We start from the raw sequence: 144,179 nt of genomic DNA, 5'->3' as shown, positions 1-144,179 counted from the left end.
GATTCTCCACTTCTTATGTATCGTATTGGCTACCTTGCTTGTGAAAGACAGCTAGCTGTTACCCAGAGGGATAGGAGAAGAGCTGTTCTCAGAGGAGGTGAAACTGAGGAATACAGTGCTTTCTGCTCCACTGAAATGTGGGTGATGAGATGACAAAGAGAAGCAGCCTCATTGAGAATGAGTGCTATGATATGTTGAAACAAACAAAATTAATATTTCACATGCAGAGTTCTCTGTGCTTTGCCCTGCAACTCAAAAATCTATGGAAAGTGTTTTCATTCTTTCTTGTTTTCTGCTATGTTCATTCTCCTTTCCATTGTATGGAACACTAGCCATTGTGTGTATATGGTCCGCATCACTTTACATTACTACTTAGGGTAAAGGTAGTCCCCTGTGCAAGCACCAGGTCTTTACTGACCGATGGGGTGATGTCACATCCCGATGTTTACTAGGCAGACTATGTTTACGGGGTGGTTTGCCACTGCCTTCCCCAGTCATCTTCCCTTTCCCCCCAGCAAGCTGGGTATTCATTTTACCCACCTCGGAAGGATGGCAGGCTGAGTCAACCTTGAGCCGGCTACCTGACACCGACTTCTGTTGGGATTGAACTCAGGTCATGAGCAGAGCTTTTGACTGCAGTACTGCAGCTTACCAATCTGTGCCACGGGGCTCATACACCATTAGTTCCTGATCATGATTTCCCAAGATATTACTACATAGCATGAAGTTTAAAAAGGCAGTAGATCCTGCTGTGGAGCTCGCAAGCCCTAGAGAATCACCTGTTCAGTCTCAACCATAATGAGATAAAAAGCTGTACGAGGAGGGCATTATTGTTCATTCTCACCTGCCCAGTTATGATGATAGCGGTTATTACAACCAGAAAAAAAGAATTACCCCCTGATCTAAAGTGGAAGTGCCAAGGTTGGCCACACAGCAGGTGAGAAGAGCTTCTGAATGGGAAGGACTTAGATTGGAATTAAGAAAACTGCCTTGAAAAGTCATGATCAGGAACGAAGTTTTGAAACTGGAAAATAATGTTCTCCTGAGTCAGAGTGGTTGGTGCCTTTAGGTCGAGACGTAATCAGGCATATAGTTGTAAATTTGATTTTGGCATAGGGTGTGCTGGTTTTTCATGCTAACTGCACGTGGCTATGACTTTCAAACTGTGTCTTGAAACTGGGGGTTTCGTAGACAGTGTTTCATGCAGCCTTAATAGCCCAGATTGGATAAAAAGGTGGGATATAAATGTTGCAAATAAATACATAAATATTCAAATGTTAAGCAGCAGTGGAGAAATTATGGACACTTTTCTGTCATTATTCCTGTTTCTCCTAAATTGGAAAGATGTTGGCAAGTGTTATGCCTGGTTTAAGGTAATTCACCCAATGCTATAGTGGAGTCTAACAGGCATCACTGGAGATTAGTAATTACTAGGGTTGTGCAAAAAAAAAAAAAAGGTAAATTTGTAGTTCGGATTTATTGGGCCCATTTTTTTTCCCAGTAAACCCAAAGTAAGCTGAATACCCAGGCTGGTAAATCTGGGTATTTGACTTATTTCCGGGTTTACTGGGAAAAAAATTGGGTCTGTTACAGTCTATGGGGATTTTTCTCAAAGCTCCTGTGGGGGCATTTTTGGAGTTGGAGTCACCAAATTTGCAGCATGGCTGCAAGGGACTCTCCTTAGACGGTCACTGAAGTTTGGTGAACTTTGGGACAAGGGATCCAATTTTATGGGCCAGTAAATGAGTGGCCCCCATCCTTCAGGCATTTGCAAGCCAAGCTGTCCATCATTTTTCAGGTTCAGAAGTTCAGCGTTGCTGAGGACTGGTGGAAAGAGCCAATTGGTAGGTTGGCACATCAAAGTCTGGGGGCTTCCTTCTTATCTGGGGCACATAGCTTGATGTCCATGAAAAGTCACTTCCAAACTGAGGGAAACAGCTTAAATGAAAGAAAAATAAGGCACAGAAAACATTTCTTTTGGTGGCAAATGACATCCTGTGAAAAGTCCTTGATTATAGTCATCAAAAATCTGATATCAAGAGATGGTCACAATATGGGGAAAGAAAGCCTCTACTTGGGGTGACCTTCAGTTTGAGAGCAGGTTCTCGAGGGGTGGGGTGATATCAGAGCCAGCCGAAGTCATGACCAAGGCAGCTCTTGTGAAGGAGACTGCTCATCTGTGCAGGTGAAGAGTCTTCTTCAGAAGCCTGGTGGTCAGCAGCTGCAGAAGCTGGTGACAGCATTTTTTAGTTGGAAGATATATCCCTCTGGATGGGACTGGGTGAGCCCCATCTTTAAAGTGCAGATCAGCCTGGTTGGTCAGACCAAGTTGGCTCCGATTACATGACCCCGACCTCAAAAGGGCCTCAACTATGGGGCCCTAATGAAACCAGTCACAAAAAAGATAGAAAAATGGGAGAAAGCACAGAGCCATGTATCTGAGCAAAGGCGAATAATTTGGCTTTTTCAGGAATCACCTATTTGGCTTCGGGCAGATTCCCTTGTTTTGGTATTAGGTTAACCTGAAACCTGAATATTGCCAACACTGCGAATTTTGAGTTTATTTTTGGTTCAGGTATATCAATATGCACAACCCTAGTAATTACTGAGAGATCATCTTGAAATGTCAAGAATTATGCAGCAGATAGACCAGTTTTGAAAAGCTATCCTGGCCTAGAGGGTTCAGGCTAATCTGTTAAGGATGTTGGATGCAGCCAATCAAGTCACAGTGCAAGGCATTGATATGGTAGCTATCAAACTCCTTTGAGCCCTAAAGTTCTAGGATTATAACAAGATGTTTTTTTAAAAAAAATAGAGTGTGAAAAGTGAGTAGTTAACCATCACCTCCCTTTCATGCAAGTAGATGAGGACTTCCCTGTGCTGCACATCATTTTTCTTCCATGTTCTGCCTCTCAGTCTGTCTTGTCAGAATTCACTTTCCATCCACCGTATGGCTGCCATGTATTCTGTTTGGAAGTCTACCGCCTACTATGGCTCATGCTTCATTTGAGCTGCACATTTCTCATCCTGCTTGGCAATCTGTCACTTCACTTTACATAAACAATTACATAATTTATCTTTGTATGCTGCCTGACCAACACATTCCTTCTCAGCTCTTTCAAAGTGATGGCCAGCGCCATCTGTTCCAGCCTCCTACAACTTGCCTTAAAGCTCTTTTCCCATTTTCTCTGGCAGTGGCCAAGTTTTCACAGTCTAAGTGAAGGCAGACAAAATGCACATGTGCTTTTTTTTGTCTGTTCAAGCAAAACAGTATCCTAATGCTCCTTGTGTGGACGAACAGTATTTCCCCTTCCAATTCACCAATTTCCTACACAACTGACAACCTGGCCACTTTTCACATATAAGTTTACAAGTGTGAGAGTCCCAATCCCCTGTGCTACTTCGCCAAATCACTTGCTCAGACTTGGTGCAGAAACAAAGGATTTATTGAAGGCTTCAGAAGGTATGAGCAGACACGGATTCAAAGTTACAAGTGAACTAGCTTATCGGGGTTACAGTATATATCTACTACAGGGCAAGAGGGTCACACTCCTATTGTGAGAAACAGTAAGACAGATTGGTGCAATACAAAACATCAAACAGTTCCAAGGAGACAGTGAGGGCTATCAGCACTTCAAGGCCGGACTCGGCCTGAGGGAGTGTAGGCAGGAAGCACAGCAGGGGAGGGAGAGCTGGCACCTGGGCAAGATAGATGGGACGTGAGACCCAGGAAGGCACGGGGAGGTGTGAACTGCTTTTTACGAGTTCAAAGCGGTTGGGATGAGAAGTCACAACACATAGCCCTCACATTCTGCCCCCCTTAAGGCCCCCCTCCCGCGAGGTCGGGAGGCCGCGGCTTATCAGGATAAGCGCAATGAAACTCTTGTACGAGGCGAGGGGCCGCCATGTGGGGGGCTGCAACCCATTCATCGTGCGCCGGACTCAGATGTTTCCATCGGACAAAGTAGAACAGTTTTCCCTTTTTCCATTTGCTGTCCAAGACCTTGGACACTTCTAAGTGTGTATTCCCTCCCACAACCGTTGGCAGTTCGGGCTTGGGTGGGGGATGGAATTGAGGAGCAGCTACGTAGGGTTTGAGTAAACTAATATGGAAGACGGGGTGAATGCCCCGTAAGGTTTTAGGAAGGTCCAATTCCACTGTGACCTCATTGATTACCCGGGATATGGGGAAGGGACCCACGTAACGATCATTGAGTTTTTTGCAGGGTCGGAGTGAGCGCAGGTTTTTGGTGGATAGATAAACCTGTTCTCCCACCTTGAGATCCCACCCCGGGGAGCGATGTTTGTCGGCTTGCTCCTTGTATTTACGCTTGGCCCGTTCAAGGTTCTTTTGTAACCAGGGCCAAGAGGACCGGACTACTTGCGCCCACTCCTGAACTTCGGGTATCGCCTCGAGTTCAGGGGTGACGGGAGTGGAGCCGAAGGGGCCAAAGTCTGTCCCGTACACCACCTGGAAAGGGCTGAACCCCGTTGAGGAATGGGGAGCATTGTTGTACGCATACTCGGCAAAAGGCAGCAGGTCAACCCAATTGTCTTGGTGGTAATTGACATAACACCGGAGGTAACACTCAACCACTGCATTCACTCGTTCGGTCTGCCCATCGGTCTGAGGGTGGTAGGCAGAGGAGAGCCCTTGTTCCTCCACCCCCATCAATTTTAGAAAGGTCCGCCAAAATTTGGCAACAAATTGAACCCCCCTGTCGGAGAGAACCTTCCTGGGGACCGAGTGAAGCCTGAGGACATGGGTGATAAACAACCTAGCCAGACCCTGGGCCGAGGGGAGCCCGGCACAGGGTACAAAATGGACCTGTTTGGAGAACAGGTCTGTAATTACCCAGAGTACAGTTTTGCCCCGGCTGGGGGGCAGATCGGTGATGAAGTCCATGGCTATTACCTCCCAGGGTCGGGAGGGGACTTCCAAGGGTTTTAATAGCCCGGGAGGCTTTCCCATTCTTTTCTTGGCTGTGGCGCAGGTGGGGCAGCTGCGCACGTAGAGTTCCACGTCGGCTCTCATGCTAGGCCACCAAAATTGCCGTCTGACCAGGTGTAGTGTTTTTACGAAGCCAAAGTGACCCGCAAGTTTGGCGCCGTGGACTAGCTCCAACACCTCCTTGCGGAGAGGCGCCGGAACATAAAGTTTTCCTCCTAGTGTCCACCAGGATCCCCGTTGCTCCATGCCGGAAGGAAGAGCCTGCTGCTCCGCTTCCCGAAGGGAGGCGTCCCGGAGACGTTGCTGAAACGCTTCCGGGATTCCCTTGAGCAAGGGATCACCGGGGGAGCGAGCTTGCGATCTGGTGGTGACGGCCAGTCCCTGGACCTCCCCCCGTTGTTCGGGGGTAAACAGGGAGTCCACGGGACGGTCAAAATCATTGCGGTACTGGGGTAGTCGAGACAGAGCATCAGCCAGGGCATTCTCCTTTCCGGGAACATGTTTGAGGGTGAACCGGAATTTGGCAAAAAACTGAGCCCAACGAATTTGTTTGGAGTTGAGCTTTCGGGCACCTTTGAGCGCCTCCAAATTCTTGTGATCGGTCCACACCTCAAACGGACTCTCTGCCCCTTCCAGAAAGTGCCTCCAAACGGTGAGGGCATGTTTGACCGCTGCTGCCTCTTTCTCCCAAATGGCCCAGTTAATCTCGGACTGGGAAAACTTCTTAGAGAAGTAGGCGCACGGCCGTAAGGCGCCTTCGCCGTCCCGCTGCAGTAGTGCCCCTCCCATGGCCACATCCGAGGCATCCACCTGGACTACAAACGGTTTATTGCAGTCCGGGTGGGCCAGGACCGGTTCGGATGAAAAGAGCAGCTTTAAATTATCGAAGGCCTGCTGACAAGGAGGAGACCACTGCAAACGGGCGGAAGGCAGAGTGGCGTTTGCCCCTTTTCCCTTAGTGCGCAAGAGGGAAGTGAGGGGAAGGGCCACCTGGGCGAAGTTGGGGATAAAATTGCGGTAGAAATTGGCAAACCCCAGAAACTGTTGTAACTGTCGGCGTGTGGAGGGGGGTTCCCAATCCTTAACCGCCCGGACCTTGTCGGGGTCCATCTCTAAACCGTGGTGAGAGATCACATAGCCCAAAAAGGTTATGGATGGTTGGTGAAATTCACACTTGGACACCTTAGCATACAACTTGTGGTCCCTAAGCCGCTGGAGGACCTCGCGCACCAGACGGACATGTTCTTCCATGGTTTCCGAATAAATGAGAATGTCATCTAAAAACACTACCACCCCACGAAATAACAAATCATGTAATACATCATTAATCAATTGCATGAATACACTGGGAGCCCCAGAAAGTCCGAATGGCATGACTAAGTATTCAAACATGCCAAAACAACTCGAGAAGGCTGTCTTGGGTTCATCCCCCTCCTTGATACGGATGCGGTGGTAGGCTTCCACCAAATCCAATTTGGTGAAAATTCGGCCCTCCTTCAATTGTGCTAGCAGGTCTGGAATGAGAGGGAGGGGGTAAGCATTAGACTGGGTGACAGCGTTTAGCCTGCGAAAGTCAATGCACAGTCTCAAATCCCCTGTCTTCTTTTTGACGAAGAAAGCAGGGGCAGAATACGGGGCTTTTGACGGACGGATAAAACCCCGGGCTAAGTTAGTGTCCAGGTAGTCCCGTAAGACCGCTTTCTCATTAGGGCTCATGGGATAAACCTTTCCCTTGGACAGTTTGCCTTCCCCCACAATCTCAATGGCGCAGTCGGTTTCTCGGTGTGGGGGCAGTTCATCACATTCCCTCACATCGAATACATCCGCGAACTGTGCATACTCGGAGGGTAGCCGGGGTGGAGCGGTAACAGACGCCGGGGAGCCCACCAACGCGGCGGCTGGGGTGCAGAATACTTGGTCTTTATCATGTAGAAGGCAGGGGTCCTCGGGGAACGTAAGCGTCCGTTTAACCCAGTCTATGGAGGGATTATGTCCCCGCAACCAATTCATCCCTAACACCACGGGGGCTACAATGGGGGCGATGGTAAAATAAAGTCTTTCCCAATGTTCCCCAATGGCCATGACCACTGCCGTGGTGCGGTGAGTAACCGGCCCTTTTTTAAAGTCACTACCGTCCATTTGTGAAAAACGGAGGGGGGCCGGGAGCCGTTTGCGCCTGACGTGTAATTTCTTGGCTACTTCCTCACTCATTAAGGTCCGGGCGCACCCGGAATCAACCAAGGCGGGAAACTCTAATCTCGGGCCCCCTTTGGCTAGGGAAAGGTGGACCCTGATATACACATTTTCCTCTTGGGCGCTTACCATTGGGGGAGCTCCTTGCACAACAATCGGAACGGTCTGCTGAGGAGCCCCTCTTACAGCAGACCGACGGCGTTTTTTGCCGGTATCTCCCACTCTTCCTCCTCGCTGGACGAAGGAGATGGGGTAATTGTATTCCGTGACTCGGCGGAGTCAAAGGTGGCATTTGTAATCCGGGATCCCGATGGACCGGAGGAAGTGGAAGCTTCTTCTTGGGTGCGCGCGTGCAGCGCAGAGGGCGCGCTCCGGCGTCCAGGAGCACTACTCCGGCGTCGAGGTTGGCCCTCCGCCGGGGTTTTCTCCGGTTCGGTCAGACGGGGCGGAGGAGGACGCCCGGTACGGGACGGGCATTGCGAGGCGAAGTGACCCTTGCCTCCGCATACCAAGCACACTCCAGCTTCGAAGCGCTTGCGGCGTTCAGCGGCCGAGGGACCGCTGCCGCCCAGTGTTCGGGGATCTCTGGGCCCGCCTGGTTTGTCCCCTCGCCGCTGAAGGTCGCGACCGGTACGCTGCTTGGACAGATTCAGAAGTTGCTTACAGTTTTCAATGTCTGCCGCATGGCGTACCCAACCCTCGACATCAGGGGGATTACCCTGCATGAAAGCCCAGTGTTGCAGGTCCGGATTCAGTCCCTCCCTGAAGCACTGTACCCGGGTGGCTTCGCTCCAATCCAAAATTCTACTCGATAGGGACTGGAATTCGCTTGCATACTGCGCCACCGACTTAGTCCCTTGGCGCAGTTGCATCAAGTTGGCCTTAGCCCGCTCCCCCAGGTTCGGGTCCTCGAACCGGTTCCGGAGAGCAACCATAAACTCATCTAGACTCCTTAGTACAGGGGAGCGGAGTTCGTACTGCAACACCATCCAGGCTGCCGCCTCGCCTTGCAAGAGGGAGGCCACGTACTGGACCTGGGACTCTTCGGAGGGGAAGATCCGGCCCTGCTCGCGCATAAAAATATCCACTTGGACCAAAAAGAAAGTCAACTGGTCCCCCGACCCATCTTACGTGATCTTCAGGTCACGGCGGGTCAGGGCGCTGGGAGGAACGGGAGGGATTACCGGTGCCCCGTCTGGGGGGTTGCCGGGAGGTGGCTGTACCTTCAGTGCGTCCAGGGCAGCTGCCATCTGGGCCATCACAGCCTGCATGGTATCCATGCGTCCCAGCATGGTCTGGCGCTCCTCTTGCCATTGCCTCCGTTCCTCGTCCATCAGGACCTCCCTTCGTGCGAGGTCCTCTTCGAGTCCCGTGCCGGATAAAGCCAAGCGGCGATGTTTCGCCTCGGTCCGTGAGAGCGACCAGTCCTTGGGGGAATCCAACCAGGAGTTGAAGGGGTTCTTGGGTTTCGTGCCCAAGCCCGGTCCCGGGGGTGGGGCCACGGGTACCTTCCGTTTGGCCCCTTCATCCTTGGGGTCCGGTAGCTCCGGTGCGTCGGGTTTGTCCGGCGAACCCGGGGGGGTAGCAGGGTCCTCCTCGCCTGGCATGGCTGTCCCGTCCGGTACAGATGCAGAGCGAAAAGGCAGGGACTTGTAACTTAATGTGAGAGTCCCAATCCCCTGTGCTACTTCGCCAAATCACTTGCTCAGACTTGGTGCAGAAACAAAGGATTTATTGAAGGCTTCAGAAGGTATGAGCAGACACGGATTCAAAGTTACAAGTGAACTAGCTTATCGGGGTTACAGTATATATCTACTACAGGGCAAGAGGGTCACACTCCTATTGTGAGAAACAGTAAGACAGATTGGTGCAATACAAAACATCAAACAGTTCCAAGGAGACAGTGAGGGCTATCAGCACTTCAAGGCCGGACTCGGCCTGAGGGAGTGTAGGCAGGAAGCACAGCAGGGGAGGGAGAGCTGGCACCTGGGCAAGATAGATGGGACGTGAGACCCAGGAAGGCACGGGGAGGTGTGAACTGCTTTTTACGAGTTCAAAGCGGTTGGGATGAGAAGTCAGAACACATAGCCCTCACAACAAGGGAGGTGCATGGCACACAATTTTACATAAGACCCCACTACACCAGTAGAGATAAGCAAATGCTCCCTATTTCATGTCCTTTTTCTATTCATTTATGGGGTTTCCCCCACTAGTCTTGGTTCTCCAGTTTTCACTGTTGCATGCTGATAGTTTTATATGCAATTTATATAGTACTTAAATACTTACTTTACTTTAATGATACTGCTCATGTAGCCAATCCGGCCTTGAACAGTGTCACACTGAGATTGAAAAGAAAGAAAAAGGAACCATGTATTTTTATATTTGTATATAATTAGGTATCTAAATAACCAACAAAAGAATTAATTAATTTAATTTTAATTGACTGGGGAAGAAACTTGGAAACTGCCAGTGTAGTATTAAAATCCGCCCCTGCTAAAAGGACCCTCAGCTTATCCAATTCACACACAGGGTCCTGGATAAAAGGTTTTATCCATCTGTTTCTGGCCTCATTGAGCAGGGCACAACTGACTAAAGAATGCTGAAGAGTATCTATTTGGCCAGAACCACACTGACATACCTGTTCAGAGTATGGAACCCTACTTAAACAGCCCATTAGCTCTCCTGATGGAATGGCATTTAACCTAGCCAACATGAATAGTCATCTGTATCGTGGAACTGTCAGGAAGTCAAAATATGCTGGAAGAGATTGCGGCAGATTTAAACCTAGGTATAAAGGTGAACATACTCTTCGTGCTCTTATTGTAGTACATCTAAATTCCAGTTTTTGCAAGCAGCTCAGGATTGAAGACAGAGCTGCCAATAGCCCATGATCTTTTAGGTCAGAAAGAGGAATTCCTAAAAACTGGATATGGCATTCAACCAGTTTACTCCATGAGCTCTAATAGGAATCAGCTTGAAGTAGATGTAAGTATCCATTCAACTCCATGGAGAAATAAACCATAACCCAGAATCTAAAGCCTGCAGCACGAGTCCAAGCTTCAAGGGGCAGTACTTAAATAGTTAATAAGAACATAAGAAAGGCCCTGCTGGATCAGACCAAGGCCCATCAAGTCCAGCAATCTGTTCACCCAGTGGCCAACTAGGTGCCTCAAGGAAGCCACCAACAAGACGAGTGCAGCAGCACCATCCTGCCTGTGATCCACAGCACCCAAAATAATAGGCATGCTCCTCTGATACTAGAGAGAATAGGTATGCAGCATGACTAATATCCATTCTAACTAACAGCCATGAATACCCCTCTCCATGAATATGTCCACTCCCCTCTTAAAGCCCTCCAAGCTGGCAGCCATCACCACATCCTGGGGCAGGGAGTTCCACAATTTAACTATGCAGTGTGTGAAAAAAATACTTCCTTTTATCTGTTTTGAATCTCTCACCCTCCACCTTTAGCAGATGACCCCGTGTTCTAGTATTATGGGAGAGGGAGAAAAACTTCTCCCTGTCCACTCTCTCCAAACCATGCATAATTTTATAGACTTCTATCATGTCTCCCCTCAGCCGCCGTCTTAACCGCTCCCCATAGGACAGTTGCTCTAGTCCCCTAATCATTTTGGATGCTCTTTTCTGCACCTTCTCAAGCTCTGTAATATCCTTTTTTAGGTGTGGTGACCAGAACTGTACACAGTATTCCAAGTGTGGTCTCACCATAGATTTGTACAAGGGCAGTATGATATCAGCAGTTTTACTCTCTATTCCTCGTCTAATTATGGCCAGCATAGAATTTGCCTTTTTTTACAGCAGCCGCACACTGGGTTGACATCTTCATTGAGCTATACCACCCCAAGATCCCTTTCTTGGTCTGTCGCTGCCAGCACAGATCCCATCAGTGTATATGTGAAGTTGGGATTTTTTGTTCCAATGTGCATCACTTTAAACTTACTCACATTGAATCTCATTTGCCATTTTAATGCCCATTTTTCTAGTACGCAGAGACCCTTCTGGAGCTCTTCACAGTCCAATTTTGTTTTAACCACCCTAAATAATTTGGTGTCATCTGCAAACCTGGCTACTTCACTGTTTAACCCCAACTCCAGGTCATTGATGAACAGGTTGAAAAGCACCGGTCCCAACACAGATCCCTGAGGCACCCCACTGCTCACATCCCGCCATTGTGAGAACTGACCATTGATTCCTACTCTCTGTTTCCTATTTTTCAGCCAGCTCTCAATCCATAAGAGGACTTGTCCTCTTATCCCGTGACTATGAAGTTTGCTTAGCAGTCTTTGGTGGGGGACTTTGTCAAAAGCTTTTTGGAAATCCAAATCCAAATATCCACAGGCTCATTCCTCTCCACATGCTTATTGACACTTTCAAAAAACTCTAATAGGTTAGTGAGACAGGACCTACCCTTACAGAAGCCATGTTGGGTTTTGCCCAGCAGACCTTGCCCTTCAATATGCTTGACAATTCTATCTTTAATAATGCTTTCCACTAATTTACCCGGAACAGACATCAAGCTAACTGGCCTGTAATTTCCTGGGTCCCCCCTGGAACCTTTTTTTATAAATGGGTGTTACTTTGGCCATTCTCCAGTCCTCTGGTACAGAGGCTGATCGAAGGGACATATTACATATCTTTGTTAGAAGTTCAGCTATTTCCCATCTGAGTTCTTGAAGAACTCTAGGATGAATACCGTCTGGTCCCTGTGACTTGTTAGTCTGCAGTTTGTCTAGACGTTCTAGGACTTCCTGCCTTGTTACCACTATTTGCCTCAGTTCCTCATTTTCCCCTCTCCAAAATCTCTGTTCAGGAGAAGGAATCTGCCCTGTATCTTCAACAGTGAAGACAGATGAGAAGAATCCATTTAGTTTTTCAGCAATCGCTTTATCCTCCCTTAGAGTTCCTTTACTCCCATTGTCATCCAATGGTCCAACCGCTTCCCTAGCTGGTTTCCTACTCCTAATATACTTAAATAATTTCTAATTGTTTGTTTTGATGTGTTTAGCAATATGCCTCTCAAAATCTTTTTTGCATCTCTAATTATCCTCTTGCACTTCCTTCACCTTACATGTTAGCCATGGTGGTGACCTCTTGGACTTATTACTACCTTTCCTGACCTGGGTATACAAGCTAGCTGAGCCTCTAGTAATGTGGACTTGAGTAACCCCCAAGCCTTTTCAAGAGAATTAACCCTCCTAACTGTTCCTTTCAACTTCCTTTTTACCAGTTTTCTCATTTTAGAGACGTTCCCTCTTTTAAAGTCAAAGGTAATTGTGTGAGATTTCCCAGTCACTTTCCCACTTACATATAAATTAAATTTGATGCCATTGTGATCACTATTGCCAACTGGCTCAACTACATCCACATCCCGCACTAAATCACTGGCAGCAACACAGAGTATTAAATCCATAAAAATACATAAGTATCCTCAAAAATACAAATACAGCTGACGGGATCCAGTCATCTGCTCATGCAAGGATCGCAGATCATAGATCTTCCACACACTCTCATCCATGCAGCAGTGCCTTCTGATCCTGGGAAACCTGATTCCTAGAATCACAAGTCCGATGTGTAATAATTTTGTTCAAAAAACAACAACACAGAAAAAAAGTTTTTTAAAAAAAATAAAAGATATATATAAAGACAAATATATAACAACAGTGGTGGCAGTTCTGCACATTGTTGTAATATATATGAGTCTTTTAGCTGTAGTAAGAGCATGGAGGGTCCATTTCCATTGACCATCGGTTAGCCTCCAAGAGATGGGCAGGTAGTTTAAAAATACATAAGTATCCTCAAAAATCAATGAACATTTTAATACAAAATTAATATGAGCAATAACCTCTTCCCAGAAAAACCGAATGACTGGACACACCCAAAGCATAAGGGATGCATCAGTAGTTACAATGCCAACACTTTATTCAATCCTTTGCTAAGGAGTTTCTGAAGTGTTTGGTATAAGCCTTCCATTAAAAAGATATCTTCCCAGTTTTTAGATCTGGATTGGCCCATAATGTTAATTTAGCATGTGAAAATGGATCAAATTGCTATTGTTGCACCATTATACACCATTGTTCTCTAGTTGCAGAAATTGCAAGAGGAATTGGATCTCTCTAGCATAAGTAGACCTTAATCATTCCACTTAGGGAGGGGCACCAGATAACAGGCCTCCAAAACAGCCCAAGGTAGATAGTCCAACAACAAGGAGCAATCCCAATAATTAATACAAGTTAACAAGTGTACCTGATGATATAAACTAAGATCAGGGAAACCACATCCTCCTTCATTGAATGGAAGTTGCATCCTCTTTAAAGAAACCCAAGGTAGTGTGAGGAACCCCACATAAATGTCTGAAACAAAGTATTAATTTTTTGAATATATCTGCAAGGTATATAGAAAGAGATTGGACCTGATTCCTGGAATCACAGGACCCATGTTTAATAATAACTATGTGGGTCAGTAAGTTGTAGAAAGCAGGGGAAGAGGGCAAAAATACTTCCTCTTGCTCCTTCCATCAGTGCAGTTCCACTGCTATGAACAACTGGGAAGAAAAGAAAAGTGGGGAATGTCCATGACCATCAGTGTCAACCACTGAAGGATTTCTGGATTGGTTCTTGTAGGTTATCCGGACTGTGTGACCGTGGTCTTGGTATTTTCTTTCCTGACATTTTGCCAGCAGCTGTGGCAGGCATCTTCAGAGGAGCAACACTGAAGGACAGTGTCTCTCTGACCGTGAAAGCCTTCGACAAGATTTCTGGATTAATCTTGCTGCACATCATTTATATGCATAATATAGGTATAATGCAGGTGCTGGTTGAACAATATTATATTCCATACCAAAGCCCGTTGTTTAAAAATAGTGATCAAGTGGCAGCCATTGTCCACTGATGGATTTACTCACGCCCATTTTTGTGATCGATCCCAGTAAGTTAAAGGGCCAGGTTGCCCTCGTGTCACTCTATGGAACCCATCAGAGAAGGAACTATCTACAGCAGAGAGTGACTCACTTCTGACTGAAAATTCTGAACTACCCTATGCATGATTGGAGCCTGGTATTTCATCTTCCTCTTCAGAGACGTTTTTGACAAGTTCCATCTCAGACCCCAGATCCAGACAACTCCTTGGGAGCACCTGGACAGACAGTCTTGGCTCAAGGTCTGAGTTGCTAAAAGTAAGCTCTGTGGTCTAGATCAAGCAAGTTAAGATAATGGGAACTGAAATAAAATTAGATTATCAATAAATACATTTACTTCCTATCATACCTTTAGGAAAAGATTAATTCAAAATCTAGGAAGCACTGTCAGGCTGTTGACCAACATGGGTTTATTCAACAAAGATGAAGCATCTTCCTGGTCCAAGCTCATTCCTGATCATAAGCATAAATAATTGTCTCCAAATTGATGCAAAGTCTACACCTGTGTCAAACTCATTGGCTTTATACATTTCTAAGCTTCCATTTTAGGGATTATTTTCCTGTTTATGTCCATTTTTGAACATCCTTCTGGACATCTAATCAGTGAATTGAAAAGACTCATCATGTCCTGTCAATTAACAAGGACTTTCCAGACATACTGCATTTTTGCCATTACTTGAGACCTTACAGTGACAATGCTAGTTTTCTCACTAAATCAACCTATTCAACCAACTATATGGAATTCTGCAAAGCAGAGTGAGGCCCTCCAGATCTTCAGGGAGAAAAAACACAAAAAGGACAGAGACCCATCATATACTGCAAAAAAAAAAGTTGCACATGATTGTTGGTCCTATTGTGGGTTGGGTCCAGCCAACTTTTTCATTGAATTTCCTCAGGTCTCCTTACTACTGTCCCTGTGCCACATTGTTTTGTTCATTCAGGTGCCATGATCCCTTGGATAGCCTTTCTGGGTAATCGACAGGGTCACCCCCCTTTTTTCCTTAGCAGAAAGCTGGTTGGATCCACCTCTATGCTGGGTAGCATCTATGCCAGAGCTAATCCTAGAGTAAGCATCCCAGCAGCAGTACATGGAGCAGGAGTATCATTAAAAAGGTTTACTCCCCACCCCCCGGAGTAGTAGTTTGCTTTACCAGGTTATGGAGATTTAGGAGCAATCATGTCCTACTCAACAAGGATAGGCTCACTCCATGATTTCCAAAACACTTTGCAAAATATATAAAAAAGCACCGGTCACATTAGAATTCATGGAAATACACTTTGCCTAGCACCAAAATATATCACAAAGTGGAGCCATTAGACTGACAATACCCCGGCTTTTAATTTTAATATGCTCACATGTAATATATAGCACCCAGCAATTTCCAGACACAGGCTCCATCTAGAGGCTATGAAACAAAATTGGCTTTTAAAAGTATTTTCACTACCAAGAAAGAATAAGGACCCAGAAAAGGCATTAGAGCATAATTAATTTACTATTTCATGAAAAAAAAAACATGCTATCAGATTCTAGTCTTTTTCTCTCACTATGTGTGTGTGTATGTGAAAGAGGAAGGGGGAAGACACTTGCTTAAATATAAAAATGGTAAAACTGGAAATTTACTGACCAGTATCTGATCTGAACTATGTTGATTTGAAAATATAATACGTGTTCTAAATCCCACTTTGACCCAGCTGATTTAGCCATGTGGATCCACGCCACAGTAACCTTGGGGCTAAACTGTGGTAATGCGCTCCTCACCAGTCTACCCTTGAAGACAACTTGGAAACTCCAAATGATACAGATCTTGACTTGGATCCTATGACATTGTTCTACTTATGGTCCTTTCTGACCACTGCAAAGGTTTCTCTGCTGTGGTATTTACTTCCTCTACCTCTAGCATTGTGCATGCATAAGGACTTTTTGAAAACATTGATCTCATGCACACAAAAGTGCACAGGAGAGAAAGTGAGTGCCATAGCGGAGAAAAACTTCTGCAGCAACTGGAAACTGTGAAGGGAACAATATCATAGGATCAAAACCTGGTGGCCTGGAGGGTTTTTTGTTTTCATTGTTTACAAAACTGGAGCATGCAAGTGAGGGTTGCTACGCCATTTCCCTTCCTACACCTTACATTGCTAATGGTGAACATGCTGAAATTGAATCCTGACAAGACAGAGGTGATGCTGATTGGAAAGGCTGAGGTCTTGGAGGGTATTTTGCTTCACACATTCAATGGAGATTAGCTGAATCTTGCTCAAAGGGTTATGATGATGGAGCCAGCATTACTGCTAGAGAAGTTAATTCAGCTACAAAATGCTGTCTTCCATCTTTACTTAGCCTAAGTAGAACAATGTCATAGGATCCAAGTCCCATACTCCTTCACCTCTCACTTAAGCATCCCAGGAAAGGAAGGAGAAGTTCAATACTCAACCAATCAGCCCTCATGTGCCTGCTTTACAAGCAAAAAAATTAATTGCCTATAGACTCAGGTTGCCTATCTACCTCAAGTTTAGAAGGGAGAATCTAAGATTTGGATGAGGGGGTAACAGCCCTGATAATTTCATCCCAACTGGATGCAGGAAATTACTCCTAGAAATGTTTTCCATGAAAACTAGTGGAAATGACTGTCAGATTCACTGTATCTAGTTTTAATTCCAATATGATGAAACTCGACTAAAATCTCATAAGAACCAAATCCAAACACACTGTTTTTGCACACCCCTGCTCTGGCTATGAGAGAATACACAATATGCCAAGTGCTATATCCACACATACATTTGGTGTGCTATATCTGTGTAGATGTACTGCAAATGTAACTGAGAGGTAAACAGCAGGTGAGGCGGGTGGGAACTTCCTCTCCTTTACAGAAGGAGTGCTAAAAAGAACTTTCGCTTGCTTTCAGCACACTGCTGGAAGTAGGCTGCATCTCAAGTTCCTTTGTCAGCACCATTTTCTTATTAATACACTGGCAGTCTTCGGATAGAAAGCAGGAAACAGAGAATACATTCTTTTTCAGGATAGTCAAGAACGTACCCCTTAGGAAAGAGCTGTGACCTTAGAAGGGAATGAATGGATGATCCAGGAACAGTAATTTCTAAGTTATTTTCGAATAACACAATAAGCATTGGGTGAAAATGCGTTGGGTCTACAATAAAGCTACTGTTGAGATTGATGCAGTTCTAGTATGATGCAATGGTCACACTTCCAAAGGTGTGATTTCCTTTCCCCCTTCATAGTCGTAAGTGCGAAGTCTAAACCCTGCAGTAATTATGACAAGTGGCTATTTGATTTGGTCTCAAGCATGATTCAACTTCAGATGCAAAACACAAACACCCAGCTTGAGTCATTAAATTTTTAATTACAATGGACAGCTGGATTTGGTTTTAAGGCCCGACTCAGAGGACACAGATAAAAATTTGCCCAGCAGCAAGCTGCCCAGTCCTGGGGAAAAGGGATTTGAGTTTAATGCCAGTCTCAATCAAGACTCTGGAAAACCTAATAAAATCAGGTATGGGCAGCAACAAGATGCATGAAAGCCCTATCAAATGGCCAGTGTTTGTATCAGTGCTCCAAGATTTTGGGAAGCCGGAATCAATACTTGACTGACATTAGAAGCACAGGTTGCATAGCCTGTCCCCCTGGTGGACTCTGTCAGACATGGCCTTGTGTTAAAAGGGTTCAGTTTTTAGCAAGCTGTTCTATTTAAAAAATGGTGGATATGCCAAATATTGGACATTTGGTGCTGGGAATACAGAGGATGTAGCTTACTAGCAACAATCTGCTTTGAATGCAGAAGGTCTCAGGATGAATCCTTGGCACCTCCAGGTAAAGGAACTCAGGTAGCAGGAGCAAAGTTAGACCTTTCTCTGGGAAGGCAATGGACTAGATAGACCTATTGTCTGAAACAGAATAAAGCTGTTTCATATATGTTTGTATCATGGTGCAGCCTGATTTGCACACTCAAAAAATGGTCCCAGGGTATGAGATGAAGAATATCATGCAGCAATCTTGCTAAAGCTAAGCGCATGAACACACATGAAACTGTCTCATACTGAGTAAAATTTTTAATCTATCAAGGTCAATATTGTCTGCTCTGACTGGTAGCAGCTCTCCATGGCCTCAGGTAGAGGTATTCCATGTCATCTGCTACCTGATCTTCTTTTAACTGGAGATACCAAGGACTGAAACTGGGACCTTCAGCATGCCAAGCAAATGCTCTGTCATTCAGCCACAGGCCCACCCCTAAGTCTGGTTCTGGTCAGCAATTGAATGGGAAATAGCCAAGGATCCCTAAGTATGCCATGAGAGACAGCTGAGGTTATGGGGTATAAATGAAATAAATAAAAGGGTTTTTTTCTAACCAGTATAAAGGATAAAATAATTTAAAATCTTACCAAGAACCAATCCTTCATGCAGTTGTCCAAGCTCAGACATTATATGCCAAACAAAATAAAAATATGCTTATTTCTGCATTCAAGGTATGCTTAGATGAGCTATGAGAAGCTGCTCCAATGTCAGAGCTTACCAATTGTGTAGGAGTGAAACAGAGGGAAAGAAAAAATAAACACATACTAGAGATTCTAGTCCCCCTTTGTTGAGTTTTGCTGGAAAATGTAGAGAACAAAGAGGGAGCAGGTAATATTTCTTCTCTGATATATGTGAGAAGATGTTTGGACAAAAGAATTATTTGTATGCTTTTTATATCATTTACAATACTATGGTTACTATATTACATAAACTATTATTTAATGTTTAAGAATCTTTTTTTGCTCACTTCACTATGACTGTGACCACAAAACGGAAGTAAGTTGACACCCAAATGTTTATCGATCAATTTCTTCATTGAACAATTCAGTCTTGGGCAGTAAACCGTACTCTGAGTCCTGAAATGACTGGGGGAAAGGCAGGTCTATAAAAATGTTTTTTAAAATTAATGTGAGCTTGTAGATCTGTGCAAAATGTCTGTACTGATTTTTAAGATGGAGGAGTTTGTATTGTATTGTGATCTGAAATTCAGTCATTTGCCTGTAAATCGCATCTGTATGTGAAAAATAAAAGGAACTTCTTCTGAACAGAGGCCGTTTTGCAAGCGTCAGATACTAATTTTCCAACTGTTATTTTTGCTACTCAAAAAGAGCTTAAAATGATGAAGCAAGGACTCCCCAGAATTTCAGTGGTATGGGATCACCTTTTATCAAAGGGACCTTGGATGCCATTCTTGAAGCATGTGAGATGCCACTCCTTGGTGCAACGGCAACCTGGGAAAATAGTCATAGGTTGCCTCATATTTCCCAGGATGCATCCAAGGAACTAGAAGATTTTCAGTCTAAACTAGTCTAGAAAGCTTTTCGGTCTAAACTAGTTCTGCTTATTTTAAATCTAGCTCTTAGCTGAACCTTCTGTAAGTGAAATGCCCTTGTTTTTGGAAGGCAGCCTTTGTGCTAGTACCACTATTTCACATTTCTGTAGTGCTAATAATCTGTTAGTCATTGTATAGAATGAAAACCAAATAACAGTTAATCCCCGGCATCTCCAGTTAAAGGAACTAGCTAATTAGGTGATGTGAAAGACCCTTGCCTGAGACCCTGGAGAGCCACTGCCAGTCTGGGTAGACAAAAGTAACTTTGATGGACCAAGGGTCCATCCTGTCGGCTTTGGGGGGAAAGCCGACAGGAGCTGAGAAGCATCCAGTTCGAGCAAACTCAGTGCACATGGACAAAGGGAAAATTGCTTCAGATTGCCCACATGGGAATTACTTGGACATGAAAGGGAATGGGGGTGAAATGATGGATAGCCACTTAAAGATGCCCAAAGGCACATGCCAGGCAAGTCAAAAGAGAGAAACAGTGTGGAGGTATTTCTATGCTAATGCTAGAAGCCTCCAAGCAAAAATGGGGGAGTTAGAGTGCATGGTTTTAATGGAAAACATAGATATAGTGAGCATTACAGAAACCTGATGGAGGGGAGAGAACCAGTGGGATACAGTCATCCCTGGTTACAAACTGTATAGAAATGACAGGGAAGGGCGTATTGGAAGGGGTGTTGCTATGTATATCAAGGAAGGCATAGTGTCTAATAAGGTAGAGACCATAAAAAGGGCAGACTCATCCACAGAATCCTTATGGATGACGATTCTGGGCCCCAAAGGAGATTTAGTACTGGGGACGTTCTATCGCCCCCCTGACCAAATGGCTCAAGGTGATCTTGAGATGGAGAATGAAATTAGGGAAGCATGTAAAGGTAATGAAGTAGTAATAATGGGAGACTTCAACTTCTCTCATATTGATTGGATAAATGTATGCTCCAGTCAAGCCAAAGAGATAATTTTTTTAGACATCCTAAATGACTGTGCCCTCGAACAGTTGGTCATAGACCCAACCAGAGGGGAGGCGATCCTGGATTTAATGCTCTGTGGTGCTGCCAGTGATTTAGTGCGGGATGTGGATTTAGTTGAGCCAGTTGGCAATAGTGATCACAATGGCATCAAATTTAATTTATATGTAAATGGGAAAGTGACTGGGAAATCTTACACAATTACCTTTGACTTTAAAAGAGGGAACTTCTCTAAAATGAGAAAAATGGTAAAGAGGAAGTTGAAAGGAACAGTTAGGAGGGTTAAATCTCTTGAAAAGGCTTGGGGGTTACTCAAGTACACATTACTAGAGGCTCAGCTAGCTTGTATACCGCAGGTCAGGAAAGGTAGTAAGTCCAAGAGGTCACCACCATGGCTAACATGTAAGGTGAAGGAAGCAATTAGAGAAAAAAGTCTTCCTTCAGAGACTGGAAGGTTTGCCCAAACGAGGCGAACAGAAGCAAACACAAACTTGCACAAAGGAAATGCAAGCAGATAATTAGAGATGCAAAAAAAGATTTTGAGGGGCATATTACCAAACACATCAAAACAAACAATAAGAAATTGTTTAAGTATATTAGGAGTAGGAAACCAGCTAGGGAAGCGGTTGGACCATTGGATGACAATGGGAGTAAAGGAACTCTAAGGGAGGATAAAGCGATTGCTGAAAAACTAAATGAATTCTTCTCATCTGTCTTCACTGTTGAAGATACAGGGCAGATTCCTTCTCCTGAACAGAGATTTTGGAGAGGGGAAAATGAGAAACTGAGGCAAATAGTGGTAACAAGGCAGGAAGTCCTAGAACATCTAGACAAACTGCAAACTAAAAAGTCACAGGGACCAGACAGTATTCATCCTAGAGTTCTTCAAGAACTCAAATGGGAAATTGCTGAACTTCTAACAAAGATATGTAATATGTCCCTTCGATCAGCCTCTGTACCAGAGGACTGGAGAATGGCCAAAGTAACACCCATTTATAAAAAAAGGTTCCAGGGGGGACTCAGGAAATTACAGGCCAGTTAGCTTAATGTCTGTTCCGGGTAAATTAGTGGAAAGCATTATTAAAGATAGAATTGCCAAGCATATAGAAGGGCAAGTTCTGCTGGGCAAAACCCAACATGGCTTCTGTAAGGGTAGGTCCTGTCTCACTAACCTATTAGAGTTTTTTGAAAGCATCAATAAGCATGTGGACAGGAATGAGCCTGTGGATATTGTGTATTTGGATTTCCAAAAAGCTTTTGACAAAGTCCCCCACCAAAGACTGCTAAGCAAACTTCATAGTCACGGGATAAGAGGACAAGTCCTCTTATGGATTGAGAGCTTGCTGAAAAATAGGAAGCAGAGAGTAGGAATCAATGGTCAGTTCTCACAATGGCGGGATGTGAGCAGTGGGGTGCCTCGGGGATCTGTGTTGGGACCTGTGCTTTTCAACCTGTTCATCAATGACCTGGAGTTGGGGTTAAACAGTGAAGTAGCCAGGTTTGCAGATGACACCAAATTAGTGGTTAAAACAAAATTGGACTGTGAAGAGCTCCAGAAGGATTTCTGCATACTGGAAGAATGGGTATTAAAATGGCAAATGAGATTCAATGTGAGTAAGTGTAAAGTGATGCATATTGGGACAAAAAATCCCAACTTCACATATACACTGATGGGATCTGTGCTGGCAGCGACAGACCAAGAAAGGGATCTTGGGGTGGTAGTGGATAGCTCAATGAAGATGTCAACCAAGTGTGTGGCTGCTGTAAAAAAGGCAAATTCCATGATGGCTATAATTAGACGAGGAATAGAGAATAAAACTGCTGATATCATACTGCCCTTGTACAAATCTATGGTGAGACCACACTTGGAATACTGTGTACAGTTCTGGTCACCACACCTAAAAAAGGATATTAGTCATGCTGCATACCTATACTCTGTAGTATCAGAGGAGCATGCCTATTATTTTGGGTGCGGTAGAACATAGGCAGGATGGTGCTGCTGCACTTGTCTTGTTAGTGGCTTCCTAGAGGCATCTGGTTGGCCACTGTGTGAACAGACTGCTGGACTTGATGGGCCTTGGTCTGATCCAGCAGGGCCTTTCTTATGTTCTTATGTTCTTAAGGGTTTGATTCAGTATAAGGCAGCTTCATGTGTTCATATCTTACTCTACATATCTTGTCCTGACTGGGTCTGAAAAAACAACACTTTGTCACACTCCACTAAGTGAATTTGTGGTTGACATGCAATTTCCTGGGAACCAACCAGCTCTCAGCCACAATGTTCTGTCAAACTGATGTATATTACCTAGTTAGGCAAACCACCCTTAAGGTTATATTTTTGTATCGTTAAAACTGATTTCCTGACAATTTTGTTATCTGGTTTCCAGATGAAGAATGTGCTGTCAAGTCACAACCAACTTATGGCAACCCCAATCATGGGGTGTTCAAGGCAAGAGATGAGCAGAGGTGGTTTGCCACTGCCTTCCTTTGCCTAGCAATCCCAGTCTTCCTTGGTGGTCTCTCATCCAAGTATTGGCTGTGGCTGGCAGTATTTAGCTCAGGCCAAACTGGGCTATTCAGGATGATTTATTGGAATCTAATTTTTTTTTGGGGGGGGGAACACACACACCCAAACCTAGGTATTCATTTGCCAGGTCCCTCTTCACCACCGGTGGGAGGTTTTGGGGGCAGAGCCTGAGGAGGACGAGGTTTGGGGAGGGGAGGGACTTCAATTACATAGAGTCCAATGGCCAAAGCAGCCATTTTCTCCAGGTGAACTGATCTCTATTGGCTGGCAATCAGTTGAAATAGCAGGAGATCGCCTGCCACCACCTGGAGGTTGGCAACCCTACCTAAGTACCATGTCGCTTTGCACCCAAATTATAAATGCCTATATCCTTGCCAACAGCCAGAGAAACGTAAAGTGGGATGTAAATATTCATTCATTCATTTATGGCAGAGATTTATGTATCAAGTAGGTTTAGGAGAGCCAGCGTGGTGTAGAGGTTAAGAACGGTGGTTTGGAGCAGTGGATTCTGGTCTGGAGAACCGGGTTTGATTCCCCACTCCTCCACATGAGCGGCGAAGGCTAATCTGGTGAACTGGATTTGTTTCCCCGCTCCTACACATGAAGCCAGCTGGGTGACTTTGGGTAAGTCATTCTCTCTCAGCCTCACCTACCTCACAGGGTGTCTGTTGTGGGGAGGGGGAGGGGAGGTGATTGTAAGCCGGTTTGATTCTCCCTTAAGTGGCATATAAAAACCAACTCTTCTTCTTCTTATAAATTAGGATGGCAGGATATATTCACCAAAGGGAGGCCATTTTGAGTGACAAAATGTGGCAACTGTAACAAACTTTTCTGGCCCTGAGTGATATATGTAGACTTAATATCATTTTGTTCATGGATACCAACAAGCGGATTCTCTGGAAATGCCTCAGTCTACATTCAGGTAAGTGGTAGGTAAGGTGCAAAGGTCTAGGGAGGAATAGACTTGGCTTTAGATATGGGTCTTGAGGAGGAATCTGAAAGTCAAGAAAAAGGCAGCCTGGCAAATAAGGAGGGAGAGGCTTTTCCAGTTTCATGGAACATTTTGGCTCAAGATACAGGGACTACATTTTGAGAAAGATACCAAGGGGTCTGGATGTGGCAATGCATTTAGGAAAAATGATCACAGATTCAGTGTTTCATTGACCTTTGTCATGTTCCTGAAAACAAAACTTCATAATTCTGCTTTTGTGCTGCATAATGGATTCGTGGCATGAACTAATGTCTCTGAAAATGAGCATCTGTGAATAAAATGTCTTAACTATCTGAAAGCACAATGCTGTCCTTTCAACCTTCATCCCCCTCCAGCGAAAAAGCCTTTTGCAAGGGGCAACAGGGCGCACCACATAACCACCTCATGCCAAGAGCTCAGGTCAAGGGGAAGGAGGCAAGAACATGCACTGTTTACATTATCAGGTACCTCTCAGAATTACTTGGCTGCTGCCTTTATCCTTTGTCTTCTCTTGAGCCATCATTCGGAGAATCATACTCTAGGTGAAGAGAAGTTTTCTCAAGTCACTTCTTCTTTATACAGGGACCTCAAGCTTTGGCTGCTGCCATAAGATGCCACAAAATGCAAAAAAGAGCAAAAAGGGCCAGTGGCATCTTAAGGGCAACACAACGATCTAGAAACAGAATAAACCACAGCTAGCACTTGGCCTCTGGATTCCACAACATTATTTTTTTTATTGCCACAGCTGTACCTTTAGCCAAATGTGAAACTCAAATTAAATTCAACAATATATGGGAGAGCCTTGATCTCCCATAGGTGTTTAAGTCAAAAGAAGCCATGGGGGGATTTATGGGGGATTGGAGATACCGCATTGGAAAGGAGATAGGTTAATTTGTATCCTTTCCACCATTTTTCTGGTCTATTTTTTAAAATTACGTGTGAGAGTGTGACCTGTCTGGCACAACGGGAGTGTTCTAGGTGACTTACAATACAATGACATACTATAGATAACAAAAAGAAGCAGTAAAACCAGAAAACAGTGTTGCACTTACCTGTAACTGTAGTTCATTGAGTGTCTTCTGTGCAAGCATGCATGGGAACTGTGCAGGCACGGGCTAGCCACGGAGTTGACTACCAAGCTTTTAGAGGGTTTTTTTTTTTTTAGCTTCTGAGGAGCGCTCCCCGGAGTCCCCACCCTCCATCTCGAGCCGAGGCTTTCCCACCCAAACAATCACATGACAGAGGTGGAGCACACTCCTCTCCCTCAGTTTTCCTTTCTTTCTTTGATATTTCAGCTTAGTCCATTTTGCCTGCCTGATTCCCAAAGTCAAGCGCATTAATCAAGACTTTCGCGATCACAATTCATTTGCTTAGCCACTATGGTCAGTTTTTTAATTGCCGTTTTCAATGGCTGTTAGCTGCTGCGAGGCTTTTTAAAGTATGTGGCAGGATATAAACTGAACGAACGAATGATAAACCTCAGTTCAGCTCACTGGCAATCACTGCTTTCATTCAGTGCAACTCCGAAGTTGCTCCAAATTGCCTTTAGGATTACTCCAGTCAGCCTGTACTTGAGCAAGACTTGTTGTAACCCCCCATACAGTTCAGTATTTTTGTATGCCCGCATGGAAGCACTGTAGAGCCCCAGGTCAAGTTAACCCATCGTGATCATTGAGGGGGAGCATGTAAACACCATACATCCCCAGATTATAATGTAATTTATGCAAATGGCTCCAGCTTCACTGAATGATACTGTGTTGTTGCCTGCTGTCCCAGAACATAAGATGGATCCCCTGGAACTTTCTGAATTAATAGCTTGCTACCCTGGAGTGTTCGTGGTATTTACAAAATCTCTCATGTGTCCTGAAATTGTGCTTCTTTCCCTTTCCTTTGGGTTGTGGCTAGGTCACTGGGATTTGCTTTCACCGGGATATATGGAAGCAAAGTTGTCAGAATCATGGCACAGTGATTCCTAAAGGGTCCATAAATAGGGCTGCCAGGTGGGTGGTTTCAGCGAGCAATTGCTCGCCAATCCACTGAACTGCTCCAGAGAGGGGATGACGTGCACGTGCAGCCATGCACACATGCGATTGCCCTGCCTCCCAAAAAAAAAACCACCGAGAAGGGGGACATGGCAGCTCTATCCATAAAAGAATGGTGAATCATCCTATTGGTCTTAATGAGATGATTCAAATAATTAAACACTCAATTTAGGTGTAAAGGACATGTGCTCAACAGAAACCAGAGGAAAAATTGGAGAAATGTTTTTACACCATTCCCCTAAATTGGCTGAATATAGGTTGAGTTTCTAGACCTCCAAATACATATGGCTACATCTGCACATAGTTGGATGTTGCACTATAGCTGTAATGTGCAGCTGGTCTTTTGTGGTGTGGAAAATGCAATCCAGTTATAAATGATTGCTATGATATAATCATAGCACAGTATCAATGATGAGTGGATGCAGCGTGTATATCTTTTCCTATAACTCTAAGGATGCCTTTTGGATTTGGGTATGTGCCTGGTTAATGATACGAACACGGGGCAGAAAGCAGTAGGCATAATGTGATTAGCCATATTACATTTAATTATATTATGCCTAATGCTTTCTGTCCCGTGTTAGTATCAACACGGTTTTATGATCAACAACAATAACGGGAAGCAAAAACCAGCTGCTTTGAAATCAAATATGCTTCCTAGCAAAAGTAAGCTTTGCATCTGAATGACTGATGAAGGAAATGAAGAAGCTCAAGTGAGAGACCAGTGAAGAAGAAGAAGAGTTGGTTTTCATATGCCGACTTTCTCTACCACTTAAGGGAGACTCAAACTGGCTTACAATCACTTTCCCTTCCCCTCCCCACAACAGACACCTTGTCTGGTGAGTGAGGCTGAGTGAGTGTGACTTGCCCAAGGTCACCCAGCTGGCTTTGTGTGTAGGAGTGGAGAAACAAATCCAGTTCACCAGATTAGCCTTGGCCGCTCACGTGGAGGAGTTGGGAATCAAACCTGGTTCTCCAGGTCAGACTCCACCGCTCCAAACCACCACTCTTAACCACTACATCATGCTGGTTCTCCTCATGGAATAGGGTAAATCCTGTCTTCCCCACTGGTCCCTGCTTCTTTTCCTCTTGCTCACCCCCACCAGTGCCACTTTTTCCTTCTTCCACCCTCCAGTTGCCATTCCTGTCTGCCACCTCCTTCTCTCCAACCTCCTCCACCATGCCCTCCTCCTCTCCACTTCTACTGCCATGGCCACCTTCTCCTTCCAGTCCTCCTGCCACTACTTTCTCCTTCTAACTTCTACATCTCCTTATTTTTGAAAATGCCCACTTGTTTGGGGTTGCTAGGGAACCATGATCTTGGTCAGCATTTTTTTTACACAAATCACTTCTCCATTTGCAGGATTTTAAAACTTCCAATTCTTACACTTTTCCCAAAAGTTTGTAGAAAGACTTCCCCTTCCTTTACTTGGCCCAATTATGTGGGTGTTTTTCTAACCTGTGCTCTGCAACCAAATTCACAACTAGATGTTTGATAGGGCTTGATAGAGTTGTCAACTGTCATAAGTTTAATTCACTAGTTGATTAACTGAAGTACTAGTTGATTAATCAAGTAATGGTGGACAATGAGGAAAAATGGTTGGGTTGCAAGTTAAGGACATATTTTTTAGACTACTGCAGATTGGAAATTTTAAAAATGACTTTTACTTCTAAGAATAATCCCTGTTATTAAACTGTGTTTGTCATAAAAAAAAACTATGCTGACTTTTTGGAAAAATACAAATTTATGTACAAGGAACTGGTTAATATGATAAAAAGCAGACAAGTACGTACCGTGGCGCAGAGTGGTAAGCTGCAGTACTGCAGTCCAAGCTCTGCTAACGACCTGAGTTCGATCCCAACTGAAGTTGGTTTCAGGTAGCCTGCTCAAGGCTGACTCAGCCTTCCATCCTTCCGAGGTCGGTAAAATAAGTACCCAGCTTGCTGGGGGTAAAGGGAAGATGACTGGGGAAGGCACTGGCAAACCACCCTGTAAACAAAACCTACCTAGTTAACGTCAAGATGTGATGTCACCCCATGGGTCAAGAATGACCCGGTGCTGTTCACACAGTGGCCAACCAGGTGCCTCTAGGAAGCCCACAAACAAGATGACTGCAGCAGCATCCTGCCTGTGTTCCACAGCACCTAATATAATAGGTGTGAATTGTACTTGGCATTACCTCAATGTCACATGGGCATTGTCTTTTAAATCAGGGCCTTCCTGATTTCCATGCAGGGAAACTCAGTCCCTGTGTGGAAGAAGCCTAGGTAACCTTTTCATAGGAGAAAGATTTAGACATGCATATCGTATCTAAAAACAAAGGGACTCTCTTCTTTGCTTACCTGTTCTGTTTTTTTAGAAGAGATGAAAATGAGTCTGACGACCTACACTATGAAGCAGAGCCTGTTGAATGTAATTAGGAGAAGTGTAATTCTAGCAACAGCCTACCTTTAGGGCATCATAAGACCCCAGGTTTTTATTGCAATTTCTGGTTTTTCTTAGTACATTTCTGTTGCTTCATGGCTGTTTATTTCACAAGGTGTGTGGTGTCCTCTAGTGGCGTAACGTGCAGAGAGAACATCAGACTCATTCCCTAATTTATGTTCTGTCTCCATTGTAAAAAGCACTTGGGAAACAAAGGATCTGACATTCCTTGCCCAGTTCTCCAGGATCTTGTACAACTGGGGCTCTTACAGGGCTTTTGTAGGCAGAATGCAGTGGAATCCTAATGCAACCTTCCGGTATACACTACTATCAAAATCCAAATGCTCATTTAAATCTTTCTATCAGAGTCAGGAATAGCTTTCCAGCTGCAGGAAGCAATATTATTCCTGTTTTCAAGTGCTGCAAATGTGGGATATTAATCTAATTATTGCATTAAAAAGTTTTTTTAATCAATAAATGATTCATTTCAATGCCAGGCATTTACAAAGATCTTAGAAATGAAAAGCATTTCTCTTCCTTGTTCCTTTGATAAAGCCAGCCTGAATAAAAGTGGGTGTGGGCTCTATTTTATGGTAAAAAAAAAAATTAAAAATCTGTTTTACTTCAGACAAAGGACTATTTTTTTGTGGGGCCACTAGCTAATTTTTCAGACAACATGAACAAGCACAGAGATGAAAGTTCTCAGCCAAAATTTTTGCTTCAAAATAGGAGCTGGAGAGGGGGCAGTGAGGGAAGAGATGCAAGTAAAATTTCCTCCTGTGTCACATTTCATCTTCCTCTTAAACTGGAGGTACTAGCAATTGAAGCTTGGGGCTTTTGCATGCAAAACAGATCTTCTACCACTTAGCCATAGCTTCAAGGCAAGAACCCAGCTGCAAAGATCTGGTGCAACATGTACCTTTCCCCTGATTAGCTCACATAAAATTGGGGGGAGTGTTAAAGTGCACATGTATATAAGTAATGCCAAGTGTCAGGGTCATAACAGGTCGCAAATAAATGGAAGGAGCTGAATTTTCTTTAGATATTTATTGTTATTTAGATAGTTATACATCAGTTTTCACACACCCCATCTGTGACACAAATCAGTTTACAACATCATTCTCTCCTCCATTTTACCCTCACAGCAGCAATCCTGTAAGACGTTAGGCTGAAAGAAAGTGACTGGCCCATGGTCACCCAGCAAGCTTCTGTGGCAGAGTTCGTATTCAAACCGCATCCAGCATTCTAATCACGGCACAATGCTAGAAGCCATAGCAAACTGAACATGTTCTAGTCCCTGAATTAATTTAGAAAATCTCAAAGTTAACCAGGGAGAAGTGGAATACTGTACAAAACAAACTTCCAGAACAAAAAAGCAACACATCAAAGGAAATACTCTTCTCCAGAATTTCAGTGCAGGGAAGGAGGAAGTCAAATTCAAAGGTTTGCCGTGTGACACACCAAGAGTTAAACAGTGAGGAGACCAAGTATGTTAAGAGAATCTTTTGAGTACTTATTCGTGTCTTATCATTTTTATTGCAAAATTATCAGTGCAGAACAAGGGATTCACACCTTTGGTACGCATAGCTGGTCCGTAGGGCCATTCTGTTGTTTATTACAATGGCCATTCAATGTGTTGAACCAGCAAAGTAGGCAGGTCTAGATGCTAGAGGTCTAAAATGAAATCCCTGTTCCAGAATATTATTCATCCATGCTACTGTCTTACTGCTTGTGCTTCACAGTAAGATTTTGTTATTGCTTTTTGATGCTGATTCTGCGCACATCTGTTTTTCAACAATTTTTTTCTTTTTATATCTCTGTGTTACTGTCCTTTGATGATCTGCCTGCACTGTTATCCCACAGACAGGTGTCAAGTTCTCCCCCTCTTTTTTCTGTTTACCTGGAGCTTCCCATGGTATGCTTGCAGTATAAGAGACACTATTTTCTTTGGGTGTATTAGCTGCTATTAAATTGACACATTGAGGACTGCATGATCCCAGAAAGAGAAAGCCTTTATTTGTTAGGCTTCCTGGCACATCTTGGTGAGGTGAACAGGACCAGAGTGAAAACATTATAGCAGGGCTCTGCTGGGCTGCCAGAAACAAAATGGAAGCTTGCTCGCACCCATTTTGGGGTAGCTCTGGAAGCTGATGGGGCAAGCCCAAGCATGTCTAATTGCTTCCTCCCAACCTAATACCAGGTATGCTCCAAAGGACAATGGAAGGATCCTGAGTTCATCAACATTTGCTAAAGCCATTTTCCCCTGCAATTGATAAGCCCAGCTAACCTCTCCATAGATGCAGTTTAGGGACAGCTGAACCCATCTGAGTCACCTCGCCACTTTCTGGGAAAGATCTCCTGAGCCATCTCCCTTCATCTACTTTTCTATAAGTAACACTTAAGGGTACTTGGGCTCAAGTACCCAACCATTCCTCCAAACTCCACTTTTTTCTCAAAGATTAATCAAATCAGGAAGCAATCAAACCTTTTGTCCACTGGCAATGACTGCTATTGCCAGATGAAATGAGCCATACCTCCAACTCCTGTTTTGGGTATAAATATCTCCCCTCTCACAATGGCAAGGTGTGTTCGACCCTGCTTGCACCCCCACTTGCTAGCTTGTGGGTTCCCTTCTTTTTCCCTTCCTGTAACTGCCATTTTGGACCTTACCTCTGATAGGCAAATATACTTTCTCCTGGGAACCTCATATCCTTGTGTCCACCCCTCCTACCTTTTATTTCCTAGTCCTTGAGTGTATTGGGTTTTGTGTGTGTTTTGCTGTATATGTGTGTTTTAAAAGTTATTTTTACAATAAAACCAATTAATTCTTAAAACAAATCTCTTTATTAGGAGTTTTTTACAGGGATTTGGTCTCTGTATAAAAAGGGGAAATATTCTGGTTACCCCTGCCTCGTGCAAAATACAGTCTCCCCAGCTAATTCCCCAACCAAATGGGTAACATATTCAGGGAAAACAAACAGTAATACTAGCACATTGAAATCAAATATTAAGATGAGCTGCAATTATGGTCATTAGGCAAGATGGACTGTAATTAGGGTTGTGCATCTAGATAAACCCGAACTGAAAATAAACCCAAAATTAGCCATTTTGGTAAATTTCAGGATCCGGGTTAACTGAACGCAAAAACCTGGGGATAAAGCCAAAGCCAAATAGCCGATTCCCAAAAAAGCCAAATAGATATTCGGCTTTTTGGGTTCGGCTATTCATCTTTGCTCAGAGGCATGGCTCTGTGCTTTCTTTTTTTGACTGGTTTTGTTAGGGCACCATAGTTGGGGCCCTTTTGAGATAGGGTTATTTAAAAGACGGGGCTCACCCAGTCCCGTCTGGAGGGATAACCCCCCCCCAACTAAAAAGATAACAAAAAGATTATGTATCAATTTTTCCCCATTCCTGCCAACAAAGTTAGCCCTCCAAAATATATCTAGCTGATACAGTAAGGCTGGGCACAATATACTCTGATGGAATATATCAAAGCAAGTTCTGAATTGAAATTGGGCATTTTAAAAGCTGGAGAAGAAAATGACACCTTTGAGTCTTAGCGGTTGAAATTCCCTGGCAACAACTTCAGTAGGGAGGTAATCAGACAGGCCAGCAAATTTCACAGCCAGTTTCCACTGATTCTGGAACCCTGCTGTGATGTCCATTTATGATATCTCTGAATGGGTTTGGGGGAAGAGAGAGGGTGGTTTCCTTACTGCCATCTTGAAAGTTATATTGAATATAGCCTGTGCACAGGCAACTGTTTCTGTGAAGCAACAAAAATGACTCCCTCCTTACCATTTTGGTGATACTTGCCCTATTCCTGTTTCAGGTAACAATGAAAGATAATGCCAGGGCTGCAAGCTGACTTCTGTACTAGGTGGTTCTCCCATATTCCAGATGGAATATCAAAGAAACGTATGAAGAATCAGTGATTTCCTCATAACCAATAGGCATTTCTATGTCTCCCTCACTAAGGTTAAATAAGTATTTTAATGCCTATGAATTGTTAGCATCAGCAACACATATGCTGAACAAAAGCAGGTATTTATAGCATCAGAATCTTTTAATTCTTTATAATGAGCACCTTCCTTACATCAATAATAACATCCTTAAATTACCCCATCATTGTAGCTAACGTTTTTTTTTCCATAATCACTTTCACATCATAAGGGTGATAATGCTCTTGAAAAATTCAGCCTGAGTTAGGTGGAATCATAGTTAGGCAGTTTGGACAAGCTGAGATAAGAGGATTCCCATTTTTGGACAGCGGTTGGGTTGGATCCAGCCGACTTTTCATTCAGTCTTGCCCTTTTCTTCTCATTATAGCCCCTGTTCCACATGGACTTTGTCCAGGCAGGTCCCAGGCTCCCCAATAGCCTTTTTAATCTTGGAGAATTCCTTCCTCCTGGTTTCACCAATAGAAAGGCTGATTTAATCCAACCCAACATCTGCAACTGAATTTTACTATTTAAAAGATGAGCCCTTTAAATGAAAGTGGTCACTTTGCACCCAAAATCTTTTCTTTCCCAACAAATTCTTAAGTAGGGCAAATTGCCACTGCAGATAGGTTGCTGCATCTACTGCCTCTACCCCAGGAGGAACCTTGAATCAAGGGACATGATTGGCTGCTGAGGGAAAATGTTTTTACTTCTTTAAAGTCAACGTTGTCGTGATACCCGCAGTGACTCAGAGGATAACACAAGAGGTGCTTCATGTTCCTTTATCCCAAAGGTAACCTCAAGTATATCTTGAGAAAAATAAATGTAGCATGGTAATTAATATAATTGAGCCCTAGACATAAGGATTGATTAAATAAATTGATTTATTGTGAGCTCTTGGCCTAAATCAGAACCAAAACAAACCACATCGAGACAGCCAGGTCCAAAAGAAGCTGGTTTTTACTTGGTCTAAATAGGAGTACAGAGCATGAAGAAAAGCTGACAGCAATGAGCTCGCTGTCTAACACTCAGCAGTATAAAGGCTATGATATTTGCAAGTGATTACAGAACACAAACATAGCTGCTGTTCCCAGGGCTTCAAACAGGCTTCGGTATGCAGGCTTGTCCTTGAGCTTAGTCAGTAGTCAGGTCAGCGATAGAAACGAAAGCAAAACAAAGTAACTGAGATACAGGCCTGACATCCTGCCCCCCTTAAGGCCCCCTTCCTCCTGGCAAGGGGGATGGCTTGTCCGGGTAGGTGGTGTGAAAGGCGTTTACTAAGCGGGGGGGCGGAGACATTTTGTGCACGCACCCATTCGTCATAGGCAGGGGGGAAGTGTTTCCAGCGAATTAGGTATTGCAGAGATCCATGGTGTATACGTGAATCCAGGATCTTGGACACCTTGAAATGTTCCTCCCCTCCCACCATCATTGGTTGTTCGGGAGGCGGCTCTGGATGCCAGTCCGAGGAGGCGACATGGGGTTTCAGGAGACTGACATGGAAGACGGGGTGGATACGCCTTAAGGTTTTGGGGAGAGTCAATTCCACGGCGACAGGGTTAATGATTCGGGCGATAGGAAATGGGCCAATGTACTTGGCACTGAGTTTGTGACAAGGACGGGTGGAGCGCAGATTTCTGGTGGAAAGATATACTAAGTCCCCGACTTGAAAGTCTTTACTGGGGGAGCGATGCTTATCAGCTTGCGCTTTGTACTTGCGTTTGGCTCGGTCCAGGTTGCTAATCAGCCAGGGCCAAGTAGTACGGAGGGCATGCGCCCATGAGGCAACATCAGGATCCCCCTCCCCCTCAGACCCTTCTACAGGGGCAATAGGACCGAAGTCCTGACCATACACAGCATAGAAAGGGCTGAAGCCAGTAGATTGATGCACAGCATTATTGTAAGCATATTCTGCAAAAGGCAACAGTTCTACCCAGTCATCTTGGTGATAATTGACATAACAACGCAAATAGCATTCCAGTACAGCATTGACACGTTCAGTTTGCCCATCCGTTCGAGGATGGTAAGCACTAGACAACCCTTGCTCTACCCTCACTAATTTGAGGAAAGCTTTCCAAAATTTAGCAATAAAACTACTTCCGCGGTCGCAGATTATCTTGCGTGGAAACGAATGTAGTCGGAAGACATGTGACAGGAAGAGACGGGCCAACTTGGGGGCGGAGGGAATACCCGCTAAGGGAACCAAATGTACCTGTTTGGAAAATAAGTCAGTAACAACCCATAGTACAGTTTTGCCCCCGCTAAGGGGGAGATCCGTCATGAAATCCATGGCAATCACTTCCCAGGGTTTACTGGGGATTTCCAGCGGCTGCAGCAGTCCTGGGGGTTTGCCTTGAGAACGTTTGACTGTGGCACAGATAGGGCAGCTGCGAACGAAGGAGTCCACATCAGAACGCATCCCCCCCCACCAAAACTGTCTGCGCAATAGGTGAAGAGTTTTCAGGAACCCAAAGTGTCCCGCTGTCTTAGCTCCATGGGCTAACTGTAGAACTTCTCTTCGAAGTATTTTAGGCACGTATAATTTTGAGTCTTTGTACCAACAACCACCTTGCTCGAGTACACCTTGGGGCAATGTTTGGGCAGTGCGTTTGGCTAGGCACTGAGCCCGAAGGGAGTCCAGGAAGGTATTGGAGATGATCACCCCCTCTCCGTTTGTGGGAGAGGGAGAAGCAGGAGTTGATGGTGGTGGAGGGGGAGGAGAGGCTGGTTGCTGTGGAGCGCTGGATACAGTTGGCGCAAGGGGGACAGGCGAGGGAGCCTGCTGGTTAGGGCTGGATACCTTGTCAGCTACGGTATGATTCCCCTGCTGGAGCCGGGTTTGGGCCCGGGTTTGCACGACCAGTAGGGGTAGGGCTTCCCTTTGCGCCGGAGTAAACAACGAGTCTGTCGGCCGATCCCGTTTTACTGGGTATTGAGGCAACCGGGATAGGACATCTGCAAGCACGTTCTGTTTCCTAGGTACATGTTTGAGAACAAAACGGAATTGAGCAAAGAAGTCTGCCCAACGCTGTTGTTTTGCGGACAATTTATGGGTCCCCGTGAGGGCAGCTAGATTTTTGTGATCGGTCCAAACTTCAAAGGGGATCCCGGACCCCTCCAGAAATTGCCTCCACAGCATAAGGGCATGGTGGACGGCTGAAGCTTCCTTTTCCCAAATGGGCCAGTTTAATTGGGAAGGTGTAAACTTCTTCGAGAAGTAGGCACAGGGGTGAAGGAGACCGTCCGGTCCTCTCTGGAGTAGGGCCCCCCCCCCATGGTTACGTCAGACGCATCGACCTGTACAATAAACATTTGGTTCAGATTTGGGTGCTGTAGGACCGGTTCAGAAGTGAAAAGCCGTTTGAGGGCTACAAAGGCGGATTGGCATTGATCAGTCCATAGTATTTTGGCAGAGGGCAACGTTGCAGAAACCCCTTTACCCTTTGTTTTCAGGAGGTCAGTGATTGGCAATGCCACTTGAGCGAAGTTGGGAATGAAACCGCGGTAGAAATTAGAAAAGCCCAGAAATTGCTGCACTTGCTTGCGGGTGGAGGGCGGAGTCCAGTCAAGTACCGATTGGACTTTAGCGGGGTCCATGCTAAGGCCACGATGAGAGATTATATATCCCAAGAAAGTTATCTGCTTTCGGTGAAATTCGCACTTGGATAGTTTTGCATAGAGCTGGTGGTTACGGAGTCGTTGTAAAACTTCTCTGACCAGAGCAACATGTTCCTCCATGGTTTTCGAATAAATAAGGATGTCATCCAAATAAACCACCACCCCGCGGTACAGCAAATCATGTAGTATTTCGTTGATGAGCTGCATGAAGACCCCCGGGGCCCCTTTTAGCCCGAAGGGCATCACGAGGAATTCAAACATTCCAAAACAGCTGGAGAAGGCAGTGAGGGGTTCGTCCCCCTCGCGGATACGGACGCGGTAGTAAGCTTCTACTAGGTCCAATTTGGAGAATATACATCCCTCTTGTAACTGTCCCAAAATATCCGAAATCAATGGTATGGGGTAGGCGTTGGCTTGGGTGACTGCGTTGAGCTTTCAAAAGTCAATGCATAGACGCAGGTCGCCCTCCTTTTTTCAGACAAAGAACGCAGCAGCAGAGTTAGGAGCGTTCGATGGTCGAGCAAGATTTTTATCCAAAAAGTCTCGAAGCACAGTGCGCTCGGAAGCGCTCATAGGGTAAATCTTGCTTTTGGTCAGTGTGGAGTCCTTTACTACTTCAATTGCACAGTCTGTGGCACGGTGGGGTGGTAAGGCATCGCATTCTTTAATGTCAATGACATCGGCAAGGTCTTGGTATACATCGGGCAGGGACGGTGGCGATGGGATATCAGAGGTCAATGCTGGAGCGGGTGGAGCCAGCAGCGCGACGTGCTGCCGGTTCTGTTCGCATTTGGAACTGGTAAAGGAGATAGTGTCCGTCTCCCAATCTATATAGGGATTATGACCCTTAATCCAATTAATTCCTAGGACCACCTCGAATCGGATAGGGGCTATGGTAAAGACTATTTGCTCCCAATGAGAGCCAATACCCATCGCCACCCCTTTAGTGCGATGATCAACTGGGCCCCCCTTGAAATGGCTTCCATCCATCTGGGCAAATTGGACGGGAGCTGGTAGCGCCTCGGACTTGACTTTGAGAGCTGCGAATGTGGTTTCACTAATTAAAGTGCGACCGCAGCCGGAGTCAATAAGTGCCCTGACAGGCAGTTGGGGACCCCCTTTATAGCGTTGTAACACTGCATCCACATACATCGTATTTTCTACTTCTTTCACCTTCGTCGGTTTCGTAGGTTTTACAGGAGAAACTGCGGGGGTCTGTGGGGACGTTCCATTCACCGCAGGCTGTGACCGGTTATTTGACAGGTCAAGAGGCGAGTCCAGGTTTAGCGCTGGGATATCCCGGAGGTGATCTCCATCCGAAGATGGAGAATTGTCCCCCACTGGGGCACTTGTAATCCGAGACCCGGAGGAGTCTGTAGAAGTAGGAAGACCGGGAGAGTCTCTGAAATAAAATGCAGGGGGTGTGAACCGACCCGGCGTTGTACTGCGGGCGGCCGCGGTGTCTTCGCGTTGAGGCATTCCTCGGTTTTGTGACAGGTCAAGAGGTGAGTCCAGGGTTAACGCTGGGGTATCCCCGGGAAGATCCCTGTTCGAAGGTGAAGAATTGTCCCCCACTGGGGCACTTGTAATCCAGGACCCGGAGGGAAGTGCAGAGGGTGTGGGCCATCCCGGTGCTGTACTGCGGGTGGCCGCAGTGCCTCTGCGTTGAAGTCGTCCCCGAGCTCGGGGCGATGCGTTCCCCCACTGGGAATTGTCCCTCACTGGGGCACTTGTAATCCAGGACCCGGAGGGGTCTGCAGAAGTAGGAAGTGCAGAGGGTGTGGGCTGTCCCGGTGCTGTACTGCGGGTTGGCCGCGGTGCCTCTGCGTTGAAGTATTACGGGTGCTGGTGTAGATCCAAGGAACGGGGCCCCTGGCCTTCCTGGCGGTGGCAGGACGGGAGCTCCGGAGTCTCTTGGCGCCACAGGCACTGCTGGAGTTACTGGCAACATGGGCGCTCCGCCCAGAGGTGCCGCAGGTTGCTGCGGTAGAGCCTGATCAGGAGACCCTGGTTGTGGAGCTGGGGCCGAGTCATCCGGTTCGGCTTGTATCTGCTGCAAGCAGTCATTGTCGTGAAGCCAAAAGTTCATCTGATCCTGCAAGCGGGCCACTCGGTCTACGTGTACCCGCTTGTGCTTTTGGAGCAAAAACATATCCTCGCCCGCATCACCTAAGCGACGGGGCTGGCTGATTCGGAGGTTTGCAGCCCAGAGAGTGTCCTCATAGTGCAAGTCCTCTTTGGCCCCCTTACGATCCGCCAAAACTTGGTCTGCTTCGAGTTTGGTGGTCAGGGCCATGGTAACTAGTGGCAGAGCCTCCTGCTCCCATGCCGGAATAGGTCCGGTTTGGTCCGGAAGATCCAGTCGCGGCTGGATCCGAACCGCTAAGGTTGCTGCGCTGACACCAGAGGCGGGGGTTGACAGCTTATCAATTCCGGCCATTGAAGTGGTGGTCGAGGTCATTCCGTGGAAGAGTGCAACCATCCGTTACGCCAGTGTTTTTGGCCCGGCTCCGCACACCCGGGCCAGTCGAGCATCCTCCACTAGACAATTTGACGCCAGGAGGTCGTGGCGGGCGCTGGCCTCCGTGCTGCGCCCATACAAGTCCAGTCAGGCGGCTACGTTCCACTTCTGCCCGTTGAACGTTGTCTAGGGCGTCCTAAAAGGAAGGTATCAGGGATGAGACCCTTCCAGGGCTCCGGCGAGGAACCCGCTACCCGGGGAACAGATCCACCGGGACCGGGGGTGAACCACACGGGGCTCCAGCCACGGTAAACTCACTCGGAGAGCTCTGTCTTAGCTCCCATCCGAGTGGCAGGCGAACCCTCCTGGGCTCCAGCCTGACTGATAAAAAGGGTGATGAAGGATTGCTGTCAGAATGTGAGCCCTTGGCCTAAATCAGAACCAAAACAAACCACATCGAGACAGCCAGGTCCAAAAGAAGCTGGTTTTTACTTGGTCTAAATAGGAGTACAGAGCATGAAGAAAAGCTGACAGCAATGAGCTCGCTGTCTAACACTCAGCAGTATAAAGGCTATGATATTTGCAAGTGATTACAGAACACAAACATAGCTGCTGTTCCCAGGACTTCAAACAGGCTTCGGTATGCAGGCTTGTTCTTGAGCTTAGTCAGTAGTCAGGTCAGCGATAGAAACGAAAGCAAAACAAAGTAACTGAGATACAGGCCTGACATTTATTAAGATTTAAACAGAACAGATTTCAACTGTTTGTTTACTAAGCCTATATGAAAACCATGACACTATAACTACTCACCCAGCGTATACCCTGTTTAGATACAGTAACCTGGCTATTTCTGTTACATTTGAATCTAACCAGCATGGTGAAGTGGTTAAGAATGGTGGACTCTAATCTGGTGAACTGGGTTGGTTTCCCCACTCCTCTACATGAAGCCTGCTGGGTGATCTTGGGCTAGTCACAGTTCTCTCTGGACTCTTTCAGCCCCACCTACCTCACAAGGTGTCTGTTGTGGGGAGGGAAAGGAGATTGGAAGCCACTTTGAGATTCCTTAAAGGTAGAGAAAAGTGGAGTATAAAAACCAACTTCTTCTACTTCATATACTTTCCTTGGCTGCTCTGGTAATCCTTTCCAGGACTTATTTTCTTAACTAACTGCCTTTAATTGACTCTAATGGTCTTAGAATTTTCAAATTTCCACCAATCAGGCACCCAATTTACCAATCTGACCAATCACAGGCCAGCCAAACATGAATCCACTGTCAATCCCAACCGCCTTCTAAACTCCAAAGATAAGGCACTCCTGGTCACTGCTCCGGTCAGTTTCGCCTTTAAAAAAGCTGGGTCCAGACTCCAGAATCACCCCTAAGCTTTATCACGAATGAATAAAGATTTATGAATGTTTAGGTATTGTTTTAATTTTCAAATATTTATATGTGTTTTTAATCTTGTGTTAATATGTTTATTGTCGGGTGCCTTAAGGACCCTAAGTTGAGTGGAAAGGAGGCTTTAAAATGTTCTCAATAATAATAAATGATATTTGAAGCCCATCACTCCCATTCAAGGTGTCACCTTTGCCAACTAACATCATTTCCATCTTATTTGGATTTAGTCTCAGTTTGTTCCCTCTCATCCACTTGTCCACAGCCTCCCCTTTAAGACTGCAATGGCTTTTTCTAGAGACTTCATTAATAATCTCTATTGCTGGGTGCCATCAGTATATTGATGGCACCTAACTCCAGACCTACAGATTATCTCATTTAACAACCTGACACAGATGTTAACTAGTATTGGCGAAAGAAGACAGCCTGGAGGAGCACCATATTTTAAATCCCAAACTGATTATTCAGCTTTTCTGATGCTTTTCCTGTACAATCTGACAACAAAGACCGCAACCAACAAAAGGTGTTCCAGGCACTCCAATAAAATGCAATGATCTATGGTTTTCAAAAGCCTTAGATAAATCTGGACTTTTTATGTAATCATGAACACATTTATGATTTATTTGTTTTACTCCTTTAGTACGTACTTACCCTGCCCTTCCTCCAAGGAGCACTATACACTGTTCTCTCCCTTCCTCCATGTTATCCTCACAACAACCCTGTGAGGTAGGTTAGACTGAGAGGCCTAAGTTCACTGGGTGAGTTTCATGGCAAGAGGAGATTTGAACATGGATTTCTCAAGCCCTAGTCCAACACACTAACCACTTAGGGTTGCCTGGTCTCTCTTCACCACTGGTGGGAGGTTTTTGAGGGCAGGGTTTGGGGAGGGGAGGGGAGGGACTTCAATGTCATAGAAGCCAATTGCCAAAGTGGCCATTTTCTCCAGGTTCACTGGTCTGTATCAGCTGGAGATCAGTTGTAATAGCAGGAGATCTCCAGCTAGTACGTGGAGGTTGGCAACCCTTTAACTACTACACTACACTAGTTCTCTGAACAGGTGCTAAATGGGAAATACTGTGAAGGAGATGATTGAGGGACAGGGGTAGGGGGAAAGGTGGAATTGCTGGGGGGGGATAAAAGCTGAACCAAGAGAGACCTCAATTTTATTTTATTGAAGCAACTTTCCTGGTGCCATGGAGTTGTCCCTTTCCAGTAGATCTTGCTTGGTTCTTTTTTCTGTTCTTTTTTTTTTTTTTTTGAAGAATTTATTTTTATTTTTTATAAAGTTACATATAAACTTTCCAACAAACAATCGAAAGTTACAGAATATTTCATTGCCCGTTGTTTTTGAAAATACATCATTATTATTAGGGCTGTCAATTCGGTTTGGCCCGAACTGAAAATCAGCCGAATTTCCCCTGATTCGGTGGTTTTTAGTTCGGGAGGAACCGAAATCAAAACTGGCGGGCAACCGGGGGGGCCGAATTCAGCGAGTTCGGGAGTTCGCGAATAAATTCGGCAAATTCGGCCGTCAGTAGGTTTCAGTTGTGTGTCTTCTGGTTTTTCCCTGTTGCAAAGGTGTTGTTTTACAAGGTTGAGTTGCTTTGCAAACTGTTGTCGGGACTGGGAGCTTTGTGTGTGGGCGGCAAGCTCTGCTGAGAGATGCACATTAAGGGTGGGGGGGACCCCTTTCAGGGCCCATATCTCAGCCCCCCCTGACCCAATCTTTACAAAACTTGGGGAGTCTTTCAATAAACGTCCTTTGAAGCTCTGCTGAAAGTTTGGGACCTCTAACCCCAAAAATGCTCCCCCTCCCAGAGCCGCGGAAAGGCGCAATTGTGTTTTTAATGGCTTTATTCGGCCGAATTTTTTCCCGAACTTTGAATTCTCGCCGAATTGAACGGATCCGAAGTGGGGGAGTTCGGACTTCGGCACGTACCGAACCCACAAGGGCCAAATTCGGCCGAATCCGAACTGTACCGAATTTTTTTTCCCGACAGCCCTAATTATTATATATTGAAAATAAAAAGAGAAACTTCCCCTTCACCCCCTTCATCCTTTTCTTAACCTGTGTACTCTTTTGCACTCAAAATTCTAATCCAGATATTGTTTGATATTATATTATATTTAAACATACTTGTTTTATTGTATCTCTTATCAAGAGTTCTTATATCATCGATTTAACCATAAAACAATTTTAAAAAGAACAAAACAAATATCTTCGATTTCCCATTGTTATATATAGCAATAAAAAACAAAAAACAAGGAGACATATTAAGCATACCATGAAAGTGATTCTGCTTGTCCATGGATTAGATCAGTGAATAACCTTGAAGTTTTCCCATATAAGTTTCTGTCTCGCAGTATGCCCTCCATGTCTCCCATTCACCCATAAACTGAACATTGTCTTTTTGGTTTACCAGAGCAGTAAGTTTTGCCATTTCTGCCATTTCTAACATTTTTAGTATCCAGTCATTTTTGTCTGGAATTTCCGACCATTTCCATTTAGCTGCATAAATCAACCTAGCAGCTGTAGTCGCATATATCAAAAAGGATCTCTGAGTTAATATAGAGTCAGGTATCATACTTAGTAACATCATCTCAGGTGTTTTGGGTATGTTGCTTTGTACAATCAGTCTTATTTCATTGTAAATCATATCCCAAAAGTTTTTTGCTTTGACACAAGTCCACCACATATGATGGAAAGAACCTACTTCTAGGTTACACTTCCAACACTTTGGAGACATCGATTTGGTGCCATGGAATTGTTCCTTTCCAGTAGATCTTGCTTGGTTCAACCCCTTTTTTGTCAAGTCTGCCTAGTACTCCTCCTGCTGCATAAGCAACTTGCTACCTGCTCTCAACCCTAGTACACAGCTAAGTGCTCCTGCCATTTCTCACTGGCCTTTTCTGTGCCGTCTCTAACTCTTCTTGTTGACCTGCTTCACATTCCGGAGAAATAGGACAGGAAAAAAAATGATGTCCTTGTCCAATGAGAGAGGGGAAACATACTGTCTAGACAAAATGGATTAAATTAAATATATTAGAAAAATGCTCTTGAGATGGTTGGGCATTGTAGAGGACAGAGGGTAGCTTTATGCTACTTTGTTTTAAAGAGCATACATGAAAGTATAAAACTAAAACCTAAAAGTATAAAATCTAAGCAGTGTAACCTAAGCAGCGCTTAGGATGGCACTGCAAACATCCCATCATCTTTCCAGATGGGTAAGTAAGCATCCCTACAATAAAATTAAAACAGAAACCTTATGCGACATTCACATTTGGTCCAGAGTAAGCTTTCATGAGTCAGACCTCACTTCATGAAATGCATGAAGTGTGCTTGAATTCATAAATGCTTTTTTGGAATATATGTATGTCAGTCTTTATGTTGCCCCTGGACTCTTTTTTTTTTATTGGATTTTATCAGGTACAGAAAGAAGAAAAGGAGGAAAGGGGGAAGGGAAAGGCAAATACTTTAATACATTACATGAGTAGTGTCTGGAGGAGACCACCATTAACATTTCCAAAAATCTTACAGTCAGATCAGCATCTTTATCATATTAAAATTGTCTTTATATCTCTAGCTGACCCAGTTATTATACTAAAAAATCTTATAAGGATACAAGTCTCTATTCAAATTAAGAACAGTTATATATGCTTAACTTTTATATTCTCTTTGATCTAAATCTACTCTTATCTCATAGTTGCTAATATAGACTGTTCTAATAGGATAGAACATATCTGTCATAAAATGGTTGCCCCAGGACTCCTGTTCCGTTTTGCTGCTACCGATCAACATGGCTACCCAGATGGAATTACAAAAATTTAAATGAACAATTTCACAAAACTGTTCCAGTTATAAATAGTGCATGCGCTAGTTCCAACAGATGCCTGTGGTAGTCACACTCAAGCACAAACATATCCAGGAATTATCACACTTTTGAGGGGCTAGGTTAAGGTTTTCCCTGGTATTTCTTACATTGCTAAAAAAATTCACAAGAATGGCATGAGAAGAGAGCAAAGCACGACTCAACAGATAAGTGTGAGTACCATGTCAAGTCACAGCTCACTCATGGTGACCCTGTAGGGTTTTCAAGGCAAGAAAATTCAGACATGGTTTGCCATTGCCTGCCTCTGCGTAGCAACCCTGGACTTCCTTGGTGATCTCTAGGGTTGCCAACCTCCAGGTGGTGACTGGAGATCTCCCGCTATTACAACTGATCTCCAGCTGATAGAGATCAGTTTCCCTGGAGAAAATGGCTGCTTTGGCAGTTGGACTCTATGGCATTGAAGTTTCTCCCCTCGCCAAACCCTGCCCTCCTCGGGCTCCGCCCCCAAAAGCCTCCCACCAGTGGTGAAGAGGGGCCTGGCAACCCTAAGTGGTTAGTGTGTTGGACTAGGGCTTGAGAAATCCATGTTCAAATCTCCTCTTGCCATGAAACTCACCTGGTGAATTTAGGCCAGTCATACTCTCTCAGCCTAACCTACCTCACAGGGTTGTTGGGAGGATAAAATGGAGGAAGGGAGAGAACAGTGTATAGTGCTCCTTGGAGGAAGGGCAGGGTAAGTACGTACTAAAGGAGTAAAACAAATCATAAATGTGTTCATGATTACATAAAAAGTCCAGATTTATCTAAGGCTTTTGAAAACCATAGATCATTATATTTTATTGGAGTGCCTGGAACGCCTTTTGTTGGTTTCGTTCTTTGTTGTCAGATTGTACAGGAAAAGCATCAGAAAAGCTGAATAATCAGTTTGGGATTTAAAATATGGTGCTCCTCCAGCCTTTCTTTTCCCCAAAACCTCCTTCCGGTAGTGAAGAGGGACCTGGCAACCCTAGTGATCTCCCATCTAAATACCAACCAGGGCAACCCTGCAGGCAGCCCAATCCTAAGGGGGGGGTAGTGGGTTGATGGCTGGGAATGGCATAGCCGCACCACCTCCCAAGAGGCTTCCCAAGCAGTAAATAAAATTTTAAAAAACCCACTTTTCAAAAAAACAACATGAAACTCTCCCATTGAGTTTCACAGGGCTACACCACCTATTTTGCAACTCAACGCTTGCAAAACGGTGTGTTCCCAATGCAAAAGGGCTTTGGGAGCTGCCTAAAGGCAACTCTGCCCCCGGAGACATCCCAGGAATGCCCCCCCCCCGGATGTCAGCATGGTACTCACGCTGGGAAAACGCTGCCAGGGAGGAAGCGCCGGTGCACGAGGCTTGCACTGCTGCGTCATTCCTCGGAGCCAATGTAAGTTACCCTGTGCTGGCGTCTGTGCCACTTTGGACAGTGCAAGTGGCATGGATGCCGGTGCAGAGGTCACGATGGCTCCTATGCAGCTCTGCCCCCCTTCCGGATTGCATGGCTAGCCTCCAGGATCTGACAAGATCAGGCTAGCCTGGGTTATCCAGGTTAGGCCCTACATACATACATAAAATCATACTCCCCATACCTGAAAACAAAATCAGATGCCCCATACTTTCATTGACTTCATACTGCTTCCAGACCTGTGTATATAGACTAATAGGCAAATTTGCATTTATTAGTTTTAATACCACAGCAAGGTTTTGCAAAGCATAATATAACTCCAGTGATTGAAGATAAACAAATAGCAAATGGATTACTTTTCTCAGGGGGAATTTAAATTGACTTGGCCAAGAAAGAAATAGATAACAGGGTGTGTGTACAGACAGCAAAGTAGAAACAATTTGCCCTGCCACATTCAGTGGATTTCCTGATCTTTTTACTCTTACTCTTTCTGAATAGGTTTTCACTACATTAGAATTAGGCTCCTGATGTGTATTAGCAGTTGTTAATAAAAGGCGAGCTTTCCCTGGGGTTTGTCTGCTCAGTGTTTCAAAGCTCATTTTTACAAGCAGGCCATCTTTGTGTTTAAATGGTGGATGATAACACAAGCTCTGTAGTCAAATGAATAAAAGTGTTGGATTCTTTGTTTCGCTCCTTTAATGTTAAAACGTTGTCCAGTGAATTTCAAAGAGCTTTGTTTCCAATCTCTCCTCCTGAAAATTTAACTTTGACAATAAAGGACCACAAGTAAGGCTGCATGCCACTGGAATTTTTACTTGTCTCTTTGGACCATGATGTGTAGGGTTGCCAACCTCCAGGTACTAGCTGGAGATCACCTGCTAATACCACAGATCTCCAGCCGACAGAGATCAGATCACCTGGAGAAAATGGCCACTTTGGCAATTGGACTCTATGGTATTGAAGTCCCTCCCCTCCCCAATCCCTGCCCTCCTCAGGTTCCTCCCCCAAAATCTCCAGGTACCCAGAGCTGGCAATCCTAATGATGTGGTTGGTGGTGAATTATTTAACATACTTTTTGTGCTCCCAGTGGGCCAATCATCAGCAGTTTTCAGTGCCAGCTCCCAAAATTTGCTGTTTGTTGTCATAAACAGAGAGCATGGGAACACACACAATCTACACAGTTGGGTTTAGACATAGCAAAGATATTATAGATTCACTTTGCTCAAGCAGATGGCAGCTTATTATTTGCTGGCAGTAAGAGAGAGGCAGGGCAATTGAAAAGAAATGTGCCAATAGAGTCTGTTTCTTCTTAAGGATGAGAATTAAAAGCTAAGTCAAAGAACAAAAGAACATATATAATCCTTTGGTGATAGAAAGTAAGAGTAAGGGAGAAGGACGCAGCACTTTCCCCTGGGGACCTTTCACTTCTACAACATTTTCATATTCTATAATTTCAAAACAGGGAGAGAAAAGTAGCTGAAAAGATCAAGAAACTAGAAAACAACCTTCTATCCAAAGGGGTGTCATCTAGGGTTTCTGTTTATGTGGATGTTTCATTCCAATTGCTATTGTCTTGTTCCCTTTTTAAAAAGTTTTTGCATTTAAACCAATGAAAACATCAACCAAATACAACAAAAACACTGAACATGTATCGTAACTGAACCCAAACCGAATCTCTGGGAAATGAGGCAATACAACCAAGTAGTACATCAAATGAAAAGCAGGTGTGTAATTCTCAAATGCCAGACTTTTAATATGAGCTCTGACTTTGGTTCTCAAGGTGAACTTAGTGGCTATTTTCTGTGCATCTAGATTGCAGTGAGCATCCAAATTCTAGATTTGGTAATCAGGAAATGTTCAGGAGTGATGATAAAGTTCATAGACCAGGTATAAGGCAATTAAATCTTCCTTAGTTGAAGCAGTGACCCAGATAGGGATAATTTCTTTGCTGGCAGATTGTTTCTTCCAAGTTCTATCTTTTGTACATAGGGACTGTTGGGAAGGCACCCATAGAAGTTTGAAGCCACCAATAATAAAACCATGTGCAGCAGACTTTCTTTGAGATGACAGATAGCACCATGGAGAAGTTTGATGGGTAGTATTTCCCAATTTTTACAACAACTACATATCATGAGTCTTTCCTTCTCCCAGGCCTCAGACATGCAGGCAAAGAATTTATTGCAGCCTTCATTACTCTGCTAATGTGACCTGAGTTTTCCAAAAAGGGGTTGACTTTCTTTGTGAAATGTGTCCAATTACATATTGAATGCTGCAAAATGCATCAAATAATTTCATGGTCAGGCACAGAACCCAAGAAGACAGGAGCAATCGAGTCCTAACCACTAAATAATTTCTGTTTACTGTTAAGAGACGAGCAAGTAAAAGAGAAGAACATTATGTATGGAGGCCCTGAAATTACCTGCTCAACAAGATGGAAGGCTTACACAAATCTGCACTGACAGAAGCGTCAGCAGCCGGTAGGCAGGTACAGATGAATGAACTTGGATTTACAGGGAAACACAGTGAACTATGACAAAAGAACCTGCAAGTGTATGTGCAGGGTAAGGCAGAAGTGCAGCACAGAGAAAGGCAGTGCGGGCAACCCAAATGGCTAAAGCGAAATGATCCATGGGAAGCATTTGTCAGGTGCACTGGTCCTGCAGAAGTTGCTAAAAGCTATGTAAACAGGGACAACGTGAGTCGCATTTGAAGACCTTGCCAGCTAGGCAGTGTGGCAGTGTGGCAGCCTCTTGCAGCTGTGAAGAATTGGGCATGGCGACCAATTGCGCACAGACCCATGGGTGCAGAAGAGGAGGGCAAAAGGGGCAAACTACCCAAGAATCCCACAAAACTGAGGGTCACGCACATGAAGCTGCCTTCTACTGAATCAGACCCTTGGTCCATCGAAGTCAGTATTGTCTGCTCAGACCAGCAGCCGCTATCGACAGGATCTCAGGCAGAGGTCTTTCATATCACCTATTTGCCTAGTCCCTGGACATGCTGGGGATTGAACCTGGGACCTTCTGCATGCCAAGCAGATGCTCTACAACTGAGCCACAGCCCCTCCCCTAAGGCTGAAGGTTTTCATTCATGTTGCCTAAAGTTAATGGATAAACAAGGTAATGTCTATCCAACCTTTCACCTTTGTCCTTCAGGGCTGTGATTTATAGACTCAAATAGGAAGTCTTTTGGGCAATCTAATGAATCAGCATTTGTGGTTATTAACTGTGTCAATATTACATGTTATGTTATCTATTGACAGAATGGGGAGTCAGGAGGGCTGGAGACTGCTTGGCACAGTGCATGGATTCTCATATTTAGCCTTACTCTTAAATCACAGCACCATCAGCTTTTCTGGATTACTTTCCAAGTGTTTTTGCCCTCAGTAACTCTTTTGCTGCCTCCCAACACTGGTGCAGCATTTCTACCAACTTCCTGAAATTAACCAGAAAGGGGAGAAGTTGTACTCCACATCTCCATATGAATTCTCCCAACGGTTTCATGTAGATTTTAGATCGCATGGTGACAGGATAGAACCTAGAGGTTCTCTGTATACCAATTGCTAATTGTCTGAACAGGTCATATAGCCCCACATTCTGCAACTTACCTTCCAGGAAGGATGGAGACCTATACAAAGTGTCCCCAAGGCCCAACCAAGCCCAGTGGTCCAGAAGGAAACCTATAGTATCAAAAACTGCAAAGCAGTCTAGGAAAACCAAGAGAGACACACTTACCCTATCAACTGATCTTCAAGCCAGGTGGCCAGAGTTACATTTTGAACATGTGTTGCTTTTCTACCAGCACAGTCAGTAGAATCATGGAACCATAGAGATGGAAGGGGCCACACAGGCCATCTAGTCCACCTACCTGCTCAATGCATTTATTATGATGGTGCATGTCCCAAACTCAGTGGACAAAATTACATTTCCCAGGGGTCAATTTCAGATGATGTCTGTGCAATCCAGTTTAGAACACTCAAGGTATGCAGCACTAATGTAAGGCACCAGGAGAGATGGATCTTCTCTCCTTTCTCCATCAGCCACTTGTGAGAGTCCAAAAGGTGCTATTGAGGCTTGAGGGACCCAAATGGTTTTAAAAGCATGCAGCGTGGATAACTGCAACAATAATAAGGAAATGAACAAGTCTGCCCCTCCTGCCATTTGCATCTGAGGAAGGCTTCTTATGTGAAAGGAATGGATGTGAAAGGAATGGTTCCAGCCCATGGTTAATATAAACAGCTTTGAAGTTGGAAACCAGCCAGGAAAAATGGCCAAGATTTGAACACTAAAGAGACCCTAGTCTTTGCTTCCCCACCACTCCAGCAGGCTCAAGGCAATCAAGGAAAGCACCTCTTCAGTAATTTTTTTTCTACTGGATGGATTGCAAACAGGAGAGCAGGACAAGGGCAGATGGAGGAAATAATGCGAGAATGCACACTCTCAAAATGTTTCGTACATTTCTTTAGCATCTGAGGGTGCTACTCACAAACTGTGGTTATATTCAAACCGAGGAGTATTTAGAATGCTAAGAGGAATCATGGCAGGGAATGTCATATCTGGAAGCTTCTTCATTTAGTTATTTCCTGTGATCCTTTTCTATAGTAATCTGAGCACTGGGCCAAAGGATTATTGGACATTTTCGGAATTATCACAACACAGCAAGGTCAGCTGAGTAAATAAGAAACCTATAAAGAACTTTTCCAACTCAAAACTGTCATTCTCAGAGTTACACCATTCTAAGATCATTAACTTCAGTAGCTATAGAAGACTGCAAGTCTGTTTAGGATTGCAACATAAGTAATCACTATGGAGGGGAGAAGAGTTTGATCAGTTATATGTTAAGTGCCTAATTGGATTTTAACCAAGTAAAAGGAACTCTTTATATGTGACTGAGAATCTGTTCTTTTCTCTCCTGAGGACAGGGCAAAGGATAGATCAAAATAGATCAATACAATACAATAAAGCATTGTCACTGAGGACAATGTAGAGAAAGTAAAAGCAAGCCTAAGTTATTTTGCCTGCTATAGAAGTTAAGCCCACTCTTCTTTTTTCTGTTTCCAATTACTTCAGTGAGAGCAAGAGATCATTAATTGGGGCTAGCATTTTCCTTATCTGAACACAAAGATTGCTGCCCCTTGACCTATATACCGCCCATATGGATTAGTTGTGCTTGTTGCACATGCTCTAGAAATGCTGGCAACATATGATGCTTTCTGCTAGCTGCTCCATCAATCTTGATGGCTGATGTGGTGAAGGGGGGAAAGGAACTGGACTATGGAAGACCAAGCATTGGATTTACAGTTGTACTTTGCGGCTAAGACAGCACTGGGTCACCATGAATCATAAACAGTTTTTTATAGCACATAAAATTTAACAGACCCGAAGAATACGACGGCAGGGGCCATAAATGTAAAAATTAACTACAGGAGCATTCTACAGTTAAACAGAATCAGGAAACTAGCCCAAGAGCTGGAATCAAGCCAAGGGCTGTCAAGGAAATTTGAATAATTAGCAAATTGACGCATTAACCAATATTCTTGTTCATGTGTGCATTTTAGTCAAACACTGATTTGCTAGTTTGGTTGACATCATTGAGCCATTTTCAGGATGAGTAGCTGACTGAAACATCATGATAGGAAAGGATAATGTTTCTTGGCTTTAGCTAAGAGGTGCAGAGCATTTCCTGTTCTTTTGGCCTGCCAAGAATGTAATCCAACAGCTGAGAGTAAGAAATTCAAATCTTAATGCAAAACTCAGGACCAGACATAGTAAAAGGGAACTGGATTTCAAACAAAGGACAACAACCATATAATCTTAGGTTGCTTGAACACATTTCCCTCTTGAATTGCACAAGGGGGCTACAGAAATTTGGGTCCTGGCCCTTCCCTTCCAAGGAGGGCATTTTTTGGGCATGCATGAATGTCATGGTCCCTGAGCAAAATGCTTTGGGAAAAGTACAAGTTTCCCTTCTCCCATGAAGATGCCTTCCCTGAGTCAGATCACTGGTCTATTAAGGTTAGTACTGTCTATTCTGACTTGCAGTGGTTCTTCAAGGTCTCAAGCAGCGGTCTTTTATATCAGCTACTGTGTGTGTAAAGTGCCGTCAAGTCGCAGCTGACTTATGGCAACCTAGTAGGGTTTTCAAGGCAAGAGACTAACAGAGGTGGATTGTCATTGCCTTCCTCTGCATAGCAACCTAAGTATTCTTTGGTGATCTCCCACATGAGTACTAGCTTCTGAGATCTCCTCCTTAGTTTCTGAGATCTGATGAGATCAGGCCAGCCTGGGCCATCCAGGGCAGGGCATATATGACCTACTACCTGTTCCTTTTAACTGGAGATGTCAGGGATTGCTCTTGGGACCTTCTGCATGTTAAACAAATACTCTGCCACTAAGCCATGCCCTCCTCTCTTCTTTGGAGATGCTTGGAGATAGACCTTACAGCATGTTTGCTTCAGGGCCATGTGAAAGACACATAGAGCATAATAAATAAACTATATGTTAAGTTATGTGTAACTTATCTACACAGAGCAGACATGGATTGTAGCCACAGCTCTGGGGAAGAAGGGGATTGACTCCTCTCTCAGTACTGCTTCCCTGGGAAAAAAAATTGTTCCCCTTGCCTAAACACAAGAAAATAAAAATGGCAGGTACTGATACTGGGTCTGTCTTACTTTCCTACCTGGGCTGGAGGGACACTTTTGATGGGAGAAGCAAACCAAAAGAGTTCCACCCCTTTGCCCAGTGCCATGGCTCCAATCCACATAAAGCACCACAAGCTAGTTTTCACAGCCCATTTGCACACTGGGGGATGCTTGTTTGTTTATTTAGTTATTTTATTTAAAGCATTTATGTGCCACCATTCCACTTAACTCAGGGTGCCCAGGGCAGCAAATATTTCAAACATTAAAACATTTAAAATACAAATATTTATAAAATATTTAAAACTATTAAATGAATACATAGAAATAGATGCACAAACAGAGAGGAGGACTAATAAGAGTTAGTGAGGGATTGCCAAACAAAACAAAACAAAAAGCCTTCACTGCTGGTAGAAGACAACAATAGAGGGAGGAGAGTTCCAAAGTTTTGGGACCATGAACCCTTTCTTGGGTTGCCACCCTCTAGCCTTACATAGCAGGAACACCTAAAGCCTATGAAGATCACCAGGGTAATTGGGTAGGTTCATGTGAAAGTAGTTGGTCATGGTATATGGGCCTCAAGCTGTATAGGGCTGTGAAAGTAGCCTAACCTACCTCACAGGGTTGTTGTGAGGATAAAATAGAGGAAGGGAGAGAACAGTGCATGGTGCTCCTTGGAGGAAGGGCACTGAAGTCCCCTCCCCAGACCCCACCCTCCTCAAGCTCTGCCCCAAAAACCTCCCACCAGTGCAAAGAGGGACCTGGCAACCCTACCTAAGACCCTCTCTAGTTGACATTCTGTATGAGCTTCCAGATAGTCTAGAAAGGAAGTGATCTCATTGGCGGGCCCCAGAAAGCAGCCAGGCCACTCCATTCTGAACCAGCTGTAGTTTCCGGGTTGTCTTCAAGGGTACCCCTACATCGAACATATTGGAGCAGCAATCTAACCACATGGTGACAAAAGCCTGAGTACAAAAGCATGGTTAAATGAAGTGAATCTAAGAAAGGATAGAGTTGGCGAATCAAACACAGCTGACATAAAAATGGAAACAGTGTCTTATATACATATATACATACATATATATATATACACACACACACACACACACATTCCCAGCATGTTTCTGGTGACCCCATTTTGTTCTGTCCGCTGTTCCTACTTATTGAAAATTTGGTCCTGTGAATCGCCAGGCAGGCTAGATGGAGCCAGTCTCATGGTTAAGTGAGCGTAAGCCAAGTAGCGAGAGAACTGGAAAGGCAGTCAAGAGAATTATGCTTTCTTTGGCCTGCAATTTTATTAATGCCCACTTACTACTATAGGAAGCATCCCAGCAGATTAGATGGATAAACAGATTAAGTCAACAAAAAAAGGGGGGAAAGCACTTTGGGTCATGCTTCTAATATAATGAAACACTCTGTATCATTTTACTCTGGCCAGAGGGAACTCAAGAAGCCATAAAGCATCTTTTACATCTTGTATGTTTCTGAGTTTTTAAAGTTAGACCCTCTAACTAGGAAATTCCACACAGGGACAATGATTCAGGTTTATTTTCCTGCACAGAAAGCACAGAAAATGCAGCTCTGTTACGAGGCTGTCTAAATGTCTGTGAACCTAGACAGGCTCTGATGTCCAGATCTAGTCCTTCAAGCCACAGTGGTTAAATTCTGTCCCATTTGCCTTGTTTCCAGATGTCATTATTTCTCTTTCCCTTCTCATTTTCCAAAGTGTCTGAGAATGCTAGGGTGTTGGCTTGTTTTGTAAGCCCAAAGCCCTGCTCCCTTTAACAGCTGTCGGAAATAGACCGAAGCAGGCAAAATACTTTCTGGGGCCTTGGTTATTGTGTGGGATTTTTTCCTGACTGTCAAAATGAGCCCCCCACGTAATGCACAATAATGCATCAGCACCTTGCAGATGCTGAATAAATTAGTCCTGTGCAAAAAAAAACGAGCTGTGGAAGCCACATAAACTGTGCTATATTACCCCAAGGTTTCTGGTAATTGCTGCTGATTGGTAGGGGGGAAGAAAGCCATCCAGAGGAGAAAACACAATTTGTTGCTGTGGCCACCAGTTCCCAGATTTATTAACTTGCTTCTTGCTCCCTGGGTATTGTAAAAAATGCAGCAAATTCAGCTGCTACAGTGGAGTCTTTCACTCCTTTGGCTAGTTATTTATATTTTTAGGAGTGCATTCCAATTACAGTTTTTCAAGGGAGGCAGCAGATTACTACTCACTTGGAAACGCTTCCCCCAGGTTTCTCTTTTCAATCCTAATCCAGAGCCTGCAATTTTATAAGGCATTTATATAATGATTCCTTCCTTTGGAGGGTCTCCAAACTGAGACACATTATTCATCAAAGAAAAGAAGCAATTATCAATGTGGTGTGTTACAGAAACTGATCCATCACAGAGACATACAAGGCATTCATAATAAAAAAGGAAAATATAAGACTGAATGTAGTACAATAGTTAATGATGGATAGGGGATTCAGGGATTTGTTCAGGGATTCCTGACTGAAGCAGATTGTTTGGACCCATTCCGGTCTTGTTTCGGGCCTGGTTATGGAAATGGGCTTGGTCACCCTGGTGAATGACCAGCACTGGAATAAGAACAGAGCAAGTGCAACCCTGTTAGTTCTCCTGGACCTCTAAGTGGCTTTAGATACTATCAAACATGGTATTCTTCTGGACTGCCTTTCAGGGCTGGGAATGGGAGGCACTGTGTTGTGGTGGTTTCAATACTACTCTGAAGGTAGGTTTCAGAGTGTGATGCTGGGGTACTGGTGCTCCATCCCTTGGCCTCTGGCCTATGAGTCCAACAAGGGTCTATCTTGTCCCCCATGTTTTTTAACATTTATGTGAAGCTGCTGTGGGAGAGGTCATCAAGAGTTTTGGGCTGGGTCCCAGGGAGGCTGTGGAAATTGTGAACAAGTAGCTGGAGGCAGTGTTCAGAAGGATGAGATTTAACAAGCTGAAACCGAATAGCAGCAGAATGGAAGTTTTCTGGGTGGGGGAGGGTTTGACCCAGGAATTAGGATACAGGGTTTTCTACAAAATAGCCTTTTCAGCTTGCTGCGCTCTCCTCAGACACTCCCTAACCACCACCACCCCACTCAGGATTGCACTGAAAGTGAGGTAGAACAATGATGGACAGAAAGTGGAAGCACTGTATATAGGAATGCAAATCAGGAAGATGCTGTTTGATAGAAAATTGGCTGACTCTTCTGCTTGGCTCTCTTCTCTAAGGCACATATTTGCTGAGTCACTGAACGATGCAAGGATTTCCACCAATGGAGTGTAACTTTCTTGGTGCCTGCCCATGGCAGCCTGAAATGTCCCCAAAATCCTGTCCCTAAAGGTCTCCTCTCCCTCAGGAACAGGACTGGGAGTGTTTGGGGCTGTCACAGGAGAGGGAACTGCAAAAGCCAAGCTCTGGGGGTAAAAATCTTACCATGAAAACACGGCACTGGATCCCACCCATTGTTTCTTTTGGGAACATTTAATATGTTTAAGAATGGGAGCTGTTCAAATTTGACCATTAGTGTATTTCCAACTGTACATCCTTAGTGCTAGAGGGCCATATTTGCTTCTAGCAATCTAATTCTCCCTCCAGTTTAGCTTCGCTCCTTATAGACTGCTTTTAGTTATCAGAAAATTACAGCTAGGAAAGCTGTTAAGAATTGCAATGAAATATACATTTTGGTCAAATATGGTGGTTTACTATATATAAGATACAGAGCCCTTGATTTCCTACACAAAAAATGGCATTGACTTCACACATCTTACCTGTCTTCTGAAGAACTCAGGATTACATGCATTAGAATTTCTCATTTTATCCTCATAATTGCCCTGTAAGTTACTTTACACTGAGATACTGGCTGGTCCAAGGAGTCCATGTGAGTTTTAAATCTGAGCGAAGATCTGAACCTGCACCTCAGTCTAAGTTCACACTTGTATGCATTAGTTCACATGGGCTTTGTCCTGTTGTGTTTGGAAATTTGTTTGTGAATGCAGCCCTATTTCTGTAACAAACAGGAAATCCATTGCTGATTATGAGTTTTGAGTCTTTTTCCCCCCTACAGTCTTCCCTGATGATCAAGTATCTGACTTATAGTAGAACATTTCCCTACAATATGGAGTTTATTTGCATATAGCATATAACTGTGAATGGAATAGAATTGCAGTACAAATAACTTGAAGCAATGCCTCCTTTTGTGGTCGGTGTACATCAGCATGGTTTATAGCTGTGTTTATGCCTAACTATGAAAAATATTCATATAAACTAATACTTTCAACAGTCTGAGACTAAATGTTTTATTTGCTAAGCAACAGTTACAGAGTTAGCAAAGAGTGGTTTGTTTCTGATGGTTTACAAAGATGCTGTGAACACAATCTGCGAAACACTTAAAACTTTGTGGTCATACTTAAATCCAGTTTACAACCAACAGTATAAGTAGTTGTACTCACAGATCTGGATGGTGTGCCAGAGCTTGCAAAATATTTTGCTGCATTGTTTAAATTTCAGTGTTTCCTAACACCGATGACCACAACCAACCTCAAGGTCATATTGTTACAGTGACTAGGGGGAAATCCTCCATCTGACTCTCAGTAGTAAGAATCGAATAGGGTAAACAGTTGCAATCTACCATGTTCATATAGTACTGTGGGTGACAATTTGAATATCCTTGTCACTAGGGTTGCAGCTTTTCCCCATGCAGGACAGGCAGAAATTTAACATGCAGCTTTCCAACATGGAAAGGCATGTATGTATGTCAGACCAGAACCAATGGGGTTGAAATTAAATCAAAAGAGTCTTTGTCTAGACATTAGGAAGAATTTTCTAACAGAGGCTTCCTCAGGAGGTGGTAAGCTCTCCTTCCCTGGAGGTTTTTAAGAAGAGGTTAGCTGGCCATCTGTCAGCAATGCTGATTCTATGACCTTAAGCAAATGATGAGAGGGAGGGCATCTTGGCCATCTTCTGGGCATGGAGTAGCGGCCACTGGGGCTGTGGGGGGGGGAGGTAGTTGTGAATTTCCTGCATTGTGCAGGCGGTTGGACTAGATGACCCTGGTGGTCCCTTCCAACTCTATGATTCTATGAAGAACAGGAGCCTTTAACTGGTCTGGATTTACAGCTGAAGGAGCTTGTTGGTGAGAAGATCAATGGAAGAATATGGTAGGAATGGCAGTAGGTGCAATTTTGTTCAGTGTTTTAGACTATTTAAAACTGTAGGCACTTTTGGTCATAGAAATGGAATCTGCATGATTTAAGAACAGCCCGGGTTAGAGCTCCGTGGCAAAGAGTGGTAAGCTGCAGATCCGCAGTCAAAAGCTCTTCTCGCAACCTGAGTTCAATCCCGACAGACATCAGTTTCAGGTAGCCGGCTCAAGATTGACTCAGCCTTCCATCCTTCTAAGGTTGGTAAAATGAGTACCCAGCTTGCTGGGGGTAAAGTGTAGATGACTGGGAAAGGCAATGGCAAACCACCCCGTAAACATAGTCTACCTAGTAAATGTCAGGATGTGATGTCACCCCATGGGTCAGGAATGACCCAGTGCTTGCATAGGGGACTACCTTTACCTTTAAGAACAGCCAGGGTACCATTCTGGAGAGAGAGAAAAACAACACAGTGTACTGCGTTACTGTGCATTTACAGGGTTGGATCCCATCTAAATTCTATACATAGAAACATAATTTCCCCACCTCCCACCTCTCCTAAAGCAACCCAAACTGGACTCTGAATGCTGCTTCTGTGGAATGGGGGACCTTCTTGAGCAACATGAGGGGGGAGTTAGAGAGCTGCTGCAAGAAGGGGAAACTGGCTCCCACTTGTGCATGTGGATCTTTTCACAGGATCCAATCCATTATTTCACCAGAAAAGCATCCACTAATGGTTATTAACCTGTTTCCTGTTAACACAACTATCAGTTATGATGTAGAAGAAAATGATACATTTTCAGATCACAGTCAAAGTACAAAAGAACTGATAGGAGCTCAGAAGTGGGCAGCTTCACAGAGATTTTTACATTTCTTTAAGCATTCATTTCATTCTTGCGATGCCTATTTAGCAGGAAAGGATTTCAAAAAGTGTAGACCAGTGGTTCCCAAACTTTTTGGGCCACTGCCCCCTTGGTTCCACAAACTCAACCCCAGCGCCCCCTACCCTATCCAACAACACAGTGGAAGGGGCCCACCTCTAGCGCCCCCCTGCTGCCCTCTTGCTTCTTAGTGCCCCCCTAGATAATCCCAGCCCTGACCTGAATGGCCCAGGCTAGCCTGATCTCGTCAGATCTCAGAAGCTAAGCAGGGTCAGCCCTGGTTAGTATTTGGATGGGAGACCACCAAGGAATACCAAGGTTGCTGTGCAGAAGAAGGCCCTGGCAAACCACCTCTGTTAGTCTCTTGCCATGAAAACCCCAAAAGGGGTCGCCATAAGTCACAGAGATAATCCCACCCCCCCAGGGGGTGGTACTGCCCACTTTGGGAACCACTAGTGTAGACCAATTTCAATTTTCCTACTTTCTTTAAACTGGAGCTGAAATGCAAATTTGGCTTCCCAGAAGGTTAAAACCCCAGGGAATCAGGTAGTAAGCAATTATTCTAACTAGAGAATAATGAAGTTTAAAAATTAATTTCCATGTCTAACACTTAAAAAATCCGGTTTCAAAGCACCTTCTATCAGTATCTATTACACACACACACCTGTGAACTACCCCAGCTCTTGGTCCACAGACTTTTAAAGCCTACTGGAAATTATTGTCGAAGGCTTTCACGGTCAGAGTTCATTGGTTCTTGTAGGTTATCCGGGCTGTGTAACCGTGGTCTTGGAATTTTCTTTCCTGACGTTTCGCCAGCAACTGTGGCAGGCATCTTCAGAGTAGTAACACTGAAGGACAGTGTCTCTCAGTGTCAAGGGTGTAGGACGAGTAATATATAGTCAGAAAGGGGTTGGGTTTGAGCTGAGTATTGTCCTGCAAAAGTATTGTCCTGTAAGTATCAAGATAATGTGCTAATGAGGGCATGGTATGTTAATATGGAACCATTGTATCCTGAAGTGATCTGTTAATGTGTGTAATCCAAAACTAATCTGTATGGCTATTGTTGAATGTTGTCTTTGTCTGGAGGTTTTTCAGGGCAGGAAGCCAAGCCTTATTCATTCTTAAACTCTCCTCTTTTCTGTTAAAGTTGTGCTGATGTTTATGAATTTCAATGGCTTCTCTGTGCAATCTGACAAAATAGTTGGTAGAATTGTCCAGTCTTTCAGTGTCTTGGAATAAGACCCTGTGTCCTGTTTGTGTCAGTCCATATTCAGCCACTGCTGATTTCTCAGGTTGGCCAAGTCTGCAGTATCTTTCATGTTCTTTTATCCTTGTTTGTATGCTGCGTTTTGTGGTCCCGATGTAAACTTCTCCACAGCTGCAAGGTATACGATATACTCCTGCAGAGGTGAGGGGGTCTCTTTTGTCTTTTGCTGATCGTAGCATTTGTTGTATTTTCTTGGTGGGTTTAAACACTGTTTGTAGGTTATGTTTTTTCAAAAGTTTCTCCATCCTATCAGTGACTCCTTTAATAAATGGCAAGAAAACCTTTCCTATTTATTAAAGGAGTCACTGATATTACTCTTCCTACACCCTTGACACTGAGAGACACTGTCCTTCAGTGTTACTACTCTGAAGATGCCTGCCACAGTTGCTGGCGAAACGTCAGGAAAGAAAATTCCAAGACTACTGGAAATTATTGTTTATGTCTTTGTTTAAATGAATCCATCTCATAGGAACAGATTTATACTAAATGGTTGATTAAATTTGCTTTTGCAATAGTCCACAGAGATCTTTTAGACCAAAAAGTGTGCCTTCAAGTAGGTAATTCAGTATTTGAAGAATTCCTTACTGCTGGCACCTTTAAAAATACCTAACCAAATAAACTATTTTAAATGATTTTGGCTTATCTTTTAAAAATACTTGATGGCTTCCAAGACAATAACATTCCTTCAGGAAACTAATTGTTCATGAGCGATACACTATGTACCCAAATATTGCTGCTTTCATTTATATTGTATTGCATTTATAGCAGTAAAATTATATCAATTGGTATGATCTATGGAATACCTAAAATAATTCACCTTGTTTTATTGAGAAGAGGTGGTTTTCTGTTCATCTTGAATGATGTATATGGGGCAGGTTAAGGACTGTTAATAGTCCAATGACATTAAAACCCCTTTTGGCAAATGTTGTTTTAGAGCCAAAAATCTAAAGACACAGGTCTAGGGAAACTGAAAACGTATGTTGCTTTCCTCAACTCTAGTGAATAATTCTACCACTTAGGAGACCACCACTAAGGGCCAAACTAGATGATACATTTTCCCACAAGTATGGTTGGGAACTACTGCATTTTTCCAAGCCCAAATGCTCCTCCCACCCAACAGGTAAATAATAGCTACAATGCCATTTTTTGTCAGTAAGGCAGTGCTGGGGGAGGGGGAATCCCCTCCTCTTCCTGCTCCATGGTCCTGATCCTAACTGGGACCCTGCAGGTACCATACCTCTGAGGAGAATGAGAATGAAAAAAGTACAGTCTAGCTTGGACATGAGAAACTCTAGATCAGGGTGTTAAACATGTGGCCCATGGGCCGGATCCGACCCCTTGAGAACTCTTATCCAGCCTGCGAAACAGCTGAGGCAGCCAGCCCCCTAGTGTGGGATGTGTAAGATTTTAATTAATTTAATTCTAGCATATTAGAAAAATGTTATTCTTCTATTATATTTGTAAGCTGTGGTTATTTATATAAGTCAGTAGAAAATAGTCCTGTCTAACTTAAACTGAACAAAGCAGGTGATTTTTCGTATCTGGAACAGGGTATCACCAAATAACAAGTGAGATCATATGCATGTGACCACGGAGATGAGATCAGAGTTAGGGTGGATTTGAGAGGAGGAGATATTCAAATCCTCTTGGAACAAAGAACTCTGGAAAAGTATAAATATGAGAAATAGGCGGAGTTTGTTAGAGGAAGAGTTTCACTTTTGTGGCCTTTGGCTAAAATCTTTCCTCTCATTATTTTTGCTGCAAAAAATAATTAAAAAATATCTTGCTTTCAATCCTGAGGTTGGGTTTCTGTTATTCAGATCTAAATCTGTTTAAAGGAATAAATCTTTTTATTTCCAACACTAGTCCCAATCTGGGCTGGCGAGCCCACTGTGGGCTCACCAGCCATCCCCCCCTTTGCTCCCAATCTAGGCTGGTGAGGCATGGCCCGGTCCAACCAAGTGACATTTATGTTATATCCTGCTCTCATAACGTGTTTGACACTCCTGCTCTAGATCTTATCTACCATGTCCAAATGAAGCCACCACATGTACAGCCTGCAAGACTTCCATAGTTTGGTGATAGGACTGGGTAAGCTTTTAACTGTCTGCTTCTTGTGACACTTGCTTTGGGGACCTTAGGAAACAAGAATGTTGAGTCGCCTGATAATTAACTCTTGGATGTCTCCTTAAATGATCTTGAGGTTTGGGGCATCTTGCTAATGCTGCAGTGGAGTTCTGACATACCTCCAGGCAGCTCTGCTAGCACTATTTCCCCTCCTAATCTGAATGCTTTTTGATAATAATGATCAAACATCTGGATGTTGAAATGATCATAAATGTGTGGAGTGCTTTTTCTTTCACCTGTCTCTCAAGTCCCTTTCTCTTCCCTTCTCCTATGGAAGATTTTTCTGAATCAAGTAATACCTCCCTTGACTTCTCTTTCATTTCAGCCTACAATACTGTTCATATTGTCCACTGTCAATGTAGATATGAATTGCTTTGATACAATTCAAAAAAGGAAACAAAGATGAGATTTTAAATAGATATTACTTCATACAAAGGAGTAGACTAAGGAGTCTATTGTTATATAGACATATGATGAAAAGAGTACACTTTTATTACTCTCTTTTTTTCTTTTACTGTGTCCAAACAGAGATATATGACTATATAAATACAGGGATATGGATGTCTCTATATTTTGTACTAAGTGTTGCTTTATTATTTAATAGGCTCCGCTGAGCATTCTTTCTTGTAGAGCTTTGAATGTCTCTGCCTTCATTTCAGTTAATGCCACTGATCAGTATATTTTCTCAACTCCCTATTAGATTAATGGCCACAGTGGTTCTTCATTTATTTATTTTTCTTATTCACAAAAAAAGACCCTGATTGCAAACTGTGGTACTTAACTCTTTATGATTTCAAATAAAATCAGATAAATGATGGCAATATTTTGCCACTCTTGCAATTTAGCTGGAACACACACCGTACATCTTCATTATGTCATGTTTTATTCCCCATCTTATGAAAATGTGAGGAAGCAATGTACTCCGATGGTCAAAAAAGATTCAAGCAAACAATTTGTTCCACTGAGTGGTTTTTTTCTGTGTTGGAGTTTATGCACTCACAAATAACCAAATAACCTTGCCTTTTCCCCTCAAAGCAAACACGGATAAAAAAATATATGCCACTGGAAATGTTTATTTCCAAATCAGTGGGAGTAACTTGGTTGAATGCTTAGAGCTGCCAGTGATCTTTTCACATACCCTTTTATGCTTGCTTTGGTAGCTGATTGATAGTTAAAGTCTGTCCTGAGTCATCAGAGAAGCAGCAGGCTGAAAAAATCCAGCAAGTCATCAAGACTAATCTCCTGCTCTAATGCAAAATAAAATAGCAATTATGCACAGAAAGCCTTATAGTCCAGACTGCTTCCATCCAAAATCAGGAATGAACAAAGTGCACCATGGTAAACGTGTCTGAGGACCATTGTGTGCTATAAGGAATCAAAGCAAGACCATCAGGCTACATGATAGTAGGAAATGCAGAAACTCAAACTGGGCTGGGGGAGGGATTTTATCTGTCTGAAATGTAGCAGTGTGGGTGTCCTAGACGAGTACTACAACCCCTGAGCTTCATTCCATTGGGATGGGAAACCATGGAGATACAGACCCAAGAAAAGGAGGGTGGGGGTTCCATTGAAACCAATGGGATATAATAAAGAAATAGGAAAAAGGAAACAACAGTCATACAAAACCCAAAAATGAAATAATCCCTTTTGGAATTCACAACAAAAATGAAAGAAATGAAACAATTCCAATGCACACGTCTACAAGAAGCCCACATGGTTAGCAAGCCAAGTCAAGGAAACCATAAATGGCAAGAAGGCTCTCTTTTAAAAAGTGGCAATCTTTTAAAGGAACGTCTTCCCCATTGTGGTCATAAATGGGCCACGGTAAAATTCTGAACTGTGAAAAATAATGTATTCCACTGAAAACACCGGCATATGAATAACTGAATTTATATTTATTCCATTTTCAAGAAAACAATAACAACAATAACTTTTATCCAGTCACAGGGTTCTGAAGATTTAAAGGGCATCTTCAAATGAGTGGGGGTGTCGTGGCCCAAACCTCGCCAGGCGAGGAATCATCAGAGGAAGAGCCAGACCAGGATGAACCAGTCTCCCCTGAACCTTAAACAGCCGAGAGTCCATGCCAAAGTGAACCCCAGCAGGAAGAAGAAGAGTTGGTTTTTATGTGCTGACTTTCTCTACCACTTAAGGCAGAATCAAACCAGCTTACAATCGCCTTCCCTTCCCCTCCCCCCAACACCCTGTGAGGTGGGTGAGGTTGAGAGAGTGTGACTAGCCCAAGGTCACCCAGCTGGCTTCGTGTGTAGGAGTGGGAAAACAAATCTTGTTCACCAGATTAGCATCCACGGCTCATGTGGAGGAGTGGGAAATCAAACCCGGTTCTCCAGATCAGACTCCACCACTCCAAACCACCGCTCTTAACCACTACACCATGCTGGCTCTTGTGCCAACCCTGCTGAGAGTTCTAAAGTGGCTGCAGAACCACCTCACTTTGCTGACCCATCTCCAGCTGGAACTCAGCACACCTACAACCCCCCCACCCAGTTCATCTGAAGCAGATAAACACCATAGGCAATGGAGTAGAATGGAGCTTCAAGCTAAAAGATGCAGTGCCCGATTAGAAGCACTAAGAGCCAGCGTGGGGTAGTGGTTAAGAGTGGTGGTTTAGAGCGGTGGACTCTGATCTGGAGAACCAGGTTCAATTCCCCACTCCTCCACATGAGTGGCGGAGGCTAATCTGGCGAACTGGGTTGGTTTTCCCACTCCTCCACATGAAGCCAGCTGGGTGGCCTTGGGCCAGTCACAGTTCTTTCTTAGAGCTCTCTCAGCCCTGTTGTGGGGAGGGAAAGGGAAGGTGATTGTAAGCCGGTTTGAGTCTCCCTTAAGTGGTAGAGAAAGTCGGCATATAAAAACCAACTCTTCTTCTTCTTCTAAGGAGACAGATGGAGGACTGCAAATCTTCAGAGAATGACACCTGAGATGAGCAGAAAGCAGGAAAAAGCTGTGCCTAAGACAAACCGGTGTTGGGAAAGCAACTTTGCAAAGAAGCCAGAGACTTTGCTGATAACGCTTCCCTGAAAGGACTAAACGGAATTCTGACAATTTGGACTGGACTACTGACCTTGCCCAGGCGTGTGGACTGTGATACCTGTTCCCAACTCCCGGTAAAACTCTTGCCAGACTCCTGCTGTGCGTTCCTAGTGGCTGCATTTAATCTACTGTCCGGGCCTCCAGTAACCTGACCTAGCACAGGTAGGCAATTTCTGCAGATTTCTCCCCCCCACACACACACTGTACATCTGCATTTTAACCCCTCTGCTGTTCCCACTACTTGGTCCCCCACCCGGACAAAATTACGAGTGCCTCTGTGGGATGCAACGGGAGGGGGGATACGAAAAGTCTTGCTCTGCAACGTTCACTTTGCAAGAAGATACTGCTGGACACAAGCTAATGTTTCTGCCAGGTTTTTCTTGTTTGATTGTTTTTATGAGAGAAATCCATGTTATATATGTATAAAATTGTATGTTTGTTCAGGCTAAGTGTGGTATGTTATATCTGAAATTCTGTTTTGTGTTTGAATGGGGGGGGGGTTGTCTAAAAAAAAAACCTCAATTTGGATCCAACACTTATTTTTATGCTATGACATTTGTATATATTGCTTGCAGAATCTTTTATCTAATTACTTTTAAGGTGACATGGTTATATAAGGGATCCAATAACACTCTCCTGACATTTTGGTTTTATGGATAGTGAAAACTATCTTTGAAAAAAGTACTTCGGGGGGGGGGAATTATGGAAAACTTCAAAGGTGAAAATCAAAAATGCCTTAAAAAAATTACATTGAACGTGTCTGTTTGGTGATGGGGGGGTGGTTTTTGCAGGAAGTTAATACAGTTTTTTGCAGGAAGTTAATACAGTAGCCTTTGGGTGAACAAAAATAGTAAACTTACTTGCATTTTACCTGGGTCAATAAGTGATTCAAGAGAGGACTAGTGACATTAGTATAATTAATAACAACACCGGCTCGTTCACTTGAAAATATCAATAGGTCATGGCTGGCACAAGAGGTTCATCATTGCCCTGGTACAAGGGTTTTGTTTAATGGATCCCTGTGCTACTTTAATTTTGTTACATCTTTCGAAATTATTATTTGCAAAGTTTTATGTCCAGAGGCAGATGCACCAGAAAATGGGCAAATAGAAAAGAAGGTGCGGAAGACCATAGGCATTGGATAGGATGCAGCCCAGTTTTTCTGCAGGTTCAAGGACTTCTGCATGTGGAGCATGACTTTCTTGCCCCCCTTCCCATGACAGCCCACAATACATCCCACACACAAGGGCTGCTGCTCCACATGCAGCAGTCCTTGTTCCTGCACAAATGCTGAAATGCTGTGTTGGATAGAACCCATTATTGATATGACTTCTTTCTTGAATGGACACCGATTACTTCTGGTGTATTAAATATGGCCACCTGCTGAAATGTGGTGATCCTGGTATTGCTGCTTCTTTCAGTTGCATCACTGAGAATCCTGCACAGCATTCACACGCATGCATACACTCCCAAAGGAAAGCATCCACCATCTGGTCTCGATCATGCCCTGTGTGAGTGAGAAGAACATAACTGGTTCCACCTTAGCAGACATGGTAGAACAACTGCTTTCCTTGTGTAGTGTAAAAGGAGAGAATAATAGTTCAAGGGGAAAAGATGGGTCTAAAAAGATTTAGTGGAATTTCTTCTCCAGCTTCACATTCACAGAAAACACTTCCTCTTGTTGGATATCCACCCCATTGTGGTGGGGTTCTTGCTCCAAATTCTAGTACAGTGGTATTACAGTGCATTCCTGAGAGGAATGCCTGGCTGGGCTTAGGAGGCAACGTGGCTGCACTGCCTCCAAAGAAGGTTTCTGCCTCGCCAAAACCTCCTCCTGGCGGAAAAAATCCTGGCAACCCTCGGCAAAAATAAAAAGGGGCATTCCCTGGCTGAAAGGGCTTTGGAAGCCACCTAAAAGTGCCCCCCCAGCCCGGTGCTGTAACACTGCAGGAATGCTTCCCGGGACACCGGTGCAGCCGTTGACGCCTTTTGGACGCCGGTAGAAGACTCAATCGTTGTCCTGGGCTGACACTGCCATGGCAGGACCCCACAACCAGCATTTGGGCCTTCCCACCAGTGTTCGGGCCACTAATGCCAGCGTTAGCTGCCCGGATGCTAGCGCGGGGGAGGGGGGTGGATGCCGGTGCGGTGGCTTCCTGGCCTCCTAAGGGCTTTCGCCCTGGAGGATCAGGAATGCGCTGTTAGTCTGTCTGGTCGCAAATAAGCTAACAAATATCTTGTGAGTACCAACCAGGATATTTATGCAATTCTAGGCTCACGAACCCTTGATGAATCCATGTTGTTGAGAATGTCTCAGAGGAGCCACTAATGGGGCTGGCTATAGGTGAATTTAATGCAGGCCTCCTATTCGGACTAGTGGATTGTGTTTGTTAAGAACTACTTGAGCTTCTAGTTTCCACCTGATCAGTTGGAGTATGCTTGACAAGGGCCATTGACCTTCTTTTTCACTGAATCTTCATTGGAAGAGAACCGGCACTATACATATGGAAACACTGCCAAATCAGCAAAACTCTACCGGAGAGTTTGTTTCTTGAATGTTTTTTGCATAATAGTTGTTTTATATACCTCTTGGATACAATACAAATTTTGGATTCAGTATGTATTTTTACCTCATGCATCTGTTACACGCTATGAAAAGGAGTGAGGAGGGGAGGTATGGAAGCTGCTTACCTAAAAAAAAAAAGCTTCCACTAAACAGAAGAGATAAGCGGGAGACTATGAGAGCATGTAGTGAGATGTACATCAAGAATATGAGCTTTCACTTAATAAAAGAGATTTTCTGTGTCTGGGGGTGTTCTAGTTTGCAGCCCCAGCAGTGAATGGATGGTCAGGCACTGGGCAGAAACTAAAAAACAACACCTGACAACAGGCCACGACTTTACTGATTACAGCTGTAGAGGTTTGGCTTGGCATAGGGCAATTATGAACACACCATAATTTAGGACTGTCGATTCGGTTCGTCCCAAACTGAAAAACAGCCAAATGTCCCCCGATTTTGCGGTTTTCAGTTCAGATGGAACCGAATTTAAAAAAGGCGGGAAAACGACAAACCGAATTTGGCGAGTTCGAGCGATTGCCAAATAAATTCGGCAAATTAAGGGGCTCCGAATCAGCAGCATAACCGTCAGTTAGTAAGCAACTAGCAGCATTCTCCCTCGGCCAATGGTGGCCAAACCGGGCCTTCTTCTGGCCTATCAGTTGCGGTTGAGTGCGTGAGCCCAGCTGCTGCGTGGCCTGGGGAGAGAAAGAGAGAGTGTCTGTTTGTGTGAGAGAGAGATCCCCGTGGGGGGGGGGGTGCGTGTGCACATTCACGCCTTTCTGCTGCTCTGGGGGGGGCATTTTTGGAGGTAGAGGTCCCAAACTTTCAGTGTAGCTTGAGGGGACCCTTCTTGCAAGAACCCCCACGTTTTGTTAAGATTGGGTCAGGGGGGCGAGTTATGGGGCCCAGAAGGGGTCCCCCCATCTGCCCATTGGAATAAAGTGCGGTGTTGGGCCGTATCATTACCCCGGCCCGGGGGGTCTGGTTGCCCCGGCAGTTGGGCCGTACCATTATCCCGGCCCGGGGGTCTGTTGCCGGGGCCGTACCATTACCTTGGCCAGGGGATCTGACTAAAAGGCAATTTATCCCGAGTTATGGGGTCCCCCCATCCACCCATTGGAATGAATGGGAGCAAGCAATCCTTAATGTGTATCTAGAGAGCGTCAAATCCAAGGCAAAACCTCCCATGCATAAAATGGCCAGAGAGTATGTGTGTGTGAGTCTGCTAGAATCGTATTGGATTACTCCTGAGTCCTGACTCCCAGTTCCTGCTCCTGATGGAAGAGAAGAAGACATCCACAGTAAGACCCATTTGGGGGCTTTTCTCTATAATTCTCTATAATTTTTTTCCTGTGTGTGTGTATATGGGGGGGGAGAGATTCTCTGTGTGTGTGTGTGTGTGAGTGTGAGGGGGGTTTACCTGTTCTGCTGGGGGGTGGGCTTGATTGCCTCATTTTAGTACATCCCCTGTAATGTATTTCAGGGGAGTCAATGCAAGTCAACCGACATTCCTCTCTCCCATTATCTTCAATGGGCTGGGCAGCTTCTCCCATTGCTTCCAATGGGCTGACTTGTCATTCGTTTTAGTACATCCCTTTTAATGGCTTTATTCCAATGGGCAGATGGGGGACCCCTTCCAGGCCCCATATCTCAGGGGCCCCTGATCCAATCTTCACAAAACCTGGGGGTTCTTGCAAGAAGGGTCCCCTCAAGCTACACTGAAAGTTTGGGACCTCTACCTCCAAACATGCCCCCCCAGAGTTGCAGAAAGGCGTGAGTGCGTTTGTAATGGCTTGGGCAGATTGGGGGGACCCCTTCCGGGCCCCATATCTCGGGGGCTCTGACCCAATATTCACAAAACTTGGGGGTTCTTGCAGTAAGGGTCCCCTCAGGCTAAACGGAAAGTTTGGGACCTCTACCTCCAAAAATCCCCCCGGACCCACGGAAAGCTGCGAATGTGTTTGTAATGGCTTTATTGCAATGGGCAGATTGGGGGGACCCCTTCCGGGCCCCATAACTCGGGAGGCCCTGACCCAATCTTAACAAAACTTGGGGGTTCTTGCAAGAAGGGTCCTTTCGAGCTACACTGAATGTTTGGGACCTCTGCCTCCAAACATGCCCTCCCGGAGCCGCGGAAAGGCTCAAATTTGTTTTTAATGGCTTTATTCGGCCGATTTTTTTCCCGAACTCCAAACTTAGTGCCGAATTCCACGGATCCGAATTGGGGGAGTTCGGACTTCAGCATCTCCCAAATCAAAACAGGCCAAATTTTGCCAAATCTGGATTTTACCGAATTTTTTTTTCAACAGCCCTACCACAATTGTACAATAACCAGCCTTGTGGGAATCCAGCTTTGGTTGCTAACAATTTCTTGAATTCTTTTCTGTCTTTTGGCTAATAGCACTAGGCTATGTCCTTACATCTTCTGGACTCTATTTCTGTGCCTTTTACGCTATTTGTAGAAGCAAAGGTTCCAGGACTTACCCGGAGTCAGATTTGGTGTCCTGGGCAGGGGTGGAAGGCAGAGGGGCGATGCAGGAGCCGGGGCTCCTTGGGTGGCTGAGCACATGTCAGCACACCACCGCCTTGCCCTTCCTAGCTGGGCTCAGAAGCTTTCCCGGCCCAGCCAATCAGGCTCGTGCAATAGGGCTCAAATGAGCCTATCGGGAGCAGGTGGGTTCTCCAGGGGAGGGGCCGGGCAAGCAGAGCAGGAGAGGAGTTTTCACTCCGGTCCTCCTGCTCTGCATTCAAAGGGAGCTCACCTGGCAGCCAGCTCAGTTCATCTCCGGCTTTGTCCCCACCCCCACCCCTGTTCTACGGTCTCTATTTGTTATCATGTCACAACTTGAGTGGGATAAGCATGGGGTTGGATTGGTTTTTTGGGTGAAAGAGGCCTGTGTGCCCCTTTCCTCCACCTTGGGGGACCCCAATAAGGGGTTTTGAGTGAGGCCATGGGTTGCTACACACTCGGCTTGGGGGCTGTATGGTTGGCCTCTACCCGAGTGGTGGGGGAACCACCAAGTGGCTCGTGTCCAGGTGAATTCACAGCACCACCATCCCTTGCTACTCCCAGCGGGCTCACTTGGAGACAGATGCTCACATCAGTTTGCATGGGGCCAGCTGATGCCCCAATCCAGCCCCCAAGCTACGCCAAGACATTTTTCAGCTGTTTGCCGATAAATAGTTGTGGCAATTTTTTCTCCAAAATTCTGTGTTGAGTTCTGTTTTAATGTTTGAATGTTACAATTTAGAATCGAGAGTGGTTTAGGACCCGGTGCCTACACCCCAAGATAGCCTTGGGACAACAATCTTAAAGCATTTACTTAACTGCTGTTACAGAACTGATTACAGCTCCACAAGATCTTTTCACACCATACTGCTTCTCCTTCTTTTAATTTTTAAAAGAGGAACACTCCTGACGCAAGATTGCATCCTTCAGCTGAAGTAGGGGTACAACCATCCCAGAATGCAGGAGCAGGCTGAAGAGAGATTTCCTGTTCAAGATTTTTTCATACTTTTAACTAGGCTAAGAGGTCAGTCATGAAAGTATTCTCAACCATCACAGTTTTACAAATAAAAAAATAGTTCATTTTGCCTCATTTTTCCTGTCTTAAGACAATTGGATGTATTCAATATCAGCTGGTAAGTTTACTAGAAAAAAAATCCACAGCTGGTCAAGCGGTTTTCATTATTTGTTTTTGAGTATCATGCTATCAAAGAAAAAGATAGCTCCACTGAGAAGTAATGATCATATTTGAACTCTCCATACAAATAATACTTACACATTGAGGAATGAAAAGAAATTAATTGCAGAAGTGATGTGAAGATATTAACATCTGCTGTTAAAGTTCGTTGCTTTGTATATCATAGAAAGAGTCCAACCTAGATAAGTAAGGAGTGATTTAATTGTGATGCTGATGGAGCTGAATAAATTACTGCTGCTATGTACTTAGCATCTCAAGTAAACTTGTCCCTCAGCTGCTATATATACAGCAGTAGCATACCAGATACCTGTAGCTGAGAGACTGGGTACATGCAATGCTGTATAGGTAAGTTCTTCTTGCCCAACAGCATCATGTTGACATTGTGCCTCATAATGCTGTCCTAAGATGTATTTCTTTTGTATGAGAAAGAAAGCAATATTAATTGTTAATTTAGGAAATGTATATGCCACGTCTGCAGACCGCCTTGAGATCACTAACAACTAATTTTACAAAACAAAACTAATTAAAACAATTAAACAATTCGGTAAAACAAATCTCACATTAAAATAAGTCAATAGAATAGACCATTAAAAACAAGCCAAGCCAGTTAATAACATAGGGATGCCAGCCTCCAGGTGGGACCTGGGGATTCCCTGGAATTACAGCTCCTCTCCAGACTACAGAGATCAGTTCCCCTAGAGAAAATGTCTGCTTTGGAGGGAGGACTCTATAGAATTATACCTCATTGAGCTTCCTGTCCTTCCCAGGCTCTATCCCCAAATCTACAGGAGTTTCCCAATGTGGAACTGGCAACCCTACCTCCATCCCCCACTGGTGACCAGGGGGGACCTGGCAACCCTATAAGAACACAATGAGATCCCAGCTGGTTCAGTGGACCATCTAATCCAGCATTATGTTTCACTAATCTGCCAACCAGTTGCCCTGAAGGGCCAAGAAACAAAGTCAGGACCTTCTCCTGACGTTGTCTCCTAGCTCTGGGTTTCAGAGGATTACTGCTCCAAATGTGGAGGTCCCCTTCACATAACATAAAACTATCAGTAGGAACAATTAAAAGAGACAGGGCATAAAACCACATTAAATAAACAGAGCCATCAAAACGATATTAATGAAACAGGCATCATGCAAGGAGCAGAACATAAGTCAACTAACTAGAAATCAGTTAGTTAGAAGTCTGGGTAAACGGAAATGTTTTGGCCTGCCTCCTAAAAGAACGTAAGGTAAGCACTGGGCAAGCCTCAAAGCAGAGGTCATTCCAAAGATGAGACGCCACCACTGAAAAGGTCCTGTCTCTAGTCACCACTCACCATGCCTAAGCAGGCAAGGGCACAGGAAGCAGGGCTTGAGAAGAGGGTCTTAATTGGTGGGTTGGACAATATTGGAGGAGACAGTCCTTCAAGTACCATGGCCCCAAACCATTTAGGGCCTCATAGCTAAGAACCAGCTCTTTAAATTGTGCCCAGAAACAGATGGACAGCCACTGGAGATGTTTAGGTTTGCCAACCTCCAGGCGGGGCATGGAGATCTCACAGAATTACAACTGATCTCCATATGAAAGATATCCATTCCCCTGGAGGAAATGGCTGCTTTGGAGGGGTGAATGTATTCCATTACACCCCACTGAGGTTCGCAACCCTGGCTTTCCCAGAGACTACCCACAAATCTCCAGGAATTTCTCGACCCAGACCTGGCAACCCTAGCAAAGGGGTGATCCCTGTATGTTGCCCCCAACAATAATCAGGCTGCTATATTCTGGACCAACTGAACTTTCTGTACAGTTTTCAAAGGTAGCCCCACATGGAACAAATTACTGTAATCTAGTGTATATGATCAGAGCATTGATCACCATGGCCAAATCATAATTTTTGAGGAAGGGTCATAGTTGGTGTATCAGTTAGAACTGACAGGTGCTATATGCCACAGAGGAGATCTGAGCCTCAAACCATAAACAAAAATCCGGCAACACCACCAAGCTACAAACCCATTCTTTGGTGGCTCTTGACTTATGGTGTCAAGGAGGTGACTGGTCAGGTCAAGAGCAAAACGCACAAAACTGGGGAGTGAATCCTCACTGCCCAGAATAATGAGCCACCACCAGCTCCTCTAAGCTAACACTTACTTGAGAGACTGAGGGACCAGGTCTCTAGCCCTACAGGCTAATCAAGAAGTCAGCCCTGCCAGGTGGGAGACATCCATGTTGAGTTCCAAAGACAATTACTTTGGCAGCTCTAGCCAAAATAAGCCAAGGTACTGAGTTTAGATTGAAGCCCAAAAACCCAAATGACCCCACAGGTATATAATTAACAAGGTTTATTAAAAGAAAGGTGCAAAAGGTTACAAATATAAGAGCAGTGCAAAAACAGGGAAGAAAATAACAAAGCAAAACAGCTACCCTAGAATACTTATTTCATGCTTTAGTCCTCTGAGCTAGATATAGAGTTTGAAAGTCCAAAAGGCACGTATTCCAGCCACGTAAGACACAACCAAGGAATCAAGAATTAAAGAAGGGTCAAGGATAAATCCTAGAATTAATGGTCTTGCTTTATGGCGGACTGCTACAGCTGCCTTATCCTGGTTGACCAATCAGGTGCATTGCTAAGACATGTGACCATGTACCTCTGCAGCTGACATGTGTTCACTATCAAGCAACTTCCTCATACCTAGGGTTCCTTGAGCTAAGGAGATGGAATGTGGGTATGAAACTCCCTCTTGGTTTCCAGCCTGGGAGCTCTCAGGCCCATGATCTCACTTGCACCTGTGCCTAGCCTGACTCCATCTCATTTTTATTTCTCTCTCTGAAACTTCAGGTTGCCCGCTCTGGGTTGGGAAATACCTGGAGATTTTGAAGGGGGAACCTGGGGAGGGAGTGGTTTGGGGAGGGCAGGGACCTCAGCAGGGTATAATATCATACAGTCCACCCTCAAAGCAGCCTTTTCCTTCAGGGGGACTGATCTTGACCATCTGGAGATCAACTGTAATTGTGGGAGATCTTTAGGACACACCTGGAGGTTGGCAAGCCTACTGAAACTGCCAGTCATCATGACATTTACTGCCCAGAGATGGACCTACAGCAACTTAACTAGGCTCAAAGCCTGAACCAAAAATGTTGAAAGGCAAAGAAACAGCTAAGAGGATGTTTCTATGACATATGGTCCCTGCTACGGTGTCTTCCTGTGTCTCTTCCTTGCCTGGATCCGCTGGTTCTCTGGCTCCTGCCAGCCCCCAGCCCCATTTGTCATGTCTCTAGAATAATTCTCCCTTTCAGATCCTCAAGCCTCCTTCTTCCATAATCCTTTAATATCTTTCCCTTTCTCATCTAGTCCTTCTTCCCATGTACTTCAGAGGCATGTCCACATCCACATAATTCTCCCTTGGACTAAAGTTTCCAACTCCAGGCTCAGAAATTCCTGAAGATTTGGAGGGGGAACCTGATAAGGGTGAGATTTGGGGAGGGGAGGGACCTAAGGGAGGTATAATGCCAGAGTCCACCTTTCAAAGCAGCTATTTTTTCTAGATGAACTGATCTCCATCGCCTGGAGATCAATTGTAAATGTGGGAGATCTCCAGCCACCACCTGGAGGTTGGCAACCGTAACATAAAAGGGTTGCTCTCCTATCTTAATGTCAAAAAGATGTTTCTATTACCATATATTTCTAATAATGTACTAGGGAGAAGCTAACTCTGCATCATAAAACTGGCATTTTACTTCAACACTGACTTAAAGAGAACTTTTTCAGACTTGTAATAAATGGTCCCACTGGAAGGCTGTTTCCCTTACACTCGATTAATCTCCCTGGCACCTTTAATTTCAGAAGCCTTCCTTAAGTTGGTTCAGCAACCTGACAACTGTCACTTCTACTGCACAAGTTGGAGGGGGGAAAAACAACAGCCATAAATTATGTAAACTTGAGTTTTAATCCTCATTAATCAGGCACTGTCAGGACCTTATTAATGACGGCAATTAGCAGAATTGAAGTTCCATGGCAGAAGAGGAAGAAAACTGCCCTATTTAAATGCTGTTTGGTATTGACCTACCAATTGTTATGGTGCAAAGTATATTATTAACTTCCTGAAAGGAAGCGTCATGGATCACATCTGATTTGTATCACCAGAGAAGCAAAGTCTAGAAATCCCATGCCTCTTTCTGTGCCAGTCTTTGGGATAAATGACTTCCTACTTCCTTCCAAACTTAGAAATAAGAACTTTGTTAGAGGAAAAGAACATAAGACCTATGCAGAGTAGACATGAGAAAAAATGTCCTTCTTATATTCATGCTGAATAGTATTATGTTTTTAATGCTGGGAATCTATCATAGATGTCAATAAAACCAAGACTGCAGTCCAAAGATGTAGCTGGTCATCAGTCACATTATAATGTTGGACATGCAACATTTTGGACATGCAAATAGCGAGGCTTCCAAAATTTTCCACATCTGCATTTCTCCCAGGATTTTGGAGATTCAAATTACCGGTATTGTTTATGATATAACCAAAACATTCAGAATTCACTACTGTTTTGTTCTGAATGATCCTGTTTTTGTGCAGGGAACTCTGTATGTTCGATGTGTTGCAACTTTCAATGCGCTCAGCTTATTTATGTCTACTCCCTCTTCCCCAAAACTGCCGAAGTCCATATGCATTGAAAACATATTGCAAAAAGAGCAATCTTGTTGACCATCAGCAAGGGAGACAGATGCAGGACAGCAAGAAGGAGAAGACAAAGGTGCCACTTTCAGGGAGTAAGTGGGGGGGGTACCCATTGTCCAAAAGCATCTCTGCGCTTCGTGGTGTAGTGGTTAAGAACGGTAGTTTGGAGCGGTGGACTCTGATCTGGAGAACCGGGTTTGATTTCCCACTCCTCCACATGAGTGACGGAGGCTAATCTGGTGAACTGGATTTGTTTCCCCACTCCTACAATGAAGCCAGCTGGGTGACCCTGAGCAAGTCACAGTACTCCTTGAGCTCTCTCAGCCCCACCTATCTCACAGGCATCTGTTGTGGGGACAGAAAGGGAAGGCGATTGTAAGCTGGTTTGATTCTCCCTTAAGTGGTAGAGAAAGTCAGCATAAAAAAACCTTCTTCTTCTTCTAAAAACCAACTCTCTTCCTCCTCCTCCTCCTTTCTTTTACTGAGCCTCTAGGCACTGGCTTGGAGGGGAATCAGGGTGCTAAGGAGCTTGCAGAAAGATTTGGATACCCCAAACGGATACTTCCCCAAGTGAGTGTACAACAAATTTTAGGAGCCCTGCACCTTATTGAACCTATTGACACTACAGGAATTTTGAGAACAGGTAGCATTCTCCACAATAAAATGGCTGCCTGGGGGTGTAGCCACACCACAAATGGCTGCCATGGGAGCACATGCCAAAGTGAAAAAGTTGAGAAGTTCCAAGCCAAGCATCTTCCTATGCTGTTGCTTCCACATGGGTGCTCCTGGAAGATGTAACAATGCTGCCTCCGGGGGTTTTCTGATGCATCTTTTGCTCCAACAAGTTGGAGTAATGCATGACTACCTCTTTGTGTTGGGGAAGAAGGGGTGGACTTCAGGAAACTCTTTGGTGAGCATCGTGGCACCCATGGGCCCTAGCTCTAGCATCCAGAACTACTAACTATAGTATGTACCTACTTGCTTTGAAATGGTAGCAAACAGAGAAAGCCCTTGTATTTCAAACCTCATGCACGTTTGGAAAACATTCCTTTTCCCCCGGAACCTTCTCTCTCCTCCTGTTTTTACCCTTTTCTACCTGCTGCCAGACAACTGTGATTGACATTTCTTACATTTACTTCATTAGTCTACCTCCAAATTGATCCTTTCTAGTCAGGCAGAAAAGACTGAAAAGCATGTGGGGGGAACATAATTACACAATTTCATTGGGAAGAAGAAATAAGGGAAATGTCCCCCTCAGGGTTTGATCAATAATGCAGCACTTGTTATCTTGATCTTCCTAATAAACCACCAACAGCCTAGATAAATTTCTCGGTGAAATCAATCCCTCACAAGAGTTCTATCACTACAATGCCAATGCAGTCCATGGCAAAAATGTAAAATAACATGGGCTAGTTTTATCGACCATCCGATATCAAACCTTTGTAGTGTACATAGATTAAGATAATGGCAATGGATATTGCTAGTTGTGAACATGGTTTAATTCGCTGTGATTTGTTTCCTAAGTGTTAGACATTTGGGGGTGGGGAGGGTGTTAGAGAAAATACTCATTGCAGAGAGAGTCCTGGTTCCCTCAAGGGTGAGAGATTCAAAACTGATAAAAGTAAAATTGTGGAACTCCCTGCCCCAGGATGTGGTTGTTATACCATTAAAGGTCGATGATGATGACGATGATGATGATGATGATGTGATGGCTGCCGACTTGGAAGGCTTTAAGAGGGGAGGGGACATGTTCATGGAAAAGAGGAGTATCCATGGCTACTAGTTAAAATAGCTACTAGTCATGATGCATACCTATTCTCTCCAGGATCAGAGGAGCATGCCAAATATATTAGGTGCTGTGGAACACAGGCAGGATGGTGCTGCTGCAGTTGTCTCCTTTGTGGGCTTCCTAGAGGCACCTGGTTGGCTGCTGTATGAACAGACTGCTGGACTTGATGGACCTTGGTCTGATCCAGCATGGGTTTTCTTATGTTCTTATGTTCCCCAACGTTGTGCTGTCTTTGTAAAACCTGATGTCAGAAAGCCGCTTCAGGTGATTACCCAGACTAAAGATGCTATTCTGGTACTGCAGAAGCGCACACACAATTTCTTCTGCTGCATTTTTTAAAGGGAATAAACACATGATTTGAGCCAGTGGGCATGCCAGCATTCATACTCAGAGCGCCTATCACAAGTTTATCACTAAGCTGCTTTACTAGAGAGGGGGTGTCTGCTACTTTTTCCCACCTCTTTGATGAATTCACTATAGATACACAATGGCCAAATAGATGTAGATGAGCATTTTTGCATGCGGAGGCAGGGTAACTTTCTGGCAGGAAAAATGTAATTAAATCAGCCTTCTGAACTGTAATGAGCTTCTATTACACCCTGCTGATAGTAGCAGCAACATCTGAAAATTGGTTTGCACTGTCAATAGCCAAGCAACATCTCCTTTATTAAATCACAGGATGAAGCTGATAATGGGGGAAGAATTCCACAGTTCCAAATAAAGTTCCTTTGTAAAAGGAAGGAGGAAGGGTCAACGAGATGTAATGGACTCAAAGTCCACATCATATGATTACTATTGTATAAGTAATAAATTAAATTATGTTGCTAAGAAAAGTCTAAAGAAAAATAAAACATATCATTTTACAATGTAATACACACTGGTGCCACTGAAGTTCGTCACAACTAGGCTTGTAACAATTGCCTTCGATTCAAGGAGAGTGTTACACCTCTGGAATATCTTCTCCAGCTTAGACTGCAACCCAAGCTAGAGAAGTATTCCTCTTTGTCTTCTCCTCTCTTCTCCTTCAGCTTCTCAGCTTCTCACTAACCCTCCTGCAGCTGTAATTGTAATGTCAGCAAGGATCTCATTACAAGGATCTCTGCTTACTGGAAAAATGGGCATTAAAATGGCAAATGAGATTCAAAGTGAGTAAGTGTAAAGTGATGCATATTGGGACAAAAAATCCCAACTTCACATATACACTGATGGGATCTGTGCTGGCAGCGACAGACCAAGAAAGGGATCTTGGGGTGGTAGTGGATAGCTCAATGAAGATGTCAACCCAGTGTGCGGCTGCTGTAAAAAAGGCAAATTCCATGCTGGCTATAATTAGATGAGGAATAGAGAATAAAACTGCTGATATCATACTGCCCTTGTACAAATCTATGGTGAGACCACACTTGGAATACTGTGTACAGTTCTGGTCACCACACCTAAAAAAGGATATTACAAAGCTTGAGAAGGTGCAGAAAAGAGCAACCAAAATGATTAGGGGACTAGAGCAACTGTCCTATGGGGAGCGGTTAAGACGCTTAGGGCTGTTTAGCTTGGAAAGATGGCGGCTGAGGGGAGACATGATAGAGGTCTATAAAATTATGCATGGTTTGGAGAGAGTGGACAGAGAGAAGTTTTTCTCCCTCTCCCATACTAGAACATGGGGTCATCTGCTAAAGCTGGAGGGTGAGAGATTCAAAACAGATAAAAGGAAGTATTTTTTCACACAACGCATAGTTAAATTGTGGAACTCCCTGCCCCAGGATGTGGTGATGGCTGCCAGCTTGGAGAGCTTTAAGAGGGGAGTAGACATATTCATGGAGGAGAGGGGTATTCATGGCTGTTAGTTAGAATGGATATTAGTCATGCTGCATACCTATTCTCTCTAGTATCAGAGGAGCATGCCTATTATTTTGGGTGTGGTGGAACACAGGCAGGATGGTGCTGCTGCACTAGTCTTGTTAGCGGCTTCCTAGAGGCACCTGGTTGGCCACTGTGTGACAGACTGCTGGACTTGATGGGCCTTGGTCTGATTCAGCAGGACCTTTCTTATGTTCTTAAGCCTCTCTTCAACTCTGTTATGGCAGAATCCCTGAAGCCAAGAACCTTGGGAAATTTCAGTTGAGTCAGATCCCCAAAATGGAAGACATTTTTTGATGCTGCCGAAATTGCTCACAAAAAGCTAATTCCTATTTAACCCCAAGGCTCAAGGTGGGGACATTAATATATCTTTCAACTCTAGAGCAGCATTTAAGGTTGGTCATTATCTTTCCCATAAGACAAATGGGACACCAACAGCCTATTCCTGACTTCTGAGGATGAAAGTCCTCAGGAGGCCAGGAAGGGGCTGCGCTGGTGTTGGGGCCCCCCGCTACAGCACCTGGGATATTTATGCCATCGTGAGTGGCCCCAATGCCGGCAGGGAGGCCCAGATACCAGTCTCCCGGCACTGCTGTGGCAGCGCCACCCCCGGATGCTGGCTGGGCTTTCCGCTGATGTCCCACCTGTGTAAAAGCCCACGGCAGCATTCCAGAGGGTTTTCCAGTGTCCCAGGGGGCATTACTGGAGCGTGCCAGGGGGGCAGAGCTGCCTGTAGTCAGTTCCTGTCCCTGTTAAGCCTGGAACTCCAGCGGTGAGAGTTGTGTTGCTGGGCCTGTCTTTTAGCAGGCACAGCATTGCTGTTCTCTATGGGGCAAAAAGCCCCATTTTTACAAAAAAAAAGCCTCTAAAAGGCTTTTCTTTTGTCTTTCAGAAGCCGTGAAATGGCTTTGGAGGTGCTGCGGTGGCACCTCAGCCATTCCACCTCCAGCCAACAAAAGCTCAAGAATGGGCTGATTTAGGGCTTTTGGAGAAAAAAATTGGTAAAATTCGGATTCGGCAAAATTTGGCCTGTTTTGATTCAGGAAATGCCAAAGTCTGAACTCCGCCAATTTGAATCGGTGTAATTCAGCATGAGATTTGGAGTTCAGGAAAAAATTTGGCCAAATAAAGCCATTTAAAGCACATTCTCGCCTTTCCACGGCTTCGGGGGGCATGTTCGGAGGTAGAGGTCCCAAAATTTCAGTGTAGCTTGAGGGGACCCTTATTGCAAGAACCCCCAAGTTTTGTAAAGATTGGATCAGGGGCCCTCAAGTTATGGGGCCCAGAAGGGGGTCCCCCATTTGCCCATTGGAATAAAGCCATTAAAAACATATTCGCAGGTTTCCACGGCTCCGGGGGGAGCATTTTTGGAGGTAGAGGTCCCAAAATTCGGCCTTTTTACATTCAGGACGTGCCGAAGTCCAAACTCCCCCACTTCGGATCCGCGAAATTCAGCGCGAGATCCGGAGTTCGGGGGGAAATTCGGGGGGAAGAGCCCCCTGCACGCCTTCAGGGAAGCCCCGTGAAGGTGCGTGGGGGGCTCTTTAAACAGATATGCACCTAACAGCTGTTAGGGAGGGCCCAGCTGGGAGGCGCAGAGCTGTTTAAAGGGCCCAGCTGGGAGGCGCAGAGCTGTTTAAAGGGCCCCCCGTGAAGGCGCGCAGGGGGGAAACAGATCTGCGCATAACAGCTGTTAGGCACAGATCTGTTTAAAGAGCCCCCCGTGTGCCTTCAGGGAAGCCCCGTGAAGGCACGCGTGGGGGAGCCTGACGGTTATGCTGCTGCGCCGAACCCTGAATTTGCTGAATTTATTTGCTGAACACCTCAAAGTCGGGGAATTCGGCTCCCCCATTTCCCACCTTTTTTTTAATTCGGTTCGTCCCGAACCAGAAACCGCCGAATCGGGGGAAATTCGACGGTTTTTCAGTTCGGGACGAACCGAATCTACAGCCCTAAACTCCACATGAAGTTGGCAACCGGTGAAAATAGTAGAAAGCACAGTCCCACACAGAGGCAATCAAGCCCACCCCCCAGTAGAACAGGTAAACCCACCCCCCTTTGGCTTCACCCCTCACACACACACACAGAGAGAGAGAGAGAATCTCCCCCCCCCCACATGGTGTCATGGGCCCTGCCTTGGGAGCTGAGGACTCGGAGGACTCTGAAGCTGAAGTGGAGGAACAGGTTGCCTCTGGGCCCTCAGTACCTCCATTGCAGCCAGTAGCACAGAAGCCTGAAACAACTCAGCAGAAACCACAGCTAGGCAGAGAGATGGAACAAGGGCAGACAGAAGCTACTCTTCCTCCAACCCCTGCAGTGGAAGCTGAGAATGGCAGCCCTCCAACCTCACCTGAACCTGATAGGCTTATCAGGACTCGGCAGCGTGTGGTTCTGCAAGGTAGAAGAAGTGCTCGCTTGGAGAGGCTAAGCAGACAGAGAACTGGTGCTGAGTCGTTTCAGGATGAAGCCTAGCTTGGAAGTGCACTGACTGATAAAGGCAGTGCAGGCGTGCTTTCACTTTGCGGAAGCAACCGTGCAGTTTCTCTGTGTTCCCGCTACCGCTCATGATTGATTTCTCCGGCGGTTGACTCCTGCCTGCTTTGACGACGCCTCCGACTTCTGACCTTGGTAGACAGCATAATCTTTGTTGCCTGCTCCGAAAGGGGCTAGATACCTCCCACACGTCTGAGGACTGCGGACACCACCCGGCCCTTGGCCTATGCCGGCACACATACACACATACAGGAAAAAAATATAGAGAATTATAGAGAAAAGCCCTCAAATGGGTCTTACTGCGAATGTCTTCTTCTCTTCCATCAGCAGCATGGACTGGGAGTCAGGACTCAGGAGTAATCCAGTACAATTCTAGCAGACTCACACACACATACTCTCTGGCCATTTATGCACGGGAGGTTTGCCTTAGATTTACCGCTCTCTAGATGCACAGGGACCCCATAACTCGGGATTAATTGCCTTTTAGTCAGACCCCCTGGCCGGTGTGATGGTACGGCCCAACACGAATGTGTTTTTAAAGGCTGTATTCCAATGGGCAGTTGGTTGGAGGGACCCCTTCTGGGCCCCATAATTTATTCAGCATTAGCCTGAACTCGCCGAATTCGGCTCCTCATTTTCCCGCCTTTTTTAATTTCGGCTCTATCCGAACCGGAAATTGCCGAATCGGGGAAAATTAGGCTGTTTTCAGTTTGGGACGAACCGAATCGACAGCCCTAGGCTGATTGTCTTGGCCAAGGTCATCCAAGGATGCCCATGGCAATGAATTTCTTTTTTTTTACTTTTATTTTTGTTGTGCAGTTGTTTAGTACAAAGGCAAAATTTTCAATACAAAGGCAAAAATGTGCAAAATAAAAATAACCTTCAAAATTCTGTCTCAGGAAAAATAGTTGTCTTTTGCATTTAATTTTCAAGGGGTTTATATTTTGAAGTTGTATTGATGTGTTCTGGGTTTTTACACTTATTTACAAGTTGAGAAAAAAATTACATTTTACCATACTCTCAATCATGTGATTCAGTAACTGCTCTTTCCCCCCTAAAAAAGAGACATAACAAAAATAAAACACATCCCTTTAATTAGCATACATACATGGCTACTCACATTCCTAAATATACTCAAATTCCTAAATTAATACATGAAGTTGCAAGTTAAGGCCCCATATATTTATTGTTGTGGCCCAGGAGTCCAACCCATCACTATCAGAGACTGAACACACTGAAAACAGGGAGGCTTGGAACTAGGAAGTCCCTTAGAAGGTTCCCACACAGTGTAAGATTCCCCCTGAGGAACAAAAGTCCCAAAGGACCAAAATGCTTCCACCCACTGCTCTTAAGAAGGCAACCCTTCCCTAATCCTCCAAGATCTTGGAACCATTAGCAACTCAGGAGGATGCTAAGCAAGCAGCATTCCAGACACATATCTGGAAATGATAACAGGCCCTTTCAGTCCCAGGATTATTCTGAGAGGGTTGGAACTTGGAGACACACATCTCCAGCAGGCCTTCCCTAGGACACCACTAAGGATATACAAGCGTGCCTTCATTCATTTTGTTGTCTTAGCAAGCCTCCTAATTTAATTCATTCTATTTGTTGGTGTTTCTGATTAGTTTGTTTGCTTTGCACTACTGTTGCATCATATTTTGCACTATTCTTGCATTTTATATATTTATTAATTAAAATATTTACATCCCACCTTTCCCATAGCTCAAGGTAGCTTAGAATTGAAAATCAAAGAGTACAGCATACAGTAAGACCCCATATAACCCACTTCCCCCAATAAATTACATACCATGCATACTTTTTTTGCTGGTAATTCCGAAGGGTTTTCAAGTCAAGAGATGTTCAAAGGTGGTTTGCCATTGCACGCCTCTGTGTCACATCCCTGATATTCCTTGGAGGTCTCCCATCCAAATACTTGCCTGGCTGAGAGTGTGTTACTGGCCCAAGGTCACCCAGCAAGTTTCTACGGCAGAATAGGGATTTGAACCTGGGTTTCCCAGATCCTAGTCTGACACCTTAACCACTACACTACTCTAGCTCTCTCATGCATACATAGCTGACACAAGCATAGCTGGCACAAGAAAACAGGGTTATTTGCTGCAAAGAAACAGAAAACTGAATGAAAATAGACTGATGGTTTCAGTTTGCACAAGGAATTGGGGGTTATTGCTGTATGACAGAGCAACTACTTAGCATGCAGAATGTCCCTGTTTCAATCCTCAGCATCTATAGTTAAAAAGATCTGGTACTGGGTGATGTGAAAGACCTGAGACGTGAGACCTTGGCAAGATGCTGTCAGCCAGAGTAGACAGCACTGACCTTGATGTACCAGTGGTCTGACTCCACACAGGGCAGCTTCAAGCATTTGTGAGAAACAAGATCAAAATGAGGATTCTCAAAGAAAAATGGAAAGGCTGCAAAAATGCGGTCGTATCCCTAAAACTGCTGAATGTTTTACTGGTCAGTATTCAACCCCAGTGAATTGTCCAAGGTCCGAACCCTCTGTGATCCTCTTTGCACTCTTACCTTACAGGGCCACCCTGCAGACTTCAGTCCAGAATAGAAGGGAGAGCTACATTTGTCCTTGGTTGTTTGGCTTTAACTCTTTTCCTCTGCAGCTTGCCGGGTGCGACACTGAACGTGGGCCAATGCTACATCATTATTTAATAAGCGTTTGATCGTATGTCACAATTAATGATACGGAATGCCTATGGACAGGAACGTCTGTAACTGCAATCCCAATTTGGGCAAAAATAATAAGAATCTTAAAATGCCAAGAAAAGTGTAGCCGCATGGAGCTTAAGTTGTAACCAAGCATGAAATGTCAGGATGTACATCTGTATTGCTCATATGGCACAGACGTTAAGGTGACAACCTTAACTTCCAATTTTATGTTTTTTGGATTATGACTGAAATTGTGCGTGCCTTAACCCTTCTCTTAAACAATTCTAGAGTCAGAATCTGTTTTGTGCAACATGAAGACATAACGCATTTGTGTTTGGCTGCCACAGCAGTGAGGTTCTTGCATTCCTCTACACCCATCAAACTATGTATTGCTTTGATAGGTTTGATAGAACCTTTGATAGCAGTTGCATACTCAGAAGCACCAACCTTTGCATGCATCTACTGACTTCCAAGCTGCTTATTTAATAAAATCCTGCATCGCCTGCCATGGCCTATTCACAGTAAATGGCATTAAAACAGGGCATTTGAAAATTAATTTCCCTACTATTGCAAATGCATTTAGCAAGGCTCTTTTGCATTCTGTATACCTTCTTCAAAGTAGTAGTATTTCGTGGGTATCTCATTTTCTCCCAACTGAATTTTATATATACACATACAAAAAAAGACCAATGACACTCTGTCTTTAGCTTGCCAGTCATACTTCTGCAAAACGAAACATTGCACTACCCTTTTTGGCTTGTGATCATTTGCAATATCTTTGAAATATAACATGCCCAGGAGCTGCATATTGGTGGGTACTACATGGGTAGCAATAAAGAGAAATGTTTGGAGACTGGCTGAATCCCAATACTTGAGTTGCAGACTCTGGGCAATCGAGCTAAGGAATCTCAGTCTCTTAAAGGAACCAATATTTGAAGTCAATCCTGCTGCTTGGGTTCTTCCTAGTACCAGTATGTCTTCACACAATGCAGAATTAACTTCTAGAAGTCATGGCCCCAAGGAGTAATGATAGCCTCTAGCAAAAATGCTTTAAAAATAGGTTAAACAGATTAAGGGAAGCCTCTACATTTTACTTGGTTGAAGCATTTATCTGGCAGATTCAAAGGCTCAATTAACTACATCTCAGCTAGGTTTCTCTTCTTCAGGATAACCCAGGGCTTATGTAGGGATGCTAGCCTCCAGGTAGGACCTGGGGATCCCCCAGAATAACAGCTCATTTCCAGACTACAGAGATCAGTTCCCATGAAGAAAATGGATGTTTTGGAGAATGGGCAGTATGGCATTGTGCCCCACTGAGGTCCCTGTCCTCCCTAGGCTCCATTCCCAAATCTCCAGGAGTTTCCCATCTGGATCTGTCAACCCCCCATCCCCAGTCGGTGTCCAGGGGGAACTTGGCAACTCTATGCCAGCTACAGATCAGTGCGGGATAAATGGAGAAGTCAGGAACAGAAAGACAACATGAGTATAAAACATGAGTATAAAACAGTCAACAGAGATAAAAGTAAGGTGTGAAGAGAAGATGCAGCAGAAGATGGATTTGTTTAAAATGGAGGGAATGGGAAGCTGTACAGGGGAAGAGATGATAACCAAGAGAAAGAATATATCTCCCCTGTTTCAGGTTTCCACAAAATAAAACGAAGAACTCACTCTCATGCAGATTTGTATGTGCATGCTTTACAAGTTAAAAAAAAACTTTAACAGACTGTAGACAATGATTCTTTCTCTTATCTGCCTGCACTTTGGAAAGGATGGTCCCTTAGGTGAGGTGTGCAGTAGGGCTGTCGATTCGGTTCATCCCGAACCGAAAAACAGCCGAATTTCCCCTGATTCGGCGGTTTTAGTTTGGAGGGAACCAAACTCAAAAAAGGTGGGAAAACGGGGAGCTGAATTCAGCGATTTCAGGGTGTTCGGCGAATAAATTCAGCAAATTCAGGGTTGGGCACAGCAGCATAACCGTCAGTTAGTAAGCAGCATTCTCTTGTGGCCAATCGGTGGCCAAGCTGGGTCTTCTTCTGGCCAATCAGTCGCTGCTGTGCGGCCCGGGGAGAGAAAGAGAGAGTATCTGTTTATGTGAGAGAGAGATCTCCCTTGGGGGGGTGCGTGTGCACATTCGAGCCTTTCCGCGGAGCCACGGAAAGGTGCGATTGTGTTTTTAATGGCTGTATTCAGCCAAATTTTTCCCCGAACTCCGGATCTCATGCCGAATTGCACGGACCCGAAGTGGGGGAGTTCGGACTTCAGCATTTCCCGAATAAAAACAGGCCGAATTTTGCCGAATCTGAATTTTACCAATTTTTTTTTTTCAACAGCCCTAAATCAGACCATTGGTGCATCAAAGCCAGTATTGTCTACTCTGACCAGCAGTGGCTCTCCAGGGTCTCAGGCAGAGGTCTTTCATAACACCTACTTGCCTAGTCACTTTAACTGGAGATGCCGTAGTTTGAACCTTCTGCATGCCAAGCAGATGCTCTACCACTGAGCCACAGCCCCTCCCCCAAAAAGCTTTACATAGCTTCCTGCCTCAGTAGCCGATGGGTGAATAAGAATGGAGACATTTGGTAGCTCAGAGCTTCTTATAACCCCTGAAACCATAAAGGCAGCAAAGATCTCAGTAGAAGCCCCCACAGGCCCTGACAGGGAAGGAAGAGTATCAGTTCCTTTTTGGGTCCTTTTCTAGGAGAAAGGGAGGTTAAAAATTATTTCAATAAAGAAAGTGTTTAACCATTGCCTAGCTTACTGCTCCCCTGCCCTAAATGCTCCTGCAAAAATACAATCCCATGGGGGGAAAGCATGTGGTACCATAGAGCAAACAGTGGGGCCGAAGAGAAGCAGTTGCTTGGGATAGAGTTAAGCACCTCTGCCACTTTTTCACTTGAAATTGGCCCATCCCAAAGTGGCTTTTCCCCCACTGACAATGGTTTTTAGTTCCATGACTTTGCTTGTAAAATGTAATTAGACCCGTAACCTCTTACTCTGTGAAGAAAAACAAATGTGTTCTTTTTGTTTGCCAGTTGTGTCCTCATTTCAAGCACGATTGAGGTAGCCCCAATCAATGCATCCCTCTCAGAGACTAATGCACCTATGCTAAAAGCTGTCATTTATATTGTCAGGAAAACATCTTGATTTCTGTGTAGTCAATCTGCCTTTCTACTCAATTTGATGGGGGGAAACGACAGGCCAACAGCGGCAGGCTAAACTGCACATTAGTTCCATCAAACAAATGGAACGGAGCATAATTATTAAAATAATAACAATGAGTGTCCTGGGAAGAGAGGCAATGATTGTTTGTTACTTAAGTTGTTAGATGGTCAGTAGCTGAGAAGAAATGTGGCAATCAAGCTGCCCCTGCAAAGAGCTACTAGTGGTATTGATTTTGTCCAAGGGCTTTTGCTGAAATTGCTACTTACTTCCACTTTATGTCCCCCTTAGCAATGGCTCTTAATGCTTTGGCCTGGTGCAGGTTATCCCTTGATGTCCAGACTCTAAATGACGTGCCTCCACCTTCCAGGATTGTCAGACTAATGGCCATGAGATAGGGGGATGGTCAGTATTGCGACAGCAAAGATTTGTCGCTCCTCTCTACACTGCAGAAAGGCTTGCGGAAAAAATCATCATAGAACAACAAACCATCATAAAAACAGACCACAACAGTTGATTGGGCATGAAGACCAGCAGCAAAAAAAAAAAAAAAAAAAAGCCTTGCTGTCCTGCCAGAGGCAACTCCAGTTAATCACTTTTAGCAGCCACAACCAGCTCTCCTTCTGAAAGTGAACCTAAATAAATAGGCTTTGCAGAGTTTCCTGAATCTTAACAAGGAGGTATGCTGGCATGCCTCCTCTAGCCATTTACTCCAGTAGAATAACAGCATTCCTAAAACACTGCACATGGCTTATAAGACTCCAGTGCAAATAAGGATTTAAGGTGCAGTAACCCACTCCTTACTTAGGTTGCCTGCCTCCATCCCCTCCCCTCCCATCTCATGTCATTTCCCCCTTACATTTTCTGCCACTTAACCTGGACCCAAGAATGCAAAGGGGAATCCGGTGCAGGGACCAATCACTATAACCCCTGCCTATATCTGCTCATTTTGCCTCTTTGTATGCTTCCCTGAATGGGGAGCCTATTGTTGTTGTTGTTGTTGTTGTTGTTATTTCAAATTTATAATTCACCCTCATTCCCAGTCCAACTGGGCTCAGGGCAGATAACAACCTTTACAACCACATGTGAGTGTTAAGTGTTGGTCAAGTTGCTTCCGACTCATGGTGACCCTATGAATCAATGTCCTCCAAAACGTCCTATCCTTAACAGACTTGCTCGGCTCTTGCAAACTGAGGGCTGTGACTTCCTTTATAATCAATAGTCAATCCATCTCTTGTTCAGTCTTCCTCTTTTCCTGCTGCCTTCAATATTTCCTAGCAGGATTGTTTTTTAAGTGACTCATCTTCTCGTATTAAAACCACATAATAATGTAAAATATAAATTTAAAACATTGGTTTTAGATTTGTATTTTGGCTTATTATGTGGTTTTAATACTAACAATAAAAACAAGAATGGCATTCCAGTAAAACAGTGGTAGCCACCATGGTACTTGATAAGCAGAGTATACCCCCACAGACAACAAAAGTGTGTGTGGGGGGGAGATGGGAGGCCAGCAATGATGGACAAACGATGGACAGTTGTGAGTCTTTTGCCACTTCACTTAGATTCCTATGACTGGCCAAAACTACCCATTTCTAAGGTAAGTGACTGTGTTGATTGATTCCTATGCAAGAGGAGAGCAAGGGGAAGAAAGAGATAGCACTACTGGAAGAGCTGTCCTGGAGATGCATGTGGTAGCTCATTAAGGCAACTTTATTGTGGTACCCACGTGGTACTGCACTGTATATCTGAGTCTGGCTCTTTTTATTGCCACTGGGGGAAATCATTACTCATCAACGGCAACAGGAAAGCTGCAAAGCTTTCCAAAGGAATGCTAAGATATTTTGGCAATTATTGTAACCCCATAAGTTGTTTTTATACTTGTGCTTTGGTAATGCTATACTGGAGACATCCCCTGATTCCTTCTGGACCACCGGGGTGGGTGGGGGAGAGAGACTCAAGCATGTGTGGTGAGAAAGATTGCGAAAAGGAAAAATTTGGCCTCTGAGGACAAGTTGGCATTGGAAGGGTTAAAGGGGGTGCATTTTCAGCGGGGCGTGTGATACAAAACAAGGTTCTGAATCAGACGAAAGAAAAACCCATCACTGTGGTGGCATTTACATCTCCAAGCACGTTTGTGTGGATCATAGTAGCATCTGTTTAAGAAGACGTCTTTCCTATGTAAAACAAAACAAAACAAAAAGGCTCCTACAGCATGGAGGACTGCAAAAAAAGGATTATGGTACTGCCCAAAAACGTGGATATTTTTTCATTGGTAATGAAATTCTCCTTTTCCTCCCCCACCCCCCATCTTAACTGTTCAAATGTCTATTCCTTGCCATATGGGAGCTGGGAGGTGTTTTTGCCACCATCCCCTTGAGGAATGGAGCATTCAGCCCAGCCAATTGGAAACAGGCTTAGAGAGGAAGGGTATATCTAAGCCAGACTGGGAAGTTTAAACAGCCAAGGAACAAGCTAAACTGAGGGCTCTTGCAGTTCTGCAAGCTGGCAATCAGTAACCCCAACAATGGGCATCAGCTTACCCCTGGTCTCCAGTGGCAGTGAAAGAGAAGGTCATCATGAGCTTACATTGATCATTGTGGCTGCAGAAGGGCTTGAGCCAGTGACTCCTGTATTGTGGCGAGGCAGCTTGTCTCTGCTTGTTTCTGACCCCCAGCAGTCCTTGAGGGCACTCACTCACCAGGAACTTTCCTGGTAAATTCAGTAATGTTTGCCCCAAGGGAAGGAGAAGAAACTTGGTATCACTCAGCATGGGTTTGTGGGAGCAGAGGATAAACAAGGCTGGCAGCAATGCTGGCCATGTTACGGACCAGGGTGGGGTTTCCCCAGATGATGGCAGCCAACAGACTTGCCCATACTTAATAATTTGCACTAAAAAGAAGGGAAGTGTTTACTATTATGAAGATCAGATAGGAATGAAAATCGAGGTTGACTCTTGCATTGTTAGGGTTGCCAACAGACCTGCAGAAAAAAATCCTATCCTTTTACTGGGATGTTATTTACCTCCATGCCATAAACAGCTTCAAGTGGCCACTTCCACACAATAAACTTTTATTAAAGCATAGTGTAGTGGCTAAGAGCGATGGACCTTAATCTGGAAAGCCGGATTTGATTCCCCACTCCTCCACATGAGCAGTTGACTCCAATCTGGAGAACCAGGTTGGTTTTCCCACTCCTACACATGAAGCCTGCTGGGTGACCTTGGGCCAGTCACAGTTCCCTCAGAACATTCTTAGCCCCACCTACCACACAAGGTGCCTGTTGTGAGGAGGGGAAGGGAAGGTGATTGTAAGCCACTTTGAGACTCCTTAAAGGTAGAGAAAAGCTCTTCTTCTTCCTCCTCCTCTTCTTCTTCAATGTTTTTTTTCCAGGCCTGTTGACAACTGTAAACATTGGTGTCTTTTGTCTTCATTCCAGGGTACAGGGCCAAGATTAAGTTTAGGGTAAATTTGCTGACATACCCCTTTCCCTGCTGCCCTCCCACCTTGACCACCCCCTGGTGTTTTGGGGGGGTCCAGTGACCACAGGGGCACAATTTCAGGGGTTATATATAACTACAGGTAGAGCAGGGAATGCTGCTGTTTATGCAGTTCAGCTTCTCTTGTGCTGTCTAGCATCCAAGCCCATGAAATTTAAATATTCTTCCCACTAAGAGAGGAGGAGCTATACCAGCAGCAGCAAAGAAGTCAAATTCTGGGTAGACACAGCCACAGTGTCAACTGACAGTGTAACTCACTGTATCAACATTGACTCAAGAAAGGTTTTTGGCTGCCCATGACTGTCAATCAATGTCAAGAACCACCAACTTCCTTCAAAATAGTTTCCCAAATGAAAATTTCATTTTTTCCAGGTAGTTGTGTTTTGCTCCATTTTATTTAAAGCAGAAAGTATTAATTACATCCTGTCAAGATCTGGAGAGAAGAATTCAATATTATCTTTTACTGTGACTAAGAAATGAAGTCAGGCTTGCTTCCAAGATCCAGCAGCAGCAGCCCCCGTCTTTGGCATGCTGAGGAAGATAATAACTTTCATCACATACTAATTGTCTTGTTAACATGGATTGTGCAACCAGCCAAATAAATGTCATTCCGTTTTTTCCCCCTTTCTTTTTTTTCCCCCCAGGACGGATGAAGAATATAAATCTGGAAATTGGAAGTGCATCATGTTTTTCCTCTTTGTTTTTCCAACCTAGTCTGCAATGGCAGTCTACAATAAAATTTGCATTTTTAATCCAAACAACCAAAACAACATTCTGCAGCATTTAATTTCTTCCATGAGCTCTCAAATACAAAGTGAATGCAAAACCAGTGGGCCAAATTCTCTGCAGTTTGCTTCTCTGTTTACATCAATGCACACAGAATATGAAATATTGAATAAAACAGAGGATTCATATCATCAACCTGAATAAATGCCCAAGGCCCCAGTGCAGCCAAAGGCTTGAGGGGCATCTAGTATATTTTTATCCCTTCTTTCCTTTTATCCCATCTTAGAGACTTTTATTCCATCAAAGCAAGAAGCTAAATTGGGTGTACATCATTTTCCCTTCATAATAACAGCCCTGTATGTTAGGCTAAGACAGAGCGACTGGACTATGGTTGCCAGGAAGTACCTGGCAACCAGCAGGGGAGAGGGTGGGGAAACGTACCAGTGGTGAACTAAGGCCTAGCCCCCCATCATCAGCAAAGTGTCAATGTCACTTCCCATGCCACCAGAAGTGACATCATCACGTTGCCGGCGATGTGGGGACACTCTGGTACCTGGGGGGAAATTCTATGGTAGAAGGTGTTTTTACCATAGAGTTTTTGCCCAAATACCAAAACATCCTAATGTTGTCGACAACAGGATGATGTCACTTCCAGTGAGCACCAGAGAGGAGGAACTCTACCAGGAGAATTCAGCCCCAATGGAGCTGCCTCTGATCTTGCAGCCTGAAGTGGGGCCTGACTCAGCACAGCCTGGCAAGGAGGCTGACAGCCCTGAAGCTGGTGACTCTCCAGAGCAGGCACAAGACTTACAGTCAGAAGTCATGGCAGAACCAACCCTGTCCTGCTCAGAGCCTGGACCCACTGGCCCAGCTGTGAGCCCTCAAGCTACTAAGGCAGCAAAGGCTGACAGGTGGAGGCAGCAGCAGAGAAAGGCACTGGTGGCTAAAAGACATAGTGCCCAGCTGGAAGCCTACCGGTGTGTGCTGGAACAGCAAGTCCTCGCAGGAGGAGGACTGACAGAGAAGTCAGATGCCAGAAAAGCCTCAGCTGAACAGCCTGGGGTTGAGGAAGCAACGTGCTGCCTCACAATGCTTGAACAACTCTGTGCCTTTAGACCTTGGACTGGCTGGACCTCTGACTCTCTGTGACCCTTGACCAGCTACCTGGACTATGAACTGTAACTCTGATTTGGCAAGTACTAGACTCTGATTTCTGGCTTTGACAAATGGTCTTTGGACTCTGCTTTACCCTCTCCCTGCTGTTGCCAACCTCCTGGAGCAGTACCTCAGAGACACTGCAAGTGGAGACCTGAGCATTGGCAGGTAGCTAGCACAGTTGGCAACCCTAGAGATGCCCCAGGGACATGTACCTCAGATTGGCCAGTTTACACAAGACTAGAGTAGCAGGTCAACAGCCAACAATGTCACCACATCACCTCTGTGGGAGGGGCCATATCTCAATGGTAATGCATCTGCTTTGTGTACAGTTCAATCCCCAGTATCTCCAGTTAAAAAAGGATCAATAATTAGTGATGTCAAAGACCTCTCCTCTGGGGAACTGCTGCGAGTCAGCAAAGACAAGACTGACCTTGACAGAACCATGGACTAAGGCAGCTTCATGTGTAAAGGGTAGGACTATATGAGTGGCATAGTGGTCATTTCTCAGTTCTCGTCATTGCCCACCACAACTGGCAGGGGGAGTAGTCATATCATTGGATAAAGCTGTATATTTTCCCGTATATGGAGATTACCATAGCAAAATGTGATAGGGACAAAGGAAAGCAGCAGCCATGTTACCCCAGCATTATAATAATGGGTCTGCTTTAGAGTCTTTGACAGCAGAGATACAACAAAAAAGGGGCATTACCCATGTGGAAATCCTCCTGCAGGGCCTCTGCTAGCTTTATATACAGGCAATGTGTATGCCTGCATCATTTTCTAAAAACCAGGAAGACAAGGCTGCTTTCCCAAAAGCAGAGTGCTGGGGATACCTGTGTGAGTCAAGGAAGGGCCTCAGAATCGTGTCAATGGCTGAATTTGTAGGGCTGTTGAATTTTTAAAAATTCGGTATAGTTCGGATTCGGCTGAATTCGGCCCGTTTAGATTCGGGATGTGCCAAAGTCCGAACTCCCCCACTTCGGATCCGTTCAATTCAGCAGGAATTCAAAGTTCGGGGAAAAAATTCGGCAGAATAAAGCCATTCAAAACACAATCGAGCCTTTCCGCGGCTCTGGAGGGGCATTTTTGGGGTTAGAGGTCCCAAACTTTCAGCAGAGCTTCAAAGGACGTCTATTGAAAGACTCCCCAAGTTTTGTAAAGATTGGGTCAGGGGGGGCTGAGATATGGGCCCTGAAAGGGGTCCCCCCATCCTTAATGTGCATCTCTCAGCAGAGCTTGCCGCCCACGCACAAAGCTCTCAGCCCCGACAACAGTTTGCAAAGCAACTCAACCTTGTAAAACAACACCTTTGCAACAGGGAAAAACCAGAAGACACACAACTGAAACCTCCCCCCTCAAACCAGGGAGCGAGAGACTCGAGGGGGAACACACACCCCAGGCAGAACCGACAAAAGCCCCCTTTGGCTTCCCCCCCACCCACAGAAACTGCTCCCTCCCCACACACACACAGACTCTGCTTTCCCCCACACACACACACATACACAGGAGAAAAGTTATAGATTAAAGCCCCCAAAGGGGTCTTACTGTGGCTGTCTTCTGTTCCATCAGGAGGGGCTGGGGAGGACTTTTAATCCAAGATGATTCCAATTAGGCACGGGAGGTTTTGCTCTGGAGAAGATGCACACAGGATCGGCTCGCTGATCCATTCATCCCAATAGGGGAAAGGGGAAAGGGGAAAGCCCATATCTCGGGACCCCCTGACCCAATGTTCAAAAAACTTGGGTGGTCTCTTAAGAACACTGGTCTGAAACTCCGCTCAAAGTTTGGGATCTGCACCCCAAAAAATGTGCCCCCTGCAGCCACGGAAAGAGAAAAGGGGGGAGGCGATATTTCTGCCCCCACTGAACCCATCTTTACAAAACTTGGGTGGTATCTTAAGAATAACTGTCTGAAGCTATGCTAAAAGTTTGGGGGCTATATCCCCAAAAAAGCACCCCCTGCAGCCACATAAATGGAAAAGGGGGGGAGGGAAAAGGGGGAGAGCCCATATCTCGAGACCCCCTGACCCAATGTTTACAAAACTTGGGGGGTATCTTAAGAAGCTTCATCTGAAGCTCCAATAAATGTTTGGGGTTTGTACCCCCCAAAATGCAACCCCTGCAGCCATGGAAAGAAAAAGGGGGGGCATATCTTGGGACCCCCTGACCCAATGTTTACAAAACTTGGGGGGTATCTTAAGAAGCTTCATCTGAAGCTCCACTAAAAGTTTTGTGTCTGTACCCCCAAAAATACGCCCCCTGCAGCCACAGAAAGGAGCAAATGTGCACAAGCACCCCCCACACACGAGGATTTCGCTCTCTCTCTCTCTCTCTCCCTGGCCGGGCCGCACATCAGCTGATTCCTCCAGTACTCAATCCTGACTGATTGGCCAGAAGAAGACCCAGCTTGCCCACCGATTGGCCGGGGGAGGAGAATGCTGCTTACTGACGGTTATGCTGCTTACTGATGGCCGAATTTGCCGAATTTATTCACGAACTCCCGAACTCGCTGAATTCGCCCCCCGGTTGCCTGCCAGTTTTGAGTTCGGTTCCTCCCAAACTAAAAACCACCGAATCAGGGGAAATTCGGCTGATTTTCAGTTCGGGCCGAACCGAATTGACAGCCCTATGAATTTGTGAGAGAGCCAGGATGGTGAAGTGGAGAGAGTGTCATATTAGGATCTGGGAAACACCTCCCCCCCCCCCAGGATTGAATCGCTACTCTGCCATGGGAGTTTGCTGGGTGAACTTGGGCCAGTCATACACTTTCTGCCTACATAACTCGCAAAGTTGTTATGAGGATAAAATGAAGAACAGGAGACACTGTAAGCTACTTTAGGTCCCTACTATGAAGAAAAATGGGGGATGGATGGATGGATGTGTTTCTATGTAGATGTGCTGATGACTTTCACTATGTGTCAATCTTGGCTGATCTATGATAGTAACAAATAAAGATTGATTGAATTAATGTGTTGCAGTGCACTTCATGAACATTTGGTTGTTCCAGGAAATTGGAAAAGAGCTTCATAGATGTCCAGTCTCTTCCTATACCCCAAATTAACCAATGCAGGAAGAGATGGATTATGCCCAAAATGAAAAATATCTTCTGTGTCCTGAAGAAGATCCCAGGATCCCTTAATTCCATTTGAGGGGCCATGTTACCATATGCAATGCCCAAAAGAATTTGAGCTTTTAACCAGAGAAAGCAGATTTAAATCTTACGTGCCATCTCCAGGAGCATGTCCAAGAGGTTAAAAAAAAAACCTTAGCTTCCCAAAGAACAAGGGGCTTGTATTCTTTTTCTCTTTCCCCTTTTCATCCATTGGTTGTAGGCAGAGGTTACATGCTCATGATTCATGGCAGCTGCTCTGCAGGAAAAAGAAAAGAGGAAAACCTTTGAAGTCTCAGTGCACCTATGGGTGCTGTTTAAAATGTTCACCTTTGTTTAGCTAATAATAGGATTAGAACGAGAGCTCTTTGAAAACATTGTTCATGTATCTGTGGGAATGTCCATAGGGGAAAAGTCTTACAATTAAAAGTACATTAAAGTCAATGGGAAAGTGAGGCTCTCTGATCTTTGCAGATATTTCCATCCCTTGGAGGCATCGCCATGGCTTTTTATTCATGGAATGAAACAGCTATTGCTGGAGTTTGTCATATACTTCACAGTAAAAAAGTAACTTATACCTAAGTAACTTATACCTGGAGAGGCAGAAACCCTCTTTGTAGAATCATAGAGTTGGATGGGACCACCAAAGTCATCTAGTCCAAACCCCTACACAATGCAGGAAATTCACAATTGCCCTTTTCTCACAACCCCTCTGCATACTGAGTGGATGCATGGAGAATACCAGCAGTCACAAACACACTGGCTTAACCCCACATCCCTGCAATTGCCAGCTTGCGACCACAGCACCTATATGCAGAGAAAGTGCCCACGTGTATGCTTCCTCTGTGTGATTGGGAACTTTCATAAAGTAATGTCCCCAATCACAGGGAGGGGGCATACATGTGGACATATCCTCAGCACATAGATGCCATGCTCACAAGCCAGAAACAGGGTAGAGGTGGGGCCACGGCCAGCATGTAAGCTCCCGCTGTCTGCATGTTCAGTTAACACTCAGTTGGGTTGCTAAGAGAAATTCTCTTAATTCCTCTTTATCCAATTTCTCCCTGAAATCCTGTTTCTTGTCCTCTTTTACAGAATTTGGAGTCAGTTTGTAATAATCTCAGGAAAGCACGTTCTGCAAAATTTCAATATTCACTCTGTAGATGCTCAGATGTGGGCAACGTCTTCCCATCTTTTCCATCAGCCTATTAGAACATTACCTTGTGAAATCAAAGAGAAATGAAAGAGAAATCCCACTTTTGACAGAGAAAAAGAATAAGAGGTATCAGTGACTTTGTCTAAAAAAATGAATTTCGGAAAAAGAAATTCTTCTCCCCATAACAGCATAAGAACATAAGAAAAGCAATGCTGGATCAGACCAAGGCCTATCAAGTCCAGTAGTTTGTTCACACAGTGGCCAACCAGGTGCCTCTAGGAAGCCTACAAACAAGACAACTGTCTGCAACAGCACCCTGCCTGTGTTCAACAGCACAGCAGTAACTCAGAGAGATAGAGGGGGTGTGATCCTGGGTATTTTCCTGATTATCTTACCATGCAATCCTGAAGGGGGGGCAGAGCTGCATAGGAGCTGGTGTGATCTCCGCGCCCGTGTCCATGCCTCTTCCACCGTCCAAAGTGGCAGGGATGCTGGTGCAGGGCCACTTATGACAGCTATGGGAGTGATGTGGCAGTGCGACCCTCAGGCACTGGCGCTGCCTTCCTGGCAGTGTTCTTCTGGCACAAGTGCCCGCGCCGGTATGCAGGGGGGTGTTCCTGGGGAGTTCCTGGGGGTGGAGCTAACATTAGTCAGCTCCCAAAGCCCTCTCACCCCAGGAACATGCTATTTTGCAGGTGTCGAGTTATGCCTGCAAATTAGCAGGTGTAGCCCCATGAAACTCAATGGTGGAATTTCATGGGGTTTTGGTAAAAGTCCATTTTTATCTGTATTTTTGGGCTGGGAAGCATCTCAGGAGGCGGCATGGCTGCACAGTCCCCAGCTGTCAGCTAACAATGCGCACCCCCCCCTTTAGGATTTGGCTATTTATTTTTTACACCATTGATTGCCATGAATGTTTAGACTGCTTGCACAGGTGGGGAAGAGGTAGCACTGCTTTGCAGGATCATTCCAGAAGGCAGTGCTGGGCCTGAGGTTGCTGTGCTGGATGCCCCAGTTCCTGCCATCAACTTTGATGGATATGCCCGTTGCACCCCTTTCTATGGACTCGGGATCTTGCCATTGTCTTGCATGCTCTGGTCATCTCTCGTCCTGGTCATTGTAATGCATTGCACATGGAGCTGTCCTTGAAAATAGTTCAGAACTTTGAACAGATCCAAAACATGGTAGCTCAGTTTTCATCTGGAGCTGAATACAGAGGTTATGTAATAACAATCATTGCTTATCTGCACTGCTTACTGGTTGTTTCTGGGTTTAATTCAATGTGCTGGTTTTGACCTTTAAAGCCTTAAATAGCCTTACAATGCAGATCCTCCCATGAGAGAACATTCCAGAAGCAGGATGCTACCACTGCAAAGGCCATCTCTGGTTGCCACCCATCGTGCTCGCTTCCGTAGATTGGGGCACAGAAAGAACAGTTTGAGATGATCTTTACTAATGGAAGAATGATGGCGGGGAAGGTTGTCCTTCAAATACCCTGGTCCAGCCAGAAACAAACAGGCAGCCGGTACAGGGGCCATGCGCTCTCTGTAATAAACCTCTGACAGTAAAATGGCTGCAGAATTTTGTACTAATTGAAGCTTCCAAAAAGTTCAAAGGCAATCTCACATAGTACTTACTGGAGTTATCTAGCTTGAATGGGATCAGAGCATGGTCAAATCTGGCTTCTGAAGATGTGTGTGTGTGTGTGTGTGTGTGTGTGTGTGTGTGTGTGTGTGTGTGTGTGTGTGTGTGAAGTGCCATCAAGTCGCTTCCCACACATGGCGACCCTATGAATCAATGTCCTCCAAAATGTCCTATCTTTGACAGCCTTGCTGATATCTTGCAAATTGAGGGCTGTGGCTTCCTTTATTGAGTCAATCCATCTTCTGAAGTTACACTTACCATAAATGGCACTGTGCTCACCTCTACCTTAACTACCTTCAGGGGTGGTAGCAGGGATATACTCTGTGACCTGCCTGCCCCATGGGCTGCTGCCCCCCAATCCAGACAATCTAACCCAAAGCAAAGAATAACATGTTTGATGGTACTGAAAACCACCAAGAAGTTAGGGAGAATCAACAGTAACTTCCTTGGCACTGGGACCAAAATGACTTTGGTCACCCTAATTGGGGGAATCAGAGTGAACAAAGCCCTTTCAGCTCCAAATCTGAACTGCAGAGAGTTCCACTCAGCACGGTTATTTGCTGTACTTTTATAACTTCCCGACTGGATGCTCTTTCTGATGCCACATTGGCTCTCTAGCGGAAATATCAGCCTGCTGAGGTCGATTCTGTACAGCAGTTCAAGCACAAGCTTTATGGAAAGATACAATTAATACAGGTCCTGTAGTTTCAATTAACTCTGCTCTGCAGCAGTGTCGGCTCAGAAAATACTCTTAATAGATCTCTTCCACAACACTGCACAAATTCTATTGCAATCGCTTCACCAATTATTGAAAGTTAGCAGAGTGAAGCAACTCTCACAACACTTTCAATTGTGATTTGAGGCTCTATCTCTTATTATCCAGGCAGTTTGTGTGTTGAAAGTCTAAGCATTGTTATACCGATTACAACTGTGTTGTTGTTTTTTCAGACAGTCTGTTTTAAGCTTGTACCTGCATTGCATTTATTAGTTGTATATTTATGCTGGTCTTGGACCGTATTAAACTCTCTTTGTACTTTTGTAGTTGTATATAGATATTCCCATCTAGTGGAAATAGATGCAAAATTCTATATTAATATCTGTTCTCAAGAAGAATAGTTAAGCCATAGTAGGCCTCTGATAATAGTATAGGAGTACATAGTTCTTATGTAGTTCTTCCATTGAGGATGGAAAAAGCCAGTAGATGATATGCATGGATGGAATTGGTTCACAAGGCTTGTTCTCAGTTCTCTGTTGCTTGCCCAGGAAATATGAGGGTGCAGGGAAAGAGATACAAGTCTCCCAGTCAATCTGATCTCAGGGAGGGAATAGGAGAGCTGCCCTTGGCCAATCAGGCTATCCTGTGAAGCAATTTGCCTCCCACTACTCCTTGCATACCTCTGGCAGTAAAAAGAAGCTTTGGATTACTTTGGAGGCCCTGCCTGGTGGTTCCTTGGAGTATGCAGAGCATGGCCTAGACTTTGGACTACTATGCTGGACCCTCACCTGGACTAGTCTGATTTGTTTTGATTATTAGTAGAAGTCAGCTTTTCCTTTTTTTTTTCCTGGGTGGGGAGGAGGGTTAGTAGAGTTGCCAGTTCTGAGTTGGGAAATACCTGGAGATTTTGGGGGTGGAGCCTGAAGAGGGTGGGGGTTGGTGAGGGGAGGGACTTCAATGGAGTATACTGCCATAAAGTCGACCTTCCAAAGCAGCCATTTTCTCCAGGGGAACTGATCCCTGTTGACTGGAGATCAGTTGTAATAGCGGGAGATTGAAGGAAGTGTAAAATCTCACTTTGTTTGGCTTACACTGAGTATCACAACAGTTATGAGTCTAGTAAGCACACGCCAAAATTCTAGGAAAGACATGCTATTCACTGTGTAACCTAATAAGCACACAAGCTGAAATCTTAGCTTACAGGGAAGATATGTTAATCAGATTTTATGAGCACACATATTATTAAAGATACCACCGTATAATAGTACCATTTCACTGAAGTATGCTAGAGCACTTAAAGGGATGTATGTATAAGCTTTAAATGTCTAGGCCAGGAGAGATCTGACTCTCCTCGAAGTAGAAGAACTCAGCAAGAGTACAGAAGTTCACTAGATAATACAGAAGTTTAGAAATCGCTCCAAGGATTAAATCACCCCTATTCGATAGGGTGAAGGCATGCCAAGATGAGGTTAATTGGGAAAAAAACATGCCAAATTAACAGTGGAAGGTACACTTCACATATGTTATTGCAAGCTAGGTGAGCTAAGCGGGGTATCTGCCCAGTTTCAAATGTATAGAGGTTGGCATGGAAATGAAGATATGGTAGAGAAAAAGGCCAAAGGCCAAAGAGTTGCACCAATTAAGCTAATTGGTAAGGTGACATCATGGGGCATGCGTAGAAGCACCCAGGTGAGATCATGAGGCATGCGCAAAGAGCAAAAAGTTAGACAACCCAAAATTGTATAAATACTCCCAGATGTTGTACGGTAATTTTGAAGAGTGGTATTTGGCTGTCATGAGACTCTTTCTGCTGGCATAATAAATTACCTCTTGCTTCTAAAAGAAATAACCTGAGTCGTCTCTGTTCTTGGTGGGTCTGTGCCATTGAACAGGGTCTGGCTTTTGAGTCCAACAAGATCTCCAGCCACCACTTCCTGTCTTTGAGATCCTTGTGAGGAACCAGTCTGGTCCATTATGAAATGATACCTATAAGGTGCATTCTAATGGTGGTCACATGATCTAGACAACACGTCCTATCAATGAAGCTATGGATTAATTCTTGATCTTTGTTCCCAAGCCTTCTGTCTACTTCTTCCTGCAAAAGAGAAATACAAGATTATATAGAACAAGCATTTTCAAGATCTGTGAGCTGAATACTTACCTTTGAACTTGTTATATCAGTTTCTGATGATTGTTTGAATTGTCTAGGCTGGGAATTTTTTGTTGTATATATTTGCAAATTTTGTTCTGTTTGTATTTTTGCTTATTTCACCTTTTCACTTGTCACTTTAATATATTTGTATTTATATCATATTGTTCTTGCATGCTGTTTCTGGTTTGCTTTACCACTTGGAGGTTGACATCCTTAACGGTTAGTTACAAAGGGGACACACTTTTGGGGGGAAGGGAGGTTACTTTGTTATTATTAATATACTGTTATTTGAACTGTTGTTCATTTGTTGTGTTGGGGGGAGACACCATTTAGTTTTTAAAAAATAGAAGTTTCTGAAACCTGTCACTTTTCCCTGTAGAAAGCAAAGAGAGAAAAATGGCTAAGGATATCTTCAAACCCCTGTGTTCAATTCACTTGAAACATGGAGGATGTTTAGTAAAGAGGTGGACTAGGTTTGCTGAAATTTTAGTGCCATTTGGTGAAAAAACAGCCACTCCAGAAAACCTGCCATTTCCTCCCATAGGAAATAATGGGCAGATATCCAATACAATATTAATGAATATTTTCCCCCGATACGACTTTCCAATAGTGAAAATGATAAGTGAACCCTTTCTGAAATTATTATATGGAATTAAAATGACAATTTTTCAAGTGCACACCTTTAGTTTGTATCACACGTGCAATGGGAGTTTTGTGCCTCTTGTATGCACATAGACCTTTTTCTGTTTGCAGCCACAGCACACAGGGAGAAGTGGCTTTAGTCTCTCCCCCCACAGACATGGTTCTTGGATATGCAAACCACTGTGTGGAGCCGCTATTGGCTCCGTTATAAAAATCATGTTACTTAGATGGTGACATATAAACGTCACATGTTGACATATAAACTTCACAACTCACCCAATAGCAGTTCCATGAGACAGTCTGTTGACATGAAAACAATGTGGGTGGGAGGCAAAAGCTGCTTCTCGCGGCATGATGTGGTCACAAACAAAAAACAACCAGTGCGCATCTGGGAGGCATAAATCTCCCATTGCACAAGTCATACTAAGTCCTTATTGTAACTGGTAACCACTTATTAATTAGTTGTTGCTGCTGTTGTGATTATTGTCTAATCAATATATTGATATCCAAATGATAATTTATTCAAGGTGTATATTGGAACATAAAGGAGATGTTGGAAGAGAAGAAAGTAAGTGTGAAGTATGAAAGTGTGATAAGGGTTGGAAGGCTGAAATTCCTGGGAGTTCACAAATGATCTGATAGTAAATAGATCAAAATCCCTGGAAGATCATGAGTGGGGTGTAGGGTTGCCAACTGCCAGGTAGTAGCAGGAGATCTCCTGCTAATATAACTGATTTCCAGCCGATAGAGATCAGATCACCTTGAGAAAAATGGCTGCTCTGGCAATTTAACTCTATGGCATTAAAGTCCCTCCCCTCTCTAAACCCCGCCCTCCTCAGGCTCCGCCCCAAAAATATCCCGCCAGTGGCAAAGAGGGACCTGGCAACCCTAGTGGGGTAAGAATTAAAAAAAAAAAACAAGAGGGGCAAATAAAGTGAAAAGAAGATAACAGAAAGAATGTGTCAATTAATAAGATGAAAGATTATGCCGAGATAGCTAAAAGTGGAAATGTTTATCAATTTATGAAGATCAAGAAGACCAAAAGGCTTCAGAACAAGAGATGAGCTAAAAGTGTCAGAGGCCAAGTTAAACTAGTTGAATCCAGTTGAAAAGGGGGGATTCTCTAAAGACCTTGAAACCCCATACAAGGCTCATGAAATATGAAAAAGCTGGAGGATTCTACCTGGTTTACCTGACACAGTGCACCTATTACCTGCCATGTCGCCTGCTCCAGCTGGGTAACAGGTGTCTATTTCTCTTGGACCTTTTCTCAGCCTCTTATGGAATAATCTTGTATATCACAAGATTTTCTTCAAATTACAAGATTTTCTTCAGACCAACTGTCTTTAGAGACTACTAGGCAACATACTACCTTTCTCAAAGGAACTCATGCAGAGGTCTGGCCAATCCCAGCATGTGTAGGCGCCGCGAGCATGATGGTTTGTGTGTGTGTGTATGGATGTGTGTCCTTCTGTTCATCTCACATGTCATGTGAGCCAGCTTGGTGGTGTGGTTAAGAGCAGTGGTTTGGAGGGTGGAGTCTGATCTGGAGAACCGGGTTTGATTCCCCACTCCTCCACATGAGCGGCAGAGGGTAATCTAGTGAACTGGATTTGTTTCCCCACTCCTACACACAAAGCCAGCTGGGTGACCTTGGGCAAGTCACAGCTCTGTTAGAGCTCTCATCTCCACCTACCTCACAGGGTGTGGGGGAGGGGGAAGGGAAGGTGATTGTAAGCCGGTTTGATTCTGCCTTAAGTGGTAGAGAAACTCGGCATATAAAAACCAACTTTTCTTCTTCTTCATTTCTTATTCCATAATCAATGTTGCATGCATGGTGAAGTAAATCACATGGTCCTCTCCCTCATTTCTTGCTCAAAAGATCCCTAAATTGATAATATCATGTTATTCCCCAATAAACATGAGGGCTTTGCAATGTGTAGATGGAGCCTGAATCGTGTGCATTCTCTGGGCCCAAATGAGTTTCTGGTGGATTGTACTCAGTATATCTCTGCTCCACATCCCATACAATCCATCCACTCTGGTATCTATTGCTCTGTTCTTGCTTTCTAGTCAAGCCGTAGCTCCAATACGTTTATCTCTTCCTGTCATTTATTGTCATCTGCTTTCTGCCTTGCTGTGATCCTTCCTCAGTGGTGTTAGATGCAAATCAGCAAAAGCATTAAGCTGTATGGAATGGAAATAAATAATTTACTCCAGAGTCCAAACCGACAATGATTATCATTTAATGTCCAATGTCTCTACTGGAATTGTCTTCTGTACAATTTCAGTCTGATGATATGCATCAATCTATCCCTCCCAAATCCTGATGATGCTACAACTTCCATGTGCACGCTCAAATGCAATAAATAATTGCAAATTACAGCCGTCTTTGGTTATCTGACCCGTGCTGGCTCTTTATTAATAACTCTCCAATCCAGAAATGACTTGTTATTTGAATTCATCTCCGGGAGACGCTCTCTGGTATAGGTATAGCTGTCACACAAATTCCCCATCTAAGTTAAATGATAAAGGAAAGGTTTTTCTATTTATAATCATAGCACAGAGGGGATGAGATACTGGTAAGCATTGCAAGGCTCCCGATTTTGACTTGCTTACACATCATTCACAGTAATGCTGATGAAGATTACTGGCTACTTAGGTAAATAATGATAATGGAAGCATTGGACACTGACAGAGTGGCTGTAGATGACTGTAGACAAATGGAAGACCCCATGCAGCAGACCTCCACATGTGTGCCTTTCTTGAGCTACAGCAGTTATGCAAATCACACCAGCAGCAGGAACATTGCATTCAAAGGTCACCTAAAATGCTGCTGTGTAGCGACGGCTCCACACAGGGACCTCCTGTGTGTGAGATAACACATAGATTAGCCCAATCACATGGAAAGTCTCCACAGCAGACCAGCACATCCCTGGCAGGCAAGTGCACTGGCACAGAGACTCCTCGTAATCAGAAGCAAACCAGATCTCACAAATGGTGGCTCAACTGAGTGTTGCTGGGATAGGTGCCTAGCAGCACCGATCTCCTACATACACACTCACACACCCATAGACATCTGACATATTTTCAATATGGTCATCAGTTGTTTAATTCAAGACACATGAACACATGAAGCTGCCTTATACTGAATTAGACCCTTGGTCTATCAAAGTCAGTATTATCAAAGACTGGCAGCGGCTCTCCAAGGTCTCAGGCAGGGGTCTTTCACATCACCTACTTGCGTAGTCCCTTTAACTGGAGATGCCGGGGATTGAACCTGGGACCTTCCGCATTCCAAATAGATGCTCTACCTCTGAGCCACAGCCCCTCCCCAAATCTGTGAAGTTGCCTTATACTGTCAGCCTATCAGTCCATCTCCCCCACTATTGTCTTCTTTGTCTGGCAGCAGCTGTCCAGCATCTCAAGTGTGAACAGGTCCTTCCCAACACTTGCTACCTGAAATCCCTTAACTGGAGATGCTTAGGGATCCCATGCAGCTCATATTACCTAGTGACTGTTTATAAACGTATTGCAGTGTGTTAAACTCTAATGGCCTTTTAAAACATTATGGCTTGGATCAAGTGATGTGCAAACAAAAAAGGAAATGGACTTACTACACTTCTGCAACATCTTGTGCAACACCTAGATCTTCCCTTCCTATACCTTATTGTGCCAAGAAGGCCCCAGGTTCAATCCTCGGCATTTCCAGTAAAAGGGACTAGGCAAGAAGGTGATGGGAAAGACCCCTGCCTGAGACCATGGAGAGCTGCTGCTGGTCTGAGTAGACAATACTGACTTTGATGGACCAAGTATAAGGCAGCTTCATGTGTTCATGTGTTCACTCAGCTCAAGGGACTAACAAAAGGGCTTTTTTCCGCAACGCAGGCAATGTTTTTGCAAATGGAGAAAACAATGCAGTGCAAGCAGGATAATACATACAATGAACAGGTAATACATCCCATACTATTAACAACAGCCTGGGGAAGAGATGAAGGTTTTGATTGAATGACCATGGAAGTTTGTCTATTGAGAGAGATTCTGAGAGCTTGTTATTATACTGCAAACCTGGGTCATTACTCATGGCCATGATTGTGAGGAACTGTAGAGGGTTATACAAAAGAGCCTTGATTAATGTGCCCCTGAAATGTTCAGGCAGCCACGCCACTTTCTCTTGAAAACCCTTGGAGAGGAATGCTCTTCAAAGGGAATGAGAGGAGCCTCTAAGCCATGGCAGACTGGTCTGTCCAGACCATCTTGTTCATGGCTCAGTGGATTGGTGGACTGCAACTCATAGGGCTCAGCAAGGTACTCCATCACTGTTGCAGCCGCAGTATTCTGTTCTTGAGCACTGCTTACTCCCAGAGGGACCAAGTGCCCACCTGATGACTTAACAGAAAAATCCTGCCTTGATGTTAAAATGGATGGGTTCATCTATGCATTTGATTTCAAAAAGCCCGCAGATCTTGGGGTGTGATACACACAGGTCTCAGGAAAAGGTGGGGGAGGTATGAAGACACCATGGGAGTCAACACCATCTACCGGTCTTCCTACCTTGAGTCCATTCAGAGTTCACATATATTTATCCTGCAAACTGAAGAGTCATAACAATATCGCAAAAAAACTGAGTTTTACTGTGTCAGCTGCTGTGAGCAGGTTCTCTGGGGAGGTGGCACAGAATTTTTCTAAATAAACAATGCCTGCCCCTCCAACACAATCATACACATTTTTATCATCAGTTTAGAAAGCATAGCTTTCTATGTATAAGCATAATTGGCCCAAAAGGTTCCAGAATAAACTTTTGTTGGTTGAGGAAGGTATGTAATCAAACATACCTTCCTCAACCAACAAAAGTTTATTCTGGAATCTTTTGGGCCAATTATGCTTCTTTATAAGAAAAGCACCCACACAATTGGGGCTGAAATTCCAATTTAACAGGAAGTACAAAAAATAAAGAGTTAGATCTCCAATCGCAACTGCACAGCAAATGCCCATTCTCTGACCCTGCAGGATACCTTCCCTTTATTACTGCAGTTTTCATGTTCTGAAAAGGCATTGGGGGGGGGAATAGCTTTCTGGGTTGCAGGATCTCTAAAAGCAGTCATATAGTGGCTGTGCCCAAATTTTAATTTCATGAGAATCAGGCCTGGAAAAAATGTGAAAGAATGGATTACTTCTAGATTGGTTATGTTGCTTTATTTTTAACCTTCTGAAGGAAGAAAGCTTTTAAAGCAATTTGGTAAGTACTATAGCAGCAGTTCAGATGGAGACAGGCAATATTAGAGATGCCCCAAATATTGTGGTAAAATGGTTCAGCAGAGTAGTATATCATGTTCAAAAGCTGTGATTATTTTTCAGACATACCTCAGAACTCTTTGCCTTGCAACCATCTGCCTCAAGCAACTGTCAAACAGCTTTGGGACTGTGCAATTGTTGTGGTGTTTCAGTTTTATTACATTTTAACTTGCAAGCCACATTTGAGGTGAAATTGATTCTCCTGCAGGGTTATGAATGATTCAGGTTAACTTAATTTTTTTCACAGAGCAGTTGGGCTGTTTTGGAGTTTTATTCCGCATGACAGAAGGGCAAAATTATGTTCTTTTAAGTCAAATACTACACTGTTAGGACATGATCCAGATGAAAGTTTTAAAAGACTGCAGAAGGATACAGTTCTCTTCAGCTGCTGTTAACCCCAGCAGAGGAAAAATAGATAATTTCTTCTTCTTGAGTAAAAAAAAAAAAGGAGTCTACTTTAAAACAAAGTAGAGTGTACAGGTGAGAGAATCTAAGCCCTTGTTCCAGTGTTTAAAGAATTTTTTTCCTGATACTGGAAATTACTTGGGCTGAAAGAAAAATTCTGAAACCAACCAAGTATAGAGGTGCTCTGCTCTAGGCGTGTGTGTTACAAAATTCCTGAGCCAAATATATACACAAAATTGCTGTTCTAGGCTGTTACCATGATTTTTAGGCAAGGTTTCACAAATCTGGGATTCTTTTCTTTTTAATTCTGTATGTTGCATTTTAATAAAAAAATTTGGTGGGGGGACAAACCTGGGATTCTCAGGCATTACAAAAAGCACACACATATAACCCGATAAATCTGTGGTGTTTTTCGTGTTTGGTTGGTAAATCAGCAACGGGAGGCATCTTGTTCTTCTTTGATTCTCCTGATTTCTCAGTTAATGGAATTTCTCCCTTCCAATTGGCTCCTTGCTAGGGATCAGGAGGTGAGTGCTGCCACCTAATCACCGTTGGAGACAAGCCCCAGAGAACTTTCTGTGGAGGAATGTGTGTCAAGCTATAAGTGCTGACCAGCTCCAGATTTATGCAAAGAACTTCCCGCTGGGGGTTCTTAGGTTAGATCAGTCCTTAGAATCATAGAGTTGGAAGGGACCACCAGGGCCATCAAGTCCAACCCCCTGCACAATGCAGGAAATTCACAACTACCTCCCCCCTCCACGCCCCTAGTGACCAGAAGATGGCCAAGATGCCCTCCCTCTCATCATCTGCCTAAGGTCACAGAATCAGCATTGCTGACAGATGGCCATCTAACCTCTTCTTAAAAACCTCCAGGGAAGGAGAGCTTACCACCTCCCGAGGAAGCCTGTTCCACTGAGGAACCGCTCTAACTGTTAGAAAATTCTTCCTAATGTCTAGACAGAGCATTTAGAAAGGATGGATCTGATTACTAAGAGCCAGCATGGGTTTCTCAAGAACAAGAGTTTCCGTCTAGACATTAGGAAGAATTTTCTAACAATTAGAATGGTTCCTCAGTGGAACAGGATTCCTCAGGAGGTGGTAAGCACTTCTTCCCTGGAGGTTTTTAAGCAGAGGCTAGATGGCCACCTGTCAGCAATGCTGATTCTATGACCTTAGGCAAATGATGAGAGGGGGGGCATCTTGGCCATCTTCTGGGCATGGAGTAAGAGTCACTGGGGGTGTGGAGGGAGGTAGTTGTGAATTTCCTGCATTGTGCAGGGGGCTGGACTAGATGACCCTGGTGGTCCCTTAAACTCTATGATTTTATAATCATTGTAACGTTTCCCCCACACCTGAATCCCAGATGTGAAATTATATTTTTAAAATTCTCAGTGTACTTCCCTACTCTAGTCCCCACCTAACATTCCACAGGATCCTGGGAAAGGAAGAAAAATCACATGCCAATTTATGGAGAAGGAAGAAATATTTGAGAAAGGAGGAGAAAGCCACATGCCAATCTACGTCTTCTGCCTTGTGCAAGTGAAAATGTTACTTGCCTCTAAAGCAGGGATGTTTTCACCTATCTGGCATGGGGCATCCCATGCACGAGGGTACATGAATTGAGAATCCCATCCCCATTTAGGTTGAAAACACAAATAAGCAAAAATTCACTTTCCATTGAAACCAGTAAAACCAAGTAAAGAATGGATTAAGGATCCAAGCAAGTGTGATAACGATAATAAAGCGAACCAATACAATTCTGAACACACCAAATGTAATGAATCCAAATAAAATTTCTGTGCACACCTCTAATTGAAATCTGCCGGTGTCGTGGCCCACTCCTATCCAGCATCCTTGAACAAATGCAGTTGTAATCGCTGCTATTGATCCTACAAGCTCTGCTTGACTTTGAATTCAAAGAAGCACACCCACCGCTAAAGAAAGAGATTCCTTCATTAAAGCCCTTTGACAGCCCCAGGGCTTTCACATTTCCCTGGCCTGAATCTGTAGCTCCAACTCAGTGCCCCTCATACACAACCAAAAAGGAGCAGAATTGTCTCAGTAATATCAGGGCAACCCTGCTGCTAGCAATGGGGTATTAAGCTGTGTACAAATAATGAGAACACTGGGAATATAAAGGCAGGCAAGAGATTATTAGATAATAAATTATCACTGCACCAAAACGATTCAGTACTATTTTTTTTCCTGCTCCCGCACTGTTTTCTCTAAGGACTCAGGAATGTGACAGTTTTACAAATTAAAGAGTTTACATTTATTCAAGTCCCCTCCCCCTTCGTTTGTTTTCATAATGATTATTTAGAAATATGCTTGGAAGAAGGTATTTGGAAGAGGTTTGGCAGAATTCAGCTTTTAAAGAGTATGCATCTATTCATAGCTCCACCACCCCTCTCCGATCATGAGATTATTCATTGATGGTAGCCCCTTGCCTATGCAGAGATGGCATGGCAACATTGTGACTCAAATGGTCCACGTGTGTATATACTCTGACTAAAAGAGTGTCCCCATTTTAAGGGCTCAGAAGCCTATTCATACATGTACTCAGGGAAAATATAATAGAGAAAGAATAATAGCAAAGGGAGTTAGCAAACTGGATACAGAGTTTGAAATACATGCATGCAAGCAATCTAAATAAATGTTCAACACATCCTAACTTCTACTAAATCCTAACCTAAGCAAATGTTACTAATATGAAAAGTAATGTGAGGAAAGGAGGAATGAGGAAGGGAAACATATGCCCCTGGTCCTGTAGTTGAAGTCCAGTGAGAACATAAGAACATAAAAAAGGCCATGCTGGATCAGACCAAAGTCCATCAAGTCCAGCAGTCTGTTCACACAGAGGCCAACCAGGTGTCTCTAGGAAGCCCACAAACAAGACAACTGCAGCAGCATTGTCCTGCCTGTGTTCCAAAGCATCTAATATAATAGGCATGCTCATCTGATCCTAGAGATAATAGGTATGCATCATGACTAGCATCTGTTTTGCTAGTAGCCATGAATATCCCTCTCCTCCATGAACATGTCCACTCCCCTCTTAAAGCCTTCCAGGTTGGCAGCCATCACCACTTCCTAGGGCAGGGAGTTCCACAACCGAGGTTTTCCAGTGAGAGGAAGAAGCCACCCAGGTAAAGGCAGGGTGGAAGAGAGGGGTGAGATCTGCTCAGATGTCTGCATTGGATTGGCTGAGCAAAGTCACACACATCTTCCCTCAAGATGGTTTAGAGGTTTAGAACCAGCTGCTGGAGCCCAGTGTTGAGATGGGAACCAACACCTGCAACAACAAAAATGGGATTCTTGGGGCTAATTTTATACCCCAAAGGTGGAAGATAGAGGGGGAAATAAGACACTTCTCAAAATGGATTGGAGCCAAAAATTAAAAAAAAAACTTCATTGGTATATCAGCAAGATAACCATTGCACAGAAATATCAAGGATGAGGAAATTGAGAATATTGATGTTTTCTTTGGTGAAGTTTTATGGCCCAAATGGAAACGGCTAGGTTTTAGTTGTCTGTTTGGATTGAATTGAGGGGAGAAACATAGTAAAGGAAATAAATACATCAAAATCAAAGACTGATAAATTCATGTGTCCTTCCTAACTTACAGACAGATCCTGTTAGTGTTTGTGGAATGCCGAATTTCATTAACTGAGACACTGTTATTACCTTTGAATAGAGGGGGAAGTGAGTCACTTGCATTTGTCTTTTCCCAAGCATGGTGGCAATTGTATTACATCCTCTCTTTGCATAAAACCCCCAGGCCAGATGATATGCACCCAAGAGTGCTCAAAGAATTTTCCAGAGTTTGCAGAGCCATTGTCTATAATTTTCAAGACTTCTTGGAGGATGGAAGATGTGCCACAAGTCTGGAGGAGCATGGATGTTGTCCCAGTCTTCAAAAAAAAAGAGGAAGGATGACCCAGGAAACTACAGACCACTCAGTCTGACCCCTGTCCCAGGCTAGATATTGGAGTAGATTTTAAAGGGGTCAGTTATCTGAAGGATAACTTGATGATCCAGGAAAGCCAGCACGGATTTGTTCCTAACAGGTCCTGCCAGACCAACCTCATTTCCTTCTTTGCTTGAATGACCAACTTACTGGATCAGGGGAATGTTGTTGATGTTGTTTACCTTGATTTCAGTAAAGCTTTTGACAGAGTCTCACATGATGGGCTATCCAGTTCAGGACAATTTGTTGTATGGGGCAGCAAAAATTCTTGGATAGGTCCTGTGTGCATCTTTTTCAGCCAGTAATACACTGGAGCCCAATTCCAACAATTAGAACATAAGTACTTACCATAAATGTATCGATTAAAATATGTAATATACCTAAAACTGTATGGCAAAGTCATTTTTTCACAATAGCAGGTAAAAGATCGATTGGTATTGTAGGTCCTGTTTGGGGTTTTGACTGGGGATTTCTTTGTTTTTAAATAGTTTTTGACATTTAAATGATTTTTGTCATTTTTCATAATTCTCTTGATATATGCTTTGTGTCTTGACCTCCTTGGAAGCAGGAAAGGCAAGAAATAAGTATTTTAACAAATAAATAGTCACATGATGAATCTGGCAGAGTAATTGTAGAACGGCATTTCCTGAATTAAAAAAAAAATAAACATGAAAATCTACCTGGAAATCTGGGGACCCAGCTGTTATAGTCAGTTAGAGGGTCCTTAAGGAATCTTCCAAGTCTACAGCTCCTTGTTGGATCTAATGTTTAAAATTTATTTTCCCAATGCAATTCTTTGCACGTGTGCATCTTAAATAGCATGCATGCACAGGGAGTGATTTCTGAAAAACTCAGAAGAGATCTCAAAGAAAAGCTCTAATGATTTTCAGTACCATTTCTGCTTCTGTTTTAATTAGGCAGTTTATGAACCTCTACCCATGACTCACGGGAACAGTTTTATCAACTGGTGGTACCATATGTGTTATAATCATAACATAATGCAGCAGAACTGGAAACAGAAGCTAGAATGGATGCAGGGGGCACATCTTTTGAGCAATTGCCAAGAATTTCCTCGGAGAACTAATGCATCAAAGAAAGCGATAGGATTGCTATACATCACACCGATCAGTTGAAGGAGTCCACAGAGCAAAGAAATATGGGCCCTCTCAAAGTTGCACATACCCTATGATCTTTCATGAAAGGAGATTTAAGATTACAGCAGTAATTAAAACTAGGATTACATCTATCGTGTTGGATTCCTTGAAAAAAAGGGCAGAATAAAAATGTAAGGTGAAGATGTATTTTTTAAGGCTGGTTATAGGACTACAGAGTTCATATTAACAATCTTACATTGAACTCAGGTTTGTTTGTTGAGCAACAGGCTATTAAGTTCAGCAGGCTTTTAACCACGCTTAAAAAATGCCTTGCTTTTTTACCTCAGAGAAGATGGGTTCACCCTACTGGTTGACCTACAGGAGATCACTTAATATTGGGTGGGCAGACTAAACAAATATTTTGTCTGCTTTTTCTTGCTAAGTCATGATTACGGATGCTAGACCACCTGCCGCCCTGACCTGGATGGCCCAGGCTAGCCTGATCTCGTCAGATCTCAGAAGCTAAGCAAGGTCAGCCCTGGTTAGTATTTGGATGGGGGACCACCAAGGAATACCAGGGTTGCTATGCAGAGGAAGGCACTGGCAAACCACCTCTGTTAGCCTCTTGCCATGAAAACCACAAAAAGGGGTCGCCATAAGTCAGCTGCGACTTGATGGCACTTCCTACACACACACACAGACCACCTGCCGGTTTGACTCATATTCTGTTTGTCAGGCCTGAATTGGGAGCTGGTTTTTTGATGGACTTTTCATTAGTTCAATGACCACTTCATGGCTGTTCAACAGGCTGCTTCACCCTATTCCTTCCCAGCTATGCAATACAGAGCAATTGGCTTTTTTCCAGTGTGGTGTAGTGGTTAAGAGCAGTGGTTTGGAGCAGTGGACTGGAGATCTGGGTTTGATTCCCCACTCGTCTACATGAGCGGTGGATGCTAATCTGGTGAACTGGGTTGGTTTCTCCACTCCCACACATGAAGCCAGCTGGGTGATCTTGAGCTAGTCTAACAGCTCTCTCAGCCCTACCTACCTCACAGGGTGTCTGTTGTCGGGAGGGGAAGGGAAGATGATTGTAAGCCGGTTTGATTCTTCCTTAAGTGGTAGAGAAAGTCAGCATACAAAAACCAACTCTTTTTCTTCTTGCACATGTGCATTCTTACACAGCCTGATTGAGTTCTACTCACCCATTCTTGTCACGCTGCTGCTGTGTTCAGCAGGTAATTATTTAAATAAATAATCAGTAACAAATCGTATAAATCATTTATAAACAGAAATGTGTTTAAAACAAATCCTACAGTTCAGTGTTTGTCTAAGTAGTCCTTAGTGACATTAATGATCTGTTTGGATCAGCAGTATTTTCATGCCTATGCAGTTGGGGGGGGGGGGATCTGATGCAGAACTGTTTGGCAGGCATTTGAAGCATTCATTGTCAAACCAAACAAACCCAGTGACCGGAAGATCACATCTGGACATCGCAACTGAACAAGTATGTTCAATGGAAAAACATTTGCGGTTATGTCATCCCTAACCATGATGCAGAGGGCAGCTGGCGTGGCATAGACTGAACTCACCAGATCACAAATCTAGCTAGATCAGTACTTGGATGGGAGGCCACCATAGGAGACTCTGCAGGAGAATGCAATGGTAAAGCACCACGCTGCTTCTCACTTGCCTTGAACATCCCTTGCTGTGATTACCATAGGTAGGTTGAAACTTGACAGCACTTACATACATAACCATGATGTAAAGGTACAGGGGCTGGCCTTTACATTGTTTTGCTTGCAGGGTCTCACTGTTTCTTCACTTTCTCATGGCAAAACACTTTTTGTTGTGTCCACTATTGTCAGGCTGGAAAAAACAGCATATATTGCTTACTGGGCGGAGGACTAGTTGAGGGCAAAACTTATACTGACATTGTTCAATTGTGAACCAAACACTCCAAGTGGAAACCAGCAACGACTTGCAGGAGGTATGTCATTTCCCCCTCCTTCACTATTTCATCTTTCCCTTTCCTGAAAGTCCCCATAGTCCCCATAGACTCTCTCCTTTTTCTGTTTCCTTCTCTCCTTCTAATGACTGCCAATCTCCAGGTGGAGCCTGGATATCTCCTGGAATCACAACCGATCTCCCAACTACAGAGATCAGTTCCATAGAGTTGCCAACTCCAGGAAATTCCTGGAGATTTGGGGTGGAGACGTGGGAGGGAAAGGTTTCAGGAGGAAAGCAGCCTCAGCAGGGAATAATGCCATAGAGTCTCTCCTCCGAAGTAGCCATTTTCGCCAGGAGAACTGATCTGTCATGGCTACTAGCATATAGATCATTTTTTTAATCTCCAAGTACACTTTTAAGAACATTTACGATGTTGCAACTTTCCTCAGCCAGTTATCTTTTATACAGATGGCTGTTATTATAGGACTTTCATGTAACCAGCATGGTGTAGTGGTTAAGAGTGGTGGTTTGGAGCAGTGGACTCTGATCTGGAGAACCGGGTTTGATTCCCCACTTCTCCACATGAGCGGCAGAGGCTAATCTGGTGAACTGGATTTGTTTCCCCACTCCTACACATGAAGCCAGCTGGGTGACCTTGGGCCAGTCACACTCTCTCAGCCCCACCTACCTCACAGGGTGTCTGTTGTGGGGAGGGGAAGGGAAGGTAATTGTAAGCCGGTTTGATTCTTCCTTAAGTGGTAGAGAAAATCGGCCTATAAAAACCAACTCTTCTTCTTCCTCTTCTTCTTCTTACCATCATAGTGGTCCTGAAATTTACCAGCCTAGGTGTTAATCATTGTTTCAGCACAATTTAACATATGTTGTGGTAGTCACTGCTGACTGAGCAGGAGGATGTAGGCCCCAATCGTGGTATACCCTTTACCGCAGTCAATTCTTCCTTCTTTCCTAGTACAACCTTCACATCTATGTATTGAGACCCCTCCCCACACACACACACGCATACAGCTCTGCCTGGCTAGCTGGTCCTGCAAGGCAGCAGGAAGCATTACCTAAAATGCTAACTTGTCTACCGTAGAATGCATTCCTTTATGTAACAATCCCCATGCAATACCCTGACCCAATACTCATTTCTAAGGCATCTACTGCTATTGGTGTGTTTCCGACCATGGGGTTTTCCTGCATTTCTCACTGCTCCTTTTGCCCCTTCCAATACCATAAATATCATTCCTGAGGTTGTGAGGACCCCCACAGTTGGAGGTTGGCATGAGGAACGACAAGGAAGTGAATCAGTTTAATCTCCTTGTCTTTTCTCACTACTGTCCGCTAGCCAGTGTGGTGTAGTGATTAAGATTGGTGGACTCTAATCCCGAGAACCCGGTTTGATCCCTCACTCCTCCACATGAGTGGCAGACTCTAATCTGGTGAATTGGGTTGGTTTCCACTCTCCTACACATGAAGCCTGCTTGGTGACCATTGGACTAGTCACAGTTCTCTCGGAAATCTCCCAGCCCCACCTACTTCACAAGGTGTCTCCCTCACAAGGGAGAGGAAGGGAAGGCAATTGTAAGCCAGTTTGAGACTCCATAAAAGGTAGAGAAAATCTGCATATAAAAACCAACTCTTCTTCTTCTCTTCTTAACTTGCATGGCTGTTTCTCCACGTGGATCTAACAGCCCCAGAAACGTTCCAGGAATCAGAAGGGGCTGCAGGAAAATTCTGTGTGCCTTCTTCTATGCACATTTGTTTAGATGCACACCACTGTGTTCTGATGCCTTCACTGTCCTACACATTATTCCCAGGGCCAGTTCACTGTGCATCTGTTGCCTCCTCCCATACCAATACTGGCCAAGTCTAGGGCATAATGCCCATTACTTCCAGTTCTACTGATGGCTAGGGGTGAGATGCCCTCATTTTGCTGCCCAAAGAAATTGCTTGGGTGGCTTGGCCAGAGAGCCCATCCTGATTGTATTGCTTTTTCATGAATAATATAATCTACTTGACAGCAGAGGAAAATGCTGCCACAGCCAAAACCAGAAAAACGAGTAGGGTGTCCAAATACAAGTAGAAGCCTTCATTCACAGTTGCCATGGAATAAATCACAGAGTACTAAAATGATAGCCATAGAATATTATTAGCCATGAGGGTTACTATTAAGACTCACAGTCAAAATAGTACCAAGCGCTCCCCTGCTCAGTACAAATATGAAAAAAGAGATTCCTGCATTGTTTGTTTATCATTATTTATTTATAAAAAAAACATTTACATCCTACCTTTCCCCAGGGTTTAAGGCACATTACAATACATAATTAATGCATCTGACAAACATAAAATCCCCAGTCCCCCTCTCAACCTAATAAAACAATGAAATGCAATAAATGGACCTACAACCCACACTTCATCCTACTCTCGTGAATAGAACAGCCTTACATTGCCTCTTAAAAGTTCCCAAGGACGCTGCTCCCCTCACCTTTCTGGAAACCTTGTTTCATAAAGTGGGAGCTGACGCAATCCCAGTCTCTCCTGGCACTGAACTCATTCCTTTTTGTCTGCTGCCGTTGGCTAGGCATTGGAGACAGGATTCATCCATCCAACATGGATTAGGCCACCACCACCAGAGAAGTTCCAATGAATGGAATTTTCCCAGTATAATGCTGTAAGAGCTGGTCTCTGGTCCACTTTGATCAGGCGTGCATGTGTGAGAAAAGAGATCACCTTCCTTCCCAGATGTTCACACACACACACACACACCCTTCCTTCTGGGTTTCCATCTCAGCTGCAGACAGAGCTGTTCTTCCAGGATTATCAGTGTCTTTGCATGGTTTTCAAGTTGTCTATGGATGCAAGTGGGAGGAAAGATGGCATGTAGGAATGGCAGCTCTAGGTTGGGAAATACCTGGAGGTTTTGGGGGTGGAGACTGGGGAGGGTGGGGCTTGGGGGGAGGGACCTCAGCAGGGTATAGTGCCATAGAATCCATCCTCCAAAGCAACCATTTTCTCCAGGGAAACTGATTTTGGGCATCTGGAGATCAACTGTAAGAGTAAGAGATCTCCAGGTGCCACTTGGAGGTTGGCAACCCTAGCAACATTGTATAAGCCCAATCTCATCAGATCTCTGAACCTAAGCAGGATCAGTGCTTGGAAGAGATATCATCAAGGAAGACGCTGCAGAGGAAGGCAATGGCAAATCACCTCAGCTTCTAACTACCTTTGAAAGCCCCTTGCTAGAGTCACCATAAGTAGGCTGGAACTTGAGGGCACTTTACACACACATACACATTGTTGCTAGTGGGCTGGCATCATTCATGCAAGAAATTCCCTCTCTCAAAAAATCAAGCTCTTTAGTGTCTAAAATGATTTAATTCCATGAAATGTCTAATTAAGTAGGAAACATAGATAGTTATGAGATAGCCTACAGAAAAGGGAAATATAGTGGAGGTGGCTTGAGAGAACAAACATAAATCAGTGCTATCTAGAGTTAACCACACTCTGTGGAACACCCCTTCCCCATGCTCCCTGGTTGAGGGATGAGTCAGCTTCTGCCTGGCTCTGAGGTTCATTCCCCTGAGGTTCATTCCCCTGGCTCTGGGGTTCATTCCAATATTCTCAATCACACTGAAAAAAATAGATATACTGGGCCAGGGAGAAACTAGTCAAAGCAGCCATGACTGCACATCCATATATCTTGAACTGAGGACTGGTGGGCTTATTGTCCAATTCCCACCACAAACCAATTCACCAATAATATTCCTAGTTATAGATCAGTGGCTTTCTGGCCCCATTTTGGTATTTGAGCAATGTAGATGTTCCAGCAGAGGGGAAGTGACAGCTTGTAGATGCTTCGCTGCCTGCCTGGATTTTCCCAAGTCACACATCCCCCTAACAATGCTGCATCTTCCCCTGCAGTGCAGCTGTGAATCTGATTCCTCCTTCCAGATCGCCCTCACATCCAGTCATACTGTAAGTCTCTAACAGTACCCAAATATAGGATTTTATTTTGAAAAGCCAGAATGAATGCCTTGCCTTTAGGGGAACTAACAGGCAGATTCAAAGGGCTTTCCTTTTCCGAGCAGCTTTGCAACTGCAAATCAGGGGAGCTAGATACCATCTGCCATTTCTCTATCAATTGTAAAATGTATAATGCGGCCTGAGAAAACTTGTAGGCCATTTATGGACGGGGGTTTTTGCCTTGGATTTGCCACTCTCTAGATGGACATTTTCCCCATCCAAATTCTCAGAACCCTGCACGGGGACTTATTTTTGAGTTTTGAGAATTCGGATGGGGAAAATGTGCAGCTAGAGAGCAGCAAACCCAACGCAACACCTCCCATGAATACATGGCCATAGTTAAGCTATTAGTAGACACCGATCCAGATGTGACTCTGGCAGTTGCAAAATTTATGTCTATGGCATTAAATAATATTCCTAAATTTTAAACTGTGCAATTTTGTATATATAAAATTTTAACAATGCTTTTTGAAAGCTGTAAATGTAATTCCTACATTTGAGCTTGTATATTTAATTATTATGGTGTTTAATAGTGTACCTTTCCCCTATGCTCACGACTGATTGGTCTATGAGCATTTAATAAAAAACAAACTATTGCTCCTTCCAGTATGGATTATTTTAAAATAATCCGGTACAGGGGTTATTTTAACATCCAAGCAGCCCCATTCACCACAGAAGCAACCGCAGAAATGGATGGGCCCTCAATGATGCTAGTCAGGCCATCTTTAATAAAGAGAAAATGGGAAGGTGGAAGCCTGAATACTGTAGCAAGTTCACAAGGACATGCAAGGAAAGGGAGTCCTTTAGCTATGCATGTCCTAGAATGTGCAGGACTTCAAATGTCATAACCAGCACTTTGAATTGGACATGGAAGTAGCTTGGCAACCAATGAAGCTCTTTTGTCAAGATTTGTTCCCTTTGGCCAGCCCTGAACAGCCCCGTGGTGCAGAGTGGTAAGCTGCAGTTCTGCAGTCCAAGCTCTGCTCACGACCTGAGTTCGATCCTGACAGAAGTCGGTTTCAGGTAGCCGGCTCAAGATTGACTCAGCCTTCCATCCTCCTGAAGTCAGTAAAATGAGTACCCAGCTTGCTGGGGGTAGGACAAAGGCATACCACCCTGGAAACGTAGTCTGCCTAGTAACATTGTAGTGTGACATCACCCCATGGGTCAGCAATGACTTGGCGCTTGCACAGGCGGGGACTACCTTTACCTAACAGCAATTAAACTGTGGTGTTCTGAACCAACTGAAATGGTGATTCACACACTAACATGGCTGGAGATCCAGTATGTTTGTCCACAGTATCACCATAATTCTCTTTTTCTGCATTTCTCAATGTTACATGGATCTGCCTGTCCCCTTTTGATAAACCTGCCTTCAGCGCAGATTACCACCAGTATGCTGGGGAAACAATATATCTCAAAGGGGACTAATATGCAGTCTTATTATGCTCATTTCCAATTATGCATCAAGTCAGAAGCTACAGTACTAATCATCTCTACCATTAAACCATCTGCACTAATATATTAATAATGGCTTTCGAATGTTACTGTGTATTATATAGTAACTTCTTTTTATTGCTTCTGTAACTGTGCTTCGAAACATATTTTATAGATGGGTTTGAAAAGAGCCATGTAGGCCAGATATAAAGTAGGTAAACCTCTAAAGGTAGTTTATGAACAATTCTCATGGCTAAGGGAAGTTACTGTTTCTGCCCCTAAATGGGAAATGTTTAGCTATAGATGGATTATATGCAGTGTTCAGAGTCAGAAGGGGGAAAAGGAAATGGGGTGGTTTTATTTCCAATTAGGCTAGACTCAGCCTACAGTCTACTCACCAGCCTCAGGAATACAAGTGCTAGATACATTTGCTCAAAGGCTTATGTTGGCTATTCACACTTTGAGATCATTACAGCCAGTTGTCAGTTTTTAGCAAGAATGTTGGTAATGATTGCATCTGACAAAGTGAGTTCTAGTCCATGAAAGTTTATGTTGGGATAAACTTTTTTAGACTGTAAGATGCGCGAGACTCCTGTTCTCCATTTCCAAGAACAGGGTTAGTATAAAGGAAGTCAAAAACATGAATGAACTTGGCATACCTTTAGGCAATTCTGTTCCATCCTGGGATGCTTTCTGAAAATGAAGTAAAGGTGGTTTTAGGCCTGCCTGGAAAGGTGGGGTGGCATTAGAATCATAGAGTTGGAAAGGGCCATACAGGCCATCTAGTCCATCCCCCTGCCAATGCAGGATCAGTTTAGAGCATCCCTGACAAGTGTTTGTCCAGCATTAGGGAGGCCAGGTCTCCTGATTTGGGGTAGACCTCCAGCCCTCTAAAATGGGAGGAATGGGGGGGGGGGTGATTGACATCTTTCTGATGCCATTACGTTACTTCCGGTGTGACCTAGAGGTGACATTGCCTTTAGCATTCACCCAAAACTCTGTGAGGTCATGTTGTCACTGACCTCACCCCATCATCGGTGACACCACGATGTTGCCAGCAAGATCTCCTCCCTCATAAGACAAGTCCCATCTCATTTTGCACACTGATTAGATGTATGAACAGATGTTTAAATGATTACACAGTTGCAGAATTACAGTGCTGGAAATGACATAAAGGGTGCCTGACCAAAGCAGGACAGCATGTCAACCAGTAATCCCAACACATTAACTCACATTGGACAGATTACAATGGGAAATATTAGGTGCCAAAAGCGCACAAAAATGCACAAAAATTGTGACAAACCAGGGTGAGCAGGGATAGACTGGGAGGCAAAAACAGCTCTGGAAAGGGTCCTACCCTGCTCCCAGCCCCACCTCCAAATGGAGTGGAAGGAAGAGGGCTTGTCCCCAGCCCTGCCTTCCAATGGTGAGAGGATAAGAAGGAGCAGGCATGCCATGGCTTTTGCTCAGCTTGTGCCCGCCTTCATTGTGCAGGGTGGGGGCCACTGGCTTATAGCAGTGGCAGCTCCCACCCCGCTTGCAGGGGCTACCACTTTGAAACAGGAGTGGATCCCACCCACTTCACATGGACTACCCTGGGATTGAGGAGGCCCCCGCAAGGGATGCCCCCCAAACCATCAACCCAGCAGGACCTTCTCCAGTGGCCTTAATGGCCAATCCACCACTGCAAGGGAGCCTCGTTGGGAAGATTTATTGAATATCATACGGTTCATCATTGTTTCCTCAATGGGAAAAATAGCAGCTCGTAGGGCTGTTTCGAGTCAGGAAAACAGCATTGGGGAAAGGTTTAAGCATCCTTGTATCATTACACAATTGCTTCTGTTGGCATACAGAAGGTTTTAGTTATGAGCCTATTGTGTCTAGGGGCCATAACTTAAGGACAGGATTGCTCTGTTAGTAGGGTTGCAACTTGCCAGTCTCCAGGGGATGCCTAGAGATCTCGCAGAATTACAACTGGTCTCCAGGTAAAAGAGATCAGTTCCTTTGGAGAAAATGGCTACTTTGGAAGGTGGACTCTATGGCATTAAACCCCACTGAGGTCCCTAACCCAAACCCCACCCTTCTCAGGCTCCACCCCCAAAATCTCCAGGAATTTCACAAGCCAGAGCTGGCAACCCTATCTGTTAGGCATGATGCTGAACCAGCACCTTCCCTACAAGCTTCTGCCCAGGTGAAACACCATCAAAACTTCTTTAATGATAGGAGCAGCACATTGATTTAAACTACATCTTATAAATTGTCAGGTTTTTAAATTTAGAAACAAAATGAAAACATTTTAATAGCAGCATTCCAATTCAGCTGTTGACCTATTGACCCCTGTTTTAGTCACCTAGGTAGAACATTGCTGAGGTATAAATTCCGCATGACATTTTTAAAGGGAAGGCTTCCAAAAAATATTGTCAGGCATCTGGGAGTGGGTAGCAAGCATTATAAATATCACAATCTAATTCATCTCCGAGTTGTCCAAAGAGAAAATTAAATCATTTAAGGGTGCCAAAATGTTCTAAGAACTGGACTTGCTTGTGTGAGCGGCATTTGCAGTTAGAGAAAATACAGACACATGAATCAACTTGGATTACTTTTAGCCTGCATTAAACAATTTTGAGTACAACTCACAGCTTCCAATTAGAGTTGCCGCTTTTTAACCTGGCAAATTATTATGGACTGTCTAGCCATTCACCTCATCAGTGGGGCAAAAAGAGTAACTGGTCACATTGTTTTTAATTATTTACTTATTAAATATCTGATTGGAAAAGTGGTCATTAATGCCTAATGGTCATGGCAGCTCCTTATTATCCTACACAGCAATTTCACTTCTCAATGGGCAAAGGAAACAAAATCACACACTGCATTATTGTGCTTTTTATAAAACAACTTAACCTTATTAGTTCCTTTGTCACTTTTGAAAACACACCAGCTGTGCTCTTAGTAGCCTCCAGAAATCCTTTCCTCTGCTTATCCACCCTACACATATTTTGAAATTTAAGGCAGTACTGTTTAAAATTGGTCCAAACATATGATTCAATTGGTCCAAATGTATGATTAAAAAGTTAAGAACAAACTCCAATCATACTTATCTTGCACAATGCTCTCAAAATATAAATAAAGGACCAGCTTTGAAAGGGTCACAGAGATGAGCATCAAACTCCAAACTGAAAATGCTCCAAATCTCCTGCCATGTTTCAAGTCATCCAAGAATGGAGGTCAGATTTGCACTGTTTGGATTTGTACGAGTACTCATTGGCACAGGGTGAGTTTACATAGTTTTCTACACCTTGCCAGAGAAGGCATCCTACCAACCTTTGACTAACCATTCCAAAGGGTAGAGGCTGTTAAAGAGTATGGTATAGATAATACAGAGGTCAAATGTACCTCCATGAGATGTTTAGCTTACCTACATTTGTAAAACATTTTTTTCCAAGATTAAAGCCAGCAACTTGAATGGTTCCCAGAAGCAGATACTGTATGCAGCCAGTTCACCTGCTCCAGAACGGGTATTCTGTGTACTAAATGCACCCATCCCAACCCACCTATTTCTGAGTTATCTTCAAGATGTCGTGGTTACATCTAGATGAAATTACTGCAATGTGGTCTACATGGGGCTGTCCTTGAAAAGAATTTGGGAACTTCAACTGATGCAGAATACTGCAGCTGGGAAATTGACTGGAGTGGGAGATAGGAACCGTATCACCCCAATCTTGGCCTATCTACCATGGCTCCCAATCTGTTCCAGGCACAATTCAAGTGCTGATGTTAACTTTTAAAGCCCTATGTGGTATACCTGGATGGCCACCTACTTCACTTATGAACCTATCCAACTGCTACAATCATCTTCTGAGTCCCTGCTATGGGTAGTGCCACTGTTCTGAGATTAGGCAGGTGGCAATCCAGGAAAGACTCTTCTCAGTGGTGGCACCAAAGCTCTGCAACTCTCTCCCCAAGGAGGTTTGTCTGTCCCCTTCTGTTGCCATTTTCCACTAGCAAGTGAAGAATTCCTTTGTTTCATTTGGCATTCCCTCAATAATCTCCCTAACCAATGTATATGTTTTATTGTACTGTATGTATATTTTAGCTTGATTTTAACTGTTTTACTTATGAGTTTTTGTTTGGTTTTAATCATTTTAAAGAGTATTATTCTTATTCTTATCGCTATTCCTATTATTATTATTAAAAACATTTTATGCTGCCTTTCCAAACTGTGATCTGTGCTGGGTCCTGTGTTGTTCAACATCTTTATAAATGATTTGGATGAAGGAATAGAGGGAATGCTTACTAAATTTGCAGATGGTACTAAATTGGGAGGGGTAGCAAATACAGTAGAAGACAGAGCCAAGATGCAGGATGATCTTGACAGGCTGGAGAAATGGGCTAGAACTAATAAAATGCACGTCAACAAAGACAAATGTAAGTTCTGCATTTAGATAGGAAAAATCAAATGCATAATTATAGGATGGGGGAGACTTGTTTGAGCAGTAGTGTGTGTGAAAAGGATCTTGGGGTCTTAGTAGACCAAACACTGAAGATGAGTCAGCAGTGTGATGCTGTAACTAAAAAGGCAAACGCAGTCTTGGGCTGCATCAACAGAAGTATAGTGTCCAGATCACACGAAGTGATGGTATCGCTTTACTCTGCTCTGGTTAGACCTCAACTAGAGTACTGTGTTCAGTTTTGGGCACCACAATTTAAGAAAGATGTAGACAAGCTGGAACGTGTCCAGAGAAGGGCAACAAAGATGGTGAGGAGTCTGGAGACCAAGTCCTATGAGGAAAGGTTGAAGGAGCTGGGTATGTTTAGCCTGAAGAGGAGAAGACTGAGAGGGGATATGATAATCATGTTCAAGTACTTGAAGGTTTGTCATAAAGAGGAGGGTGCGGAGTTGTTTTCTGTTGCTCAAGAAGGTCAGACCAGAACCAACGGGTTGAAATTATATCAAAAGAGTTTCCGTCTAGACAATAGGAAGATTTTTCTAACAGAGTGGTTCCTCAGTGGAACAGTCTTCCTTGGGAGGTGGTAAACTCTCCTTCCCTGGAGGTTTTTAAGAAGAGATTAGATGGCCATCTGTCAGCAATGCTGATTCTGTGACTTTAGGCAGATGATGAGAGGGAGGGCAACTTGGCCATCTTCTGGTCACTAGGGGTGTGGAGCGGGGAGGTAGTTGTGAATTTCCTGCATTGTGCAAGGGGTTGGACTTGATGGCCCTGGTGGTCCCTTCCAACTCTATAATTCTATGATTCTACCCAATCAGGGTCCACAAGGTGGTGAACATAAAAAACGGGGGGAAATGTGAACACTTAAAAATACAGCTAAAATAATAAAACAATTCAATTAAAAACACATAAACAACACTAGAAGGAGGGCCAGTAACCATTACTGGGGGTGTGCCAAATGAAACAAAAACTCTTCACCTGCTGGCAAGAGACACTGATAGAGGGAGACAGACTAATCTCCCTGGGGAAGGAGTACCAAAGTTTTGGTACCACAACACAGAAGGCCCTTTCTCTGGTTACCACCCATCTACTCCCAGATGGCACAGGCAATCAAACCCAGATGTCCAAAGATGACCAGTGAAGTTCATATGGGAGGAGGCGATCCATAAGGTATGTTGGATAAGCCCGTGGTTCATAGCACCTGGGCCCTCAGTCCTTCCATCTGTCTCCCTCTACTGTTCAGGGCATCCTTGTCTTTTGTTTGGTGTGGTTCACCTTCTCCACACATTTGTTCCTCCTTTTTTCCCTCCTACTTCCTTCTTTCCCCCCTCCTATTTCCCTCCCGCCCCCATACTTCACCCATGTAACCACCATCCTCAATTGGAAGTCCAAAGAGGTCCATGTGGGCATCTGAGAAACTACAAATCTTTGGATCAGAACAATATTCATATAAGTGTTTTACATTCTACTCTGATGCCTGATGTAGTTAGGCAACCCACACAACAAAGCTTCTTCTTTTCCCCCCTAAATTAGCACAGCGAAATGAGTCATGGTACAGTTTCCTTGAGAAAGCACTCAGAAAGCCCACTCACAATGCAAGATGTAATGAATACATAAAAGTCAGAATCTACTGCCCCTCCTCTGCACATGAAAGAAAATGTGTTTGTTTCTCTGGCACAGGAAGATGGAAGATAATTATATACCATTCAGATATTTTCTATATATGTTATGTATCCCTGTCAAATAGTTATGATGATGAACTCTCTCCGGCAGCTGATTCATAGGGAACAAGGAGTTTCTTGTACCAAACAAGGATTGTTACTTTAGGCTCAGTTGCTAAGCTAATCCTTTCCCTCAAAAGTATACCATGGAGCTGGAAAAAAAGTAAAGAATGGGGCACCCAAAATGATCAAAGTGTTGGAGCATATTCCCTATGAAGAAAAGCAAGACAGTTTGGGGGTTTTCACTTTATCAAAAGAAGACATGTGATAAAGATTTTTTGTTTCATGTTCATGGTGTGGAGAAACAGGCGAGAGGCAGAACATTTTCTCTCTATCCGAAACCTCTAGAATTTAGAGGCGCCCAATAAAACTGATGGTGGTAGAAAGTGCCGTGACTGCCGTCAACTCCCAGCTGATTGATGGCAACCTCGTAGGGTTTTCAAGGCAAGAGACATTCAGAGGTGGTTTGCCATTGCCTGCCTCTACGTGGGCTTAGAGAGCTCTAAGAGAACTGTGACTGGCCACAGCATGGTGTAGTGGTTAAGAGCGATGGACTCTCATCTGGAGAACCAGGTTTGTTTCCCCACTCCTCCACGTGAGGCCTGCTGGGTGACTTTGGGCCAGAACTCTCTCAGCCCACGCAGAGGAAGGCAATGGCAAACCACCTCCAAACATCCCTTTCCTTGAAAACCCTACTGAGTCACCATAAGTCAGCTATGCCTTGACAGCACACGCACGCACACATTGAAACTGATGGCCGATAGATTCAGGAAAGTCAAAAGAATGTACTTCTTCTCACAGCACATAATAATTACAGGTTTGTATCATCTTTCTTCATTAGTGTGGGAACATAGAATACGGTTTATTATTTTATTATTTATGTTATTTTAGATTTATGTCCTGCTTTCCTGCCTTCACAAGGGCTACCAGAGCAGCCAACAAATTAAAACATGCTGTGACAGACAGGTTAGGTTCTGCCTTCCCTAAGAGCAACCAGGTGGAGCTGACAGAATGTTAGTGAGAGACAGTTGGAAAAGAGCAGGATTTTTATTTTATTTTTTAATTTATTTTATTTATACCCCACACTATGTCCCCATAGGGGACTTGGGGCAGCTTGCAACATTTAAAAATACAATAAGTACAAATACAAATAAAAGCAATCAAAAGAACAATAAAACCAATCTAAACATCAACTTCATAACAAATTGCTCAGAGAGTGAAAACAACTGGCTGGCTCCCCAGTTCATAACATTAGCCAAAGGCCACAAAAAACCAAAGCAAACTTATGTGCCCTACAGAATCCTGCAGGGCATGGATTTCCCCAGGGAGCTGATTCCAGAGAGAAGGGGCAACCACTGAAAATGCCCTTGCCCTGGTGGTTGACAAGCGGACAATTCATGGGCCAGGCACCTGTAGAAGATCCTGTGATGATGATCTTAGGAGGTGAGGGAGGACATACTGGGAGAGGCAGTCTTTGCGGGAATAATGTTGCAGAGTGTTTCTCTGCTAACAGTGCATTATCTATGGTTGAGTGACCGGCTCTAAAACCCACCTTTTCTTTCATTTTGGAATGATGGAGTAAAATGGCACATATAAGTCTTTTTTGTTGGTCTTGGTATTGTACGCGGCAACTTTTATTGTTTTTATTAATACTTTTCGAGCCGATCTTGTATCGAAATAAACTGAAGAACTGACTCAACTTAAAAGGTGAAGCGCAAGTCATGTCAAAAGGACAACAGAAGGTGTGCAACAGGTGAAAGGCCATGAGGAGTTAAGAAGACAGCAGTTAGGGAGTGGAGAGTGTGCCTGGCTGAGTGAAGCTGTGATGAAGAGCAGCTTAAAACTGACTGAAGAGTCAATGTGTAATAAAAGATACCAAATGCTGGAATAGGGAAACAGTTCAAAAGTGCAATGGAAAAGAAACATTGTAGCCACTACCTGCCTTCCTTCAGCTTTCTGTTCAAACCATAAATAAAAGTTAACTTGCTTTTTTAACCCAGTGGGCTGGCTGTCTCAGGCAAAGAAACGCTCATACATGCAAGCTGAGATCTCTGTCTCTATATATTTTAGGATATGAACAAATGGTGGCAGTGTGGAATAGGGTTACCAGCTCCAGGTTGGGAAATTCCTGAGATTTGAGGGTGGGGATTGGGGAGGGGAAGGACCTCCCCAAGGGGTATAATTTCATAAATTCCACCCTCTAAAGCAGCCATTTTCTCCAGAGGAAACTAATCTCTGTAGTCTGGACATCAGCTATAATTCTGGGAGATCTCCATGCCCCGCCTGACCATTGGCAACCCTAGAATGGGAACAGTGTTTGAGTCCCCAACCCCAAAAATGCTCTGAAGTGTTTGAGTGAGGGGAAATTACTAAAGGGGGCTGGACTACCCTTTGTGAGTGAGAGAGAGGACCTGAGATATGAAATGGTCGTGGCTCTCAATAGGTTTTAAAAGAGGCAAGAATGGCGGTGACGTGTGATGGCCTGACCTTGGGGATGCCAGCTCTGGGTTGGGAAATACCTGCAAATAGGCTCCCCCAAAAAAACCTCCCACTGGTGGCAAAGAGGGACCTGGCAACCCTACTCACAGAGTGGTTGTGAAGATGAAATGGATGTGAGGAGAACAATGTAAACTGCTTTGGGTCCCCCATTGGGGAGAAAGGCAGAGTGTACATGAATTTAATATACATACATACATACAAGTAACATATGACTGAGGGTACATTTTAACTCAAAATCAAAGTTTTAATCTACTGATCAAAGTTGGTTATTCTACGTTGTTTTTTAAAACCGTACCTGTACAGGTAAAATGCCATATTTATATTGTAAAGGTTAAATCCGTCAGATTGCCCTGAAGTCAAGTGAAAATGTTAACCTTTCCCCCCACCCCTCTGCTAAGCTTATGGATGGAGCAATACAACTGAGTCCTTGGATGCACTAAAAGACATGGGAATAAATCTTGTTGCAATCACTTTAATAAATGGAGTGACTTGCAGGAGGAAAGGAATAGAGATGTAAAGGTGAAAATGGCCTTGGTTAGGGAAAGAACAAGGAGTTTCTTTTTTGAGAACATTGCCAAGTTGTTTGGGGGACTAGATATGGCCGGCTATTCACAATGTTTTCACTCAATCATCAACTTTAATCTTGTTAAACTGCACTGAAGTCACTTTTCGCCTGAGGCTAAAATCAATCTTAAAAGGTTGTGAAACTGTAGAGTTGTGGTTCGATAGTTTATTATTTCATAACAGTGGGTCTTAATCAAATTGGAGATTGTTATCTAGAGTCATTCCCATGTTTATTTCCTTTTTTTCTTGCAAAGATATGATAATGCCTACACACACATATAAAGAGGAATACTGTGGTCTCCCAAGACCCCAAATGTGTATTTTTCCAGAAGGCATAAGTGCAGCATTTTCCTTCTTAACATACTGTGGTCATGATTAAAACCAAGCCACTATAAGAGAAAAGCAGCATCCCTTTCTTTCTTAGATCTTCCTCATAGCCAAGCTTTGCTGAAGTTTCACATTTCAGCTTGACCCACCCAATTTCCAGAGAACATCAACCTGCCCGAAACACGCAAGCAACTCACTTCAGCCGCTCTCTGCCCCTCCATGGTAACACAGTTGCCAGGTGGAACATTTGTAGGGTTGCCAGGTCCCTCTTTGCCACCAGTGGGAGGTTTTTGGGGGTTGGGGCCTGAGGAGAGCAGGGTTTGGGGAGGGGATGGACTTCAATGGAGTCCAATTGCCAAAGTAGCCATTTTCTACAGGTGAATTGATTTATATCGCCTGGAGATCAATTGTAATGGCAGGAGGTCTCCAGCTAGTACCTGGAGGTTGGCAACCCTAAACATTTGGTATAAGTTAATCTGTCAGGGTAGAAAAAGTCCCAGCTCAGTCTTTCCTGCCATTCTACAAAAACATGGCCACAGGAGAGAAAAATTAAACTGAAACAGGCTCAGATCCAAGGAGAATTTTTTTTAACCTATTCAGATGAGCTACTGCAAAGCAGTGGTGTGGAATTAATGTAAATGGTTTTGTCATCATGTTTGTACCATTTCCAACCTCTCTTCCCACTATTGCAGAAGGTTTTCACAAAGATCACTCTATTCTTCTCTAAATAAATAACCTGTAGACCACTTCTCCTATGTTTGCCTGGTGATGGACACAAATAAAAACCACTACTGATGTCAAGGTCTCTTAAGATAGACCACTTGATTACCAAAATGTTTCTATGCTATTTGTTCTAATAACTATGACATACAAGGCTTGGGGGTGGGGGCATGTTTGTAGAAGGTTTTAAATCCTAAGTCTACTGGTGCTATTCATCACTTTATAGTAATCCGACTGTTTAAAATTCAGTTTAATATGGAGCGGCCCAGAATTTGTGATACATATTATGTGTGAAATTGAATAGACCGTTTCGGTACTGCATTGACTTGAACACATGAAGCAGCCTTATACTGAATCAGACCCTTGGTCCATCAAAGTCAGTATTGTCTACTTGAATGCACCGGGGGAGGATAGTGTGATGAATGTACACCTTTTTACATCTCCACATATTCCATGTACAGAGCCCCTCCCTTCTCTTTTAGATTTATACAGTTGGCAAGCGACTGATGCTGGATCAGCACTAATACCATGGCAGCAGTAAGGAGGAAGTTGCTCACATTGTTTCAGAGAAATGATTGCCTGTACATATAACCTCACCCTTTAAAAGCTGTTTGGGAAAACGGAACAAAATCTGACCTTTCCCCCCCATCATTTTTACCAATCACCCATACTCTCCATCTTTTGTTGGCAGCCAGCATCCCTGATTGCTAGCTGCATAGGTCTTAGCCCAAAGAGGCCGCGGCCTTCCTAGTTTACCAGGCTCACTGTAGGGTGAAAAATAAAGGATGTTTTGCCCAAATGCTAACGCTGCAGATCCTGGCTTCTCAACATTACATTCTGCCTTCGCCTCTCCTATTTATGTCTGTACACATTGCATTGTTACTGGAAATTTACATTCCCTTTGACATACCATTTGCCTCACTCTGCACCCACGAAATTGTCATGTCGCTTTCCTTACTATAGGAACTCCGCAAATAAATCAGTGGGCTGCCTTCTCTATCAGCTCTGAAAATTCTCGCTGGCCGTTTACCTCTTTTTAAAAGTATTTCTGTGCTTCCATACTAATGGGGCACTTGCAGGCAGCATATATTATTCATACCAAATAACAAAAGGTGCCGCTCAGAGAGTTCTAGGTCTGGCGGACAAACACTTTCAAATACCACACAGAAACAGAAGCGCTGATGGGGCAGAAATGTACAAGCTGATATTCGGTCTAGATTATAACGTTAATGCCATCGATAAAAGAGGGCTGTGAACACAATACAGCCCAAATACAGCACGATGTCGAATATTCACAAATAATCCAAACTTTCCTTCCCATCTATTCTAGTCCTTCACCAAACAGTGCAGTTTTTTCATTATTCTGCTTAATTCAAAAAATAAAATGAAATTAATGATCTTGAAAAATTGTTGTCTTTTCCATAAATGCAAAGCTATCCAACTGCGCCCGTTTAATAGTATTTAAAGGTAAAGGTAAAGGTCCCCTGTGCAAGCACCAGGTCATTCCTGACCCATGGGGTGACGTCACATCCCAACGTTTTCTAGGCAGACTTTGTTTTTTGCGGGGTGGTTTGCCAGTGCCTTCCCCAGTCATCTTCCCTTTCCCCCCAGCAAGCTGGGTACTCATTTTACCGACCTCGGAAGGATGGAAGGCTGAGTCAACCTCGAGCCGGCTACCTGAAACCGACTTCCGTTGGGATCGAACTCAGGTTGTGAGCAGAGTGTGGACTGCAGTACTGCAGCTTACCACTTACCATATCCATAATATCAATTTCCTCACTGTGGGTACCAACTGCTGACGTGGAGCAAATGTGCATCGAATGCTAGAGCATCTCATTGCTGTGTGATGGCAATGATAGCTGTTCCGTGTCAAAATGCAAATGAGTTTTGAAATTCTGAGGATTCCGCTTAGGTCTGTGTGGCACGATTCAATAAAACATATTTGTCGACTGTAGAATTTGCCATGGTCACCGTCAAATTGGAGTGAGTATTACAGCACCCTAAAAACTGAGAATAATACAAGATCCTCTGCTGCTCCAGAGTGGTGTAGTGGTTAAGAGTGGTTGTTTGGACCGGTGGACTCTGATCTGGAGAACTAGGTTTGATTTCCCCACTCCTTCACATGAGCTGCAGAGGCTAATCTGATGAACTGGATTTGTTTCCCCACTCCTACACATGAAGCCAGCTGGGTGACCTTGGGCTAGTCACAGTTCTCTCAGCCTCACCTACCTCACAGGGTGTCTGTTGTGGGGAAGGGAAGGAGATTGTAAGCCGGTTTGATTTTGCCTTAAGTGGTAGAGAAAGTCAGCATATAAAAACCAACTCTTCTTCTTTCTCCCCCTCTCCAATTTATAAGCAGCTGCTCCAGAAGTATGCAACAGTGAAGGCAACCAGCCTGCCAGCCATACAGATGTAGGAAAAGGTATCCCTGCCTTCATCCCTCCTTTACCTCTCCATATATTGCTCCCACCACCATGTGCCTCATGCACAACAGCATCCAGGTCCTTAGTACATTCTGGTACTTGTAGGACACCTGAACGACATTTCCAGAAAGACATTTCCCCTTATTAGGATTGTGATGGAGTTCAGAACCCCATGCTTGCTTTTTGTAATGCATATTCATTTCCTAAGGAGGGAAAAGGCTACACAAGCAGTATGTCATCACTGGGCTTTCCCTTTTTGCCCCCTATGGCACAAAAAGGGGGGAAATTGAGAAAATCTGACTGCACAGGAAATTCAGTATGATATTGTCGAAGGCTTTCACGGTCAGAGTTCATTGGTTCTTGTAGGTTATCCAGGCTGTGTAACCGTGGTCGTGGTATTTTCTTTCCTGACGTTTCGCCAGCAGCTGTGGCAGGCATCTTCAGAGGAGTAACACTGAAGGACAATGTCTCTTCACTGTCCTTCAGTGTTACTCCTCTGAAGATGCCTGCCACAGCTGCTGGCGAAACGTCAGAAAAGAAAATACCAAGACCACGGTTACACAGCCCGGATAAACTACAAGAACCAATCCAGTATGATGTTTGTCAAAAAGGAGTCACAAACTTGCAGCTCACTAGCAAGTGATTATACATCCCCTCTTGCTTACTTTTTACTTTATCTAAAAACCTTATGGCCATTTACGCATGGCTGTTTCCTTGCAGTCACCCCACTACTTCAGGGCTTTGCTTTGATTATGCATGCATTTTCCGACTGTCAGAGGTCGCTTCACTCTCCCCACATGTTTTCCTCGCGTTTTCTGGATGCTGGCAAAACACAAATCCAAAAAAGGCGGGCAAAATGCATGGAAAAACGCAGGGAGAGCAAGGTGACCTCTGACGGTCAGAAAATGTAAGCATAATCAAAGCAAAGCCCCAAAGTAGTCATCAGGGTGACTGTGAGAAAACAGCCATGCATAAATGGCCAATGAGTTTGCACATTTCTCTAGCCAACTATTTCCCATTGTCCTTCGTTGTCACTCGGGGGGGGGGGGGCGGAAAGGTCCTATTCTCCAAGCTGATTTGTCACTGTGTTACTCCTTATGTGCGTACCAAGGAAAAATATTGAGCTTTTTTTGTGGTCCCTTGCTTTGCTCACATTGCTAAACTGAAGATTTCAGGCCACCTCTTTCAATTAAGAAATAACGCAAAAGGTTTATTGCATAGGTTCTCAAGCATTATCCCTATTCCTTGCATGGCAATGAGGAGAAATAGAGACCAGGGTTTGCCAAAGGATGCCATAAGCAACAATAAACATATAACCATATATGAGTCATACTTACATATTAGAGTAAGTCACCAAAAAAACCTGGTTTTCCAAAAAAAAAAAAGGTCAGGATTCTGAAAGAATCGATTCATTGGTTCTTCAAACCCCAGAACCCTATGTAATTCCAATCTCCAATTTTATAGCATGTTGTCCTGCCTCTAAGTAAATCATTTAGGTATGTTCCTATGGGGGGAAATAATCTACAGTACTTGAGAAGACTATTTTGATGAAGGCAAAGGTCATTTATGCTGGCCTGTTTCCCCGTGGTCACCCCTGCCGACTGCTCTGGTGCTTTGTTTTGATTATGCATGCCTTTCCCAACCGTCAGAGGTCACCTTGCTCTCCCTGCACATTTCCGCATGTTTTGCCTGCATTTTCTGGATTCTTGCTAAAACAGCATCCAGAATACACAGGCAAAACGCGCGGAAACATGTGGAGAGAGCGAGGCGACCTCTGATGGTCAAGAAAGAGGGAGGGGCTGTGGCTCAGTGGCAGAGCATCTGCTTGGCATGCAGAAGGTCCCAAGTTCAGTCCACGGCATCTCCAGTTAAATGGTCTAGACGAGTAGGTGATGGGAAAGACCTCTGCCTGAGACCCTGGAGAGCTGCTGCCAGTCTGAGTAGACAATACTGACTTTGATAGACCAAGGGTCTGGTTCAGTATAAGGCCGCTTCAAGTGTTGAAAGGCATGCATAATCAAAACAAAGCACCAGAGCAGTTGGTGGGGTGACCACGAGGGAAACAGCCCTGCATAAATGGCCAAAGCCTCCTCAGATCCCTGGCAATGGATGGCACAGCCTTCACTGAAAAGAATCGAATAGGGGGGCTGAAATGATAGGCATTTTGCTAGCTGACAATATTTATCTTTTCCAACGCATTTGTTCCTGGGTCAGGTGTGCTCCCCAGGTCTGCTGAAATTTCTGCAGATGTTTCCAAATATGTGTTTGCTACAGATGAATGGCCACAGTCCCCCACCACGGATCCTTTCAGGGGAAAAGAGCAGTTCGGTTTTGCACTTGGGGATGTAACATATGCATGAACACCTCGCATGATTATCTAAAGCAGGCAGTCTAATTAGGTATCCGAAAAAGGAAAAACTGTTTGAAGTTAGAGAAAGATTAAAAATGAAATGTAGCTGAACCGAATGATAAGGTTCCAAAAGATGGATGTGCTTAGCTAAACTACCAGAGACAAATTAGAATTCAGCATATCATCTCAGAACTAAAAGGACATCAAGGTGAGATGGCATTTGGGGGGGGGGGCAGACTAAGAAGCTTTTAATATTGAAATTTTAATGGTTTTATGTTTTCTTTCCCCCCCTTTTTGTTACACGTTCATTTCAAGGGTTATTTTAAAGGTGGCAGCCACAAATTATGATTGGAAAATGGCCACATTTTCATGTAAGGGAAGCAAAAGGCTTTCAGTGTTCTCCACGCAAGATGCATGATCATCTACCGGTTTGGTTGACATCCCGTTTGCCAGTGACAATCTGGGAATTAATCCTTTGGTAGACTGGTTGCCTGCATCCATACAGTTTGGGTGTGTCCACATTCATGCTCACAGAGCATTTTCTTACAGCTGCCAGCCACTACACACACACACACCATCTGCCACAACCTGTTCCAGTTGTTAAAAATAGGGATGTTCAAACCACCACCAGTTCAGCAGCCATGCTGTTTATGGGTGAAAACAAAGGGAACCAATGTTTTAATGATCGGTTTGCCCGTTCACTGACTTATTTGTAGCTGTCTGGCAGGTTGTTTCATTTAATTCCTTCCTAACCATGAGGTAGAAGAAGAAGAGTTGGTTTTCATATGCCGACCTTCTCTGCCACTTAAGGGAGAATCAAACCAGCTTACAATCACACTCCCTCCCCCCCCCCCACGACAGACACCCTATGAGGTAGGTGGGGCTGAGAGAACATGACTTGCCCTAGGTCACCCAGCTGGCTTTGTGTGTAGGACCGGGGAAACAAATCCAGTTCACCAGATTAGCTTCCACCACTCATGTGGAGGAGTGGGGAATCAAACCCAGTTCTCCAGATCAGACTCCACCGCTCCAAACCACCGCTCTTAACCATTACACCATGCTGGTGTATGGTGCAATCAGCTTTCGGCACATGAACATTCTCATACAACCTGATTCACTTATACTCCTCTCTGAGCCTGAGTACTCTGCTCAGCAGATAAAAGTTTAAACAGACAATGAAATCAGACACAAATCATAGGCATCAGTCATAAATAAATGCTGTGTTTTAATAAAATCCTACTGTTGAGTGCCTGTCTAAGAAATTCCTAGCGACAGTAATAACGGCTGATTTATTTACTTAATTTATCCTCCATCTTGCTCCACAGAGGGAACCTAAGCAGCTCACATTGTTCCCTTCTCCTCCATTTTATTCTCACAATCACCCTGTGAGGTAGATTAGGCTGACTGGTCCAAGGTCACCCAGCAAGCCTCCATGGCCCAGTAGGGATTTGAACCTGGGTCTACAAACATTCACTGTTTTAGCCTGCTTACACACAAGACTGTGTAAAACTGCTGCTGTCATAATGCCCTTGTACAAATCTATGGTGAGACCACATTTGGAATACTGTGTACAGTTCTGGTCCCCCCACCTAAAAAAGGATTCTGCAGAGCTTGAGAAGGTGCAGAAAAGAGCAACCAAAATGATCAGGGGACTAGAGCAACTGCCCTATGAGGAGCGTTTAAAATGCTTAGGGATGTTTAGCTTGGAAAGAAGGCAGTTAAGAGGAGATGTGATAGAGGTCTATAAAATTATGCATGGTATGGAGAGAGTGGGCAGGGAGAAGCTTTTCTCCCTCTCATATAATACTAGAACGCGGGGTCATCTGCTGAAGCTGGAAGGTGAGAGATTCAAAACAGATAAAAGGAAGTAAATCTTTACAAAATGCATGGTTAAATTGTGGAACTCCCTGCCCCAGGATATGGTGATGGCTGCCAACTTGGAAGGCTTTAAGAGGGGAGAGGACAAGTTCATGGCTACTAGTAATAATGGGTACTAGTTATGATGCTTACCTATTCTCTCCAAGATCAGATGAGCAAGCCTATTATATTAGGTGCTTTGTAACACAGGCAGGATAATGCTGCTGCAGTGGTCTTGTTTGTGGGCTTCCTAGAGGCAACTGGTTGGCCACTTTGTGAATAGACTGCTGGACTTGGTCTTATGATCTTATAAGACACACGTGGATTCATGGTGGGTGAGGAAGGAGTTGATCACACCTTTCTTTGTTTTTCTCCTAGAATTGCCCATCCACCCCCACTTGACCCCTCTGCTCTTGGTTGTGGAGACAGGGATAACTAAGGTGCGATTTTCCCCACCACTTTTTTTTTAAATACACTGGCTAGAGATGCCCACAGACACAAGCACAACATCAAAAGACTCTAGACAGTAGGGATCAAAAGATATCCTATGATTTTCCAACAATGGGAAAACATACACAAGGAAGTTGAAGATTGCGAGAGAAGTGGCATATCCGTGCAAAACAAGGAATGACATCATGACACAAGGCCAGTTCTCCCAAATAGGCAGAAGAAGCTAGATGCTATATTGGTATTTTGGTAGCTGTCGTGTGTTTATGAGCACATTTACCTTGGCCCCAAACATTTAAAATGGTCACCCAGAACTAAGTGGGATATCAAGTGGACACGGATGAGTTCCATTTTCCACAATTAAGATAATACACTGTTCACTATCGCCAGACAACTGGAAATGCTCCATGATCATTATGGGTTTGTTTACCAAAAGCAGCCAACCTGCATACTTTAAGGGTGCCCTATGGAGATCTAGAGGCAGGACTGGCTAAGTGTGAACATTTTGAAGCCCATATAACTGTGTAGCAAGTTCCTGTTTGGCTATTTGCAAGCCCCTTTAGCTCTTCCTAGGAATTGATTCACATATACACACTGTTATTTCTCAGCTCCCATTCCAATCTCTCTCCTTTCCTTTGAGCCATGTAGCTGACCCTATACAGCACTAGGCATACCTAAAACTATTTGAATCATTGAGATTAGCTTGCCTAACTCTGTATAGGATTGCAGCCTTAAAGGAATAGACCACCTGCTTCATCTCTCCTTTCTAACAGCAGCTGTAACAAATGCAACTTATCTTTGGGATTGAAGATGTTTGCTGAAAAAGAAAAAAGCAACCGCCCAGAGTCTCAAAACCTACTATCAATTTATTGCAGCTTTATCCAGAGTTATGTGTTTTTAAAAAAAGAATAAGAAACATTATAATGATTTAAATGAGAGTCCTCACATAACTGGAAAGTTTGAAAATAGCTTAAAATTCATGGTACATAAACAACCTTGTCTCATTTCTCTCCGATCAAAACTCTATCTGCCCTTTCCTTGCAAGCCTAGTAGGATTAAAATATGTTTTTTAAAATTATGTTTTGCTTCTAATTATACTCTTTCCTAAGGGGGTAGGCAGGAGTGGTGGAAACTGGCCACTGCCAATGTGCATGTATTAACTCATGGACTAAATATAGACAGCATATTACGTTACAATTAAAATAATTGAAGTTTTTTTAATTAAAGAAATTAAAATTAAACACAGAGCTTAAATTAAACATGCTGCAGCTCTGTTCCTTAATATTTGTGGGAAAGCCATGTAGCCAATTTAAAGAATGGCACTGTAATTTCCAGGGCAATCCTAAAAAAGACTCAGCAATTTCAGAGTAACTCTGATTTCAAGGTGTAATTCTGTTTAGGATTGTACGATTATTCAGATAGAGAGCTGACCTGCAGAAGTGTCATATAGCCTAGTCAGCTGACCTACAGAAATATTAGTAGAATTTAGATGCCATCTGAGGCCGAAGCTGAATAAACTGTCGTATTTTATTCCACCTTTCCTGTAGCATTCATGGTTCTTCCTTCTTCTGCTTCACTTTTACAATAAACTTGATAAGTTAGGAGAGGGAATGACTCACCCATGGGTATTCAACTAGTTTCATTATCTATTTATTATTGATTACTAATCATTATGCATACTTGTTCACTGAGTGAACAGATTGCTGAACTTGATAGGCCATGGTCTGATCCAGCATGGCCTTTCTTATGTTCTTATGATTTAGAGAATTGCTATGTTGCTTCTCCAGAGACCTGCTTGAGGCAGTTCACAAAACTGAAAAAACTGAAAAAGAAAAATAATAAAAAGAGCATTAAAATATCAGTACTAAAAGGCCAAAAAAATGAACCTTACGCATTTATTTCTTGGATGAATTGGGATTTGAACCCAGTTCATCCCAGTCCTAGTCTGAGACTCTAACCACTAAATCACATTTGCTCTTTGGGATAGGTGTTTGTGTGGGTATGTATAGTACACTTGTTTAAATAAGGTGTTTAAAAAAACTGAATTTATCTTGTTTGCACTACCCAGTTATTCTCAAGCACCTGCTATGATTGCAATGATGATTTTTCACAATAAAAAGCAGCATTTTGAGTCATTTTGTATCTGCATGTGGCAGCACTCAGCATATCAGCTGGTAGCTGTTGCTGGCACATACTCAAAATTTGTTGGCTTACTTGGATAAGCCCAGAATCATCATGGGGAGATCTGGCATCATTTTAAATCAGTGACATTTTGTGTGTGTGTGCTGCTTTTTTGCCTACACCTGCATTCTTTGGGGCAGCACTCTGACTCATGCCCACCCTCTATCGACTGGATATCAGTTGTAATAGCAGGAGACCTCTAGTTAGTATCTGGAGGTTGGTATTGGCAACCCTAGTGTGGGGAGATGGGGGGCAGGGCTCCTGCCAGCCCCGCTTGCTGCTGAGATCGGGTCAGGGAGGTGGCTTTGCCAGATCAGCTCCCACCCACAAAAGAAGGTAGGGGAAAAGGAGGTCCAGGTACCAGTCCCTGCTTACTTGTCAGTGAGCATCTGCCCCTTTGGGTCCTAGCTGAGGAGATGGGGTACCTGTAAAGGTTCAGAACTGGGAGAGATCAGCCATAGAGTGAGGACTTGCACTCCCTGTTGTGTGTTTGTGCAAAGTGCTCACCCAGTAGTGCTAAGTGCCCTCTGAGTGCTTTTCCCACCACTGAGATGTCTCACCATTTGCTCTAAGTCTACATTGCAAGGACCTGCCAGACAGTGTCCCCTGCCATGCGCCCTAACTTCTGAGGTGCTGGATCCTTACTGGGGGTTTTCAAGGGCCAGGGAGGCTGCCACTGTCCCTGGGGAGGGTTCCTGGTCGGCACAGTGGAGGGAAATGATTGGTCGCTCCATTAGTTGTCATCCTAAGTAGTTAGAATCCTTGTGGAAGGGCAACAGCAGTATGGGGGGGGGGCGCGCTGAGAAAACTCGTAAAATGGCAGTCTATGGGTTGAACCATCATTTTTGACAGCACAACTTTGCACCTGAAAAAGGGGTGTCCTTAACCAAAAGGGTCACAACCCCTGAATTTCCCCTATATGTGCCAGTGCAGCACCATGCACTGCAGATGAACCAGTGTGGCACAGAGGCACTGGGGTTCTGCAGTGGAATAAATGGACCTTATACCACTGTATCTTTGAGATACACAGTGTAGGGGTCAGTAGGCTCCTTCTACCCCTTCCCTTTAGGATTGCACTGTAAGTAACAGTGCATAGGCTCTTGCTGTAGAGTTCAATTTAAGCCTTGTTTATTCCTAATGGGATGGGTCAAGAGGAAAATTAATTGATGAACAGATGGTTTTGTCATTCATGAACATTTACCTATCACCCCTTCATTGTCCTTTGTTTACTAAATTTACAGATTATAAAATCTGATTATGAAGTCTTCTGATTATAAAAACTTCTTTCAGTCCTTCTTTGCAGTTTCCCATCACCCTAGTCTCAAGCTATTTTGTATCCCTGTTATCATTATTCTTCCTTTATCACATGATTGTTGCTGTAACCTTGTAAAACCTGAAAATGGAACAAAATGTTGCCTGTGTTGATGAGGTCTATTCATCTTCTCTAACATGTTCTTCAGGCCGGCTAGGTTTGATTTGTTGTGATATTTAATAGTGATGGTATTAAGAAAGTTCCCACCCATAAGCCCCCCTAGAATCCATTTGAAAATAAAAGCATAACGTTGACATTTGCCGAAGTAATCTTTGTGGGCCGTAACGAACTGCGCTGCAGCACCGTCTTTGCACGATAATGGAAATTACCAGCAACTTTTGTCTGATTTGTCTAAAATATTCCCAACATATTCCATCTTCAAGAGAGTGGAAAGGACAAAAATGAAATGCCGTTATCGCACTGAATGAATGAGTGTGGCTGAGAAACAATAGTGAAGGGAGACAAAGTAAACGATCCCAGACAAGTATTGCACATGTCCAAAGTCTCAGACACACACTGTTAAAGCCAAACATTGCAATCCTATGCGCAGGAAAGATGAAGCTGCCTTATGGTGAGCTGGACCATGGGTTTATCAAGGTCAGTACTATCTACTCTGATAGACATTGTCTCTCCAGGGTCTCAGGTGTTTCACATCACCTGCCACATGCAAAGCAAATACTGTGCTGCTGAGCCACAGCCCTACTCCAGTGCACTCTTACAGTGCATTCCTGAAAGGAATGCCCGCGCCAGGCATAGGAGGCAAACTAGCGGTGTTGCCTCCTAAAGAGGTTTCGGCACTGCCAAAACCTCTCTCCGGCACCAAAAACCCGTGCAACCCTCACAGGGTTGCACGGGAGATACACCAGCTAAAAGCAGGCGCATCTTAACAAAAATAAAAAGGGCGTTCCTGAGCCGAAAGTGCTCAGGAGGCTGACTAACATCGGCCCCACCCTGCGGCTGGCGCCGTTATGCTTTGGGAATGCCTCCCGGGGCGCCGGAATGCCCTGAGAATACCTCCCGGGGTGCCGGAATGCCTCCCGGCTTGCCGTCACGGCCTGTGCCGGCAGCCAGCAGCAGGAGGAGGTGGTCGGGGAGCAGCGCCCGGCCCTGCACACCGGCGCTAGGGCCACTAACGCCGGCGTGCACCTTCTGGGTGCCGGTGGTGTGGGCTCCTGTGCCAGTGGAGGCCGTAGTCAGCCTCCTAAGGGCTTTGGGCCCATTTTTCAGGAATGGGCCCTTACTCTAGTTTCAACTCATTTCACTCAGTAGGCTTAGACTGAAGTGTTGATTGCACTGGAAATGGCTTAGGGCCAAGGTATATGAAGCACTCCCTTGGCTCATATATGCCTACCCCAGATCTGTTGCTGAGGTCCTTCTCTATCTGCCCGTATCAGCAGATATGAGTTAGGGAATCTGGTGATGTAGGACTTTCTAAGCCATTGAGCCCAAAGTATGAAGTGCTCTTGCTCTGGAGACTTGTCTGTTCCCATCCATCCTGATCTTCAGACATCCTGTCTTTCTGTCTTTCTTACTTTTGACTCAAAGGTCTTGAACAGATCAAGATCCAATCCTCTGACAGGCAATCACTGCAGCTAAGCATTTAGCAACTAAGGTAGTTTTCTGATCCTCATCTACAAGGAAAAACTGGACAAATTTTTGAGATGATAAATTCACATAACCTGTTAAGAGGAAGAACAATTACCTTTCTCTCAGATCAGACCAGATTTCCCATTCCAATAAAATATGTTGTAATTACTCAAGTTGACTGTGGTAAGAATTTTAGTATTAAAGAATAGAATTTGGTTTAAGAAGAACCATCCATTCTAACCTGAAGCTTTGAAATCACCTGAAGCCCTTTGCTGACTCCAGCTTCAAAAACTGAGGCCTCTGATCTTAAAGGAAATTACATGACTAGGAGTTAGTTACCCGAAGGCACACTAGGTGCCGGCAACAATTTAGCCACTAGATTGGGGGGGGGGGGTGTTAAAGAACACAAACTTCACAGACGGACAATCACCAGGGACTCTCTTTCAACTAAAGTAACTATTTGGGAACAGGAACTTCCCAAGTAAGATAAAGTCCCAATTTATGGAGAGCTCATCTCCGGGAAAACTTGTAAGGAGGAGCCTGTAAAGGAAAAGCACTCTGCGTTTCCTTTTGCTATGAAACCTTGGTTCAGGCTGTGGGGCCTACTAGGATTTAATATCAATTATTTGAGGGCTAAGGACAAACGCCAGCCCTCTTGCAAATGTATTTCTGTGAAAAGTTACTTTCTGTTTGAAGACTGCGGGAACGTAGGAAGAGGCTTAATCTCAGCACCTCCTATGCAGATTCTACCTCCCCAATTGTGGGCCATAAAGGCCTATCAGTTTCCAAGGTGATAAATCTGACAAGGACTTGTAACCTCCAAGGCCTGAGAACATCCAGGTGTTTTGCATTAACTGCAGAAATGCAAAATCATCCTGGCTTCAAAGGGCTGGAGATGACATGAATAATCATTTATTGATTGATTGATTTCCTACCAATTGCATTGGTTGACTGATCATCAGCTGATGGATTTGAAGGAATAAAAATGAACCTTTCTGATCCAGAAATCATGGAGCCTTTGGGGGACATGCTGGCCATGTCCCGGGCTTTCATCACCTCTTTGATTCCTTTCAGGAAAGCCATGCGGGACTGACACTCTGCGTGTTAGGAGCAACCCTTAATCTGGAAACTCTGGTAAAGTCAGGAAGCTGAAGTTGGTTCCTTATTCCCAGTTCGTTCCCTATATAGGGAACGAACTGGGAATAAGGAACCAACTTCAGCCTCCTGGTAAAGTCTTTGAAACTATGCTTTTGTCTTTTGAAAAGCCATGCCAATCTGCCTGATCTAAATGTGTAGCTAGTAATATGAAAAAGCTTTCTTATTTTGTGCTAACTGTTCCACGAATCCTGTAACCAAGCACTATTCTTTTAATAAACGTGTTAGCCTTTAATTGGTGAGTCTTGCTAATCTTTCTGGGGTCTCAGGCCTAACATCCATAGTGCCTTCCTTTTGGGGGGTTTTGATAATCCACCTACCATTTGTGCGTTCTTTGTGAAAACAGAGTTTCCGCTCTGCAAGGACGGCACTTTCTTTCTGACTTTTGGAAACTAGCTGGGGAAGAGCCGCTCTCAGCTCCTCCCTGGAAAAGCTAGCCTTTTGGAATTGAGAGCTGGTGGTAGCCTACCTATACTGTGCCCTAGTGGGAATCCTGGAGCTCAGTAGGTGATTTTGGTTTTCTGAGGAAAACATTTGGCA

The sequence above is a fragment of the Euleptes europaea genome, chromosome 2, assembly GCF_029931775.1.
Source record: "Euleptes europaea isolate rEulEur1 chromosome 2, rEulEur1.hap1, whole genome shotgun sequence".
In the NCBI taxonomy this organism is placed as follows: Eukaryota; Metazoa; Chordata; class Lepidosauria; order Squamata; family Sphaerodactylidae; genus Euleptes; species Euleptes europaea.
The sequence above is the reverse complement of the archived record's forward strand: the minus strand, read 5'-3'. Positions refer to the sequence as shown.